The sequence below is a fragment of the Panthera pardus genome, unplaced genomic scaffold, assembly GCF_024362965.1.
Source record: "Panthera pardus isolate Hobbes unplaced genomic scaffold, ASM2436296v1 HiC_scaffold_7, whole genome shotgun sequence".
In the NCBI taxonomy this organism is placed as follows: domain Eukaryota; kingdom Metazoa; phylum Chordata; class Mammalia; order Carnivora; family Felidae; genus Panthera; species Panthera pardus.
Window position 1 is genome coordinate 6,935,517 of NW_026527002.1, and position 144,179 is coordinate 7,079,695.

At 39.2% G+C, this 144,179-nt stretch overlaps 2 protein-coding genes across 2 annotated transcripts; both read left to right on the plus strand.

The window, feature by feature from the left end:
• The first annotated feature begins 33,049 nt into the window (after positions 1–33,049).
• Positions 33,050–92,164, plus strand: LOC109250218 (uncharacterized). Its single transcript, XM_019421228.2, has 9 exons — positions 33,050–33,189; positions 33,294–33,325; positions 33,469–33,598; positions 57,816–57,919; positions 59,698–59,874; positions 62,682–62,894; positions 74,023–74,200; positions 90,354–90,485; positions 91,174–92,164. Exons 3-9 carry the CDS (start codon positions 33,493–33,495, stop codon positions 91,188–91,190), a joined length of 927 nt encoding a protein of 308 aa, XP_019276773.2. The 5' UTR covers positions 33,050–33,189; positions 33,294–33,325; positions 33,469–33,492; the 3' UTR covers positions 91,191–92,164.
• An 8,262-nt stretch (positions 92,165–100,426) lies between these two features.
• LOC128775272 (lipoxygenase homology domain-containing protein 1-like) lies at positions 100,427–106,344 on the plus strand. The gene is made up of 3 exons (XM_053896150.1): positions 100,427–100,478; positions 101,918–102,150; positions 106,211–106,344. The coding sequence occupies exons 1-3, from the start codon at positions 100,427–100,429 to the stop codon at positions 106,337–106,339; spliced, it is 414 nt and encodes a 137-aa protein (XP_053752125.1). The 3' UTR covers positions 106,340–106,344.
• The last annotated feature ends 37,835 nt before the right edge of the window (positions 106,345–144,179 follow it).

Genomic DNA, 144,179 nt, shown 5'->3' on the forward strand with positions numbered 1-144,179 from the left:
TCCCTACATCTGTCTTCACGATCCATGATTTTTATTTCCCTCTTCTTTTCAGCTTCATTATTTTCAGTAATTTTATCTTCTATATCACTAGTTTGCTCCTCTGCCTCATCCATCCTCATTTTCATGGCATCTATTGGGGTTTGCATCTTGGTTGTAGTATTTTTTCATTTCCATCTGACTACCTGACCAGATTTTAGTTCTTTTATCTCTGCAGAGTGGGATTCTCTGGTATCTTTTATGCTTTTTTCAAGCCCAGCTAGTATCCTTGTAATCATTGTTCTAAGTTCTTGCTTAGACATCTTACTTATATCTGTATTGATTAAATCTCTGGCTGTGAGTTCTACCTCCTGTTCTTTTGGGGCGAATTTCCCCATCTTGTAATTTGGTCCAGAAAAGAAAAGAAGAAAGAAAAAAACAATAAACAACAAAAACCAAAAGAACAAAACAGAACAAAACCCAAAAATCTAGATCCTGGGTATATTTTGGTCTGCTTGTTAGAAGAATCTAGACCCTAAAATAAAATAAAATAAAATAAGCAAACAAAAAAATATAAACATATATATAAAAATAAAAGTAACTGAAAAATGAATTAAAAAAATAAGAAAATAAATGCAAATAATAAAAAAATAAAGAATAAAAGTAATCAGAAAGTTAGATCCTATTTCCCCTAGAGCTGAAATTTTGTGGCACTCTTTGGTCAGCAGATTTGATGCTAGCAAGGGGTTTGTGCTTCTTTTCTGGGGGAAGGGCTTGCTGCACTGACTCAGGCTGACTTGTTTCAGTGGAAATGCATCTCCAGGGGGTAGAGGGCGGGGCTTGCTACAAGTAATTGGTTCGGGTTTCACTAGGTGGTGCTGTTTTGCTCCCTGAAGTCTTTCAGTGCTGATGGGCTGGATGAATATGGCAACACTCCCCCAGCCCCACTGCTGAAAGATCACACCCCCCAGTCTTCACAGACCCTCATGGAAGAGCAATCAGTCACCCCTCTTGTGTCCCCAGTTTCTGTTAGAACCCTGCATTCACCCTGCAGGTATCCAGGCTTTTTTATCCCAGGCATGCAGCTGAGTTTCACATCCCTCACTCTCTGCTCGTCTCCCACTCATGCTTTTTTTTTTTTCTCTCTGTCTCTCAAAAATAGATACACATTTAAGAAATTTTTTTTAAAAAAGCTCTAAATTTTAGGGACTCCCATGGAGAAGACCCACTCTGTTCCTCTGGGGGAGGGGCTCCCCCCCCCAGAAAAGCCCAAAAGCCTCCTGGGCTTTTGCTGGCACCTCCTACATACCAGAAGGTTGTAACTTTTTTACTTGTAAACTTGCAGTTTTTGTTCTCTTAGACCTCTGATTGATTTCTTGGGTGTTCAGAATGATTTGACAACTATCTTGCTGTGTATGAGGGGTGAGACAAGCTAGGGTCTCCCTACTCCTTCGCCATCTTAACTGCCCCCTCCATCCACTTACTTTTTTTTTTTTAATGTTTTATTTATTTTTAAGACAGAGAGACAGAGCATGAGTGGGGAGGGGCAAAGAGAGAGCGAGACACAGAATCAGAAGCAGGCTCCAGGCTCTGAGCTGTCAGCACAGAGCCTGACGCGGGACTCGAACTCACGAACTGTGAGATCATGACTTGAGTTGAAGTTGGACGCTTAACCAGCTGAGCCACCCAGGCGCCCCATCCATCCATTTACTTTTAATCTATGTATATCTTTATATCAAAAGTAGGTTTCTTATTGAAAAAATATAGTTGGGTCTTATTTTTTAACCTACTCTGACAATGTCTTTTAATTGGTTCATTTAGACCATTGATGTTCAAAGAGATTGTTGATATAATTGGATTAGTATATAACATATTTGCTACTGTTTTCTATTTGTTTCTTTTATTCTTTGTTCTTGTTTTTGTCTTTCACTCATTTTGCCATTTGTGATTTTAATGGAACATTCGGTTGAGAAAATTATTCCATTTTTTCTCCTTTCTCAGCATATCAGTTATACTTTTTAAAAAAACTTTATTTAGTGGTTGCTCTAGAGTTTCAAATGTACATTTACAACTAATACAAGTCCATTTTCAAATAACACAATACCTCTTCATGGATAGTGTACCTTATAATAACAAAATAATTGAATTCTTCTATCTCGTATTATTTTTTATATATAAGCACTCAGAAGCATATATTACCTATTCATTCATAAACATACATAATTAAATGCATTGAGGCCATTATTATTATGTTTTTGAGAGGGGGAGGGGCAGGGGATGAGGGAGATAGATAGTCTTAAGCAGGCTACACGCCCAGTGTGGAGCCAAATGTGGGGCCTGATCTCATGACTCTTAGTTGAAATCAAGAGTCAGATACTTAATTGGCTGAGCTACCCACGCACTCTGGTGCTATTATTATTTTAAATGAATTTACCTGTTAAATGAATTATGATTAAGAAACATAAGAGTTTTTGTTTTATCTTTACTTACTGCTTCTTCGATACTCTTCCTTTATATAGATCTGAACTTCTGAGCTATATTGTTTTCCTTCTCTTTTAAAAACTTCTTTTAACATTTCCTGCAAGGCAGGTCTCTGGCAACAGATTTTCTCAATTTTTCTTTGAGAAAGTTTGTATTTTTTCTTCCATTTTGGTAGATAATTTCACAGGGTACAGAATTCTAACTTGGTGGTGTTTTTTCAACACTTAATATTTCATTCTACTCTTGCTCGCATGGTTGCTGAAAAGTCAGATGTAATTTTTGTCTTTGTTCCTTTGTAAGTAAGGTTTTTTTCCTCTGTATTTCTTCAGGATATTTTATTTTATCTTTGTTTTTTTGTAGTTTGAAAGTGATATACCTAAAGTAGGTAAAAACATTTTTATTTTGGTATTTATCCTACTTCATGCTCTCTGAGCTTCCTGGATCTTTGGCTTGATATCTGATACTAGTTTGAGGAAATTTTCAGTCATTATTATTTCAAATATTTCTTTTGTTCCTTTCTTTTTTCTCCCGATAATACTGTTATGTATATATTATACCTTTTGTAGTTGTCCCAGAATCCTTGTTTTTCAGTTCTTGTTCCCTCTGCCTTTCAGTTTGGGAGGGTTCTATTGATTTATCTCTGAAGCTCAGAGTTTCTTTCGTCATCAGTGTAACATTTACTAACAAGTCCATCAAAGGCAGTCTTTGCTTCTGTTATAATTTTTTTTTATTGATATCATTTTTTTTCTGGTTCATTCTTTGGAATCCCATCTTTCTACTTGCACTGCCCATTTGTCCTTGCATGTTATGTATATAATCTGTTAAGAGTCTTTAGCATATTAATCATAGTTACTTTATTTTATTTAAAAATTTTAAAAAGTATTTTTATTTATTTTTGAGAGAGAGCAAGATAGAGTGAGAGCAGGGGAGGGACAGAGAGAGAGGGAGATAAAGAATACGAAGCAGGCTGTCAACACAGAGCCTGACGGGGGGCTCGAATCCACAATCCATGATATCATGACCTGAGCTGAAGTTGGATGCTTAACCAACTGAGCCACCCAAGCGCCCCTTTCCATTAGTGTGTGTGTGTGTGTGTGTGTGTGTGTGTGTGTGTGTGTGTTTGTGTGTGTGTGTTCTTCAATTTCTTTGGTAAGCTTTCTATAGTTTTCAGTGTATAGGTATTTCACCTCTTTGGTTAGCTTTATTCCTAGGTATTTTATGGTTTTTGGTGTAATTGTAAATGGGATCAATTCCTTGATTTCTCTTTCTGTTGTTTCATTATTGGTGTATAGGAATGCAACTGATTTCTGTGCATTGATTTTATATCCTGCAACTTTGCTGAATTCATGGATCTGTTCTAGGAGGTATTTGGTGGAATCTTTGGGATTTTCCATATAGAGTATCATGTCATCTACGAAGAGTGAGTTTGACTTCCTCCTTGCCAATTTGGATGCCTTTTATTTCTTTGTGTTGTCTGATTGCTGAGGCTAGGACTTCCAGTACTATGTTGAATAACAGTGGTGAAAGTGGACATCCCTGTCGTGTTCCTGACTTTAGTGGGAAAGCTCTCAGTTTTTCTCCATTGAGGAAGGTATTAGTGGTGGGTCTTTCAAATATGGCTTTTATGATCTTGAGGTATGATCCTTCTGTCCCTACTTTCTTGAAGGTTTTTATTAAGAAAGGATGCTGTATTTTGTCAAATGCTTTCTCTGTGTCTATTGAGAGGATCACATGGTTCTTGTCCTTTCCTTTATTGATGTGATGTATTACATTGATTGTTTTGTGAATATTGAACCAGCCCTGCATCCCAGGTATAAATCCCACTTGATCATTGTGAAGAATTCTTTTAATGTACTAACAATTGTTAGATCTTCTTGGTGGGTAGACCCCTTAATTATGATCTAATGCCCTTCTTCATCTCCTGTTACTGTCTTTAGTATAAAATCTAGATTGTCTGATATAAGTATGGCTACTCCAGCTTTCTTTTGGCGACCATTAGCATGATAGATGTTCTCCATCCCCTTACTTTCAATCTCAAGGTGTCTTTATGTCTCTTATAAACAGCATATAGATGGATCTTGTTTTCTTTTCCATTTGGTTACCCTGTGTCTTTTGATTGGAATGTTTAGTCCATTGACATTTAGAGTGAGTACTGAAAGATGTGAATTTATTACCATTTTATTGCTTGTAGGGTTGGTTTCTTGTGGCGTTCCCTAGTCCTTTCTAGTCTTGCTTTTGGTCTTTTTTGTTTTGTTTTTTCTTCCCTCAGAGAGTCCCCCTTAAAATTTCTTGCAGGGCTGGTAAGTGGTCATGAACTCCTTTAGTTTTTGTCTGGGAAAGTTTGAATCTCTCCTTCTATTTTGAATGACAGCCTTGCTGGATAAAGAATTCTTGGCTGCATATTTTTCCGATTCAGCACATTGAATATATCCTGCCACTCCTTTCTGGCTGGCCAAGTTTCTATGGATATGTCTGTTGCAAACCTTACCTGTCTTCCCTTGTAGGTTAAGGACTGTTTTTTCCTTGCTGCTTTCATGATTCTTTCCTTGCCTGATTATTTTATGAATTTGACTGTGATATGCTTTGTTGATGGTTGCTTTTGTTGAATCTAATGGGAGTTCTCTGTGCTTCCTGGATTTTGATGTCTCTGCCTTTCCCCAGGTTAGGAAAGTTTTCTGCTATGATTTGCTCACATAAACCTTCTATTCCCTTTTCTCTCTCTTCATCTTCTGGGACCCTATGACTTGGATGTTACTCGTTTTTAATGAGTCACTGAGTTCTCTAATTCTTACATTATGCTCTTTTGCCTTAGTCTCCCTCTTTTTTTCTGCTTCATTATTTTCCATAAATTTGTTCTCTATGTTGCTGACTTGCTACTCTGTGTCAGCCATCCTTGCTGCCATGGCAGCCATTCGAGATTGCATCTCATTTGTAGTGTTTTTTAACTTCATCCTGACTAGATTTTACTTCTTTTATCTCCTCAGAAAGGGATTCTATGATTTTTTTCAAGCCCCAGCTATTATTTTTATTATCATGATTCTAAATTCTGGTTAAGATATCTTGCTTGTATCTGTGTTAAGTCACTGGCTGTTTTTTCTTTTGGGGTGAATTCCTTCATTTCATCGGTTTGGAGGAAGAAAAAATTAATAAAATAAAAATATAAAAATTAAAAAATTAAAAACAAAAAAATCAAGTAAAGGACGCAAGATCTTAGGTGGGTTTTGGTCTGGTTGTTGAAAGAAGTTTGATAGAATAGAGAGAAAAGGGAAAGAAAAGAAAAAATGGTTTGAAAATTTAAAGAAATGAATATAGGAAAATATAATAAAATGAAATGATAAAAATAAAATAGAATTTGAAAAATTTAACAAATAAAGGGGTGCCTGGGTGACTCGGTTAAGCATCTGACTTCGGGTCAGGTCATGATCTCGTAGTTCCTGAGTTTGAGCCCTGCATCAGGCTCTGTGCTGACAGCTCAGAGCCTGGAGCCTGCTTCAAATTCTTTGTCTCCCTCTCTCTGCCCCTTCCCTGCTTGTGCTCTGTCTCTCATAAATTTTTTTTTAAGGTTTATTCATTTTTCAGAGACAGACAGAGTGTGAGTGGGGGAGGGGCAGAGAGAGAGGGAAACACAGAATCCGAAGCAGGCTCCGGGGCTCTGAGCTGTCAGCACAGAGCCCGACGTGGGGCCCAAACCCACGGATGGCGAGATCATGACCTGAGCTGAAGTCAGACGCTTAACTGACTGAGCCACCCAGGTGCCCCATCTCATAAATAAACATTAAAAATAAATAAATAAAAAATTAAGAAGTAAAAAATGTAGTAAAAAAAATTAAAGAAAATCTTCTTTGTAAAAACGGAAAATAAAAATAAATTCTTTCTTTCTGTATTGAAGAATAAAAAACAAATGAAAAAGAAAAACTGAATAGATGAACCAGTGAACAGAATGAAATATGAATGAAATTACATCAGACTTCCCTTATAAGTCAAACAATGAAGCTCTTTAGAGTCTGTAAACTATGCAGGCAGAGCGACTTGTGGTGTTCTTCCAGAGCATGCTTGGCCCTGTTGGGCGGGGCTTGGTGTAATAGCTCTGTTCTCCACTAAAAGGTGCTGCTTAGTTTCCTGATGGATTGTTATGGCTTGTGTAGGCGTGTATGCGCATGGGTAGAAGGGGTGAAAATGGCCATTACCCAGCTACCCAGTCTCCAGTATCAAAACTCTGTGCTTTCGCCGACAGGCAGTCAAGCATCCCTCCTTTGTCTCTAGCTTGGGTCCACTCCCTGCTTCTACACGGTCTGTGATCTACACATCCTGCCAGGTGGCACCTCTCTCCCGAGTTATGTCTCAGTGGGGCTGTGTTTCCAAACCCCTCACTTCTGAGGGCCCTGAAGCTTTGACCCACTCAGACCCCCTGAGGGAGGGTCTTGCTGAGCAATGGCTGGGTGCTGCCCACCTCCAGGAATGTTTGGGTGACTGTGCTGCAGATGTCCAGAGATCGTGGCCAGGTGCCAGCCTGCCCCAGAACAATTTCGTGCAGTTGTATGGCAGTGGCATTCCAGGGGTTATGCTGAATCACAACACACTTCTGGCACCAGGCTTCACCCTTAACATCCTTGTTCCAACACCAGTGAACGTGGCTGTTCTCTGGGGTCTGTTGGGCCCTTTTGCCTGTGGGGAGGCCACACGGCCTCTACCAAATGTCCTTCCAGCTGGGGAACTGCCTCTCCCCATGTGGCCTGTGGACCCCTCAGATCTTTCTATCTGCTCCTGGGGATTTCCCCTTCCCACCGGAGCTCTGGCAGGTGTCGAGCTGCAGAGTTTCAGACTCTGCATTCCCCTGTTTGTAGCATCTTAATGTTAAGAATTTAAATCCTCTCCCTTTTCCTTTCTCCCTTTTTTCCTCAGTCCCTTGAGGCTCTTTCCAGTCTTTCTCTTTCTCTCCAGCTGTTTTCAAGGGGGGAGTGCTTTTCCTATACTCTCCCCCCTGTCTCCGTCCTCTCTCTGCAAGCAAAAACACTTCCCTGCCCTCTGCGGCTTTTCTCTCCCCCAGTTCACTTCTCCATGCTGCATACCTGCTCAGTTCTGTGGTTCAAGTTGTGCTGATTGTTGTGTTAATCCTCAAATCAGTTTTCTAGGTGTGCAAGATTGGTTGGTGTTGATCTAGCTGCGTTTCAGGGACGAGAGAGGCAAAAACACCTTCCATGCAGCTCTGCCGTCTTGGCCCCTCCTGGGTGCCGTTTAAATCCTACGGAGAATGTTTATATTTTTGCCTTGACAGGCAGTTGACCCCCTGGTTAGTTTCCACCTGTCATCTGTGGGCTGTGGTTCCAATGTCAGTTTAGTTTTAAAAGCCTTTGTAGTGCTATTCATATCTGCCCTATATGTATGCTATTCACTGGTGAGTCTGGGTCCTAGGTGGAGGTTTATCTGTTAGTTTAGATCTCAAGGTCTTTGGGACGCTGAAGAGGATAGGATTAGGGTCATGTATCTTTAGCTAAGGTGTGAGCCTGAGAGTTAATAAAGAGCTTTCGGGGTTTGCTTTTCTTCCATGACGCTCTTTGGTACTTTCGAGTTCCCTGGCTTCTAGTTTTGGTTGGTTAGCTGGTATTTTAGTTTTCCTGTTTGGATGTGCATTTATGCACTCTTCCTATGTCCAGGGCCATGCACTGGTAGGACGGAGAGCAAAGAAAGCAGTGGAATTTGGCCTCCCTCTGCTGAAGCCCAGATCTTCTGAACAGGCAAAAGTTCTCCCTCAGAGTGTTGCTTCCTGTGTGCTGCTGTGCTCAAGCACTGGCATGTGAGAGAATGAAGGAATGAAAGAGAAAATCAAATAGTGCAAAATCTCTACTGTCTGTGTGTCTTAGGAACTTTCTTTCCTGTGTGTTAAGCCCGAGCACGAGGGCTCTCCTGGGTTTCTTCGTCTGAACTCCAGTGCTTATTTCCCGGTTTTTCGTGAACTGAGTCCAGGATGGGAGATGCCAGAGGGCAAAAAATGACAAACATACTGCCACTTGGTACATCAAATTCTGGTCTTCTTCCTGAATGCTCCTGCTACGTTTTACTCTTCAGCATCTTCATATGGCTGCTTCTTGCATTTGTCAAGAGTTTATAGCTGTCTTCAGTGGGAAGGACTGCATACAGCGTGTTACTGCATTTTAACTGGAACTGAACTCTACATTAGGTGGAAGTAATTTTTCTATCATATGAATAATTCTTGGCATATAAAGTTTATTTTTCTTTTGTTGCCAGTGACAGTATACGAAGTGCACGTGGCAACAGGTGAGCTTTGGAACGCTGGAACAGTAGCAAATGTCTACATTTCTGTCTACGGGGAAAAGGGAGATTCGGGATCCAGACAACTATTTCGATCAAAGAGCTCCTTCAGTTTTTTAAGAGGACAAGTAAGTGATAAAGTCCTTTGATTTTTTTTACATGTGGTAAAAAATAAATGAAAGTTACCATCTTAACTGTTTTTAAGTTCACAGTTCACTAGTAGTAAATGTATTCACATTGTTGCACAATAGGTCTCCAGAAAGTTTTCATCCTGTAGAACGGAAACTCTGTACTCATTAAACAATTCCATATTTATCCTTCCCCTCAGCCCTTGGAAACCACCATTCTAATTTCTGTTTCTATAAATTTGACTACTGTAGATATCTCAAATAATTGGAATCATAAAGTAATTTTTTTTTCTTTTTAGTTTTAGGAGTAGAATGTAGTGATTCATTGGTGCCCATCACAACAAGTGCCCTCCTTAATTCTCATCCTCCATTTAGCCCATTCCCCCCACCAATCTCCCCTCAACACTGTTCGTTCTCTATAGTTAAGAGTCTCTTATGGTTTGCCTTCCTCTCTCTCTTTTTTTCTTCCCCTATAGTCATCTGTTTTGTTTCTTAATTCTGTGTATGAGTGAGATCATATGATATTTGTCTTTCTTTGACTGACTCGTTTTGCTTGGTGTAATATACTATACCTCCATCCTCGTTGCTGCAAATGGCAAGATTTGCAAATAGCAAGAATAGAAATCCCAGAAATGGATCCACAACTATATGGTCAACTAATCTTCGACAAACCAGAAAGGAATATCCGATGGAAGAAAGACAGTCTCTTCAACCAATGGTGCCGGGAGAACTGGAAAGCAACATGCAGAAGAATGAAACTGGACCACTTTCTTACACCATACACAAAAATATATTCAAAATTGATGAAAGACGTAAATGTGAGACAGGAAACTATCAAAATCCAGGCAGCAGTTGACCTCGGCCGGAGCAACTTCTTAGTAGACATGTCGCCGAAGGCAAGGGAAACAAAAGCAAACGCAAACTATTGGAACTTCATCAAGGTAAAAAGCTTCTACACAGTGAAGCGAACAATCAATAAAACTAAAAGGCAGCCTACGGAATGGGAGAAGGTATTTGCAAAATACATATCTGATAAAGGGTTAGTATCCATCATCTGTAAAGAAGTTACCAAACTTGACACCCAAAAATCAGATAATACAGGTAAGAAATAGGCAGAAGACATAAACAGATGCTTTTGCAAAGAAGACATCCAGATGGTAATAGACACATGCAAAGATGCTCAACATTGCTCGTCATCAGGGAAATACAAATCAAAACCACGATGAGATACTACCTCACACTTGTCAGAATGACTACAGTTAACAACACAGAAAGCAACAGATGTTGGCAAGAATGTGGCGAAAGGGGAACCGTCTTGCACTGTTGGTAGGAATGCAACCTGATGCAGCCACTCTGGAAAACAGTATGGAGGTTTTTGAAAATTTTAAAAATGGAAGTACCCTGAGACTCTGCAATTGTACTATTAGGTATTTACCAAAAGGATACAAAAGTACTTATCTGAAGGGGTATATATACCCCAATGTTTATGGGAGCATTATCAACAATAGCCAGACTATGGAGAGAGACCAAATGTCCATCACCTGATGGACATGTATATATGATGGAGTATTATTCAGCCATCAAAAAGAATGAAATCTTGCCATTTGTAATGGCGTGGATGGAGTTGTCAATATATTATGCTAAGTGAAACAAGTCTTTCAGAGAAAGACAAATATATGATTTTACTCGTATGTAAAATTTGTTAACTAACTAGAATTTAAATAAAAACTTGAAATAAAAAAACTTTCAGAGATCTTTATTTCTTTGTTTGGTTTCTGGAATTTGTTTTGTTCTTTTGACTGGGCTATGTTGCCCTCTTTACATGCCCTGTGACCTTTTCTTGAGATCTGGCATTTGCAAAACTATCTTACCTAGTCTTAATGGACTGCATTGTGAAGGGAAGACCCTCACCCATGAGCCTGGCTGAACTTCCAGGGACTCTCATGCTTTTTTGGACTGTATCTTTTTTGGGCTTGTTTACATGTTTTTAACTCTTAATTTTCCTAGGCTGCTTGCTCCTTTTCCTCCTCCTGTGCTCATGTTCTCTTGCACTCCATCCTGCTATACTTTACAACCTTTGTAGCTCTGACATGCCACAGTACTCTTCTCTGTTTTCATTGACTTCCAAAGTCTGCTGCCATTAGTACTTGAGTTAAGTGAGAGAGAATCAGTTCTTTGGGCAGCCCTCAGGGAAGCCAGAGTTTTGTATGCTTTGTCTACTCTTTTGTTTCTGTCCCAAGAGGATACAGGGTATGGAAGGTTTCCGCCCTGTTATAATGCACTGTGCCAAGTAAGGGGAAGGCTATGAGCATGCAAGAAGTCACAAACTTTCCTACCTCTTGATGGAGTCCCTTTTTTATTATGCATTGGAGTGGGTACTGAAGCTTCCCATCTGGTATCCAGAATTTGCACAGAAGTATTCTGTTATTGTTATTGTTAAAATGGTATCTCCATTGGGGAGGGAGGGCTTGGTTTTCTCTAGTCCCTCATCTTGGTGAAGTCATTTCCTATTGTCTGATTTTTAAATCTACTTTTATAATGTTAAATGAGGTTTACTGTTAGATAACAGCTTTCTCAGAGAATGACTTCTAAGGATAAAGTAAAGTTTTAGTGTGAAAATATTTCAATATGTATAACTTACTATCTAACGAAAATGTTATTTTTTGTTTCTGGGTTATTTTCAACTGATATGCTGGATCATATACTTTTCTTGCATTTTAACCTATATATAATTATCTTAGATTTTATCAAAAGCACTCTGTACTCCTTACTTGTATCCATGTTCTGAATATGTAAACCTTTAGAGCACAAACATGGATAATTTTTATTGTAGCAGCCCAATGGGACTTCAGATACATGTTATAGATTTCCAATAATATTTGTATCAATATCCTAAAATCACTGTAGAAACATTATATTTGTCAATGGTCCATAAACATTGCTTAAAAAATTCCATCCTGGGACAGGTAAGAGTTGGTTGTATTCAAAGGAAAGACAACTTTTAGTATATTTTATAATTATTACTTTTATATTATTATTATTTGAAACCTGTATTTGTAGAGAGTCCCCAAATTTGTGTTTTCATAATGAAATATTGGCAACAAAAAGACGTGTGGGGGATAGGTTCTACAAATCAATATTGTTTTATCTTTAAATAGTTAAATTAGATTTGTGTGTTTACTAACTGCACCCGGTTCTTTTCACAATTTTTAGTGTATCTTAATTTATAATCTTGTAACAAATCAGACTCATAATCCAGATGTAGTTATCCTTTTTTGATTTGTTACAGACTGATACCTTCTCCCTAGAAGCTGTGCACCTTGGGGATCTGTATAAGATTGTCATAGGCCATGATGGACTTGGCCCGGGTAAGAGCTTACATTAGTAGATATGTAAGGTTTGATTCCTTTCTAGTCACGTACAACTCTGTACAAATTTGGATAATAATTGTAGGAAACTTATGATAAATTCATCTTTAAGTATTGGCTATCTGAACTTAAAGTATTGAACCCAAATGTTCTTTAAATTTTAAGTAGGTGTGCCTTTCTTTTAATGCCGTAGGCTTGTCCAAGTGGATGCTCTGCCTAGAATGCCGGAAGGAGTGCTGCATGAATGTTGGCAGAATGTGGGACTCACGTACTGTGGCACGTGGCCGCATTCTAGCTCTGGGATGGTACTTGTGGGCCGAGCAGCGGTGCCTGCCGGCAGTGACAGTCCATGGGGTGCCAGCATTAGTGCCAGCAGGCGCACGTCACATGTTAAGGAGGCTGCGTCGGTAGCAGGTTCTCAGCTGTGTTTTCCGCTGCCACTTTGCTTATGCTTCTTCCTCCGTCTTCCTGTCAGTTCTGTGAGATGACCCACATCTTCTCAATAAGCACATTTTCTCTTGCTGTGAAAAAAGAGAACCGTAAGACAAACGGAGTCTTTACCAAAAGATAGGAGCACTAACGTGTACATACCACAAAAAGGATCAAAAATTAAAAAGCATCGAATAAGAGGGTAAACTCTTTTACTAAAAGGTAGCAATGCGTGATTTTCAAAGTGTCTAGACAAAGTTTTCTTACGAATATGCTGAAAGTGTGTTTAAATAATTAGTGAGAGAATCAGCAAGGTGAAAAAGCTGGTTCAAAGGAGGTTGCATGAAACTGAAACATACATTCATATAGTCTGTGAAAACAAAAAGAACGGTGAATAAGATTGATAAATTAAAAATGTGGCTAATGTTCTCGGACAGTAAAAACATACCTGTAGTGTTGTCTTCTCTCCTGGATGTATTTGTTTATATTTTGACAAGACTCAAATCTTTTGCAGTTTATTTTCTTTCAGTCGATGGCTAATTTTATGATCTGGGCCCAGTCCATAGTCAACACTGTGTTGTAGCATTACGCTTCTGCCAGGAGTCAGATGGCTCTAAGGCCGATTTGTTAGACTGTGCTCTAGAACGACGTTAATAGGACGTGTTCGTGTGCCCAAGCTAACACTTACGTGTCAGCTGATCCAATTTTGTAAACATTTTTGGTGGATCTGCCATGTGCAAAGTACTGTGCTGAATACTTTCTGTAGTAAATACAAGGGTGACCAACGTGGAATGCCTGCCCTTTAGTCTACCAAGAGCTAGCAAGATGATTTTAAATCCTAACAAGTTTGGGACAACACCTTGCTTCCTAATTCTAGTTGAAAGTCCTGTCTTTTTTTCCTCCAGATTCTGATTTTCTTAGTTTATCTAAATGGAATCTAAGTAACCGATATACCGTTGCTGTGACATAATGAAGAGAATATTAGAATGTTAGCCAGCAACGCAGATTTGAATTCGGGCCCTGTCATTTGTTGATTTTTTGATCTTGAGCGAATCACTTGACCTCTCCGAGTTTCCGTTCATCCTCTGTAAAACGAGATGAATACCTCATATGGTTATTGTGAGGATTCTGTGAGGTTGTTTATGAATGGCAAAGCAGTATACATTTGACAGTGAATTGTCAATAGTCACTAGAATTTCTGAAATTACATTTTATTTCTTAATTTTATTTTTATTTTTTAAAGAAAAGTGTGGGATTTAATCTTTACTTACAGGACAGTGCAGTATATGAGATCCACACAAAAGTAAGAAACCCGCTAAGAGCAGAAGCTCCATGAGTTTGTACAGTTCAGAATTGTTCAAGTAGAGGTTCCACACTAAATAACAAAACACGTTTACAAAGAGTTCTTCGTAGAGAAACACTAACAGACTTACTCCAAATATTTGTCGTGTACAACAAACAACTTTATGCTTCAGCTGTATGATTTAAAAGTTAAAGGTCTCAGGAGCACCACCCTGATCTTGGGATGGATAGTCTTCAGAGGTAGTTTCTGGTCCAATATTTAGATTTGAATCACATTTTAAATACCAATTCAATATGTTGTTTTGTAAGATTAGTCCATTTTCTTTCATTTCCGCATTTTCTGTATGTATATTGTAAGAAGGAAACTAAAAACTCCTCTTATAATCTTGCTCCTTTCACTTCTCTCCACCTCTTTATTTGTACAGTCAGCGGTATTTATCTAAGAGCACTTGTGGGAGTTGGTGGTGATGGAAATTGCTAGGCTAAAAAGGATTAGAAGTGGCCAGCATTTACCTCTTTACTACATTTGGCTACTTCCCTTGGATTCATTCAGCCAACCTTTCTCGAGTCTTTGTTACATTCAAATTGCTGTCCTTGTTTTAGGAATGGAAAGGTGTCTCCTCCCTATGTCCATCTCCGTTCTACCACCTTGGATATTTGTCTGTATAGTGTGGTGCTAATTCGGTAGGAAAATAGAACTTCAGTATCTACCAAGTCCCTGACCGCAGGTGGTTAAGATATAGTTGTTACTGTATTTGTTTTTATTTAAATTTTAGTTAGTTAATGTACAGTGCTATATTGGTTTCAGGAGTTGAGTTCACTGATTCAACACCCAGTACTCATCACAGGTGCCCTCCTTAATACCCAGTACCCATCTGACCCATCCCTTCACGCGTCTCCCCTCCAGCAACCCTCATTTTGTTCTCTATGGTTAAGAGTCTCTTAGGGTTTGTTTCCCTTTCTTCTCTTCCCCCCACCCTTCCCATATGTTCATCTGTTTTGTTTCTTAAATTCTACATATGAGTGAAGTCATATGGTATTTATCTTTCTCTGATTGATTTAACTGTTATTATTTATTTATGCTAAATAAAATATTTTGGCTCCATCCACGTCATTACAAATGGCAAGATTTCATTCTTTTTGATGGATGAGTAATACTCCATTGCATTTATATGTGTGTGTGTGCACGCACACACACACACACACACACACCCCACATACTCTTTATCCATTCGTTAGTCAGTGGACATTTAGGCTCTCTCCATAGTTTGGCTATTGTTGATAATGCTGCTGTAAACATTGGGATGCATGTACCCCTTCAAATCTATATTTTTGTATCCTTTGGGTAAATACCTAATAGTGCAATTGTCAGGTTGTAGGGTATTCCCCTATTTTTAGTTTTTGGAGACACGTCCATACTGTTCTCCAGAGTGGCTGCATCAGTTTACATTCCCACCAGCAGTGCAAGAAGGTTCCCCTTTCTCTGCCTCCTCGCCAACATCTGTTGTTTCCTGTGTTGTTAATTTTAGCCATTCTGACAGGTGTGAGGTGGTATCTCACGGTGGTTTTGATTTGTATTTCCCTGATGATGAGTGATGTGGAGCATATTTTCATGTGTCTGTTAGCCATCTGGATGTCTTCTTTGGAAAAGTGTCTTTTGGGGCACCTGGGTTGCTCAGTTGGTTGAGTTTCTGATTTCGCCTCAGGTCTTGATCTTGTGGTTCGTGAATTTGAGTCCCACGTTGGGCTTGCTGCTGTCAGTGCGCAGAGCCCACTTTGGATCCTGTGTCTCCCTCTTTCTGCCCCTCCCCTGCTCATGTTCTCTCTCTCAAAAATAAACATGAATATTAAAAAAAGAAAAGTGTCTATTCATGTCTTCTGCCCATTTCTTAACTGGGTTGTTTGTTTTTTGGGTGTTGAGTTCGATAAATTCTTTATAGATTTTTGCATCTGTATGATCAGATCAGATACGTTATTTGCAGATATCTTCTCCCATTCCATAGGCTGCCATTTAGTTTTGTTGATTGTTTCCTTCACTGTGCAGAAGCTTTTTATCTTAATGAGGTCCCAGTAATCACGTTTGTGACATGTCTAGTAAGAAATTTCTGTGCCAAGGACTAGGATTTTGATGCTCCTTTAGGATTTTGATGGCTTCCTGTTTCAGTTTATGTCTTTCATCCATTTTGAACATATTTTTGTATCTGATGTAAGAAAGTGGTCCAGTTTCATTCTTCTGCCTGTCACCATCCACTTTTACTAACACCATTTGTTGAAGAGACTGTCTTTTTTCTATTGGATATTTCCTGCTTTGTTGAAGATGACTAGACCATATAGTTGTGGGTCCATTTCTGGATTTTTTATTCTGTTCCATTGATTGAGGTGTCTGTGTGCCAATACCATACTGTCTTGACTACAGCTTAAAAATACTGTTATTTTTAACTTACATCCGTTTTATAATTCAAGAAGTAATAACATGCTAAGGATACTTTCTGAAATAGTCTCAAACTACTATTTCACTATTGCTATTACAAATTTTGTCTCTCAGAAAGTCTTAATTAGAATCTCCTTCAGAGAATGATTTGTTTTAAAGAAATTTTTTTAATGTTTATTTTTAAGAGGGAGAGACCGAGTGTGAGCAGGGGAGGGGCAGAAAGGGAGGGAGACACAGAATCCAAAGCAGACTCTAGGCTCTGAGCCGTCAGCACAGAGCCTGATGCAGGGCTCAAACCCACGAACCATGAGATCATGACCTGAGCCGAAGTCTGGTGCTTACCTGACTGAGCCACCCAGATACCCCTAGAGTCCTTTGTTTTTAAGAGGTGAAGAACACTGAAGTTACTTAATAAATTCTAGTAGACTTATGTTGCAGTGAAATTTGGCAACACTTGTTGAGTAACTTGATAAAATACTGTTTCTTGTCATAATCAAGGGTGAAGATCTCAGTGGTTAAAATTTACTAGTAATCAAATGGTCTCATAATTTTCTTAACTTCCAGTCCTTTGAATAACATCTCAGAGAGAGCCTCTGTAGAATAAAAAGATATTATTTGATTAAAAATGATAAAATTTTTCAAAAATGTGGTAGCATTTTGTAGCAGAGAGAAGTTTAACCACAGGAAGAAATGTTGGAAGGGTAACGCACCAAAACAAAGACATATTTGTTTAAGTACCCTACATTATGTGAATATAATTCTTCCTTCTGTTAAGACTGTAAACTACACTGTATGAATATGTGTATTGCATGTTTACAAACTGCTATGCTTCTTTATATGTGAGACTTAAGTTATCACAAAGCGTGTTGAAATTGTATTATGCTCTTTTGGGTGTGCGGCAGTGGGTTTTTTTTTTTTAATTTTTTTTAATGTTTATTATTTAGTTTTTGAGAGAGACACAGAGTGCGAGTTGGGGGGTGGGCAGAGAGAGAGGGAGACACAGAATCTGAAGCAGGCTCCAGGCTCCAAGCCGTCAGCACAGAGCCCGACAAGAGCCTCACCCACGAACTGCGAGATCATGACCTGAGCCGAAGTCGGACGCTTAACCGACTGAGCCACCCAGGTGCCCCGTGGGTTTGCTTTTCTAACTTCCTAATCTCTGTGTAGTGGAAGCAACGCAATGTTTTTGAGGAAGTTGCTTAATAAATTATCTAAAATGGATGGGTGAATTCTTTTTGAGGAAGTACAGGTGTGAGTTGGAGACAGTGCAATCTTCAGACTGCTGCAATCACGTGACTATCACAGTAACGTGAATCAAACGAATGTTTTGGGTTCCTAGTGCCTATAAAAAGTATGTGGTCTTTTAAGTGTACAGCAGCATTATGTCTAAAAAATATGTGTACCTTAATTAAGCAATACTTTATTGCGAAAAAATGCTAGGTGTTATCTGAGCTTTCAGTGAGTTGTAATATTTTTTGCTGGTGTAGGGTCTTGTCTCAGTGTTGATGGCCGCTGACTAATCAGGCTGCTGATGAGGCTGCTGTTGATGGCTGCTGAAGGCTGGGGCAGCTATGACAATTAAAAAAAGTAAGACAAGGAAGTTTGCCACATCAGTTGACTCTGTCACAAATGATTTCTCTGTAGGATGCAATGCTGTGAGATAGCATTTTACCCCCAGTAGAACTTCTTTCAAAATCGAAGCCAGTTCTTTCAAATCCTGTTGCTGCTTTATCTCAACTAACTTTATGTAATATTCTAAATCCTTTGTAGTCATTTCACCAGTCTTGACAGCATCCTCCCCAGGAGTAGATTCCATCTCAAGAAACCACTTGCTTTGCTCATCCACAAAAAGCATCTCCTCATCTGTAAAAGTTTTGTCGTGATATTGCAACAGTTCAGTCTTGCCTTCAGGCTCTCCTTCTAGTTCTAGTTCTCCTGCTCTTCCCACCACATCTGCATTTACTCCCTCCACTGAAGTCTTGAACCCCTCCTTCAAAGTCATCCACAAGGATTGGAATCAGTTTCTTCCAAACTCCTATTAATGCTGATATTTTGACCTATTCCCATGAATTACAAGTGCTCTTAATGGCATCTAGAATGGTGAATCCTTTCCAGAAGGTTTCCCATTTACTTTGCCCAGATTTTCAGAGGAATCACTATCTATGGCAGCTAGAGCCTTATGACATGTATTTTTAAAATAATAAAAATAAAAATGAATAATTCCTTAATACTGTAAAACAATTTTTTAAAATTAAAAAAATGTGTTTAAAGAAAAAAATGTTATGATCATATCAATAAATGCATTAAAAATGATAAAAGTCAACATCTCAGAAACAAAAAGAATTGTTAGAAAACTAAGTAAAATGAAATATTCTTATTTTGATTAAAATAACATGCAAATGTGATTAAAATATATGCAAAACATGTAAAAAAATAAAATAAAGTAATAAGACTTACAAGTTGAAATTGCCCCTTGGTTCATGGCTGCAGAATGAATGTTGTTTTAGCTGGCATGAAAACAACATTAATCTCATTGTACATCTCCATCAGGGCTCTTGGGTGGCCAGGGACATTGCCAAGGGGCAGTAATATTTTCGAGGGAATCTTCTTCTGAGCAGTAGGTCTCAACAGTGGGGTTAAAAAAAAAATTCCGTAAACCCTGTGACATACAAATGTGCTGTCATCCAGGGTTTGTTGTTCCATTTCTAGAGCACAGGTGGAATAGATTGAACACAATTGTGAAGGGCCCTACAATTTTCAGAATAGTAAATGAGAATTTGCTTCAGCTTAAAGTCACCAGCCATATCAGCCCCTAACAGGAAAGTCAGCCTGCCCTTTGGAGCTCTGAGCCTGGCACTGACACCTCCTCTCTAGCTGTGAAAGTCCTAAATGGCATCTTCTTTCAGTATAAGGCTGTTCGATCTGCACCGCAATCTCTGGTGTAGCCATCTTCGACGATGGTCTTAGCCTGGTCCTCTGTATAACTTGGTGCAGCTTTCGCATCACTGCTTGCTGCTTCACCTCGCACTTCTGTGTCAGGCCGACAGCTTCTTTCCTTAAACCTCATGCTTCAGACTCTGCTTCTGCAGCTTCCTCACCTCTCTCGGCTTCACAGAATTGAAGAGAGTTAGGATTAGGATTGCTCTGGATTAGGCTCTGCTTTAAGGGAATCTTGCGGCTGGTTTGATCTTCTTATCTAAACTACTAAAACTTTCTTCACGTAAGCCACAAGGCTCTTTGCTCTCTTACCTGTCATTTATGTGTTCACTGGAGTAACACTTGTAATGTCCTTCAAGAACTTTTCCTTTGCCTTCACAACTTGGCTGTTTGGCTGCAAGAGGCCTAGCTTTGGGCCTGTCTTGGCTTTGGACATACCTTCCTCACTAAGGTTAGTCATTTCTAGCTTTTGATTGAAAGTGAGAGATGCTGACTTTTCCTTTTACTTGAACACTTAGAGGCTGTTGTAGAGTTATTCATTGGCCTAATTTCAGTGTTGTGTATCTCAGGGAATAGGGAGGCTGCCCGAGGAGAGGGAGAGAGATAGAGGAATGGTCAGGTGGTGGAACAGAACACACACATTTATCAAATTGTCATGTGATATGGGCATGGTTAATAGTACTCCAAAATAATTACAGTAAACGTAAGAAATCACTGATAAGATATCACCGTAACAAATACAGTAATAATAAAAATTTGAAATATTGTGAGAATTATCAAAATGTTACACAGAGACAAAAAATGTGCAAAAACTGTTGGAAAAATGGTGCCAGGAGACCTGCCCAGTGTGGGGTTGCCACAAACCTTTAATTTATAAAAAGCGTAGTATCTGTGAAACATAATAAAAAGTGAAGCATGGTAAAATGATGTATGTGTATAATGCTTAATGTTTTCTTCTTTATTTTTTATTAATTTTTAATTTTTTATTTTAGAGGGAGTGTGAGCAAGGAAGAGGGGCAGAGGAAGAGAGACAGAGAAAGAGAGAACCTTAAGCAGGCTCCATGCTTAGTATGTAGCCTGACGTGGGGCTTGATCCCATGACCCTGGGATCATGACCCACGCTGAGATCAAGAGTGGGACATTCAACTAACTGAGCCACTCAGGCACCCACAGAAACTATGTGCAGTTAATGTGGAGATGTACTAATTAATACTTATTAAATTAATGGAGATACCTGAAAAAAATCTACTTTCACCACTTTTATTCAGCAAGTATTAAAAGTCCTAGCCAGATCAACTAGGCAGGAAAATAAATAAAAGGCATCTAAATTGGAAAGGCAGAAATAAAATGTCATTATTTGCAGATAACATAATGCTATATATAGAAACCACGAAACACTCCACCAAAAATTTGTTAACTGATAAATTCAGTAAAGTTGCAGGATATGAAATCCATATATGAATTCTGTTGCATTTCTGTACAACTAATAAGAAACTTTCCGGCACACCTGGGTGGCTCAGTCGGTTAAGTGTCCGACTTCGGCTCAGGTCATGATCTCACAGTATGTGAGTTTGAGCCCTCTGTCGGGCTGTGTGCTGCCAGTGTGGAACTTGCAGCTCGCTTTGAGTTCTAGGTCTCCCTCTCTCTCCGCCCCTCCCCTGTCCCTGCTCACATTCTGTCTCTCTGAAATAAACATTAAAAAAAGAAGCTTTCAGAAAGGGAAATTAAAAATCTCATTTACATTTGCATCAAAAAGAATAAAATATCTAGGAATTAATTTGATCAATGAGGTGAAAGACCTGTGCGCTGAAAATCATAAGACATTGAAAGAAATTGAAGAGGACACAAATAAATGGAAAGATAGTCTATGTTCATGGATTGGAAGAATTAATTGTCCACACTGTTAATGTTAAAATGTTCACACTATTCAAAACAGTCTACAGATTCAGTGCAATCTCTATGAAAATTACAATGGCATTTTTTACAGAGTAGAACAAAGAATCCTAAAGCTTGTTTGGAACCATGAAAGACTCTGAATAGCCAAAGTAATCTTGAGAAAGAATAAAGAACCAAGTAATCTTGAGAAAGAACATCACACTTCCTGATTTTAAACTATAATACAAAACTCTAGTAATCAAAAAATTATGGTGTTGACATACATGAAACAAAATAGAGAGCCCAGCAATAAACCCACACTTATATGTTTAACTAATTTACAACAAAGGAGGCAAGAATGTACAATGTGGAAAGGATAGTTTCTTCAATAAATGGTTTTGGGAACATTGGACTGCCACATGCAGAAGAATAAAACTTCAGCACTATGTTACACCCCCCACAAAAAATTAACTCAAAATGGATTAAATACCTGAATGTAAGACCTGAGACTATAAAACTTCTAGAAGAAAATATAGGTCTTAAGCTCCTTGACATCATTCTTGGCAAAGAGTTTTTAGATTTGACACCAAAAGCAAAGGCATCCAATGCAAAAATAAACAAGTAGACAACATCAAAATAAGCTTCTGCACAGTTACGGAAATCATCAAAAAAAAAAAAAAAAGAAAGAAAAAAGACAACCTACAGAATGGAAGAAAATATTTGTAAATCGTATATTTGCTAAGTGGTTAATATCTAAAATATATAGAGAACTTGTATAACTTAATAGCAAGAAAACAAAAACACAAACACCCACAACCCCATCCCCCAACCCAAAGAATGCAGTTAAAGAATGGGCAGAAGATCTGAAAAGCCACTTTTCCAGAGAAGTCACACAGATGGGCAACAGGTGCATGAAAAGGTGCTCAACATCAGTAATCATCAGGGAAATGCAAATCAAAACCATGCTGAGATACTACCTTACATCTGTTAGAAGGCTGGAAAGGATGTATAGGGGACCTTTATGCACTGTTATGAAAATGTTAATCGGTATAGGTATTATGGAAAGCAGTGTAGAAGTTCCTCACAAAATGAAAATAGAACTACCATATGATCCAGCAATCCCACTTCTGAGTATATATCCAAAGGAAATGAATTTATGATCTCATAAACATAGATATACTTCGATCTTTATTGCAGCATTATTCACAATAGCCAATAAATACATGGATACCACCTATGTGTCCATCAACAGATGAATAAATAAGTAAAGAGTTGTGGTCAATATATACAGTGAATATTATTCTGCCCTAAAAAGAAAATCCTGCCATTTGTGACAATGTGAACAAACTTTGAAGACATTATGCTGAGTGAAAAACGTCAGAGAAAGACAAATACTGTATGATCTCACTTATATGTGGAATATATAAAAGCTGAACTCATAGGAACAGTAGATTGGTGGTTCCTAGGGGCTGGGTGGTGGGGAAGAAGAGATGTTGATCAAAGGGCACAAACTTCCAGTTATAAGAGGAATAAGTTCTGGGGATCTAATATGGTAACTCTAGTTAATAATACTGTGTTATATAATTGGAAGTTTCTCTGAGACTAGATTTTAAATATTCTCACCATAGCAATAACAAAAAATGTACGTGTGTGATGTGAGATGTGTTAACCAACCTTATGTTGGTAATTATATATATATATATGTGTGTATATATATATATACATATATATATATATTTGCACAATATTCCAAGTCAATTATATCTCGATAATCAATTCAGGGAAAAAATAAGGTATGCATGAGAGAAAAATCAAGAAAAATGAGACAAAGAAAATATGAAGACAAAAATAGAAATCAAAGACTAAAAATAGTAAAACAGAATTGATGTCATGTATGTGAATGGATTTCTACGGGAAAAAAATATGAGCACTCACATAGGAAGATGACACTGAGAAGTGCAATGAAAATGTGAAGAAAATACATGCCAAAATAAGATATAGTGAATACAATACAAACACATATTGGATAAAAGTTTTGAGACTATTATGTACAGTTTTGGATAAATAAATTTGAAGCTCCGCATGAACTGGATGATTATTTAAGACAAATTGACTCAAGAAATGTAGCCTAAGAAATTATGAATTACCCAAGAAGCAGATTTGACTCAATATTGACCAAAGAAAAAGTAGAAAATAATGATAATCAATAATAATAAATTTTTTTAGAAGGCTAATCTCTTTCCAACACCTGTGTTTCTATTTGGATTTATCAGCACTTTCTCTGAAATGTCCATGAAGCAGACATTTTCAGTGCTATATAAAATGTTCCAGATTATGGAATTGGAAACTTGTACGCAGACTTAATGATACTGAAACCTGAAAATGTACAGAATATAGAACTATGATTTAATGCTTCTTGCATTATCCTCTGTTACGTTCCTAGTATGGGCAAGAATGCCTGCAGACCTAAGAGGATCTATTCTAAAAGAATTCTCTTTTTGTTTACCATATTTGTGTTTTATAATGTAAATGTAAGCAAATATTTTTATTTCATAATTTTTCCATATTTGTTTAAAAATATTTGCTGTTGGGGCGCCTGGGTGGCTCAGTTGGCTAAGCGGCTGACTTCGGCTCAGGTCATGATCTCGCGGTCCGCGAGTTCGAGCCCCGCGTCGGGCTCTGGGCTGATGGCTCAGAGCCTGGAGCCTGCTTCCGATTCTGTGTCTCCCTCTCTCTCTGCCCCTCCCCATTCATGCTCTGTCTCTCTCTGTCCCAAAAATAAATAAACGTTAAAAAAAAATAAATAAATAAAAAATAAAAAATAAAAAAAAATAAAAAATAAAAAAAAAAATAAAAATATTTGCTGTGATTTGAATGTTTGTGACCCCCTCCCTGTTGAAATGTTGAAATCTTAAGGCCTTACGCAATGATATTAGTAGGTGGAGCCTGGGGGAGGTGGAGCCTTTAAGAATGGTCTTATAAAAGTGGCTCTAGAGAGAGAACCCTAGTGCCTTTCACCTTGTGAGGACACAGCAGGAAGGCGCTAGCTATAAACCACGAAGAGAGCCCTCATCAGGTGGCTATGCTGGTGCCTTGATCTTGGACTACCCAGCCTCCAGAACTATGAGAAATTAATTTCTGTTGTTTATAAGCTAGCCAAGTTGTGGTATTTTGCTATAGCAGTCCAAGCAGACTAAGACAGTATTTTAATTAGACAGTTAAATTTCTCATTTCCCTTTCCTCCAAATATTCTAATAAAAGTGACACGTTGCTCCTGAGGATTTTCATAGTTACGCCATGTCCTGTGTCCCATGGTGTTTATTCTCCAGAAGAACAGTTGTAGTTCAGCCTTACTGATAAATGTATGTGAGGATATCCTAAGTTAAATGTGTACAAAATGAATCAAGAAGTATAATAAAGGAATAATACATAACAACTAAATAGGGTTCATGCCCAAAATTTGAAAGATAGTTCATTAGAAAATCTATTAATTAAATAACATCACTTCAGAAGGGTAAAGTAGAAAAATTGTTAACAGCCCAATAATACTATTATTAAAAGTTCTTTGAAAATTTGGAACAGAAAAAACATTTTAAAATAATGTAACTCAAGACAATTACTTAATAAACAATGGAATTCAATGAAGTGGAACAACAAAGATTTCCTCATTATGAATATAGGCATTCTTGGAAAGCATTATAATATGTTTTCTAAAACAATTATAATTTTAGAAAGGAGAAGGCAAAATTATTGCCTACAGGTGATAGACATGTCCATTAAAATGCGAGGAGTATCAACTGAAAATAAAAAAAATAAATAGAATTTATAAAGTGAGTAGAAATTAAATCAATATATGATAACTTGAGTCTTGTTTTCTTAAATAGAAAATACAAGATATAAAAGATCTTAGAGTGGCAGCAAAAAATATATATTTAATATATATGTAATATTTATATGTAATAATTAGCATCAACAATAAATAGTATAGTCCCATCTGACTTATTAGACTTGCCTTGTCTGAAAGCCATATGGAGAGGTAATAGAAGTTCTAGCCAAGAAAGTGTGATTTATAGGTCCTGTTTCAGATTAAGTGAACCTATTTGTTCTTTACAGATTAGTTACCAGTGATTGATCTCAGCTAGTTTTGTAATCCATTGCTTGGTGTTGATACTGCAGTAGCATTATGTGTGAGGTGTTTTTGTTTTGTTTTAGAGGTTTATTTATTTATATTTATTTATTTATTTATTTATTTAGTGAGGGAGGTGAAGGTTTCGTGCTTCCATATATTTAGTTTAGGTCCTAGCTTTGTCTCTGGTGCGTTGGCTGTAGAAGTAGTTGAGAATTTTGTTTGATGAGCCAAAGTGTACCAGGTCTGTCCATTTGGTTAGCAAAAACAATCTGCTGTGAGATTCGTTTTACATAAGATCTAAGACTACAATGGAGAGAATCTGCTGCAATGGTGTCTTATAGAAAGACTATGGTTTACTCCAAAATCAAATGAGGAAATAAGTGAGTTGGGGAGAGATGGGGATAATAATACAGATACACCTACTGATTTTGATTAAGAGCCATCACAGACTCAGGTAGTAAAATTAACCTAAAGTAAATCATTAGATAGCCGACTTCCTTTTTCTATTTCTATCTGAAAGAAGCTAGTCACAAAAGGCCACATATTACATGATTCCGTTTGTGTGAAATCTCCACAATGGGCAGATCTTCTCAAAATGAGGAAGTAGATTAGTGGTTGCCTAAGTCTAGCAGAGGGGAGGGGATGGATGGTTGGTAGTGGTAGTGAATAGGTACAGACTTTCCTTTGGGGTTGATGAAATGGTACTGAATTTGGGTTATGACATGACAACTATAGATATATTACCAACCACACAACCTCAGAACTCATTTACACAGGTGAACGTTATGTATGTAAATTATTTCTCAATAAATCTGTTAAAATTACTATGTTACTAACTTGGAAAAATTTAAAGGATTTAATAGACTGTAGCATTTTGAAATAGATTAACAAGGAAGACTCTCACATTAAAATGCATGAGGATAATTTTTAAATATAGTTTAGTGAATGTTACTAGGCAGTTTCGTGAATGTCACTGGAAAAATGATCAATGGATATTAAAAAAGCAATTCAAAATGACTCAAAATAAATTTTTATTATTCAGAAAACAAAGTTAAAAAAGTTAATTATAAACTACATTTTTAATTAAAACATTTTTTTAGTATAATTGACACAGTGTTATATTAGTTTCAGGTATACAACATGGTGATTTGACAAGTTATAGATTATGCTATGTTCACCACAAGCATAGCTAACATATCTATCCCATTATATCACTGTCATCGACTATATTCCTTACACTGTGTCTTTGATTCCTGTGACATATTCGTTCCATAACTGGAAGCCTGTTACCTCCTCTCTTCTTCAGCCATTTAGCCCAATACACTCCTTCTGGTAATGACCAGTTTGTTTTCTGTACGTATAGGTCTGATTCTGCTTTTTGTTTTATTCATTTTTTGAATTCCACTTATGAGTAGAATAATACGGTATTTGTCTTTCTCAGTCTGACTTATTTCACTTAGCATAATACTCTCTAGGTCCATTCGTGTTGTCTCAAATGGCACAATCTTGTCCGTTTTTATGGCTGTATAATATTCCTCTGTGTGTGTGTGTGTGTGTGTGTGTGTGTGTGTGTACATATACATACCACATTTTCCTTATCCATTTGTCTATTGACACACACTTAGGTTAGTTCCATATCTTGGCTATTGTAAATAGTGCTGTGAACAATAGGGGTGCATATATCTTTTCAAATTGATGTTTTGATATTCTTTGTGCAAATATCTAGTAGTGGAATTATTACATTGTATGGTATTTCTATTTTTAACTTTTTGAGGAACTTCTGCACTGTTTTCCATAGTGGCTGCACCAGTTTACATTCTCACCAACAGTGCATGAGGGTTCGTTTTTCTCCACATCCTTGGCAACACTTGTTTTTTCTTGTCATTTTGATTTTAGCCATTCTAACTGGTGTAAGGGGATACATCATTGTTTACTCCAAAACCAAGTGGAGCATCAGAAGTGAAGAAATAAGAGAGTTGGGGAGAGATGGGGATGATTTAAATTTTTTATTTTGAGATAATTATAGATTGACGTGTAGTTATACAAAATAATACAGAGAGATTCTCTGTGTCCTTTACCCGGTTCTCCTCAGTGGTAACATCTTGCAAAGGTATACTACACCATCGTTATCAGCATATTGATATTTATACAGGCAAGACACAGAAGAGTGCCATCACTACAATGACCTGTCATGTCTCATTTTTGTAGCCACATCCACTTGTCTTCCTCAGTTTCTTCCTTACATTTCCAATTCTTAACTCTCAGCAACCACTAATCTGTACCACATACCTATAATTTCTCATTTCGAATAAGACAGTTATAGTAATGAAATCATGTATTATGCATTCTGTTGAGATTGGCTCTTTTACTCTGTATAGTTTCCTAGAGATTCATTCGAGCTGTTTGTTATGTGTCAGCAGTTTGTTCCTTTTTATTGCTGAGTAGTGTTCCATGGAATGGCTTTCCCTCAGTTTAACCATTCGCCCATTGAAGAACATCTAGGTTGCTTGCAGTTTGGAGCTGTGATGAATAAAATTGCCGTGACTGTATGTGTACAGATTTTTACGTGAACATGACTTTTCATTTCTCTGCGATCAGTGCCCAAGAATCCAGTTGATTGGGTCATATGGAATTGCATGTTTAGTTTAGTAATAAATTGGCAAACTTTCATAGTGGCAATGCCATTCTGTATTCACACCAGCAGTATATGTGTGATCCATTTTCTCAGCATCCGTGTTGGTATTGGGTGTTTTTGCTGCCTTTTTTCCCCCCTGTGCCATTCTGATGGGTGTGTAGTGATTTACCAGTTTCATTTTAATTTGTATTTTTATAAAGATAATGTTGAGCATATTTTTATGTGCTTATATCCTCTTTGGTGAAATGTCTTTATGTTGTTTGTTTTGTAATGGATTTTTTTTTTAGTGTTAAAATTTAAAAGTTTTTTTTTTTTTTTGTATATATATTGTAGATACTGGTCCTTTGGATTTATGGTTTGCAAATATTTTTTCTCAGTTTGTAGCTTGTCACTCCACCTTCTTATAAGGTCATTTGCAGAGCAAATTTTTAGTCTTGATAAGGCCCAGTTTATTCTTTTTTTTATGGATTATAATTTGGGGGTTAAGTTGAAGGACTCTTTGAATAGTCCTATACACAAACTTGTTTTTCCTTATTTATTTCTAGCTTTATAGTTTTACATTTCATTTTTAATTCTATGATTTATTTTGCGATTTTGTATAAAGTGTAAGATGTAGGTTGAAGTTAATTTATTTTAGCTATGAAAGTCCAGTTACTCCAACACAATTTGTTTAAAAGCCTATCCTGCCTCCACTGAATTGTTTTTATACCTTTGTCATAAAGCAATTGGGCATGTTTATGTGGGATTATTTCTGGATTCTCTGCTCTCTTCTGTTGATATGTGTGTCTGTCCTACCAATACCATACTGTCTTGGCAGCTATTTAATAGGCCTTAACATCAGTTACACTAATTCCTCGTATTTTAATATTTTAAAGATTGTTTTAGCTATTTTAAGACCTTTCCTTTTCTATATAAGTTTTAGAAAAGTTTATCCATATCTACAAGAAAACTTGCTTGGGTTTTGAAGGGAATTATATCAAACCTAGACATTAATTTGGCAAGAATTGATGCTTTCACCAAATTGAGACTTCCAATCCATGAATGTAGTATGGGTATATCTCTTCATTTGTTTAAGCATTCTTTGATTTCTTTCCTCAGCATTTAAAAGTTTTCAGCATACAAATTCTGTACGTGTTTTGTTAAGTTTATCCTAAATATTTAATCTCTACAGTGATTTTAAGTGGCATCGTGTCTGAATTTCAGTTTCCATTTGTTCATTGTTAGTATACAGAAATGCGATTTATTTTTGTGTGGTGATTTGTCTTGTATCCAAGATGTCACTCAACTCACTTTTTACTTCTGGGATTTATTATTATTATCATTCATTATTATTATTATTTATTATTATTTGTAGATTGTTTAGAATTTTATCCGTAGACAGCCCTGTCGTTTGCAAATAGGAGAAAGCAGTGCAAGCTGGGGCTAGTCAGCACTCCACTGTCTCCCACCCCCGGTGTCAGTGAATTCTCGTCGTGTCTGAGTGTCCACCCCTACCTAGCATCAGGAGGTGGAATGAGGTAGGACAATATGGAGTGGATGGCATTCTGCTCCCCCTGTGCCCTAGTCATCAGTGAGGCCCAGTGACCTAAGCTTATCCTCCTGTCCACACCAACAAGGCAGAGCAGGGTGGTGGAGTTGGGCCTAGTTGGTACTCTTCAGCCTCTCCTTCCTTTTTGCGAGCTTCTGTCCTTACTCTGCAGCAGCAAAGGGTGTGACTGAGCCTCATGCTTCCCCTCTCTACGGAAACAGAGGGTCACGCCAGGGATATTACTGTCCTCAGAGTCAGTGACACAGCAAATGCCTTACTTTTATGGGGAAGGTATCAGGGGGCAGGAGGAGGAAGTCAGCGTTTACCTAGGTGTCTGCAAGGAGTCAGTGCCCACTTAGACCTGTTGTGTCAGAAGTTGAATGTGTGCACACACGTATAGCTTATGCTGCACATCAATGGGGGTGGAGGGTGCAGCCTGCTAAAAAGAAGATTAAATAGCATTCGGAGTCTCATAACATTATTTCCAAAAGGATACACTAAAAAACCACTCATCATATAAAGAACTTGGAAAACATGGCCAAAAAGTAAATCTTTAGTGTTATACAAAGAAATATAATATTTGAAGTTTAACCTTTTTTCTAATCTAATTTTGTAAAATTTTAATTAACCCACAAGTCTAGTGTATGGTGTATAGAAAACCACTCCTAAATTTCAGTGAATTACAGTGATATTTATTTCATGTTTACATTGTCTTTTAGCTGATCTTGCCTCCACTTGACTGTTCTTGGAGATAATATGTTTTTATATAGGTACTTTTAAACTAATTATTAATTGGGGTATCTGGGTGTGGCTCAGTCGGTTAAGTGTCTGACTTCGTTTCAGGTCATGATCTCGTAGTTTGTGGGTTCAAGCCTTGCATTGAGCTCGGAGCCTGGAGCCTGCTTCCAATTCTGTGTCTCCCTCTCTCTCTCTCTGTCCATCCTCGACTCATGCTCTCTCTTATTCTCTCAAAAATAAACCAACATTAAAAAATATATTTATACTGATTATTAATTAAACCTATTAACTTATAAAGTATTTTAAAAGTCAGTACCTTGTCATCTCCAAGAGTTGTCTTTAGAGACTCCTCAGTAGCTCTTAAAACCCATTTCAGAATTGTGGTAACATTTTAATTTTCCTTAAAGGAGACAAGTAATTCTATTTTTTTTAATAAAAAAATGAAATAAAGCATTTTGGGGATGGCATTTTAGGCATACAGAATGGCATGGGTGATGGAGCACCATGTGTAAATTATGAATATCCACTATCTATGGCAGTGGTTTTCAAAGTGGTTCCTGGATCATCAGCATTGCCTGGGATGTCGTTAAAAATTCCATTCTTGGTTTCTTTTATATGACGACCAATAATTCTGGTTTGCCTGGGACTCTCCTGGTTTTAGCACTGAAACTAAACACTTTAGTGTTTAGTGGAAACACTGTTTGCCAGTATAGGAACATCCTGGGAAACCCCTCTTTCCAGGGCAGACTGGGACAGTTAGTCCCCTTAGGTTGCTAATCCCAGGGCTACTGCATCAGAAACTCGGTGTGAGGCCCAGCAATCTGTGTTTTTCTAATCCCTCCTGGTGGTTTTGATGCATGCTGATCTGGGAACTATGAGCAATTTGGCATGGTTCCATGATGGGAGTACATAATATGGGATGAAGTTAAAGAGTAAGCAGAAGCCAGGCAATGAAGGCCCTTGAATGCTTTGTTAAAAGAGTTTCATCCTAGGGGCACCTGGTGGCTCAACTTGGTTAGGCGTCCGACTTTGACTCCGGTCGTGATCCCACAACTCTGTGAGTTCGAGCCCCACATCAGGCTCTGTGCTGACAGCTCGGAGCCTGGAGCCTGCTTCGGATTCTGTGTCTCCCTCTCGCTCTGCCCCTCCCCTGCTCACACTCTGTCTCTGTCTCTGTCTCTATCTCAAAAATAAACACATTTAAAAAAAAGTTTCATCCTCTAGTTATTAGTTATTAACTCATAAACTCAAGGATATTTGATTAGAAGAGTATAGATTTTGAGCTGACTCTTTTGTATAGATGAAACTACTGTGACTGGTTAAAATATTCCATTTTATCTATAAGTAAAATTAAATTATATCTTAACTAACTCCAGTTTTCAAATTAATATAAAATCAAATATTTAACAGGAAATGACTGTCTTCATGTATACCGGCTCAGTCTGTGTGCTTCAACAGAGTATCTAAAAGTTCATTTTCTGGATTAGCAAAATATATACTTGATTCAGATTTGAACTTTAATTAACTTTATGTGTATGTTTTAGAAATACAAAGTATTGCTAGCTCATTAGGTATATATTTTTTGGAAGATCTTAGGTCCAGGGATATAAATAACAGTTTATGAAATCAAGAGAAATTGTTGAATTGGTCTGTTTTCAAACTTCTTGGAAAATAATATTGAGGTAGATATCATAAAACATGAAACCTTAAAACATGTTGTGCTTTTGTTACATATATAAGAAATATTTTTAAATGCTTCTTATAGCTTTTCTTATATTTTGCTTTATTTGAAGTATTAAAGCTTTACAGTACATAAAGCCTTCACATATATTTGGAAGCCAGGACATCTTTTCAAAATTTCAAGTAATACCTAGGCCATACATATTTACACTTTTCTTTCTTTTAATCTGTGTTTAGGAAATGGCTGGTTTCTTGATGATGTTGTAATCAAGGATCCCACAACAAACCGCGAATATGCCTTCTTCTGTCACAGGTGTGTAGGTTTGCTTTTACATTCATCAGATTCATTTCATCTTAGTTCCAAGTTCATGTATTTTGGAGCAATGGATAGCTTATTCACTTATTCCTGGTCACTAATGCTTTGCTGGGTAACTTTTTTGAAGATTAATTTTAGGGGCATCTGCTTCTATTTAGAAAGATATACAATATGTTTATCATTATTCTTGATGTAAGTTTAAATTTTTCTCATTAAATTAAGGTAGATTTAAAAAATATGATTAAATCTTCCTTGGTTTACCTGGAAAGATTTAAAAAAATATGATTTCTCCTATGAGAATGAAAGTCCCTGGCAAGAAAACTGATCCCCTGTGGTCTAGGTCACAAATTAAGCTCGGTTATAATAAATGTACAAAATAAATGTTGCATGTGGCTTTTTATACAATGATGGCTTTGCTGACTTACTGTCACTAGGCCTTGATTTTTGGGTTATTCTTCCAAAGTGGTGATAGATTTGCTCTTTCTTTCAGCACTCTCCTGCCTCTTTCCCTATGGAACCAATAATAGGCGTTTATGAAATAACTGACTGTAGTTTGAAATGTAGTTGATGGCTTAAAACCAGGAATTTAATAACTGGTGCAGGGGGTGTAAGATCTGTGACCTTGACCAGCTAACTGACCGACTGACCTGTGGGTTAGGGGAAGCAGATACCTCTCCCATAATCTGATGGCAGCTTCTCCTCCCTCCCTTGCACTTTCTTAGTCACTTCATGCATTCCCTTTTCCATTTTCTGCTCTGCATGTGCCAACAAGATACCTATGACTTTTTGCAGTTCCTGTTACCCGTTATTTCTGACTTGATTCCATAATTGCCAGTGCTCAGTGTAAGTGTAAAGCCACAATATTCCTGATATATTTTTCTTTCCATAGATGGCTGGATCAAGGGGAAGATGATGGTAAAATTGCCAGAGAACTGTATGCCAGGGATAACAGTATCATTTTTGTGCGTGAGTGTCTTATATGCACATTGCTGGGAAGGTTCTCTTACGATGATTGAGGAAAGCATGACTCTGCTGAAATTAATGATTTTCTCTTTCCTTTATACCTTCAGGGCAGAAGCTAGAACTTAGTAGAAAAGAAACAGTAAGATTTTACTTTTGGCCTTAAATTATTTGGTATCAATAGTGTCCAAATTGCTATTTGATGTGTTAAAACAAAAACAGTATATAATGTTCTCTTTGTCTTCTCATGTTGGTGTTTTTGTTTTGTTTTGTTTTCATATTAAGTGGGCTGCAGAAAGATGGAAGTTTATGAAAGGAAATACTCTTCAGTTCTACAACAAGCTCACTGGAGGGTTTGTCCGTCTGCATCCAGATGGCACAGTTGATGCACTTGGAGAGAAGACAGACAAATGCGGTAAAGTCATTTGGCAAAGCAGCTGGTGCTGTGGCAGTTTTGGGAACTAGAGGAAGGCAGTTTAATTTATGGTTTTGCTTCTTTTCACATGGCTTTACACCAGTATTAGGCCATTGAAACAATTCACGACTTACACTAATACAAATAATCACTCGTGACACGCTTTAAATCCGGGCAGATGATGTCATTTTGCGGAACAGTACATCATGAAAAAACTTATATTTGCTATAAATTGAAGAATAAAATGTAGGCAATTAACATTAATTGTTCACAAAATTGAGCTCTTGAATGGTATGGCCATTAAGGAATTAGATTGGTTCTATTAAATATTGAGTGACTATTCTGTTCAAAACACTATGTTAAATAATTTGAGGGCCACAGAAATAACTAAGACAGTATTCTGAATTCCAGAGGGTCACAACCTAAAAACGAGGACAAACACGTATGATTCTAATAATGATTTGGTTTTTCTTTTTTCTTGGTAGCTAGTGCCATCATAAAGATACAGAGGAAGAACTAGGCAAAGAAGGTCTAGATTTGACGTTTAGTGATGCCATGACCAGAAGAACTAATGAAGAAGGGGCAAACTGATTATGTTAGATCTTTGACTATAAACCCAAACCTCTAACTCTTTTTGAAACAAATTTAGTATTTAAGCAAAACTTTCCAGCTGCGTCTGTGAATATGACTTTGCTGTACTTTGTTAGAAACCATGTTGTTTAATAGCCTCTAAGATGTGCTGGAGATTTTTCCTCAAAATATAACGTCCTCTACCTTATATTAGAGATCCCAAGGAATCATCCAGTTTTCTCCTCTATGAAAATATGTGGAAGGCTAAGAATACTTCCTAGTAGCTTCTCTTTCCAAAATTAATCTATCCCTTAGACATTTCCTTTACCTGTTGGTTCCCATTTGGAATGATTTACCTACTTAGATCATTCAAAGTGGCCCTTTATATCCAGGACCCTGGGGCTGGTGGTTTTTTCCTTATTGAATATAGTATATTGTATTTCCAAATGTGGTCGCAAAAGTATCTGCTATTGTTAAATCAGAAACTGTGAAGGATCTAAGTTTTGCCCTATTTTCAGAAAACATGAGAGTACAGTCAAAGACCAAGACCATTCATTTCCCACAGCAAGTGCAGCAGCCAGAGCAACATCTTGCTTGGTTCCCCAAGTCTGAATCCCACAGCATTTGAGGTGAAGGCTTGATGGAACCTGCATATGTGGGTGGGTGCGTTAAAGGGGAGAAATCCCCAAAATCAGGAAACTCTGGTCTTATATAGGGTTGCCCATCCTTCCTTTCAGAAAAAGAGCAAGAGAGACAGAGACAGAGAGAAAGGAGACAGACAACACCTTTTTTTATTCTGGAACATAAACAAATCTTCTCCAGGGAAGGGAAGGAAAGGCCTTTACCTTTTTATTCTCCTGGGAGCGAGAGAGAGAGAGAGAGAGAGAGAGAGAGAGAGAGAGAGAGAGAGAGAGAAAGAAAGAGAAGGAGAGAGAAGGAAAGGAAGAGAGGGAGGGAGAGAGATGAGAGAAGAGGAGAAGAGAGGTAAGGGAAAGGAAGTAGAGGGGGAGAGATCTCTAAGCTTTATTATGACGGATTGTTTCCTTATATAAACCTTTTGTAAGTGTCTTTATTCAGAGGGCCGGCCTCTGCAGGAGAATGACAGATGTAGGGAGGATTGTCTTCTAACACTCATCATACAACCTAATGTGTAAAGGGACCTTGCCACTTCCACCTCAAGAAGTGGAATTCATTTCCTTACTTACCCTTTACTGGTTCAAGCCTTTCTACACAGCTTGACTGATACAGTGCAGATGGGACAACACTGTAACTTGCAAAATCCGTATCTTCTACCTTTGTCTCTTGGATTAATTCCTCTTGGAAGCCAGTCCTCCTGCTACAAGAAAGCCCAGACAGCCATCAGAAAGAATTGATGCTCCGACAGCTCCAACTGAGTTCTTGCCCTGTAGTCAAATATGTGAGTTCCTGTGTAGACCACACTAACTGGTACATATGGAAAAGAGAAACTTTTTACCCCGAAGCATTTCTAGCATCTTAATATGCTAGTCCTTTAATATATAAAGTAGAATGAGCAGTCCTCAACAAGGGAGGTACAGGATAGTATGAGTAATTTTCCTTGGCATAACTGACAGCAACAGGAGGTCTTTTATGTGTGATAATTACTTGCAGCATTATTTCCTGATGTTATGCTCAGTATCCCATAAATTCACAGTCGTGAATCGGTTTTCACATGCCTGGAAAGTGTTGGGATGAACAGTGCTGACCCATGGACATCTTTTCAGGAAAATATTTTAAGAACTTGTCTCTGAGATAAGTTTGCTTATACTTTTCACTCTACAAAACAATGTTGTTTTTATCACCATGAAACAATAACTTTTGTTTAGTCATCAAGCTGATTGTAAATTTAGCTATTTCCATACGCAGAGAGTTAGATGCTCATTTCTCTGAGAGCTGCTAAACCATTTATTGGCAATACTGGACCTAAAAGCATGACACAGCGTGGGAAGATCTTTGAAATAGGTATTAAAAACAATACTATGCCAACATTGAGAATGACAATCATAAACAAGTCTTCTTGTCTTTAGTGTGATATCTTAGAACCAAAAAGAAGGACCAGACAACCAAAGCAATTCAGTTTTTCATTACAAACCCTTGATAGTTACTTTATGTCAGGGCCAATTTCACAAACTTCCCCTACCCCCAAATTTCAAAAGATTTACTATAAAATACAGCTTTCCATAGTTTTCTTGCTTTATAGTTTTGAAGAAAAAAATTCATAATCTAATTTTTTTTTTTCAACGTTTTTTATTTATTTTTGGGACAGAGAGAGACAGAGCATGAACGGGGGAGGGTCAGAGAGAGAGGGAGACACAGAATCGGAAACATCGGAAACAGGCTCCAGGCTCCGAGCCATCAGCCCAGAGCCTGACGCGGGGCTCGAACTCACGGACCGCGAGATCGTGACCTGGCTGAAGTCGGACGCTTAACCGACTGCGCCACCCAGGCGCCCCAAAAAATTCATAATCTAAATTGAGATTTGACTTATAGCCTAACAGGAGTAAGAATGAATTTTAAAAATGTAAAATATATCGTTCCACTGGAAGTTTCCAATTGTCATTATTGTCTTCTGCATCGTCTCTAAGAATCTAGGTCAATAGTTGTTCAGTAGTCTCCCCTTATCCCTGGTTTCGCTTTTCACAGTTTCAGTTACTTGCAGTCAACTGTGATGTGGAAGCAGATGACCCTTCTTCTGACATGTCGTCAGAAGGTCAGTAGTAGCATGCACTATGTCACAATGCCTACGTCATTTACCACACTTCATTTCATCATGTAGGCATTTTATCATCTCACATCATCACCTGAAGAAAGGCGAGTACAATACAATAAGATATTTTGAGAGAGAGAAAGAGACCACATTCACATAACTTTTATTATAGTATATTATTATAATTGTCCTACCTTATTATTAGCTATTGTTGATCTCTTTCTGTTCCTAATTCATAAATTAAACTTTATTATAGGCGTTTATGCAAAGGAAAAAACATGGAATATATAGGGTTTGGTACCATCTGCAGGCTTAGGCATCCACTGGAGGTTTTGCAATGTATCCTCTATGGATAAGGAGGAACTACTGTACCAGGTTTTGATGATGGATTTTTGATTTTTGTTTTTGGAGTGGTTATTTGGTTCCGTGTTAGACTAGCGCATATGGAAGAGGTGACTATGTTCTTCAGTGTAGGAGTTTTAAAAATCTGTCCACAAATTACTTGACATGGACTTCTTCAAGATGTGGGCCCACTCTTCTCCCCTTGAATATGGGATGGACTAAGGGACTTTCTTCTAACAAATAGAATATGGCCTGGGCGGCTCAGTCAGTAGAGTGTCCAACTTTTGATTTCAGCTCAAGTCATGATCTCATGGTTCATAGGATCGAGCCCTATGTTGGGCTCTGTGCTGACAGCACTGAGCCTGCTTGGGATTCTCTTTCTCCCTCTCTCTTTGCCTCTCCCATGCTTTCTCTTTCAAAATAAATAAACCAAAAAAAAAAAAATGTTAGAAGTGATTGTGTGTGACTTTTGAAGCAAGGTCATAAAAGGCATTATAGATTTTTCCTGGTGTTCTTTTTGGATCACTCACTCTGGAGGAAGCCAACTGCCATGTCTTTAGGACATCCAAGCAACCCTATGGAGAGGGTTTCCAACTTGGAAAGGAACAGAAGCTTCTTACCAACAGCCATGTTGAGTGATCCATCTCATGAGAGTATCCTCCAGCCCCAGCCAAGCCTTCAAATGACAACAGCCCCAATCAACAACTTGAGTGTAATCTCATGAGAGACCCTGACCCAGAGTTACCCACCTGTAAGAAAGATGTGTCAGTATATTCTCACCCTGGACACTATGATGGATTCCGCCTTCCCCTCACACTAAGTTATGGCAGCATCTCTCCTCTCTCTAATCTGGATTCTCATCATCTTTCTTGCATTGCTGATTCATTTCTACATTTTTTACTGGTGGATTAGGAAGTCCTGTATGTTCAGTTTTTTTTCTATACTGAAAACTATAAAACATTTTTGAAAGAAATTAAGGAAGACCTAAATAAGTAAAACAATATCCTATGTTCATGGATTGGAAGACTTAATATTGTGAAGATGACCGTACTTCCCCAAATTATCTACAGATTCGATTCAATCCCTGTCAAAATGCCTTTTCTACAGAAAAACTAATCCAAAATTTATATGGAATTCAAGGAACCCTGAATAGCCAAAACAGTACTGAAAAAGAACAAAATTGGAAGACTCACATTTCCTGATTGGACAAATTACTATAAAGCTACAGTAATCAAAATGGTATGGTATTGGCATAAATATTGACATATAGAACAATGGAATGGTGTTTTGTATATTTTATGGGATGATCAGTCAGGTGCAAAAGACACAGGAGAGGCTCAGAAAAACAAGTTTCATTATACTCACAGATCCTAAAGACAGGAGGCATAATATATCATGCAGGACCACAGAAAAACACCAGGGAATTCAGAATACAGAAGATAGGAGAGAGGGAGCACGTAGGCCATGACCTTTATTTGGATTTACATGGGAAAGGCAAGGAAGGGCAGGGTAAATAGTTTAGGATTGGCTAATTTGAATAGTTTCACTGAGTTTCGGACTATAGAGGTGGTCTCTAGTTGCCTGGTACTTGGTTCTGGGATGATTAAGACAGAGGAACGTTGCCTCCTGGGGTACGTGGGCCAGAAAGAGGAAGTATGACTCTAGATTGGGTAGTTTGAATATTACAGTACAGGTCTGCTGTAGTCTAGATCTTTTACTATCTCTAAGAATTTAGCCCAGAGTGACGCAGTCTCTCCCAGCCAGAAAAAATTTTAAGATGTCGAACCGTCATAATATACAGAAAACTTAAATTATACACAATGCAAGTAGAATTGGGAGCCTAGAAATAAACCTGTACATGTATGGTCATTGATTTTTGACAAGGGTGCCAAGACCTTCAATTGGGGAAATAATAGTCTGTTCAACAAATAGTGCTGGGACAACTGGATATCCAAATACAAAAGAATGGAGTTGGACCTTTGCCTCACACCATATACAAAATTTAAGTCAAATGGACCAAAGACATAAGATCTAAGACTATAAAACTCTTTGAAGGAAATATATGTGTATGTCTGCATATCGTTGGAATAGTCAGTGGTTTCTTGGATATGACATCAGAAGCACAAGCAACAAAACAAAAATAGGTAAGTTGGACATCATCAAATTGAAAACTCTTATGCATCACAGGATACTATTAAGAGATGGAAAGGTGACCCCCAAAATGGGGGAAGATATTTGCAAATCATATATCTGATTATGCTCTAGTACCCAGAATATATAAAAAGTTCTTAAAACTCAACAACATGATAAAAAAAAAAACTAAAAATGAGCATAGAAACTGAATAGACATTTAATCAAAGAAGATCTACAAATGGCCAAAAAATGCATAAAAAGATGTCCACTGTCATTAGTATTAGAAAAGTGCAAATCAAAACTACAGTGAGATAGTACTTCATACCCAGTAGGATGGCTATAATAAAAATAACAGAAAAGAAAGACCTAAATATGAGACTTGAAACCACAAAATTGCTAGAAGAAAATATAGAGGCAGTAATTTCTTTGACATCAGCCATAGAAACATTTTTCTAGTTATGTCTCCTTTGGCAAGGGAAACAAAAGCAAAATTAAACTACTGGGACTACACCAAAATAAAAAGCTTTTGCACAGAAAAAAACCATCAACAAAACAAAAAGGCAGCCTACTGAATGGGAAAAGATACTTGCAAACGATATATCTGATAAGGGATTAATATCCAGAATATATAAAGAACTTACACAACTTCAAAACCAAAACCTCAAATAATTTAATTAAAAATGGGCAAAGGACCTGAATAGATATTTTGCACAGAAGATATACAGATGGCTTTTCATATGCATATGAAAAGATGCTCAACATCACTAATCACCAGGGAAATGCAAATTAAAACCACAGTAAGGTGTCACTTTACACCTGTCAGAACAGCAAAAACAAAAAACACGAGAAATAACAACTGTTGGTGAGTATGTGGAGAAAAAGGAACCCTTGTGCACTGTTGGTGGGAGTGCAAATTGTGACAGCCACTGTGGAAAACAGTATAAAGATTTCTTAAAAAAATTAAAAATAGAATTACCATATAATCAAGTAATTTTACTACTGGGTGTTTACTCAGAGAAAATGAAAACACTAATTTGAAAAGGTATATTCACCCCTATATTTATTGCAGCATTATTTATGATGAATGCATAAAGAAGAGGTAATACACACACACACACACACACACACACACACACACACACACACACACACACACACACAATCTTAGGTATAGAGAACAAATTGGTGATTGCCAGAGGGGAGGTGGATGGGGGATGGTGTGATAGATAAAGGGGATCAAGAGTACACTTACCTTGAACACTGAGAAATGTATAGGATTGTTGAATAGTATACACCTGAAACTAATATAACACTGTATATTAATTATACTTGAATAAAAAATGAAAAACTGTAATTGTTATTATAAAATTCTCATCTGGAAATTCCAAACAAACAACAGGACATAAGTGCTTGTGAGGATATGGAGAAATCAGAACCTTCATACGTTGCCACTGGGAATGCAGAATGATTCAACTGCTTTGGAAAATGATTTGGCAATTAGTAAGTTAAACATAGAATTACCATGTGACCTAGCGTTTCCACTCTAAGAGAACTGAAAATAAAAATGTGTACATGAATGTTTACAGCACTATTCGCAATAGCCAAAGACAGAAACAACCCAAATATCCGTCACCTGATGAGTGAACAAATGTGATATCCATACAATGGAACATTATTCAGCTGTACAAGGAATGAAGTACTGATTTATGCTGCAACATGAATGGACTGTGAAAACATGCTAAGTGAAAAGCCAGACATAAAAGATCAAATATTGAATGATTTCATTTATATGAAATACCAGAATAGGCAAATTTATAGAGACAAAAAGTGGATCGAAGGCTGCTGGAAGTGAGGGGAAGAGAGATTGACAGCTTAATGGCTACAGGTTTCTTTTGGGGTGATTATTTGCACAACACTGAATGTACCACTGAACTGTACACTTCAAAATGGTTAAAATGGTGCATTTTATGTTATTTTACTGTGGTTGACTAACATCATGAGCCCCTGTGCACTGCACGAGAGCAGAGGTAAAATTTACATTTGTAGTTGTTACGGATTTGTACGTTTGTTAACAATTTCTAACAAAAAAGGCAATAATGTGTTTTGGTAAAAGGACAACTCTTTCCAGTTCTCACAAAGGCATTATTTCACTTGCCAGTCTGGTTGATGGGAGCGCATTACAAACAAACAGGTGTAACAGGAAGAAGTAGAGTGGCAAACTGAGCCAGGAATGCACACTTCATATCACAACTTGAACTGGCTTTCTGTAAAGGGCCTCAGGACTGCAGTAGGTTGGAGGGAGTGGCTCTAGCACCTTCTCCTAGCACCTCGTCTTTTCGCTGTTCCCTACTGGAGTGGAAGATCCAGCGTTCTCCGGGAAGTTTTGGAGGTGTGTACATGAAGACAACGTGTTGTCAGGGGACTGTTTCTCCCTGTGTCTCTCACATTTCTGTATGATCTGGGTCTCCTGCGCAAAGCTATCCGTGGCCACTTTAAGAATATCTGTATAAAGAGATACTGCAAGACAAAGAACATCTCCTTTCCTGAAGACCTTCAGGGATAGTAAGGTCTTCTGGCTTTCCTCAGAGAACATTTGTTTTCTAGTTAAGATAATCCCTCTCTGTGGTCAAAGATTGGGCGGGTTTGCAAGCAGTTCCTAATAAGCGTGGGGCTTTGCCCAGCTCGAAGTTCCTCGGGTGTGATCCCGCGTCACAGTGTGCAGTGGCAGTCACCTCGCCCTACTCTGCATTGCCCTGATGGGGCTCGGGGGTCAGGGGAATCGGTATGGACCTGCACTTTGTGCTGCCTGCTGTGCCGGGTCCAATAAACTACTTAAATTCAGCGAGGCTTGCTGTGTCCTCATGGCTGAATTCATGGAAGTGTGGCTGGCTGAGTAACAGCTGCCTGCTGCGTAGGGACTACTTGTCTATGTGATACACAGGTGTCTTCCTGCAGGCTGTCTGTCTGTCTGATAGCGAGAGAGTGGACTAGAAGTACTAGATCATAGGGAAGGACCATAGGAAGGTCAGAGGCTGACTTCAGCCCCTAATCTCTCTTGAATCTGAGGAATGGATTCCTGGGGTTCCAGGGATTTTAGACGAGGCACAGATAGACACATAAACAGGTGCCATCTAGCTGCCCCGGATGGCTGCCCAGTGCAAAAAGGCCTCGCCTTGATAGGATTCTTAAATATCAGGAAGCTGTTGATGGTAGTACGAGAATGCTAATCTAGTGTGGCAGACACTAGAGTGGGCCTGTCAACAGGCTGGGCCTGCAATTCTGCATCCATAGTAATTCATATGAGCGATAAATCACATACTAACTTCACCTGGTGAGTGAAGGTGATGAGGGAAACCGGGAGAAACCAGGTAATGCTCCTTTCCCTTCCGAGTAGCTTCTAAGCAACCGCACCTGAGCTGAAAGCGAGAGGTACTTTGAAATTTCAAAGACTTGAGTTTCCTTCCTTCCTTCCTTCCTTCCTTCCTTCCTTCCTTCCTTCCTTCCTTCCTTCCTTCCTTCCTTCCTTCCTTCCTTCCTTCCTTCCTTCCTTCCTCTCTCTTTCTCTCTCCCTCTCCCTCCCCCTACCCCTCCCTCCCTTTCTAATGTTTATTTTTGACAGACACAAAGCATGAGTGGAGGGAGGGGCAGAGAGAGACACACACACACACACAGAATTCAAAGCAGGCTCCAGGCTCTGAGCTATCAGGAGGGAGTCCCATGTGGGCTCGAACCCACAAATTGTGAGATCATGACATGAGCCTAAGTCGGATGCTTAACCAACTGAGCCACCCAGATGCTCTATGACTTGAGATTTTAATACTCAAACTACAGGGGTAGGTTGTGATCTCAGGGTTCCTGAGTTTGAGCCCTGTATGGGGCTCTCTGCTGTTACCGTGCAGCCTGCGTTCGAACCTCTCTGCCCCTCCCTGATTTGCACGTGCTCTTAAAAAATACTCAAACTACAGCATAAAACATTTATCAGAGTTGATCTGTATGGTTTTTCTTTCAAATTAACAATTTTTTTCATCATTCTAAAATAAATCCTGAAGGAAAATTTGTTAAAATTACATTAAATCTATATATTAACTTGGAAGAAATTCATGTCTTCAGTGTTCAGACTTTTCCTTTAGGAATTTGTCCTACACTTAGTTTTTCAGAACTTCATATATATTTTTAAACTATTTTCTCTCTTCACGTAGTTACTGCATTGCCTTGTTAGTGTTATGATGAAGGTTTTGGTTTCTATTATAAATAACCCCCTTTCTATTATAAATAACATATACATAGAAATAAAGAAATCTACAGCTTTTATGTTTTATTCAGTATTTAATAGGTGCCTATTTGTCAGGTATTTCTTTTGAATTTTACTACTTTAAAGAGTTTTTTCAGGTATTACAAATATAATAAACTTATCTACTTCCCAATAGTTAGATCTGTTTTGATTTCAAGCACTTTTCAGCTGGCAAGAACATCCTTAAGAAGGCAAAATAATGTTGGTAATACTGACGTTCTCATTTTGTAACTAATATTAATGGAATGTCTTTATTGTTTATTAAGAATTGGGTATTTGAGGAGGAGCTGATAAATAATACCACCTTTTTCCCTTCCTGTGTACAGAATCAATTACAGAATAAGATACGAACGCAGACACATGGAAATTGAGATCTCCGCATTACTGCTGATGGGGTCAAATAAGGATATTAACTCTTACAAGTGACAAAGAGCTGCCCCTTACAAGTGACAAAGAGCACAGCAGAAAGGACCTTCCCTGAGGGTGGCTCCTTTGGGAACAGAAAGGGCCTAGACTGTAATACTAGCTTCTTTCAAAGCACCAAAGGTGCTCTGTTCCATGGTATGGAGTGTAGGGGAGTGTGAGAGTCAGCATGGGGAAAGTAGATTCCCCCTTATATATAATGTGGTTATTGATTTTTAAATACTAGTCCTTTAGAGTGATAGAAAAAGTCACATATTTCTAATTTTACTAAGAACCCTATTAAAAATGATTTAAAAATTAAATATTATTACATTTCTCTGGTGTCTTCTGGATTCATGATACAGTTTTTCATATTAGATTTAGAGTTAATAAAGGTTACTTGAATAAATATATTTTCTTAAAACTAAGTATTTCTATTCTTATATTAAACTTTGCTTACTCATGGCAGATAACTCTCACTGTAATTTAAGTGAGATTTCTAGTTTTTTTTTTCTTTTTTAGAAATTATAAATTCTGTCCACAGGAGAGACTTATTAAATGTAAACACATACATACATACATACACACACACTTAAGTACTGGTCTGGATGTTGGAAACATTACAGGAATCAAACAAACAAAACCTGTGCCTGCTTAGAGTTTGCATTCCAATGAGATTGGTGTATCTACTTTGGGAGGAGTGAGGAGTCTTTTCAACTTTTGATTTTACTAATTCTTTTTACTCTTCAGAGTTATTGAGACATAATTTACGTAAAACAATGTGTAAGTTTAGATACACAACATGATGATTTTATAAATGTATATATTGCAAAACGATTACCACAGTAGGGTTAGTTTACACATTTGTGTTAATGGCCTATAATTACAATTGTTTTTGTTGTTGTGAGAACAGTCAAGATCCAATCTCTGAGCAGCTTTCAGGTATTTGATACAGTATTGTTGGTAATAGTCACTATGCTGTATATTACACCCTCAGAACTCATTCATCTTGTAACTGGAAATTTGTACACTGGCCAGCATCTCATTTCCCCCACCTCTCGGCCTAGCAACCTCCAGTCTGCTCTCCGTTTCTCTCAGTTCAGCTTTTTTTTTTTTTTTTTTTGTAGTTTCAAGTCTTTGTCACTTTCATACAATACCCAGTGCTCATCACAAATGCCTTCCTTCATACCCATCACCCATTTAATCCATGCCCCAACCACCTCCCCTCCAGCAACCCTCAGTTTGTTCTCCACAGTTCAGTGTCAGATTTACAAAAAAAAAAAAAAAATTGGTTCTCAATATAAGTGAAACCATATGGTATCTGATTTTCTCTGTATGACTTCCTTTACTTAGCATAATACCCTCAAGGTCCATCCATGTTGTTACAAATGTCAGGATTTCATTCTTTTTTGTGGCTGAAAAATATTCATCTACATCTATATGTATTCTCCATTCATCTGCTGAATGACACTTAGATTTTTTTCCATTTCCTGGCTACTGTGAATGAACATAGGAGTACAGATACCTCTTTAAGATAATGATTTCATATTCTTTGGATATATATGCAAAAGTATATTGCTGGAAAATGAACTGTTGGGACATCATCAAGATAAAAAGCTTCTGCACAGCAAAGGAAACAATCAACAAAAGTAAAAGGCAACTGACAGAATGGGAGAAGATATTTGCAAATGACATATCAGATAATGGGTTAGTATCCAAAATCTATAAAGAACTTAACCAAACTCAACAACCGAAAAACAAATAATGTAGTGAAGAAATTGGCAGAAGACATGAATAGACACTTTTCCAAAGAAGATCTCCAGATGGCCAACAGACACACAAAAAGATGCTCAACATCGCTCATCATCAGGGAAATACACATCAAAACCACAATGACATACCTCACATCTGTCAGAATGGCTAAAATTAACAATTCAGGAAACAACAGATGTTGACAAGGATGTGGAGAAAGGGGAACCCTCTTGCACTGTTGGTGGGAATGCAAACTGGTGCATCCACTCTGGAAAACAGTGTGGAGGTTCCTCAAAAAGTTAAAAATAGAATTACCCTATGACCCAGCAATAGCACTACTAGGAGTTTATCCAAAGGATACAGGAGTGCTGATTTGTAGGCGCACGTATATGCCAATCTTTATAGCTGTTCTATCAACAATAGCTAAATTATGGAAAGAGCCCAAATCTCCATCAACTGATGAATGAATAAAGATGTGGTATGTATATACAATGTAATACTATTTGGCAATGAGGAAGAATGAAATGTTGCCATTTGCAACAATGTGAATGGAACTGGAGGGTATTGTGCTAAGTGAAATAAGTCAGAGAAAGACAGATATGTTTTCACGCATATGTGGAATTTGAGAAACATAAGACCACAGGGGAAGGGAAGGAAAAACAAGTTATAAACAGAGAGGGAGGCAAACCGTAAGAGACTCTTAAATACAGAGAACAAACTGAGGGTTGATGGGAGTGGGGGTTTGAGGGGGTGGGAAAAATGGGTGATGGGCATTGAGGAGGGCACTTGTTGAGATGAGCACTGGGTGCTCATGTAAGTGATGAGTCATGGGAATCTACTCCTGAAGCCAAGACTACACTGTATGTTAGCTAACTTGACAATAAATCATTAAAAAAAAAATGTCCACAGGCAGGAGCTGTCCTGTAGGAGTTGCGAGTTTTCAGCCTCTGCCCCAACAAAATACTTATTTATTGTAAAAAAGTATATTGCTGGATCATATAGTAATTCTATTTTTAATATCCTGAGGAAACTCCATAGTGTTTGCCACAGTAGCCGCACCAATTCACCTTCCCACCAACAGTACATCAGCGCTACCTTTCCTCCAGGTCCTTGCAGGCATTTGTTATCTCTTGTCCTTCTGATAATAGCCATCCTAATTTGATGTAAAGTGGTATCTCATTGTGGTTCTGATTTACATTTCCGAGATGGTTGGTGTTGAGTATCTTTTCTTGTACTTTCGGCCATTTGTATGTCTTCTTTGGAAAAATATCTGTTCCAATGTTCTATCCATTTTTAAATTTTTTTTTAACGTTTATTTATTTTTGAGACAGAGAGAGACAGAGCATGAATAGGGGAGGGGCAGAGAGAGAGGGAGACACAGAATCTGAAACGGGCTCCAGGCCCTGAGCTGTCAGCACAGAGCCCGACGCGGGGCTTGAACTCATGGACTGTGAGATCATGACCTGAGCCGAAGTCGGACGCTTAACCGACTGAGCCACCCAGGCACCCCTATCCATTTTTAAATGGAAGTGTTTTTTGTTGTTAATTGTGTGTGTGTGTGTGTGTGTGTGTGTGTGTGTGTGTGTGTGTGTGTGTGTTTTATTTGTTTTATGGGTTTTTTTTTTTTGCCATTGCGTTGAGTTCCTTATATATTTTGGAAATAAATCCCTCATCAGAGATACGGTTTGCAAATATTTTCTCCCATTCTGTAGGTTGCCTTTTTATTTTGTTGATTGTTTCCTTTGCTGTGTGGAAGTCTTTTAGTTTGATGTAGTACCACTTGTTGCTTTTTATTTTGTGGCTTGTACTTTTGATGTCATATCCAAAAAATCATTGCCAAGACCAACATTAAGGAGCTATTTATACTGTTCTTCAACAGTATGTGGACATCCAGTTTTCCAGAACCACTTATTGAAGAGACTATCCTTTCTGCATTGAGTTTCCTTGACTCTCTTGTCGAGTATTAGTTGACGGTGTATGTGTGGGCTTATTTCTTGGTTCTCTATTCTGTTCCATTGGTTTAGGTGTCTGTTTTAATGCCAGTACCAAACTGCTTTGATTACTGTAGCCCTAATGTAGTTTAATATTAGGATGTATGATTTTTTTTTCTCAAGATTACTTTGTTTTTTCTCAAGATTATTTTGACTATTTACAGTCTTTGTAGTTCCTTATAAATTTTAAGATTATTTTTTCTATTTCTATGAAAATGCCATTGGAATTTTAATAGGGATTGTGTTGAAACAATAAATGGCTTCAGGTAGTATGGACATTTTAACAGTTTATGATTCATGAATATGGGATATATTTATATTCATGTCTTTTTAATTTTTTTAATCACTGTCTTACAGTTTTGGCGTATAGATCTTTCACTTTCTAGGTTAAATTTATTCCTAAGAATTTTCTTGTTTTTGATGCTATTTTAAATTTTTTCTTCATTTGTTTTTCAGACAGTTTGCTGTGAGTGTTATAGAAACTCAGCTGATTTTTGTGCATTGATTTTGTATCCTGCAACTTTACTGAATTTGTTTTATTAGTTCTAACAATTTTTGGTGGAGACTCTCATATCACCTGCAAGTAGAAACAATTTTACTTCTTCCTTCTGAATTTGGATTCTTTTTATTTCTTTTTGTTGCCTGTTTGCTCAGGCTAGGCTTCCAGTACTCTGCTGATACGTACTGGTGACAGTGGGCACCCTTGCCTTCTTCCTGATCTTAGACTTGTTTTAGTTTTTCACCACTGACTATGATGTTAGCTGGGGGCTTGTCATACATGGTCTTTATTATGTAGAGGTAAGGTTCTCCCATCCCTACTTTTTGAGAGATTTTTTTCATGAAATGATACTGAATTTTCTCAAATGTTTTTTCTGCATCTATAAATGATTGTATGATTTTTGTCTTTCATTCAATTAATGTAGTGTGTCACTCTCTTGATTTGAGTATTTTGAAACAGTTTGCATCCCAGGGATAAATCCCACTTGATCATGGTGTATAATGTTCTTAATGTGACTTCAGATTGAGTTTCCTACTATTTTGTTGAGAATTTTTGCATTTGTATTTATCTATAATATTGGCCTGTAGTTTTCTTTTATGTTGTTGTTGTGGTTGTTGTTGTTGTTGTTGTGTCCTTATCTGGCCTTGGTAACAGGGTAATGCTGGCCTAGTAAAATGAGTTTGGGAGTGTTCCCTCCTCAGTTTTTTTTTTTTTTTTTTGGAAATGTTTGAGAAATATTGGTGTTAATTGTTCTTTAAATATTTGGTAATTTTACCTGTGAAACCATTAGATCCTGGGCATTTCTTTGTTGGGAGATTCTTGATTACTGATTCAACTCCTTAATTGTTATTGGTTTCTTCAAATTTTCTTTTTTTTTCTCATGACTCATTCTTAGAATGTATGTTTTTAAGACCTTATCCGTTTTTTCTAAGTTTTCCAATTTGTGGGTATAAAATTGTTTTATGACATTTTGTATTTCAGTGGTTTCAGTTGTAATGTCTTCTTTTTCATTTATAATTTTACCTATTTGAGTCTCCTTTTTTTTTCTTGGTTAATCCAGCCAAAGATTTGACAATTTGTTTATCTTTTCAAAAAACCCAACTCCTTATTTCAAGGTCTTAGTTAATCCTTCCTATTGTTTTTGTTTCCTATTTCATTTATTCTTTCTTTTTCAAATTGTTATTTAAATTCTAGTTAGTTACCATCCAGTGCAATATTGGTTTCAGGAGTAGAATTCAGTGATTATTTACTTACATACAACACCCAGTGGTCATCATAACAAGTGCCCTCCTTAATACCCATCACCCATCTAGCCCATCTCCCACCCACCTCCCTCCATCACCCCTCAGTTCGTTCTGTCTTTCAGAGTCTCTCATGGTTTGTTTACCTCTTTCTTTACCCCCACCCCCATATGTTCATCTGCTTGCTTTCTTAAATTCCACATGAGTGAAATCATATGGTATTTGGCTTTCTCTGACTGACTTATTTCACTTGGCCTAATACATCTAGTTGTTGCAATTATTTTTGATGGTTGAGTAATATTCCATTGTATACATATACCTCATGTTCCATTCATCAGTTGGTGGACATTTGGTCTCTCTCCATAGTTTGGCTGTTGTTGATGCTGCTGTAAACATTGGGGGTGCATATACCCCTTTGAAACTGTAGTTTTGTAACTTTGGGTACATACCTAGTAGTGCAGTTAATTCCTGGATCATAGGGTAGTTCTCTTTTTAACTTTTTGAAGAGCCTCCATACTGTTCTCCAGAGTGGCTACACCAGTCAGCGTTCCCACCAACAGTGCAAGAGGATTCCCCTTTCTCTACAACCTTGCCAACACATCTTGCTTCCTGTGTTGTTAATTTTAGCCATTCTAACAGGTGTGAAGCAGTATCTCATGGTGTTTTTTTTTTAATGATTATTTATTTATTTTGAGAGAGAGAGAAAGCAAGCAGGGGAAGGACAGAGAGAGAGAGAGAGAGAGAGAGAGAGAGGGAGAAAAGAGAGGAGAAGAGAAAAGAGACAATCCCAAGCAGGCTCCATGCACATCACAAAGCCTGATGCTGGGCTCAGTCTCATGACTGTGAGATCATGACCTGAGATGAAATAAGAGTCAGATGCTTAACCTACTGAGCCCCCCAGCTGCCCCTCTCATTATGCTTTTGATTTGTATTTCCCTGATGACGAGTGATGTTGAATGTCATTTCATGTGTCTATTAGCCACCTGGGTGTCTTCTTTGGAAAAGTGTCTATTCAAGTCTTCTGCCATTTCTTCACTGGATAATTTGTTTTTCAGGTGTTGGGTTTGATAAGTTCTTTATAGATTTTGGATATTAAACCTTTATCAGATATGTTATTTGAAAATATCTTCTCCCATTCTGTAGGCTGACTTTTTGTTTTGTTGTTTCCTCCACAGTGCAGAAGCTTTTTATCTTGATGAAGTCCCATTAGTTCATTTTTGCTTTTGTTTCCCTTGCCTCTGGTGACGTGTCTGGTAAGAAGTGAGTGGCTCCAGCCGAGGTCAAAGAGGTTGCTGCCTGTGTTCTTCTCTAGGATTTGATGTTTTCCTGTCTCACATTGGGTTTCTCATCCATTTTGAATTTATTTTTGTGTATGGTATAAGAAAGTGGTCCAGTTTTATTCTTTTGCATATTGCTGTCCAGTTTTCCTAATACCATTTGTTGAACAGACTGTCGTTTTTCATTGGATATTCTTCCCTGCTTTGTCAAAGGTTAGTTGACCATATAGTTGTGGGTCCATTTCTGTGTTTTCTCTTCTGTTCCATTGATCTGTGTGTCTGTTTTTGTGCCAGTACCATGGTGTCTTGATGACTACAGCTTTATAATATAGCTTGAAGTCTGGAATTGTGATGTCTCCAGTTGTGGTTTTCTTTTTCAGGATTGCTTTGGCTACTTGGGGTCTTTTGTGGTTCCATACAAATTGTAGGATTGTTCATTCTAGCTCTGTGAAAAATGCTGGTGTTATTTTGATAAGGATTGCATTAAATGTGTAGATTGCTTTGAGTAGTATAGACATTTTAACAATGTTTGTTCTTTTAATCCATGAGCATGAGTGCTTTTCCATTTCATTGTGTTCTTTTCAACTTATTTCATAAGTCTTCCATAGTTTTCAGAGTGCTGATCCTTTATCTCTTTGGTTAGGTTCATTCCTGGGTATCTAATTGTTTTGGTGCAGTTGCACATGGGATTGATTGCTTGATTTCTTTTTCTGATGCTTTGTTATTGGTGTATAGAAATGCAACAGATTTTTGCACATTGGTTTTATATCCTGCAACTTTGCTGAATTAGTTCTATCAATTATTTGGGTCTTTTGGGTTTCCAACATAGAGTGTCATGCTGTCTGTAAATAGTGAAAGTTTAACTTCTTCCTTGCCAATTTGGATGCCTCATTTCTTTTTGTTGTCTGATTGCTGAAGCTAAGACTTCTAGTACTATGTTAAATAGTAATGGTGAGAATGGACATTGTTGTTTTGTTCCTGACTGTAGGGGAAAGGCTCTCAGTTTTTCCCCTTTGAGGATGATATTGTCTGTTTTTCATATATGGCCTTTGTGATGTTGTGGTATGTTCTCCCTGTCCCTACTTTGTGGAGGGTTTTTATCAAGAATGGATGCTGTATTTTGTCAAATGCTTTTTCTGCATCTATTGAGAGGATCATATGGTTCTTATCCTTTCTTTTATTAATGTGGTGTATCACACTGATTGATTTGTAAATACTGAACTAGCCTGGCAGCCCAGAAATAAATCCCACTTGATCGTGGTGAATAATTCTTTTAATGTACTGTCAAATTTGATTTGATAGTATCTTTTTGAGAATTTTTGCCTCCATGTTCCTCAGGGATATTGCCCTGCAATTCTTCTTTTTAGTGGGGTCTTTGGTTTTGGTTTTGGAGTTTGGAAGTTTTCCTTATGTTTCTGTTTTTTAGAACAGATTAAGAAGAACAGGTATTAACACTTCTTTAAATGTCTGGTAGAATTCCCCTGAGAAGCCTCTGGCCCTCAAATTTTGTTTCTTGGGAGATTTTTGATTACTGTTTCAATTTCTTTTCTGATTGTGGGTCTATTCAAAGTTTCTATTTCTTTCTGTTTTCACTTTTGGTAGTTTGTATGTTTCTAGGAGTTCATCCATTTCTTCCAGGTTGCCCAGTTTGTTGGCATATAATTTTTCATAATATTTTCTTATAATTGTTTGTATTTCTGTGGTATTGGCTGTGGTCTTTCCCCTTTCATTCATGATTTTATCTATTTGGGTTCTTTCTCTTTTCTTTTTGATAAGTCTGGCTAGGAGTTTATTAATTTTATAATTATTTTGAAGAAATAACTGTTAGGTTCATTGATGTGTTATACTGTTGTTTGTTTGTTTGTTTCTATACCATTTATTTCTTCTCCAGTCTTTAATTTGATCTACCTTCTTCTGGCTCTAGGCTTCCATGTTGAAAGGTTCCATGATGTCAGTGCAGAGTCTGACTCGAGGCTTTATCTCACGAACCTGGAGATCATGACCAGAGCTAAAATCAAGAGTTGGTCGCTTAATCAACTGAGCCATCAAGGTGCCCTAAGATCTTTCTTTTCTAAAATGTGGGCACATATTGCTACACCTAACCCCCTTAGAACAGCTTTTGCTGTATCCCATAAGTTTTGGTGTGCTGTGTTTCCATGTTCATTTGTTTCAGGATTTATTTTGATTTTCCTTTGGTTTCTCCTTTCACCCAAGATTTTTAAGCCTCTTTTTATAGATTGCCCCATCTCTTTTCAGAAGAGTTATATCAGCCCTTTAAATATATCAGTTATATCAGTTGTATATACTCTGATCAGTGGTGCATGAGGGTCTTAGACTCATTACACTTTGTCATTAAGGCAGAATTAATAATAAAAAATGGATGCTTTAGCTTTAGTATAAGCTTGACACTTACAAACACACACTTATTATCCAATTTTAAAATGTAAGGCTAAGGTCTTTTTCTTGTGTAAAGCATTGCATAAGTTAAAAGGACCACACACTCTCGTTTGCATGTTCTTGTTTGAATCTGTATTCCATCTGATTGGCATCCCATTTTACTCTCAAAAGTATCCTGGTTGGACAATTGTACGGTAACGATACCTGTAATGCATGCTTGATAATTTCCAGTTTCAGTTACAATTAATTGGGAAGTAGGAATTTAAGGAGTATTGTTTCATAGGAGATATAGATTGAATCTTCTCAGGACTTTGAAGAGAAGATTTTCTGTAGTTTTTCATTGTTTCTTTATCAAATAGTTTACATGGTATACCAAGGAAGCTAATTTTCCTCTTCCCCTTAAACGAAAGTTCTTGTGCTGTTTATTCTCTACTTTTTTTTTGAATAACAAAAAATACAGTCTTTTCTAGAACTTACTCCTTCTTTGTGTTATCTTTCGTATTCTGTCTGTGTAGGTAGGATTCTGTGTAGGTACTACTAGAATTCTTCTCTTAGATTATTGTTAGCAGTTGATCTACTCATTTTTAAGCCCTATTTCTAGTGAATGTGGTGATTCACTAGGTGGTGATTAGCTGTAATTTTTTTGTTTGTCTGGTTGTCTGCTACTAGGTACTAATAAAGCAAATTAAAAAATACTTATAATTTAAAGAGTATAGCAGTGGATACACGTTGGCCACTTTGTCTTCTGCTCCAGCTCTTACCATATCCTAGGTGCATTTCTCTGAGATCAAAAAGCCATTGGTTTTGCTCTTCTATTTTAGGGAGAGGACTTGGAAGGACTTCCTTGGCTTTAAATTGAAAAAGAATGTGTTCTAGGATGGATGTTGTCTTATTCAGTCTCCTTTAAAGTGAACCTAAGTCTCTGAATTCAGAAAGATTAGGGAAAGGAGATGTAAAGGAAGAAGAGAACTCTGGATGTCAGAAGTACGTGTTCATGGTTTGGATATGGCTGCTCACTTTGCTCTCTGACCTTGTGTAACTCTCTCTGAGTTGATACATAGAGGTGAGACTAACGCTTATACCAGTCTTCAGCAAATCAGGGCTATTTTGTTTTGTAAATTGCTGAATTTCTTAACTCAGAATCCAACTGTAAGTCCAAGATGAATTTTTTAAAATATAATTTATTGTCAAGTTAGCTAACATAGAGTGTATACAGTGTGTTCTTGGTTTTGGGGGTAGATTCCCATGATTCATTGCTTACATACAACACCCAGTGCTCATCCCAACAAGTGCCCTCCTCAGTGCCCATCACCCATTTTCCCTTCTCCCCCATCAACCCTCTGTTTGTTCTCTGTATTTAAGAGTATCTTATGGCTTGCCTCTGTCTCTGTTTGCAACTATTTTCTTCCCTTCCCTTCCCCCCATGGTCTTCTGTTAAGTTTCTCAGGATCCACATAAGAGTGAAAACATATGGTTATCTGTCTTTCTCTGACTGACTTATTTCACTTAGCATAATACCCTCCAGTTCCGTCCACGTTGTTGCAAATGGCAGGATCATTCTTTCTCATAGCCAAGTAGTATTCCTTTGAATATACAAACCAAATCTTCTTTATTCATTCATCAGTCAATGGACATTCGGGCTCTTTCCTTAATTTGGCTATTGTTGAAAGTGCTGCTATAAACTTTGGGGTTCATGCCCCTATGAATCAGCACTCCTGTATCTTTTTGAGTGTTGCAATAGAGAGTGCTAAATCTGATGTTTTACTCTAGAGACCGTAAAGCATGTTTTAAACCCTTTATCCCAATACCACAAGAATATTGTGTTAAAAGTAGTCTGCTGGTCATCAAAAGGTGTCTACTGCAATGTGTAAGTCAAACCATCCCCTTCCATGACTAGTCTGTGGCCCCTATACAAATACCTGAGAGAGAAGGGCCAATGTATGTCTGAAGGCAACTTCTTTTATTCCCTCCTATGGGTGGGACATAGCTGTTAATGGATTTGAAGTAGAATAGAAATACTTTGATAGCTAAGTGGAGGTAAGATTTCAGGATGTGCAGGGAGATTAGAGAAGGAGTGACCAGTTAGAAGCCTCTTGTAACATGTCAAGCAGAAGATGATGAGGACCAAAAATACTTCAGTGGGAATATTGGTAGAGTAGAGGGGATGCTTTGAGGAATTTCTAGGAGATAAGATTGGCAGGCTTTCATCATTTATTGGTAAAGGAGTATTAAGGGCAAAGGTTACTCTCAGGTTTCTGAGTTGGGTGATTAAATTGTTGATGGGATCGCCAACTAAAGCGTAGATACAGAAGATTTAGGAGGAGTACATTTGGAAGCTAGGAGTGTAGGGGAAATTGTGAGCTCTCGTTTGTATATATGGAGTTTGAAGTGTCTGTGAGATACCCAGTTGTTTATGTTTAACAGGAAGTGATATATATGAGCTGATGTTGAGGGGGTGGTTTAGATTTTACTTGGCATTTATCACTTTATGGATTATCAAAAGAAACTTCCCAGGGAGCCAGTGAAAAGTGAGAAGGTTAATCAGCTGAGGACAGAACCCTGTGCATGAAAAGGGCAATTGAGAAGGAAGTTAGTGAGGAGGGCGATTGTGAAGTTTCAAAAGGTGCCTGCAGGTTCAGATGGAGTAGAGAGGCAAAGCCAAATAAGGACTGAAACGCTTCTGTTGGATTTTGGCAATTAGACTTCGTTTTGGTGACATTAGTGTGACTAGATCCAGTGGATGTTAGAATTAGCCAGGAACTTAAGATTATATAGACTTACCTCTTGTTTTTATTTTTTTAAAGTTTATTTACTTGAGGGAGAGCAAGTGCAAGTCGGGGAAGGGCAGGGGGAGAGGGAGAGAGAGAATCAGAAACAAGCTCTGTGCACTGTCAGTGTGGAGCCCCCTCTGGGGCTCAATCTCATGAAGTGGAGATCATGACCTGGGCTGAAATCAAAAGTTCTCTCCCTTACTGACTGAGCCACTCAGGAGCCCCACCTCTTGTTTGTAAAGATAAGAATGTTGGACAGATAAGAACATTGAGAATCTTTATCTAGGTTACAACTTAAAATATTTCATGCACGTAGTAAGTGGTCAGTAAATAGTGGTTGAATGAATTATTGAACTCTTTATTGCCAGAACCAGAACTAGAGTCTTACATCTAGATTCTAACATGAAGTTAGATTGTTGGAGATATTTCTTATTTTTTGATTTAGGCCTGCACTGCTATGATCTTCCCTCTTTTTTTTAAAAAAATTATTTAAATTCCAGTTAGTTAGCATACAGTGTATGAGATCATGAGAACATGAGAACCATGAGATCATGAATGACCTGAGCTGAAATCAAGAGTTAGTCGCTTAACTGACTGAGCCACCCAGGTGACCCACATGTTCTTTAATCATCACATTTTTGTGGATTTCTGTTTTCTTCTTGTACTTGGTTTCTTAGTTTTATATCATTGTAGTCAGAGAAGATTCTTGATATGATTTTGATATTCTTGAATTTACTGAGACTTGTTTTTGGCCTAACATATGATCTGCCCTAGAGGATGTTTCATGTACACTTGAGAAGAATATGTATTCTGCTGATCTTGAATAGAATGTTCTGTGTATGTCTTTTAAGTCCATCTAGTTTAACATATTGTTTAAAGTCAATGTTTCCTTATTGATTTCTTTGTTTAGATGTATTCATTGTTATAAGTCAGGTGTTAAAGTTCCTTACATTATTGTAGTCTGTCAGTTTCTCTCTGGATCTGTTAATATATACTATACACACACACACACATATATATGCCTATGTGTGTGTATATATATATATATGATTTAATTGACTAAAGAATATTTCTTGAGAAATTACTATGTTCTACACACTGTTCTAAGTGCAGTTATATGGATGTATACAGAGTAGACAAAAATTCATGCCTTGAAGAAGCATACATTTTAAGATAAAAAGGTATATAAAAGTATACTGAGAACCTGGGGTGCCTGGGTGGCTCAGTCAGTTGAGCATCCGACTCTTGATCTCAGCTCAGGTCTTGATCTTGGGGTCATGAGTTCAAGCCCCACATTGGGCTGTGTACTGGGTGTGAAGCCTACTTAAAAAAACAGTATATTGAAAACTGAAAACAATCAGATATATGATGACATTATCTTAATCATCGTAATCCTAGAAAGCAGTCACTAATGCTCAAGTCATATGTATTTGTAATGCATTATTATATTATAATGTGTTATTTTATTTTACCTCCAAGTCCCTGAGATTTATGGAATGGAATTTTTTTTTTTTTTTTTTTTTTTGCACCAGGATAATTTATTTTCCTGGAATCAGTTCTGTCAGGTATTATTCTTTGGGGTTGTATCAGGGCTTACCGATTAGCATGGAAAGGCATTAGGGATTTTCCATGGAAATTCCACCAAATTGCCAAGCAACTCGTAGACAATCAAAGGTTAGTGGCATTCTGTCTTTTGACTAATTAAAAATATTTAACTGAGAGGTGTCATAAAATGTCTTATCAGGAGGTTTCAGTGTATAATTGAATAAGAAAAAATACTTTAAAAGCATGAATTACTACTTGCTAATACCTAAAATGTTTTCCAGGTCTCTTTGATGTTATTTTCAACAAAGGAAATATGTGCATTTTCCAGAGTCATGTAATCAGGCATCTTTCTCTTGCTGTTGACAACAGTACTGTCACTGGAATGGTGTGTAGTGATTTTGTTTATTTGCTGTTTATCAATAGTGTTGTATCCATATATAATTTATTTTTATAAGATTATCAAATTGTATTTCCTTTGGCTTTCCCTTTCACCCTTTTCATTATTCTGTTTTGTCTAACTAACTTTTGATATTCTGTTGCATAAATGGTCCTAATTTCAGCAATTAAAATTTAGACAAGAAAACTAGACCACTTTTCTGATAACATTCAAAGTATTAATAAGCCTCCAAAAGGGGACGATCTGATTTCTCAAAGGTCCCTTCAAGGAGCATATTATTGGGGAAGAAATACTAATAACGTCACCTAAGGATGCTTTGTATTGCTTAGTTTAGGTTTGAAAAGTAGCTTTTAATATATAAAGCTGTTTTAAAAAATATATGCATGTTATTTATTTTGAAAAATGAGACCGCATAGGATAGCTGTCACGCACTGTTGTAAAATGTTTAATATGTGTTATAATGCTTAATCTTTATATCTGCCCTGTGAGAGCATTCGTTATTATCCCTGTTTAACAGAAGAGGAACCTGATGTGTAGGAGAATGAAGTGAGTGGCTCAAGGTCACATAGGCAGTAAATGTGGAAGCAGGAATTGAACACTGGCATTCTGATTCTAGCACTCATGCTACAGCTTTTCATGTAATGCTATATAATATTACATGATTTTTGACTCGTAGTGTATTATTTAACTTAAGGGAAAATAATAATTATTGAAAAAAACGTATATAATTTGTAGGCTTGAAATTCAGGCTAAATGATAATCCGTCAAATTTTCTTTACAAAGTCTTTTCTCCTCTGCTCTGGACTTAGCACGTCATCCTGTGCTCTACTTTGTAGCACGTTCTGCTCAGCACAGATCCTGGTCATAGTAAGTGCTTATAAATAAGAATGTAGTAAGTATGAAATCTACTTAATTAGATCAAGAGTTTGAGAAATTTATTTTTCTAAACTCAAATTAAATTTACTTCCAAGCCCCTAACCCATTAGGTTGGCGAGAGTTTCCATCTTAGTTACGACGAGACTCATCTTGTTACACACAAGACTTTTCCTGGTATGGGGGTCTGGGAATATCCAGTAACAGCCCTTTTGGCTTCAGTCCACACCAGTAACTGCTGATGTACTCATCAAACATCAGATGGCTTCTTGGAGATGAATAGCCCTGTTGCTTACCTACCATATTTACACAAGAGCACTTTGCTGAGTTTGGTAGCTTTAGTGAGTGCCATGGGCCAAGCCTTTCAAGGACACCCATGTGTCCTTCCTTTTCAGGCCCAGTGCCTCCCCAAGGCACTGAGGGGAAATGGGGTAAAATCTCAACTAGTACTTTGAGCCAGGAATGTTTCCCTGTAGCATAACCTCCTCGATTTGCTTAATTTTTTTGTAAACAAAACCTAATAATGCGTGCCTGTTAATTTCAGCTTTTGGTCCAAAGGAGTCTTGAGTTAGGAGAACACAAATGAAGAAATGAAAAATAAGCAACAGAATACAGTAACTCATTAAATTCTCCTGCTGCTGAAGTTTTTTTGTTGTTACCTGGTACTCTTCCATGAGTTCTGAGAAATCAACAGAAAGTTCCTGGAATAAGACCCTGGAAATCAGGCTGGAAAATCAAAACAATTAAATGACAAAAGCATGTGATAGATAATATGAGGAGTCTATAGAGGGAAATAGACCTGTACATACATAGAATGTGCCAACACTTCAAATTTAATTATTTTCTATTGCTAATTCAGAGTTTGCTTGCTTGTTTGTTTCCTTGTCTTTTAGGCTAGTGGTGGAGCCTGCACTGAGCTGCGAGTGCTTTATCAGCCCAACCGCTGTGCACTTCTTGAGTCAGCATTGGTTCCCGGTCATATGGTTATTTTTGATCGTCATGGCAAAAGAGCTGCTGAATCATCAGCAGGCTATGCAGACCTTTCAAAAGAATTTGTGGTTTTTGTCAAGGTAAAATGGTGGAAAGTCATTGAAGTTTATATTGCTAAATACCTACTTTATTTCGCTCTATTGAGGAAAGCTCTGGAGTCAGAATGGAGTAATCAGATCTCTTTCCCACTAGGTGGCATTGATGCCTGTTGCCATTCTGTTTACCCAGACTGTGGAAGGCAATAGGGATCATAGCTTTAGCAGCACTGGAACTGATAGGAGTGACATCCTTTATTCAATTGAATTTGTAGGTGAAAACCATAAATGTGGGAATTCTTAGTACAAATTTAGAGACTCTTACATTTGGGAATCAAACGTATATATTTAACTTGTCTAACAATTAGAATATTTACACTCTTTGAGTGTTGTATATGTGTGATCATTTTATGCTTCTTTCTTTATAGTATGTGCTTCTGAGTTTATCTTAAAAATATTATTGTTATCATAATAAAACAATACCTACCATTTTGCCTATTTTGTGCCAAGCACTTTACTGAGAGCTTTACCACATACAAAATTATATTTAATCATCCTAAAAATAGTGACAGATACTATTATTTGTATTTTAAATAGAAGAAAAGATTTTCCGAGAAGTTAAAATCTGACTAGTGTAGCATAACTAGTGGATAAATGGTGGATCGTGATTCAAATCAAAGTCAATTTGTCTTCAAAACATTTTATGCTTACTATATAATAAACACTTCATGGTAATATTATTTTTCTCAAAACAACATGATTTTTATACCCAAACATAAGGTGTATGTATATGTTTGTTTGTTTATGTATCAATCTCTCTCTCTCTCTCTCTCTCTGTCTCTCATTGGATTTTTAATTTTTTTAAGTTTATTTATTTTTGAGAAAGAGAGAGAGAGTGAGAAAACAGGAAAAGGGCAGAGAGAGAGAGAGAATTCCCTGCAGCTCCCACTCTCAGTGCAGAGTTTGATGTGGGGCTCAAACCCTTGAATGGTAAGATCATGACCTGACCGAAACCAAGAGTTGGGCACTTAACTGTCTGAGCCATCCACATGCCCCTGGGTGTTTAATCTTAATCTCTTCATTTTACCACCTCTGCATATGTTACTGCAAAATATACTTTGACATACTTTGACATATTTGGATTTGCTTAGCTTAAATGATTTGAAGTTGAATTTAAGGGTCAGAATATGAAGCCTTTAAGACTATGGGAACATACTGCCAACTTTCTTTCCAGAAATGTACTAGTTTTAAATCCTGTGAACATTAAACCAACTGTGAAGTTAAAAGGGGACAGCTCATATGACTACCCTCACATCTGACACACACTTCAGAGTTCCAGAGTCCTTGAGACCACTATCAAGTTTTGATAAGTTAGTAAAATAGCTCAGAACTCACTGGAAGTTGTCATACTCATGGTTATGGTTTATTACAGAAAAAGGATACAGGTTAAAATCATCTAAGGGAAGAGACACGTAGAAAGTACCAAATGGTGCAACTTCTAGTTGTCCTCTCCCTATAGAGTGAGGACAGCATTTGTTTCTCAGCATTGATATGTGACAATATGCGTGGAGTATTGCCATTCAGAAAGCTCCCATGAGCCTTGGTGTGCAGTCTTTATTGGGGTTCAGTCATACAAAGAGTCCATGTTGCTGATCTCAGTCTCCAGCCTCAGAGGAGGTCAGCTGACATCTTGTGACTCAAAACTGCCACCCTAATTCAGATTTTTACTATGTGACTGGTTCAAGACCATCAAGCAAACAAAAAACTCCTATCAAGCATAACAATCCAAAGGTTTAGAAATTACCTTTCAGAATCCAAAGGCAAAGGCCAGACCTGTGTGAGCAAAGTTAATTTCTTTCTCTTTTTTAATTGAAATATAATTAACATACAGTGTTACATGAGTTTCAGGTGTGCAATATAATGATTCAACAATTCTATACATTTCTCAGTGCTCATCAGAGAAAGTGTGCTCTTAATTCCCTTTATCTATTTCACCCATTCTCCCATCCCCCACTCCTCTGGCAACCACTGGTTTGTTCTCTGTATTTAAGAGTCTGTTTTTGTTTGTTTCTTTTTTTCCTTAATTGCTTTACTACCCAATTCCTTTCGCAGTGTAGGAGAGGATCCATCTTGTTGAACTTGGTGTTGAGTATGGTCTTTAAAAAAAACTTTTGACAATTTTTAGAGTAATAAGGTAGGGTGAACTGCCTTTTTTTTTTTTTTAATGTGTATTTGCCATTTGTATTTTGTCCTCAGTGACTTGTGTGTTTATGTATTTTATCTATTTCTGCACAGTATTAGTGTATTCTAATAAACTTTCAAGATTTTTTTACATCTTCTTAAGTTATTGGTTGCCTAGGATTTACTTAAAAATACTTTAGTTGTATTTGATATCTCTTTTTATTCATTCATTCCTACATATGTACATTGACCTAATATGCACCTAATAAGGTGCATCCTATAATTCAGGTACACTTGTAGTACACTGTTTTTATTCTGCTTTGTATTAATATTATAATTATTTGTTTATATTGATTATAAATTTCTTAAGAGAAGTATTTGTGGTTTTTTATCTTTTTTAAATCTCTGTAGCATTAAATACTGATCCTTTATTCTCAATGAATAATAATTGTTGTATATTATAATGAGCCAGTCAGAGAACCTCCCTTAATTTTGTATAGTTTTGCATAGTAGTTAAATTATTCCTTATTTTGCTCATTTTTAGCCAACAAGTTTCTGGTAAGATTCTGATCACTATAACTTCTGTAAAAGAATGGGCTCTCTTGCCATCTTCTTTTAGCAAAACATGAGCTTGTTATTTACTGCCTTCTGTTCTGTATGTCATCCTGAAGGGCGTGTTCCTGAACAGTGCTGTGGTTCTACTTGCCACGAGTCTGTGCCAAGCCCTGTGTCTCCAGCCTGATGGGAGCTGCACTGGAGTGGGAAGCCAGTCTGAGAAATCCTACTGGAAAGTGCATAAAATCAGCTCTGGTATTTGCATGTTTGAAAGTGTGAAAAATGCAGGGATGTATCTGAGGATTAAGGATGGCCAGTGTGATGGAACAGTAAGCATATGCTTGTATTTTTCTCAGCCAATGTTTAATACGTTTGCCAATGATAGATATGAGAATGGCTCTTTCTGAGTATTTTGTTTTTTTAGCTTTAACCCATAAACGTTTTAGAAATTGGATGTTATATATGGTGGTCCTCTTGACTTATTGAAAAGTTGGGAGGGCAGCCACATGCTTTATATGATTAGAGAGGGATTCTGTCCGACCCTTTAGACATTGCTTCTGAAATGTAATGTGCACACAAATCACCTGGGAATTGTATCGTAAAGCACATTCTAATTCAGATGAACTGTGGTGGGACCTGTGTGTCTGTGTTTCTAATAAGCTCTCAGCTGTTGTTGATGATGTTGGTCTATAAACCATACATTGAGAACCAAGGCTCCAGAAAGTCCCAGCTCAACAATATTTCCCTACTGCTTCTTTTGGTGCCTGAATTTCCACCAATGGAAACCCTGCACTTTGAGTAAGGAAGTAATTTTAAAGTCTAAATATTAGGGGATCTTCTTTAACATCCTGACTTAGGAGGGGACATAGAAGGCAACTCACATAACACCTTTCATATATCATAATTCTTCTATGGGTTGAGGGTCATGTAAGATTACACATTTAACTTGACTGCTAATGCTGTGTTCCTCTGTTCTTTTTTGAAACAATTTAGTTTAAATTGTATCTTTAAGATAGACCCAGGGGTGCTTCCTCTCCCTTTTCTCCTTACCAGTATGGCATCAATTATATGGTAGTGTTTGCATGAGCTTCTGGGGGTGAGAAGGAGGAAGGCTTAGACTACTCATCATTGTGTGGGCCCCTGTCTCTGCTGCAGACTGGCAAGTCTGTGTCTGGTGAGCTGCACTGGTGTTCAGAGTGCAAAGAGAAAAGCACATGCATGCACATATTTAATTAGTATCCTTGATTGACTCACAAGAACACTGTGAAATTTCACAGAAGAATCCATGGTGCCATGCTATGGCAAACTGGTATGTGAACCAATTAAGATTAAAAACAGGTGACGTTACTTTTGGGGCACCTGGGTGGCTCATTTGGTTGAGTGTCTGACTCTTGATTTAGACTCAGGTCATGACCTCATGGTTCGTGGGTTTGAGCCGTACGTTGGGCTCTGTATTGACAATGCAGAGCCTTCTTGGGATTCTCTCTCTCCTTTTCTCTGTGCCCCTCCTCCACTTGTGCATGTGCGCTCTCTCTCTGTTTGTCTTTCAAAATAAATAAATAAACTTAAAAAAAAAAAAAAGAAACCAAAACAGGTAACATTACTACTATGGCCAGACTGAGAGTATGATTTCATCTAATGCTCAGTCATCCTACTGGAGGAACATCAGGAGGTAGCTTTCCTTTTGTATCACCAGCGTCCACAAAGTATACGAGTCTTTGCTTTGGGGGCTCACGGGAGTGTTCAGAACCATGAGACAGATCTGTATCACTGCATGACACATGTTTTGGAATATGTGTGTTTTTAAATTTCTGGGGAGAGTTTGTGGTGGCAAAGATAAATGTCACTTTAAAGTAGATGAACCAACATTGGAAATTTGTGTCTTGTCTAGATATCAACCGAGGGGATAGCTCATCTGTCAGTCACCTTCCATTTAGCTGTTGTGTCATACTCAATTGGATGGTGGTTTTCATGGTTCTCCCATTCCTCCCTCTCCAGTCTGTGTGAGCCCTGTCTCTTCCCCCTCTTTCCCAGTATGCTGCTTCTCTTGTCCCTGCACGTGAGCACATTTCCTCTGCAAGAGTGTAGCAGAATCTTGAATTTTTCTGCCCTACACTAAGTACTTACTGTTGTTTTCTTCGTGTTCTTCTTGTTTGTGCTGAGTGACTCATCTCTATGTGACGAGGCTGAGGGAACTGGAAGAAGTCCTGGGTATTCAGTTGAAAGAATTTGGTGAGCACAGGCAGACGGGCGGAAACTTACAGATTAGTATGTAGAAGTATTCTGTCACAGGGAAACTGTTGGCATGCTCGTTCTTCCGATGAAGAAGCTGAATGTGAGCCTGGCTACACAACTTTCCCAGAGCTCAGCAGCTGGTGTCAGAGCCAAGAATCAGTCTAGGTCAGGTTACCTTCTAAGCCCCGCCTTTTTTGGGAGGATTCATGATACCAAGATGGGAGAGCTGGAATGACTCCCATGAGGAGAACAGGGTCCATATACATAGAGGGGAGGTGATTCCCAATGCAAAAATAAAGTTTCCTTCTTTAGCAATTTTCCTAGAACCCATCTTGTTGACAGCTTAGGTGAGTGAGTGAATCTAAAATTGTGTCCTTTCAGCCCGTGCTTTCTTTTCCCTTCCTGATAGACTTCTCAGGATGAAAAGCTAAGTTCAGAATTTCCTCTGTACTTTAGAACTGAGGCAGGCAATCATGTGTTCGGGTTTCAAATCCAAGTATCCCTTCTTCTTAAAGATCTTTCCTAACTTGAAGAAAACAGAGGCATTTGTTCTGTTTGGCTTGGACAGAGCCAAAGTGGGGAACCCAGTGAGATATATTGACAAAGGTGAAGGAACATAATTGGTTTGATTACATGGAATTTGATATTTAGAACATTAAAAGAAGAAATTCGGGCCATAATAGAGCATAACACAGAGATTCTCTAGGCGTTTTGGGAATGATACCTTGATTGCATGTCATTTGACTGGAGGTTTAAGGACCTTCCTCTTAGGTCATGGTCCTGTGAGACCACACATGCCTGTGAAGCAGGAGGTAGATGGAAAAGAAACTAGTAAGGGGGAGGGGGTCTGGAAGGAAGAGCAGGGAGCAAAGGAGCCTTGGGGGTCCACGATGGGGGTGAGGCACTGCTGGCCGTGTTATCAGGGTGCCGTCCCTTCTGCTAGGATCTAGTCTCTGCTCAGGGTGCCATCTGTTTTGCTAGGATCTAGTCCCTGCTCAGGGTGCCATCTCTTCTGCTAGGCTCTAGTCCCTGCCCCCTGCCCCCAATCCCAGCAGTGGGCCAGGACCTCCAGAGGCTGTCTCCTGCTGGAACAGCCAGCGCACCAGGAGGAACTAGGGGCTCAGACCACAGCTAGTTACCATCTCAAATGGAAGTATTTCAATGTTTAAAAAACGAGCATGGCTCTCCCAGTGTGTACCAGCTCAATCTCAAACACTGCTCCCCAACCACTACTAGCACACAAAGGGTGAGGTGTGTGTAACCCTTGAAGGCTGCAGAGGAAATCTTGTTACTATTTTCTTTTTTTAAAACATTGGTAAAAATCTCCAGTTAAGGTAAGATTTTGGAGTCTTCCTAACCTATGACAAACTTATAGATCTGTTACTTTTGTTCACTTGCCTCCTAAAATCAAAGCTCAAACATATGGTAGAGGTCTTTACCTTCCTGGTGTTCCTGTTAGAAATTTCAAGCTTATTCTTGGAAAAATTATTGCATTGGAAAGTTATTGTTAAAAGATTTGAAATTAAAAAGAAATTTTTTTTTAATGTTTTATTTATTTTTGAGAGCAAGAGAGACAGAGCATGAGCGAGGGAGGGGCAGAGAGAGAGGGAGACACAGAATTAGAAGCAGGTTCCAAGCTCCGAGCTGTCAGCACAGAGCCTGATGCGGGGCTTGAACTCACAGACCGCAAGATCATGACCTGAGCCGAAGTTGGATGCTTAACCGACTGAGCCACCCAAGTGCCCCAAAAGATTTGAAATTTTAAAGAGACTTTCCATGAAGCCACAGGCTCCTGAATGCTATGTAAATTCTAGAAAAATGTGCCACTATTCTTGCCAAAGGTGAACTTTCTGATAATTGTAACAGGATCAGCAAAGAAAGCAGAGAGGAGAAAGACTAATATTTTTGAGTGTCGCTTGCGTAGCAGAGGCTGGACTAACTGTCTTATATTTGTAATGACATCCTTTTACCCCTAAACTCATATAGCAAGACAGATAATAAGATAAGAAAACAACAATAGCAGGTCTTACCCCAAAGTGATCTATGTAAATGAATGAGTCACTCCCTTTAGGTAGTTACTAAAAGATTGGCCAGGATTGAAGAGTTTCTATTCTAAATTTAAGTCTTTTATCCATCAGGCACAGTCTAGATCAATCCTATTCTAGCTTTTCATTGGGATTGGCCCCTTGGCTATGGTCTCCCCCCACCAACACTGTCAGGGGACATCAAGGTTAGTGAGGGCTCCTCCTGTGGATCCCACGTGTCTATTTGTTTTGTGTATACCAGCCTCATGTAAACAACTGAAGGTTGGAGAACTCAGGTTACTATGTGATGGTGTTTACCATTTATTTTTTATTTTTTTAAAAATTAATTTATTTTTCTTAACATTTCTTTATTTTTGAGACAGAGAGAGACAGAGCATGAACGGGGGAGGGTCAGAGAGAGAGGGAGACACAGACTCTGAAACAGGCTCCAGGCTCTGAGCTGTCAGCACAGAGCCAGACATGGGGCTCGAACTCACATACCGCGAGATCGTAACCTGAACCGAAGTCGGACGTCCAACCGACTGAACCACCCAGGCGCCCCTGTGTGTTTACCATTTAAACAACATTGATGTTTAAACTTTACTTTGGAACTTTTGTGGAGAAGAGCCTCCCCAGAACTTTCAGCATTTGTATTTTACTTTCTGCCGTTCCCATCATAGTGTTCTCTTTATAACTTATTTAGTGACTCATTGATGTGGTTGTCTGAGTAAAATTCTTCATCTAAAATTTTGGTAAGTAGATCTTTTTAGTCAAAATGGATAGCTTTTTTGCTCATAAGGTACTGTATTAATGCATAAGAATCAGGCATATTATTTTTCACTTTTACTGTATCTGACCAGAAATCATTAGGCTGCAATGACATTACTCTTGAAAACAGAATGGTAATAATCATCTTAACGATTCTCCTTTGCATGTATTTAGAGGCTGTTGTAAGGCATGCTCACAGCCTCCAAAGGGGCTTAAAATGAACTCAAAGGTAAATGGTAACGCATACTCATATTATACCTTAAAAACCTAATAGTGCCTCGGTCCTAGTAGCTAGTCAACAAATGTTCATTGTATGAATGGAATTGAATAAGAGCATTAATGTTTCCAATGTATCTGCCATTGTATATTTGAGAACATTTCTTTTTTTTCTTTTATTTTAGAGAGAGAGAGGTGGGGGGCCATAGAGGGTCAGAGAGAATCTTAAGCAGGCTGCATGTTCAGTGCAGAGCCTAACACAAGGGTGGATCCCACGATCCTGGGATCAGGACCTGAGCCAAAATCCAGAGCTGGAAGCTCAGCCGACTGAGCCACCCAGGCACCCCTGAAAACATTTCTCATAGGCAGGCATACTTATCATCAAGTATGATGCTGATTCTATAATAAATGTTTCTGTTACTATGAAATTTTTATGGTGTAGGAATAAATCACCTGATGTGGTGAAGATTCAAGTTAGCAACAAACATGCATTTCACTGGGGACATTTGTAATGCTATTAATTTAAAGAAGAAAACAAGCCTCAGGGGCGCCTGGCTGGCTCAGTCGGTTAAGCATCCTATCTCAGCTTAGGTCAGGATCTCATGGTTTGTGAGTTCGAGCCCCGCATCGGGCTCTGTGCTGACAGCCCGGAGCCTGGAGCCTGGAGCCTGCTTCCGATTCTGTGTCTCCCTGTCTCTCTGCCCCTCGCCCCCTCACGCTCTGTCTCTCTCTCTCTCTTAAAAGTAAATATTAAAAAAAATAAAGACACAGAGAAGAAAACAAGCCTCGAAACATGGGTGGAATTCATCACCTAGAATCAGTGTAAAGGAAAAAGAGATGTTAAGAGTTGGAGGAAAAATAAACTAAACAGGATACAAACAAAAGACACGTACACACATAGATACACCCACACTAGGAGGATCCTTGTTCATGGGCAAGAATTTCGTTTGCAGAAACTGGGACAGATTCTCTCATGGCAAATTTATTTAATTTTGCCTCTTTCCTTTAGATGTACATAACTACAAAGTTAAAGATAATTCATATTTTTAAGAAGTGGTATAGATGTACAAATGGGCTGGGCTGGGTATATAATGCTAGAGCAGTGGATTGAAAAGTATAAAATTCAGTAAAAGACTTAGTTTTATGTAGATGATAATAGATCATATGATTTTAGTGAGCCTACGCCCCTAGAATATGAACTTAACAAGTGCTTCTCAGTTCTGGGATAGCTAGAGTGGGCGGAAGTTGGATATTTCCCTTTCCCCAGGTCATTAAGGGTCTGATAACACCCCGAAAGTTGAGGCTGTCATTAAGTGGTTTTTTCCTGTGGGCAGTTCTTGTTAAGAAGAACAAAGTGGTATGTGTATTTAAAAATGGTTCGTTTTTCCCTCCCCCTGCCAGAAGCACAAGGGAATTCTTTGATATTCACTGTAGGGCCCTGGTTGAGATCTTGGAGATAAAGGCACAAAGTACAGGGTCCTGTTTCTGACTGGAATTCCTTGGAGTTTTAACTCTGAGACTTGTCCTCACTGAGGCTCAGTTGAGCAATTCGTCAATAATAGTTCAAGTTTTCCTACCCAGGCATGGTTTCCTCATTAGTTCCTGCTTTTGAGTCTTTGCTCTGGTAAGCTGTGACTCCCTGTATTTGCCTGTCTGTCTCTCTACTCTTGGGGGCAGCAATTACCTGTATCCTCACTCCTCTGACGGTTCTAAAAGGAGTTGGTGATTTTTCAATCTGTTTAGCTTTTTATTTGTTAAGACAGAGTAGTAACTTCTAAGTTTCTTACATGCAGAACTGGAAACTGGGAATTGAAATTATGTTTTTACTTAATCAAAAAATTTTGAAGAATTTTATTACAATTGTAAGATTAGCTATTTTGTTTGAATTTTCCAGAAAACGATCTTACATTTTGCTGTTTATTATAGACCATAGTCTATGCATTAGTTTTAATGTTTATAGCATGAAAGAGATTTCAAGAATACACAGAGGGGCTTGAGGACAGCAACAAAGATTTTCTTCCCCTCACAAGCAACAGACTTTAAGACAAGAATAAATTGTTGAGTGAGTCATCCTGGAAAAGAGAAAGCTGATGAGAACCATTAATAATAGTACAATGTATAGAATGTATATTAATTTGTAGAATGTGGGCATCATAAGGAAGAGGTTCTTATTTGCTTCGTTTATTAAAATACCCCAAACTCTTCAATAAGGTTTGACATTTGGTAGGTGCTCAGTAATGAATAAGAAGTTAAAATATCACTTGGGGGTGATGAGTAGGAAGTGTCCTTCTAGAAAGAAACCAGATAGAGGCAAAGGCACATCACATGCTGTTGCAGCGGCGGTCAGAGCATCAACACTCTAACAAGACTTTGTCCCATTGGTATATGTTGTGGATATGTAGGAAGACACACAAAATACAACAGGACCCTTTTACATCCAGAACCTACGTAGTTTCTTTTATTTCCTATCTGCATTCCATTAATCCGTTTGTATTTGGGTTAGGGATAAAACAGAGATTTTTTTTTTTTTTCCTGCTCTAATGAGATTATTTATTTATTTATTTTTAAAATTTAAATCCAAGTTAGTTAACAGATAGTGTAGTAATGGTTTCAGGAATAGAATTTAGTGATTCATCACTTACATTTAACACCCCCTGCTCATCCCAACAAGTGTCCTCCTTAATGCCCGTCACCCATTTAGCCCACCCCTGCACCCACTTCCCCTCCAGCAACCCTCAGTTTGTTCTCTGTATTTAGGAGTCTCTTACGGTTTGCCTCCCCATCTGTTTTTATCTTATTTTTCCTTCCCTTCTCGTATGGTCATCTGTTTTGTTTCTTAAATTCCACATATGAGTGCAATTATATGATATCTGTTTTTCTCTGACTTATTTTGCTTAGCATAACACACTCTAGTTCCATACATGGTTGCAAATGGCAAGGTTTCATTCTTTTTGATTTCCAAGTAATACTCCATCTACTACATCTTCTTGATTTGTTCGTCAGTTGATGGGCATTTGGGCTTTTTCCATAATTTGGCTATTGTCGCTAGTGCTGCTATAAACATTGGGACCCGTGTGCCCCTGTGAATTAGCATTTTTGTGTCTTCCGAATATATACCTAGTAGTGCACTTGCTGGGTCGTAGGGTAGTTCTATTTTTAGTTTTTTGAGGAACCTCCATACTGTTTTCCAGAGTGGCTGCACCAGTTTGCATTCCCACCAACTGTGAAAAAGTGTTTGCCCTTTTTCCACATCCTCATCAATGTATTTTGTTTCCTGAGTTGTTAATTTTAGCCATTCTGATAGGTGTGAGGTGGTATCTCAATGTGGTTTTGATTTGTATTTCCCTGATGATGGGTGATGTTGAACATCTTTTCATGTGTCTAAACAGAAATATTTATTTATTTATTTATTTATTTATTTATTTATTTATTTATTCATTTATTGTGTGTGAGAGAGAGAGGGAGAGAGAATGCAAGTGAGCAAGGGGCAGGGAGGAAGAGAATCAGGGCTCACCTGAAGCGGGGCTCATGTTTTTACTGGAATTGGGGCTCGAACTCATGAACCCTGAGATCCGCCAACACACATACACACGAGCACACACGCACATACACACACACACACTTTCAGAGACACTTTAAGAGACACTTCACTTATGAAGAACTGAAAGATCTCAATGGCCAAAGCTGGAACAGTTTGAGAAACAAAGTAGTGTGGGATTATATCCTGGAGTATAAAATAAATATTATGAGCCCATAGTAATATACATAAATGATTTAATAAATAAATAAATGAGGGAAAGAGACAAATCTCTTATGTAGAATTCCAGATAAGTTACATAAAATACTCTGCCTGCAAGGAGGTGAAGCACAATTCCTTCCCTTAAGTATGGACTGCACACAGTGACTTCCTCCCAAAGAATAGAGTATGGGAAGGGCGGTGGGGGGGGGGGGTGGGGAGCGGGTGTAAAAACAGTGACTTTGCAGTAGAAAACCTGACCAACACCTAGCCATGTGATCAAGGTCAACCTCAACAGAGATAACTCACGTTGAAAATTTGTACCCTTGATTTGATGTGATGAAAATGGCACCTTTTCCTGTGGTCTTCTTCCCAGTATCTCAAAACTCTAGTCTAAACATGAGGAAGACATCAGACGTATTCCAATAGTGAGGCATCCTACAAAATACCTGAACAGTATTCCTCAAAGCTGTCAAAGTCATCAAAAACAAGGAAAATATAAGAAACTCCCACAGCAAAAAGGAGTCTAGAGACATGGTGACCAAATATAAATGTATCCTGGGTGGGATTCTGGACAGAAAAAAGGATATTAGTTAAAAATTAAGGAAATATCAGTGAAGTGTTACTTAATAATGTATCAGCATTGGTTCATTAATTATAAGAAATGTGTCCTAGTAATGCAATATGTTAATAGGAAAAAGTAGATTTAGATATATGGAGAGCTCTGTACTGTCTCTCAATTTTTTCTGTAAATCTAAAACTGTTTTAAAATATAAAATCTATTCTAAAGGGGAGCCTGGGTGGCTTAGTCAGTTAAACATCAGACCTTGGCTCAGGTCATGATCCCGTGGTTCATGAGTTCAAGTCCTGCTTTGGGCTTGCTGCTTTCAGCGTGGAGCCACTTCAGATCTTCTGTCCCCTTCTCTCTCTCTGCCCCTACCCCACTCACTCTCTCCCCAAAATAGATAAACGTTTTTTAAAAAGTCTATTCTAAAAGATAATAAAAGGAACCTCCAGGGGTGTATACTTGAAGAGCAGGAGAGAATTGAGATTCTGTTTATCATTGCTAGAAAACTGCAGAGCGTGATGTAACTTATTGGGTAGATAATGAGTATTAGAGAGTCATTAAAGGGGCATTAAAGAAATTTCCTGAAGATAATTTGAGATGTGCCCATATCACTCCTCAGTGGCTGCCACAGTCTGAGATCAGGCTCGACTTCCTATGTTGCATACAAACTGATACGACCTTTCTGAATTCACCTTCCTCTCTCTTGCTCGAGAACATCAACAAGTTGTTCATCTACACACCAAATTGCTTTTGGCCTCTTAGTTTTGTTCATGTTGCCCTGCGCCTGAAATCCACTACCTACCACCCCTCATTTTCCTCCACTTAGCTTAGTTCTTATTTGACACTTAACTCGGCTTCACCTTTTCTAGGAATCCCTTCCTGATTTTCCTCAGTTTAGTTCCTTTTCTTCTCCCTACACCCAAGGAGTCCATCTCTATCCTGTTGGCCCTTACACATTTATTATTATTATTATTATTATTATTATTATTATTATTATTATTTGTATGTGTGGTCATGTGCTCTACTTGGCTATGAACAAATCAAAGCCAGAATTTTATTGTACCCATAACAAGAACAGAAGACAGAAGTTGCTTAAGCCATATTTATATTGTGAGAGAGAAATAGACCACAGGCACATTGTTTCTCATCTAAAAGAAGTTCACATTTGAAGGTAGAGATCAGAATACAGTCATCTTTTACAAATAAAATAGTTGCATTACAAGTTTTGATTCATTTTCACAAAACTTATTTTCTAGAACTCCTAAATCTTATAAGAAAACTTTTTAAAGCAGTAAATGGTGAAAAAGGTGAAATATTTTCTAATAGGACATGATACATACCTTTAAAAAGGTGAGAGATGATTTTGATGATCTGAAGGGTATGTAGATTATGCCTAAGCACCTAATTCTTGAATGTTTTGCTATGCAGTCTTTGAGTAATTTATGTGAACTCTGTTTACTGGTAAAAACTCAATTCAGACAATGTGGAATAGCACAGAAAATTGGTTTATGTTTAGGTGTAAATGGACTTACGGTGAGAATAGCCCTTTTTTTCATTATCTTAGAGTATTTTTCAGAAGGAAAGTTTCACATCTTAGTATTCTCTGTTTACCAATAGTTTAATAACTCTGAAATGAAACACAGCATACAGTACACTCTCCTTCATTGAAGCTCCTTGGTTACTCGGAGCCTTTTGTCTAGGGCATACGCCCTTGCCTCAGCCAAACACACGGTCTCATTTCTGGATCTATGGAACAAGGTGAAGTGCGTAGCGCAGGATATGCGAAAGGTTCTGTATTCATCCCGAGGTTGGAAAATGAAGCAAAATTATATTCTTGTCAAATGACTGGTTTTAAATTCTGCCCTTTGGTATTTGCTTACATTCATGAAATCATGTTATATTGATCACAGGGTACAGGAGATACTGACTGTCATTTTAAAATAAAGAAGAACTTGGAAAATGCATCTGTAAGCCTGGAATCTACGAAAAGCCCGGGGTTATTTGTTGGACTTGAGTCAGATGGACAGGCAAAACCAGTTATTTATACCAAGAATGGGAATGTTTTCTTCTATCCACAAGTCGTCAAATGTACGTTTACTTTGAAATGTTTCCATTTTGGTTTGCTTTGTGATAGTTTCGTGTCTGATAATTTCATCACATTTTTACTAAGCAGATCTCTGCTAATTAGCCTTTTTGTAAGTTGCTGTTATTCTAGAAGCAGTGAAAAAAATTATGAAGATCACTTAACCCAAATTTTCAGGTAGTTAATGTTAGATACAGAGTTTTTGCTGTATTAAGCTCCTTTGTAGTTTTAAAATTTGTTTGTACATTTGCACGTGTGTGTGTTTGTGTGTGTGTGTGTATGTGTATTTTGTTATTTAATGGTATCTCCATATGCGCTGTGGGGAAATGGATCTGTTAGAAATATTCTCAGTTTCATTGCTATTAATTTTTAATGCTCACTGTATAAAATGAGATAGAAAAAAGATCATTACAAATGGGATTTGAATTAAAAATAGGATTTGGGGGAAAAAGTACAAGGATAGGACAGAAATGTGAATGTTTTGAAACTGGTTTCTCTCCTATCTAAGTTCAGATTCCCTAGCTAATTGAAGTGGGGATCTGAGGACTTTATTTAAACAGTTTAAGCTTAGAATGTATTTGCTGGAACACAAAGGCCAGTGAGGTAACTCCATTGTGTTCTTAAATTATCTGCAAATTTAGTTTGCTGTCTAATTTTTGCCTGATGTAGTCCCATGGACGTTGGCTTAATCTAGATGATTTTCTTAGTCAGTCTGACTCTTATTTAACTTCTCTTTGCTTCTCAAAGTCTACATGTGTATCTCCCTATAAGATACATTACCATATATGTGTCGTATATGTGTTATGATTATATATATATAATCTTCTTTATATATATCTTCTTTATATATATAAATATATACATATTTCACATATGTATGTGAAATATATATACTTATATATATATTTCACATACATATGTGAAATATGTATATATTATATATATTTCACATACATATGTGAAATATGTATATATTATATATATTTCACATACATATGTGAAATATGTATATATTATATATATTTCACATACATATGTGAAATATGTATGTATTATATATATTTCACATATGTATGTGAAATATGTATATATTATATATATATGTATAAAATATCCTGTTGAAGATAGTTTAAATAAGAGCTTGACTTAACATGATGATATATCTGGCCCTGTTCTTTGTGCTGTCTGCCTCAGTTCCTTCTCAGCCTTTAGTTGCCATATTTCAAGTTTTGCAAATTGTTGGACTAGTACACCTTAACTTACTGTCATCCTCATCGCCACTCCCTCCACCCTCTGTTTTTCCACAGACTGGCACAGAGTGGCACTCCTACTCAACAAAATGGGTTTGCCATCTGTCTCTGGCCCTCTGCAGGGAAACAGATGACTTGAGGGAAAGCAGGAACGTACAGGGTGGAGTGGAAGAAAAAGTAGTGTGAAACAGCTAGTAGGGGACACCGACCATGCCGGAAGAGCACAGGAAGAAAGGGGGGAACAGTGAGGAAGAGATGAGAGGGCAGAGGTAGCAATAATTGGAAAAGAGATGAGAACGAGCACAAATAATTTGTGGCAACACATGAGAGAGAGAATTAAAGGCCGTGTCTCTCAACCTAAGATATTGGTACCGGTAGAAAAGAAGTCGTTCTTTTTTGCAGGCATTACAATGTAGTTCTCTTACTAGAGCACGGATGATTTCTTCTCTCTGTTTACCAGCTGTATGCTCTTAGGTAAGTCGACTAACTTTAGGCAGCTGTGTCTGTGTAACTGGGACAACAGTAATACCTTCCCTGTCTCCCCAGTGAAGCTGGTGGGGTCAAGCAAGTAAATGCACATGAAAGTCCTTGTTTCAGTAATAGTACCTAACATTTGTAGTTGGTTATTTTATGCCACACACTGAGAAACATGGGTTATATAGTTTAGTCTCACTTTGGAAAATAGATATATTATTTCTTGTGGTCTTTTGAAACTTCACTTTTATATGTGATAATGTGTTTGAAAACGCATTGATTGTAAATGAACTTTAAGAGCTTATAGCCAGTAGGGCTGACACTGATTCTTCTGATGCTACACTGATTAACCTGGTTGATAGACATCGGTAATCTGTTTATATAATTTCTTTTTCCCCTTTATTATTTTTATTATATGGATAATGCATGTAATTGTGGAAAATTTTGAAAATATACTCATGTAGAAATCTATCTGAGATAAAAACTATTTACATTTTTATGTATATTTTTTCATGATTTTTTTCTGTGAAAGTGTGTGTTGGATATATTTACTTTCTCTAAATATACTGAAAGTATATTTTTAGCAAGATATAGGGCTTCTGTCTATATATATATATTTTATATATATATATATATAGACTTCTGTATATATATAACAATTTTTTCTGCTTTTTTACTTAAAGATATCGTTTTCATCAATACTCAGATTTATACCATATTTTCAAGTGATTTTTATTAATGCCTTTACTACAAATTATTTAACCAGTCCTTTAATGTTGGATATTTTGTGGTTTAATTTTTTGTTCTTATAAACAATGTTGGGATGATCATTCATGTACATACCTATTTTTGCACTGATCTGAAATTTTTTCTTAGCATAAATTACCAGAAGTGGAATTGTGCATTCAATTTCAGTGATGATAGACTTCTTTTAAATCTGAATGCCCCATGGTGACTCTAGCAGTCTCAGAAGCCTGTTTGGCTCTCCTTAACCCTGTGGGGTATTGCCTACGGGCTCCTGTCTATCCTGGATATACCGAAGGGTTCCTCTTGCCCTACTTTGGGCTGTCACTTACCAGCCTGAGATCTTACAAGTCATTCTTACTAGATGCAAATTCCTGTGATCAACAAGCTGTTCCTATCTGGATTAACCCGTGGGGAAAATCATGGAATTTTGTCCATTGACTAGATTACGGAAGTTCTAAGTGAATGCTAGACTTTTATTGCAAGTACCTCTTCCACTTAAAAACAATGAATGGAGGATTTTCAAACATAGTGTAAAGTTATCGACTTCAGCTCTATCAAGATTGCTACCCCTGAAGGGCTTATTCCAAAGGATTCTGGATTTTCAAATTAAAAGGAAACTTAAAATTCTTTTTTTTTTCTAAATTTTTTTTAATGTTTATTTATTTCTGACAGAGAGAGGGAGACAGAATGTGAGCAGGGGAGGGGCAGATTGAGAGAGAGGGAGACACAGAATGGAAGCAGGCTTCAGGCTCTGAGCTGTCAGCACAGAGCCTGACGCGAGGCTCGAACCCACGAACTGTGAGATCATGACCTGAGCTGAAGTCGGACCTTAACTGACTGAGCCACCCAGGAGCCCCGGAAACTTAAAATTCTTAGCCTCATACCTTCCCACTGATTATTTTCAACCTGTAAAAGTGACTGTAATACCACTTTGCATTGATGTGATGTTATAGCCCAGTACATTATGTATCACTCATTATGTATCTTGTCATTGTATGAGAATTCAAGAGCCAGGATAGAGACATGGACAAGTGAGGGGTAAGATTCTCTCTCTCAGAGATTCAGTAGGAAGAAGCAATTAATAGAATTAAAGGCAGAGAACCCATTTTGTAGGAAGTGGTATTAATATGTATGAAGACGCGTGTTGATATGGCCTTCAAGCAGGAATCCTTAGAACATTACTACAAGTTAGCTGACCCTTTGTGGCCTTGGCTAAAATCTTCAGGGTTCACGTTATCCTGAGGTAGTGTGTTCTATATTCTGTATGTTACCTGTTAGTATTCACAGAATCTGGGAAAAAGTTGATACTGAAAGTTTGCCTAAGTAGTTCTCTCTCCCCACTGTTGTAGATGCCCAGATTGACCAAGAAATTCTCATTGATCCAGGGAATCTCATCACCAGTATCATAAATTGTCAACATTTGTATAGAAGTAGACTATTCCCAGAAATGCTAACCCTAATGATATTATTTCTGTGAATGGGATTAGTTTCTTTATTAGTCTTTCTGTTGCTTCATTATTAGTGTATAAGAATGCAACTGATTTCTGTACATTGATTTTGTATCCTGCAACTTTGCTGAATTCATGTATCAGTTCTAGCAGACTTTTGGTGGAGTCTATCGGCTTTTCCATGTATAATATCATGTCATCTGCAAAAAGTGGAAGCTTGACTTCATCTTTGCCAATTTTGATGCCTTTGATTTCCTTTTGTTGTCTGATTGCTGATGCTGGCACTTCCAACACTATGTTAAACAACAGCGTCGAGAGTGGACATCCCTGTCGTGTTCCTGATATCAGGGGGAAAGCTCTCAGTTTTTCCCCATTGAGGATGATATTAGCTGTAGGCTTTTCATAAATGGCTTTTATGATGTTTAAGCATGTTCCTTCTATTCCGACTTTCTCGAGGGTTTTTATTAAGAAAGGATGCTGAATTTTGTCAAATGCTTTTTCTGCATCGATTGACAGGATCATATGGTTCTTATCTTTTCTTTTATTAATGTGATGTATCATGTTGATTGATTTGCAAATGTTGAACCAGCCCTGCATCCCAGGAATGAATCCCACTTGATCATGGTGAATAGTTTTTTTTATAAGCTGTTGAATTCAATTTGCTAGTATCTTATTGAGAATTTTGGCATCCATATTCATCAGGGATATTGGCCTGTAGTTCTCTTTTTTTAACGGGTCTCTGTCTGGTTTAGGAATCAAAGTAATACTGGCTTCATAGAATGAGTCTGGAAGTTTTCCTTCCCATTCTATTTTTTGGAATAGCTTGAGAAGGATAGGTATTATCTCTGCTTTAAATGTCTGGTAGAATTCCCCAGGGAAGACATCTGGTCCTGGACTCTTATTTGTTGGGAGATTTTTGATAACTGATTCCATTTCTTCGCTGGTTATGGGTCTGTTCAAGCTTTCTATTTCCTCCAGTTTGAGTTTTGGAAGTGTGTGGGTGTTTAGGAATTTGTCCATTTCTTCCAGGTTGTCCAATTTGTTGGCATATAATTTTTCATAGTATTCCTTGATAATTGTTTGTATCTCTGAGGGATTGGTTGTAATAATCCCATTTTCATTCATGATTTTATCTATTTGGGTCATCTCCCTTTTCTTTTTGAGAAGCCTGGCTAGAGGTTTATCAATTTTGTTTGTTTTTTCAAAAGACCGACTCTTGGTTTCATTGATCTACTCTACAGTTTTTTTAGATTCTATATTGTTTATTTCTGCTCTGATCTTTATTATTTCTCTTCTTCTGCTGGGTTTGGGGTGTCTTTTCTGCTCTGCTTCTATTTCCTTTAGGTGTGCTGTTAGATTTTGTATTTGGGATTTTTCTTGTTTCTTGAGATAGGCCTGGATTGCAATGTATTTTCCTCTCAGGACTGCCTTCACTGCATCCCAAAGCTTTTGGATTGTTGTATTTTCATTTTTGTTTGTTTCTATATATTTTTTAATTTCTTCTCTAATTGCCTGGTTGACCCATTCATTCTTTAGTAGGGTGTTCTTTTTTTTTTTTTTTCAACTTTTTTTTTTTTAATTTATTTTTGGGACAGAGAGAGAGACAGAGCATGAACGGGGGAGGGGCAGAGAGAGAGGGAGACACAGAATCGGAAACAGGCTCCAGGCTCCGAGCCATCAGCCCAGAGCCTGACGCGGGGCTCGAACTCACGGACCGCGAGATCGTGACTTGGCTGAAGTCGGACGCTTAACCGACTGCGCCACCCAGGCGCCCCTAGTAGGGTGTTCTTTAACCTCCATGCTTTTGGAGTTTTTCCAGACTTTTTCCTGTGGTTGATTTCAAGCTTCATAGCATTGTGGTCTGAAAGTATGCATGGTATGATCTCAATTCTTGTATACTTATGAAGGGCTGTTTTGTGACCCAGTATGTGATCTATCTTGGAGAATGTTCCATGTGCACTCGAGAAGAAAGTATATTCTGTTGCTTTGGGATGCAGAGTTCTAAATATATCTGTCAAGTCCATCTGATCCAATGTATCATTCAGGGCCCTTGTTTCTTTATTGACCATGTGTCTAGATGATCTATCCATTGTTGTAAGTGGGGTATTAAAGTCACCTGCAATTACCACATTCTTGTCAATAAGGTTGCTTATGTTTGTGAGTAATTGTTTTATATTTTGGGGGGCTCCCGTATTCGGCGCATAGACATTTATAATTGTTAGTTCTTCTTGATGGATAGACCCTGTAATTATTATATAATGCCCTTCTTTATCTCTTGTTACAGCCTTTAATTTAAAGTCTAGTTTGTCTGATATAAGTATGGCTACTCCAGCTTTCTTTTGACTTCCAGTGGCATGATAAATAGTTCTCTATCCCCTCACTTTCAATCTGAAAGTGTCTTCAGGTCTCAAATGAGTCTCTTGTAGACAGCAAATAGATGGGTCTTGTTTTTTTATCCATTCTGATACCCTATGTCTTTTAGTTGGCGCATTTAATCCATTTACATTCAGTGTTATTATAGAAAGATATGGGTTTAGAGTCATTGTGATGTCTGTATGTTTTATGCTTGTAGTGATGTCTCTGGTACTTTGTCTCACAGGATCCCCCTTAGGATCTCTTGTAGGGCTGGTTTAGTGGTGACAAATTCCTTCAGTTTTTGTTTGTTTGGGAAGACCTTTATCTCTCCTTCTATTCTAAATGACAGATTTGCTGGATAGAGGATTCTCAGCTGCGTATTTTTTCTATTCATCACATTGAAGATTTCCTGCCATTCCTTTCTGGCCTGCCAAGTTTCAGTAGAGAGATCCGTCACTAGTCTTATTGGTCTCCCTTTATGTGTTAGAGCACGTTTATCCCTCGCTGCTTTCAGAATTTTCTCTTTATCCTTGTATTTTGCCAGTTTCACTATGATATGTCGTGCAGAAGATCAATTCAAGTTATGTCTGAAGGGAGTTCTCTGTGCCTCTTGGATTTCGATGCCTTTTTCCTTCCCCAGATCAGGGAAGTTCTCAGCTATAATTTCTTCAAGTACACCTGCAGCACCTTTCCCTCTCTCTTCCTCGTCTGGAATACCAATTATGTGTAGGTTATTTCTCTTTAGTGCATCACTTAGTTCTCTAATTTTCTCCTCATACTCCTGGATTTTTTTATCTCTCTTATTCTCAGCTTCTTCTTTTTCCATAATTTTATCTTCTAGTTCACCTATTCTCTCCTCTGCCCCTTCAATCCGAGCCATGGTCATCTCCATTTTATTTTGCAGCTCATTAATAGCCTTTTTTAGCTCCTCCTGGCTGTTCCTTAGTCTCTTGATCTCTGTAACAATAGGTTCTCTGCTGTCCTTTATACTGTTTTCAAGCCCAGAGATTAATTTTATGACTATTATTCTAAATTCACTTTCTGTTATATTGTTTAAATCCTTTTTGATCAGTTCATTAGCTGTCATTATTTCCTGGAGATTCTTTTGAGGGGAATTCTTCCGTTGGTCATTTTGGATAGTCCCTGGAGTGGTGCAGGACTGCGGGGCACTTCCCCTGTGCTGTCTTGAATAACTCGCAGTGGTGGGCGGGGCCGCAGTCAGACCTGATGTCTGTCCCAGGCCCACCGCTGGGGCCACAGTCAGACTGGTGTGTACCTTCTCTTCCCCTCTCCTAGGGGCGGGATTCACTGTGGGGTGGCGTGGCCCGTCTGGGCTACTTGCACACTGCCAGGCTTGTGGTGCTGGGGATCTGGCGTATTAGCTGGGGTGGATCGGCAGGGTGCACAGGGGTGGGAGGGGCAGGCTCAGCTCGCTTTTCCTTCAGAGATCCGCTTCGGGAGGGGCCCCTCTTCTGTGGGCCTTTTGTCTACGCTTGGCTCCTGAGAATCCATTCTGCTAGTCTCCTGGCGATTTTCTGGGTTATTTAGGCAGGTGTGGGTGGAATCTAAGTGATCCGCAGGACACGGTGAGCCCAGAGTCTTCCTATGCCGCCATCTTCCCAGAAGCCGACCATGATATTATTTCTAAATATACTGAGGCAACTTCCTGTGTTAATGCTGGTTATATTGCTTTGGAAATTTTATTGAAGCATTATGAATCCTAGGAATTCTGAGGAAAGGTATGGAAGCACTAACATTTATTCAAAATGCCTTTCTAGTAATACTTACTCGTTTTCATAAGACAAGAACCACAGTGTTGAAGAAATCCATGTGTGTACCATTTGCCTTTTGGCTTCCACGTCAAGTTTGTATTTTCCCCACCCAGGACTATAATGAAAAATGTAGCTGCAGAATTCATTGCAACAGTTCCTTTGCAGGATTTATTTGGACTCTAATTAATCATTAGACTATGCACATTTTAACAAAAGAAAGCACAAAGAATGGCTGCTGTACAAAGGCTCATGTTTGCTATACTCGTATGTACCATTGAAAAATCTGTTTTGTGGGCTATTTGTCTTTACTTTTACCCACATTTTCCCTTACTTTTCTGGGTGGTACTGAATTTGCTGCCATATCAGATGAACAAAGGTATAACAAAAAATTTAGAGAACAGTGTGAGATAATAGAAAATATATTGGTCTCTGCCATTCCCCGCCCCCCCCCCCCCCACCACTCTGGTTCCTGCACAGAACTCCTAGAACCCTTGTAAATTCTGAAGTCCTGAGAGCACTAAGAGTGTCTTTTGTTCTAATGAGGCAACTCTGGGTGGGTCCCTGGATGGCTCCTGGGTGGGAGCTGGCCACCAGAAAGAGCCTGTCAGGATTAGAATCTTTGGTGTTTTTAACTTCATTTCCCCATTCTTCAGAGACAGGAGAGGAGCTAGAAATGGAGTTAATAATTGATCATGCCTATATGAGAAAGCCTCCCTAAAATCCCAATAGTATGGGGTTTGGGGAGCTTTACAGGTTAATGAACACATATATGTACTGGGAGGTTGAGGCACCCCACTCAGTGGGGACAGAAGCTCCTGCACTCTGGGCCCTCCCAGACATTGCCCTATATATCTTTTCATCTGGCTTAACCTCTGTTTTGTCATATGTAAATAAGAATAGAAACATTGAGTTACAGTAAGAACTTTTAGTGTGAGTCTGTGAACCTTTTGAAATTGAGTAAACATATTTTGAGTAAATAATTTGTAGACAAATACACATAAGTGTGCATTTAAGGTGGGAACAAGCTCATTCATGACCTTTAGGTTTTCAGAGGGAACCATGACTCAAAAAGTGTTAAGCAACTCTCTTAGAGAGTTTTTAAAAATTTTTAAATATTTATTTTTGAGAGAGAAAACAAGCAAGGGTGGGGAGGGGGCAGAGAGAGAGAGAGAGAGACAGATGGACACATAATCTGAAGCAGGCTTCAGGATCCGATAGCTATCCGAGGTATTAGCACAGAGCCCAAGGCCAGGCTCAAACTCACAAACCACGAGGTGATGACCTGAGCTAAAGTCTGGACGCTTTACCGACTGAGACACCCAGGTGCTCCTTAGAGTTTTGTGGTGAGCAGCAGAATGTTTACTTAAAAGTAATATATTCTAACTAGAATATATATATTTCATAGAATCTGGGATTCATATATCCCATATATGATAGATTGAGCCTGCTGTATACCAAGCATAACAACAAATACCCCCTTAAAACTGTTGAGTCTTGTTTGTATTTCAGTACAGATATAGAGAAGCCCAGCTCCATGCCTTTTTTTTTTTTAAACATTAACGTTTCTTCATAGAAGGTAGAGTTGAAATTTTCTGGTACTCCTAGCAATCAGGGACTTGTACGGGGGAAGAGATCATTTTAGGAAGATCATAGTAAGGTTACATTTCAGGAGACTTATGTGAAGACCTTCCTGTGGGGAAGGTACCTGTTGTCCCCAGGCATGTACCCCTGAATGCCGGGCCCTGGCCTCCTTAGAAGCCCGTGTGCTTGAAGGACGTGTATTTATATACTGGTTGGTCTGGCAGGGCTCACAATCATATGGAGGTCATTGCTCTGCCCTACGATGACACTCTTGTTGACTGGGTTCACCTACCAAACGGCTAGAGGTTTGAAAGTAAAGCAGGGTAGGGAGGCTCACAGGCTCTGAGATGCACTACCAGTTGTTCACATCCCGGTTCGGCCTCTTGCTAGCTGTGCGCTCTCATAGCACTTGTACCGAACGTCCATTCTCTGTAAAATAAGGATGAGGAGTGCCTCACAGTGTTGGTGTGTGGATTACATGAGTTAACGTCTGTAGGATGCTTATCATCGTGCCTGGTACTCAGTAAGCACTAAACAAGTGTTTGTGGTTATGATGATGATTATTTTTTTTAATGTTTATTTTCTTTTTGAAGGAGAGAGAGAGAGAGATAGAGCACAAGCAGGGGAGGGACAGAGAAGAGGGAGACACAGGATCCGAAGCAGGCTCTAGGCTCTGAGCTGTCAGCACAGAGCCCAACGTGGGGCTCGAACCCATGAACCGTGAGATGATGGTCTGAGCTGAAGTTGGCACTTAACCGGCTGAGCCACCGAGGCGCCCCTGTGGTTATGATTATAAAGAAAGGAAGAGCTTCTCATGGTGAATTGTTTTCAGCCATATTTTCTTAACAGTTTTTCTTTAAGAACGGTTTAAGGTTTACAGAAAAATTGTGGGTAAAGTATAGAGATTTTCCATATACTTCCTGCCTACCACATGCATAGCCTCCCCCATCAACATTCTCCACCAGATGGTATGTTTATTACAATTGATGAACCTACATTAACACATCATAATTACTTAGAGTTCATAGTTAACATTTTGGTTCCCTCTTGGTATTGTACATTCTCTGGGTTTGGACAAATGTATAATGACATATATCCATCAATATAATATCTAAAGAATATTTTCAATGACCTACAAATCCTTACATTAGTTGATTTTTGTTTCTTTTTTTTAAGGTTTCCGCAATTATTCATATAGTTCCATAAAATGTAGTTGCAGCTTTTATAGGTATTAATGGAGCTTTTTTTAAATATGAAATTTATTGTCAAATTGGTTTCCATACAACACCCAGTGCTCATCCCAAAAGGTGCCCTCCTTAATACCCATCATCCACCCTCACCTCCCTCCCACCCCCCATCAACCCTCAGTTTGTTCTCAGTTTTTAAGAGTCTCTTATGCTTTAGCTCTCTGCCTCTCTAACTTCTTGTTTTTCCCTTCCCCTCCCCCATGGTCTTCTGTTAAGTTTCTCAGGATCCACATAAGAGTGAAAACATGGTATCTGTCTTTCACATTAGTTGATTTTTGAATGTTGAACCAGTCTTGCATACCTGGGATAGATCCCACTTGGACTTGTTCTATTAATCTTTTTTTATAAATTGTTGGATTCAATTTGCTAATATTTTGTTGAGGATTTTTGCATCTACGTTCATCAGAAGTATTGGTCTGTAGTTTTGTCTTGTGATATCTTTGTCTGGTTTTTGGTATTAGGGCAATCCTGACCTCATAGAATGAGTTAGGAAATATTTCCTTTTTTTTCTATCCACCGTAAGAGATTGTAGAGAATTGGTGTAATTTCTCCTTTAAATTTTTTGGTGTAAAATTCACCAGTGAATTTGTTTGAGCCAGGTGTTTTCTATTTTAGAAGACTATTAAATATTGATTTAGTCTCTTTAATAGATTTAAGACCATCCATTTTTTCTATTTCTTCTTGTGTGAGTTTTGGCAAATTGTCAGATTTCCAGGAATTAGTCCATTTCATCTAGGTTATCAAACTTGAGATCATAGAATTGCTGATAGTATTCCTTTATAACCTTTTAATGTCCATAGGATCTGTAGTGATGTCATCTGTTTCATTTCTAATGTTATAATTTGTGTTCTTTCATCTTTTTTTTTTCTTAGTCTGACAAGAGACTTACTAATTTTATTGATCATTTCAAAGAATCAGAGTTTGGTACATTGATTTTCTCTATTGATGTCCTGTTTTCAGTTTCATTAGTTTCTGATCTGATTCATCATGGTGTATTTTTTATAACTTAGAGTTGATGGATTCTTGGGGAGTTATCTTCTCATTCCCTCGTGTAATCACTTAGGACAAATCATATAACTTCTCTGTAACTTGGTTTCTTTGTCTACAATTTGGTTAGAATTTGGTTTAATTAATGGTGTCTTGAGGATTTATAATAAAAAGTCATTGTTCCTACTGCCATTTAGTTGAAATAGTTGGCTTGTGCAGCAAAACATATTTATTCTCTTGATCATGAATTTACATTCACAGTTACTATGAACTCTATACATAGGAGAAAGTGTGAAGAGATTTGATTTCATATGCTTACATAGTCAGTTATTACACTGAGCCCGTGGAGAAGGTTCTCAATGGATTATTTGGAAGTGTTTTCAATCCCATTGTTCCAGACAATAAACCCCACGCTTATAATTCCATATAATAACAACACAGTGTTCTTGGAGTTTCTTAGGGAATGTTGGATCAGTATAACTTGTGACTTTCTATTAGCTAACTTTTCCTTTCTTTTCTTTTCTTTTCTTTTCTTTTCTTTTCTTTTCTTTTCTTTTCTCTTTTCTTTTCTTTTTTCTTTTCTTTTTCTTTATCTCTTTCTTTCCTTCCTTCCTTCCTTCCTTCCTTCCTTCCTCCTTTCTTTCTTTCTTTCTTTCTTTCTTTCTTTCTTTCTTTCTTTCTTTCTTTCTTTCTTTCTTTCTTTCTTTCTTTCTTTCTTTCTTTCTTTCTTTCTTTTTTGAGCATGCCAGTGGGGGAGAGGGGCAGAGGGAGAAAGAGAGAGAATCTTAAGCAGGCTCCATGCTCAGCGTGGGATCAGCTTGATCCAACAACACAGGGGTCATGACCTGTTAAGGCCGGCGCGACAAACACCGAGGTCAGGGTCCTGAGGGTAGGGGAATGCAAGAAAAGAGAAGAGAAGAGAAAGTTTGGGAACAGGAGGGTCCCCTGGGCTGATGGCCCAAGTGACGGCTTTATTGTTGCTGTACACAATCTTTTATAACCAGACTCTTATGGGTTAGGTCATTCTAAGAATAAACAGGTTTCACATAATCACTGCCCACCAAAACATTTAGTTCTGTGTTTCTTGCATTTTCTAGACGGGTCACAAGACCTTGTTGATAAGATTGCTAGCAAAACACAATTCCCATGTTTGTTTCTATCTGACTCGGGGTAGAAAAAGGGAGGTAACATTACTGCCAACACCTGCAGACCACAGGCTTCAGGAATTAACTTTCTCAGCCTTGACAAGGCTTTCGTATGCCCTTGAGAGTGGGGGAATGGGAGGGGGAACCACTGGGTTGGCTTGAGTCAACGGGGAACATTGCTCAACCCGGTCTCAGCCTGGCACCGGGGCCCGGCCCCCCACATGACCTGTGCTGAAATCAAGACTCAGATACTCAGCCGACTGAGCCACCCAGGCACCCCTCCATTAACCTTAGTACACTGTTTCTTTTTTAGAACACTTAAGTAACAGTGAACTGGGTATATTCCAGTTTTATAAGTATCATAACTGAGACTTAAATTATGCCTAAAGTTTGCCACTTCTTACTCAAATTCCAGTCTGGTTTAATGGTATTAGCCACCTTCTGTATTCAAACCATGAGGCTTGGGTATCAGTAACTTGAAAAAAAAATTCAGGACTGAAGATATGGTTCAGATGTTAATTTTTTATTATAACATGAGGAATCTCCTTCAGGTTCAAGTCTTATGGAAGTTTTTATTAGAGTATGTTTGGAAAATTCATTTTCACTTCATACTAATCTTCTAAGATCATCCAAGTTTCAGAATACAAGTGAATACTGTCATATACCTGATCATCAGATTCTGAATGTGTACATTATGATCTTATGTAGAAGAATATGGCAAAAACATATTTCATATAATAAAATATATTTTATAGATTTAAATATATATGCCATAACAGCATGACACATTGCTATTGTGTTTTAGCGTATTTTGCCTTTTTTGTTTTATTTATTTTTTTAAACAAATTTTAAGGTTTATTTATTTTTGAGAGAGAGAAAGAGAGAGACAGACCGTGAGCTGGGGAAAGGCGGAGAGAGAGAGGGAGAGGGAGACACGGAATCCAAACAGGCTCTGGACTCTGAGCTGTCAGCACAGAGGCCGATGCGGGGCTGGAACTCATGAACCGCGAGATTGTGACCCGAGCTGAAGTAGGACACTTAACCGGCTGAGCCACCCAGGTACCCCTATTTTGCCTTTTTTAAATAGCTGGTATTCAGTGAACCAAAATATTTTTACTAGTTCACTTTTTGTAGTTAGAGCCTTTCTGTCTGGTTGATCTTGATGCTACCGAACTGTTGGGTATACTGAGATGCTATCTGAAGTAAGCAAATTAATCAGTCAATCCCAGCTATCAATAATACATACCTTCTGGTACGATTTCCAGCTAGACAGTCCTGTTTCTTTCACCTTTATCACAGGTTTGATTTTATGTTTGATAAATTTCCACACTCCTGTTTAAATTGTGAACGTGAGACAGAGAGAGCACACCGGTAAGAGTTACCGCAATTCAGAGTAGGCTGTGAATCCACTGGATGGCTGTTTGGTACCTGGGTTTTGGACCTCCAGCTGTGACCCACGTGGCTCCAAGGCAAGATGGGCAGTGTTCTGTACAGAAGGACAGGACCATCCTAGATGACCTATCCGGAAAATGTCGTCTAGATCCTGGGTTTCCTGCTATTAAGACAACTGTTGTGTTTATAAAAATTTGACATTCGTTTTGAGGATGAGGTAGAATCTTGAAAAGCCAGTGTGGGAGAATAGAGGCAAGAAATGCTTATTCCTGTTTCAGAGTCTGCTTAGGCTCACTGTTGTACAGCCCTTTCTGTGCGAGGCACCTGTGCATGCGTTGTACATTACAGCACTCAGCAATATGTAGCAGAGGTCATTGTTCATGTGTTCTCCTCCTGGGCTGTGACCTCATCCATGTCAAAACCGCGTGTTATGCATGGATTTATTCTTATGCTTATGGCAGTGACTGGGAGAGAGTTTATTTTCTCTTTGTAAATCTTGGATTTCTACATTATTTGTAAATAATGTAGTCCCTTAATTATGGGTCCCTTAATGGACCATAAGAAAATGGATGCCATGTATATTATATTTAGGAATCTTTTTTATTTCTTTTCTGTAAGTGTACATTTACTCTCAGTGGACATATTTCTAGTTATTTCTGATCTTCTTTTTAATATTTTAAAGTTCCTTTATTAGCATCAATCTCCAGTGTCTAAGCATTGCATTGTAAATAAACCATATGGAAAACCTTATGTTTTACAGAGTTTGGTGTTTAAAAGATGGTTATTGCCTGAAATTACATCATATGATATCAAATAATTATAAGGTTATTTATGACAATATAATCATGGGCAGTTCTTCAGATACCAGTGTTGTGTAGTCAGTGCCATGACTCCATGTGTTTTAGTGTTGCTGATTTCTGTTAACCGTACTTATGAGAGCATTACGCCTTCTCATGCTAACATATGTTTTACGGGTCATCTTAAATTGTTGGCTGTAATTGTGGTATTAAGAAGTAGCTGCTATTATTTATTAATGTGTAGAATCAGACATCTGTATAATTTTTTGTTGCTGATGAGGTCTCATCTATGGCTGATGCCTAAAAATGAAACACAAACAACTCAAACTTTGAAATCCTAAACACAAATAGCACTTAGGAACATATGCTATAAAATTGGAGTTATTATTCAGGTAGACTAGAGATACCTATTCCTGAACAAAATACCAGAACACTTGCTTCTAAATAAAAGGCAGAAAAATAGCTAATGTTTTCTTCATTTATATGTGTGTGTGCATATATTTATATATATGTGTGTACATATAAACATTTATATTTATTTGATATATTTCTATGATTTTCATATTTTAGTAAGGTAACATGAAGTATTATTTGAATCATGTTTTAGTCAGTTTCCCCTTCTGAGGAAGGCAAAGTACCAAATTGTCAAAGGAGTTTCTGTTTAGAATCCATAAGAAAAACATCTTGAATAAGTTATTTGATTCATACTGTGGTGTTAAATTATTGCTTGGATTTACAAATCAGTGAATAAATTTTATACGAATACCATTCATGCACAGCCTGCTGCTAAGAATAAAAAGTCATTTTCTGGTAAGTATGTAATGCAGAGTGAAAAGATTTGACTAGGCATTGAAATGGAGACAATAGCAAAACTTAAACTTGCATAGCTGAACATATGGTGAGTTTTCTGAGAAAAAACAAGTGATTTTGAGACGATGGCATCTTTTAAAATCTTAATTTCAGTTGGCAGAGAAAACCCAATGGGTATGTCAGCAACACCCAGCCAAGAGGAGGAAAAGATCCATGAGACGAAAAATCAGCAAGAAACACCAGCAGCATTTGAGGCCAAGCGTTCCTTACTTTCTTCAACTGCAAGTAAGCAACAGCTTTTTTCCCCCTTCTTTTGGGTTGTTTGTCTGCACTGCTTCTTTGTGGCCGCCTCAGGAAGAGCATCATATTATTTTTAAAATATAGGTTACATTATTGCACATGAACTTGCTTTTAAGCTGTTATCTTGCTTTTTTTATGTTTTGGTTTTATATTGCAAAGAATACATGTATGTGAAAATGTGTTCATTTCTTTATCTTGAATTTAATATTCATCCATAACAATGACTTGGTAAGAAGAAATTATTAAATTATGACATTGTACTGGGCTATCACATACCAAATATTTTATGCATATATTTTATGAATAACAGCAAATGCTCACCAAAGTCTAAGTAACAATAAAAATAATCTCTTCTGTTTCACTGATAAAGAAACTGAGGCATGAATAAAGTACTGTAGGCCTCAGAGTTTTGAATTTTTAGTTTCTTTCTTGCCCTTAAATGTATTACTTTCTCTCTGATTGCGAAGTATAATGAATGATATCTGACAAATTCTGTGCATCAGAAGCTAGTAATCTTTGGGTGAAATGAAATACTGGACTGATGTCTCTGGCCGTTTTTTTTTTTTTTTTTTTTTTTTTTAATCCCATCTTGAGAGTCAGATAAATTGCAGTGTTACCTTTTAAAAAGCGCTTTTTGAAAATTAGTAATTGGGTGTGCTCTCTTTTCTTTCAGAGAGTAACAGAAAATAGATGTCTCTTGCTGACAACCTTATGATGCTATCACATCAAGCAGAGGGAAGAGAAATTAGCCTTTCGATTCTTGCTGTTGGAACAGGCCCAGTTTTATATTTCCGTGTCGTATCATGAATCCTTGGAACAGTGTGACAAATCTCACACTGCATGAGAAACATGTGCTTAGTTAAAATTTTTCACAGAAGGAAAACTCAATCTTGTGTCAGGAAGTAATGGCACCTAAATCTGGGATGGCCACCTCAAGTAAAATTTGACTTGGTTGAAAATAACATACTAGCTGAAATCCCTAGAAATAGATACTTTTTTTAAGAGTAACAAAATGCTGAAGAGGAAAACTTCTATATATCTTATGAATATTTGTCTCTTCTGGCGAAAACATCTTTGAAATGTTACCGTTGTTAAACGTTTTTAAATTTAAGGTGTACCGTATGTTGATTTAATATTTTTATATATCGCACTATGCAATAGATATATAATACATGCAATATGCAACAGTGCACCTCCATCACGTTGTGTAATTATATATTTCTTTTTTGTAATGAGAATAATTGAGATCTAGTGTATTCATAATTTTAGTGTCTATAATACAATATTGTCACCTATAGTCACTATACCTTACATCTTTATGTCTTATTTACATACTAGTTGCAAATTTGTATCCTTAAACATCTCTTCTGTTCCCACCCCTGAACTCCAAGCCCTTGGTAACTACCATTTTACTTTCTGTTTTTATAACTTTAGCTTTTTTTTAGTTTCCACATATACAGGATCTCAGAAAGTATTTATCTTTGTCTGACTTATGTCACTTGGCATAATTTTCTCAAGGTCTATCCATGTTGTTCCAAACGGAAGGATTTCCTTCTTACGGCTTTCACAGCTTCCTTACCCGTTGAAATGCTGCTGGGCACTTAGATTGTTTCCATATCTTGGCTACTATGAATAATGCTGCAATAAACATGGAAGTGCATATATCTCTTCAGTATCCTGTTTTCATTTCCTTTGGATACATACTCAGAAGTGGAGTTGCTGGATCATACGGTAGTTCTATTTTTAATTTTTTGAGGAATCTCCATGCCGTTTGCCGTTGTGGTGCTACCAGCTTAAACACCAGTGGTGCACAAGGGCTCCCTTTTCTCCATATCCTCATCAACACTTAATCTCTTGTTTTCTTGATGATAGCCATTCTTACTCGTATGAGGTGATATCTCATTGGTCTTGATTTGAATTTTCCTGATGATTAGTGATATTGACCATCTTTTCATATACATGTTAGCCATTTGAATATTTTTTAGAAAAATGTCTGTTCTTCTGTCCATTTTGTAATCAGATTGTTTTTCTGTTTTTGAGTTGTATCAGTTCTTTGTATATTTTGGATATTAACCCCTTATTTGATACCATTGTTAAATTTTTAAGGATTGGAAGGTATACGTTTTAGAATAAAGCTAGAAAGATTGAGTAATTTTCAAAAATGATGAAATTAGACCTCATGATAAATATAAACTTTTTCAAGTCATTCTTTCATGTAATGAATTATCAAATAGGAATTTTGTGCTTACCAAATGTCAGATGTAAGGAAATACAGTGATAGACAAAACAGACTCAGTCTCTGACTTCTTGGAGTTTACACTCCATCGAGCCAGATAAATATTAAACAATCACATAAAAATATAAAGTTAAAAACTGATACATGAGATGTGGGAAACATTCAGGGCATGCTAGACACAAAACAAAATTTCAGTTATTAATTCATTTATAAAAAGACTTGCAAGTCCTTTTTTTGTTTGTTTGAAGTTTTTATTTAAATTCCAGTTAGTTAACATAAAGTACGATATTAGTTTCAGGTGTACAATATATTGATTCAACATGTCCATGCCCCACCTGGTACTCATCACAACAAGTACACTCCTCTGATAAAGGGTTAGTATCCAAAATATATAAAGAATTTATAGAACTCAACACTCCAAACATGAACTATACAATGAAAAAGTGGGCAGAATACATGAACGTTTTTCCAAAGAAGACATACAGATGGCCAACACACACACGAAAATATGCTCAACATAACTCATCATCAGGGAAATACAAATCAAAACTACAATGAGGTATCATCTTACACCTGTCAGAATGGCTAAAATCAACAACACAAGAAGCAGGTATTGGCAAGGAGAGAGGGGAACCCTCTTGCACTATTGGTGGGAATGCAAACTGGTGTGACCACTCTGGAAAAGCGTATGGAGGTTCCTCAAAAACTTAAAAGTAGAACTACCCTGTGATACAGCAATTGCACTACTAGGTATTTATCCAAAGACTACAAAAATACTAATTCAAAGGGATACATGCACCCCAATGTCTATAGCAGCGTTATCTACAATAACCAAATTATAGGAACAGCCCTATTGTCCATCAACTGATGAGTGCATAAAGAAGGATAAAGAGCATATGTGTATCCACACATACACACAATGGAATATTACAGTACTACTCAGCCATCAAAAAGAATGAAATCTTGCCATTTGCAGCAACCTGGATGGAGCTAGAGACTATTATGCTAAGAAAAATAAGACAGAGAAAGACAAATACCATATGACTTCACTCATGTGTGGAATTTTAGAAACAAAACAAATGAGTAAAGGGGAAAAAAGGAGAGAGAGGCAAAACAAGAAAAGGACTCTTAACTGTAGAGAATAAGCTGATGGTTACCAGAATGGAGGTGGGGGGAATGGGTTAGGTAGGTGTAAGTCCTTTGTTGTGGTTAATGGTGATATAGGAGAAATGGAGAGTGGGCCAAAAACTGAGAAAAGGGAGACTGAACTTCATTTGTTAATGCGCTATTTAAGTCATTGACATGGCACAGACACTGGACATGAAATCCTGGAAATTCAGATGGTAAAGCTCTCCTAATGCAAATGCCGTTTGCAAAATCCCCGTGATTTGTGTGCTGCCTTCGCGGATTGTAGTAGAAATGGCTTTTATACGTCGATGACTTTAATAGGAAAAAATATCTTCACGTATGACTATTACCTAGAAGGTTCCCATTCATTACTGAGTAATGAAATCACAACTGTCTTCTTTCTACCTCTCAAACATCCGTAGTACTTAAAAGGTGTTTCTTGCCAGAAATACCTTCCTTTTGGTTTTGCAATTTAGCTGTCATGCTAGATGGATTTGGGTTACATTAGCCATTCATATTAAAATATATGTTAGTTGAAAAATAATTCAGCAAAGTTATTTCATGTTTTAAAAGTATCAAAAGCAACTATCCGCTCCTGAAGAATGAGATTATGGTTGTCAGTCTACTCCAGGATAGGGCAAGTTTTAAAGAGTTTGAGGATTAGGTATTATAGATAAAATAAACCTGTCCTCTGTATTCAAGACGCTTGCTTATTAAAAAGAAAATGGATGTTTTTCTCATCTACATCAGAGAGAGGCAGAGATTTAGAACTTCTAAAACTACATATTCAATAGATAGTACTTTTTTTGTAGTAAATAGAGGTGTAAGGCCATTAAATTTGCAAGATTTTCCTTTAGGGCTAAGTTGAATTTTAATATTAGTTTTGTTAGGGAAGGGGGACGTTTTGAGGAAGGAATTTTACTTTTTTTAAAAAGAAATTTAAAAGTTATGGTAACTTTCAAATATACACAAAAATAGAATGGAATAATGACTTCCCACGTACCCACTGCCCAGATTCAACAATTACCACCATATGACCAAGTCTTGTTTTAGTTATGATCCTTCACATTGTGTCCCACGTTGCCCCCCTTGGATTATAGCAAATCTAAGGCACCATATCATTTCTTCCATAAGCACTTTGGAAATTTGTATTTTAGTAGTTATTAAAATATTTGGGAATATAAATTGCTTCCACATAAGTTTGGAAACATTGCATCTAAAAACATTTGAACCAAAAAGAGAAGCTTTACAATTGGATGTTCTGAACTGAAATTGTCCTTAGAAATCTTCAATGTGACTTATTTTTATGAATGAGAAAACTGAGGCTCAGGAAGATAAATGTGGTTGAAGTCTTCCCTCCAAATTGAGGGCAACCCACCCATTCTGTCCGGGAGAATTTGAGCATTGCAGTGTGTGCAGCCACAGCGGTCCTTAGTCAGCCGCTGGCGTCTCACTGCTGTTACTGAGCAAGGCCTAATCTGTGCCAAAGTCTCAGCCATAGCATATACTTTCTTGTTTTAAAATTTAAAAAAATTAATATTTATTTGTTTTTGAGAGAGCCTGAATGGGGGAGGGGCAGAAAGAGAGGGAGACACAGAATCTGAAGCAGGCTCCAGGCCCTGAGCTGTCGGCACAGCCCGATGCAGGGCTCAGACTCACAAGCAGAGAGATCATGACCTGAGCCAAAGTCAGAAGCTTAACCAACTGAGCCACTCAGGCGCCCTGCATATACTTTCTTTAAACCTCTTTAGATGCCAACACTTTAAAAAACAAACAAGTAATATTTGGGCAAAGAAGATGTGAAATCTGTTACCAAGTTTAAGTCTTCCTTAAAAGCAGTCACAGTAAACTAAGTTTATTCTGAAAAAAAATGTAGAACACATAAGGCATAAAGGAAAAAGTTAAAATTATATCATCTTATTACCGTCCTAAATGCATACACACATATATAGGTTATGTTGAGTACACAGTTTTGTAATCTGCTTCTCAGCTAATAGAATATAGTAAGCATTATGAGTATTTTTATAACATTAAATAATTTTATAAAATAATTTAATAGCTGCAAATAATCCATTGTATAGATATTCCATACCATATTTACCTACTCCCTTACTATTGGGTATTGTTTTTCAATTTTTTTCAAGTATAGCTGGCAACGGATGCTCCTCTGTATTTTGTGTTATTTTTTTAGAATAATTCTTATAAATAGACAAGGTAATAGCTTATATTAACTGTTCTTCCTGTTGTGATCTTAGAGGTTTTTTTTTAATGTTAAAAAAATAGCAACATCCAGACTGAAGTATAAGTTTATTCTTTTGTGCTCATGCTATTGTAGTAAGTTACAGTGTAGAGGTAGTGTAAGTTTTCATTTATCACAGAATGAAGATATGAAGGGGGAACCTGGGTGGCTCAGTTGGTTAAGTGTCCAACTTCGGCTCAGGTCATGATCTCACAGTTTGTGAATTCAAGCACATCGGGCTCTGTGCTGACAGCTCAGAGCCTGGGGCCTGCTTCTCTGTCTCTCTGTCTCAAAAATAAAGATTAAAAAAAAAAAAAAAGAATGAGGATTTGAAGGGACTTTTCACCTGGCAAAAATAACATAAAAGTTCACATGAATGCAGAAATAAGGCACACAGTTTTAAGCAATCCTAATCAGTTGAAAGTACCTCTCTATGTTGAACAGAAAACCTACTGCTTATAAATTCTTTTGGCATATAAAAAGTCAACATCCTGTCCTATAAAACAAACCTTGATGTTTTTACTTAGTATATTCTCATTTCTTCTTAGTATATCCTTCATACACACACACACACACACAATAAAAAGTGGATTTTTAGTTTCTTTTTAGTATATTCTCTTCTATTTGAAATATATATTTTTAATAGTTCCTCCTAATATATGTTTTCTAATTATTTACCGTTATGGATATTTCTTTTAAAGGTATTGAGGAGGGCACCTTTTGGGATGAGCACTGGGTGTTGTATGGAAACCAATTTGACAATAAATTTTATATATTAAAAAATAAATAAATAAAGTGTTTTTCTCCATGTAGGAGCCTGTCTTTTCATATAATCTGAATGGTTAGAATAATGGTGTTCCTTTAGTGTGGACCTCATATGTCTGTTAGTATGGTCTTGGCTTGGAATACATGTTGTAGGGCATTGCTATTGGACTTTTGGTATTCATTAAGATCATTTAGGATATTGTATTCAGATCCTTTCACTGAAAAATATATAACTGATGTTTTGAACCAAAATGTGGACCTTTACCTTGATACCAGTTTTTATTTTTTTGATATCAGTCCAACATTCTAACATGCTGAGATAGTTTTGATTATTTGATGTTAGCTCTCCCTACCAGCTTTATGCTTTCTGTGCTTTATATAAATGCCTTAAGTCAAGAAACTGATAAATTTGTGAATAAAATAATACGGTTCATGTTAAGTTTGTAGAAATAGATATTTTTATATGGTAAGATACCTATGGAGAGACGGCTTTGGCTTTACCTTATTTTTTTTCCAGATGATTTTGCAGTTAAATAGCCATTTTTCTGATACTGTGTATCAGATATTAATGGGCATTAGTGGGCTTTACATTTTGGTATATAAATAGTTATTTTTTCCAATGTTTATGTACTTATTTTGAGAGAGAAAGGGAGGGAGTGTGTGTGCACATGTGAGGGAGGGGCAGAGAGAGAGAGACAAAGAATCCCAAGCAGGCTCTGTGCTGTCAGCATAGAGCTCAAGGTGGGGCTTGATCCCATGAACTCTGAGATCATGACCTGAGCCAAAATCAAGAATTGGACAATTAAAGGACTCAGCCATCCAGGCACCCCTACATTTTAGTATAAATCAACTTTTTTCAAACACTGTCTTGAAAAAGTACACAAAAATTTACGCAGTTTGTTTTTTTATGCCCACACTCTGATGGTGATTCATGCTTTTAGTGAAACTTAACTTTAAACGAAATTTTTTTAAATGTTTATTTTATTTTTTTGAGAGACAGAGCATGATTGCAGGAGGGGCAGAGAGAAATGGAGACACAGAATCGAAAGCAGGCACCAGGCTCTGAGCTGTCATCACAGAATCTGATGCAGGGCTCAAACCCACGAACTGTGAGATCATGACCTGAGCTGAAGTCAGATGCTCAACCGACCGAGCCACCCAGGTGCTCCAAGTGGACCTTAACTTTGTTCAATCCATGAACTATTAGAATCAGCTAATTTGTTATTTTATTTCTGTATTTTTTTTCTTTTCTCTAGAGCTTTAAGAGACCAGCAGTGGTAGCTTAGGGTTTGCTTGTTTTTCCTTTGGGCCGAGTCAACCTGAGTGGTGCTTAATTAAAGTGTTCTGTCACCCCTGTGAAGTACATTTTTAGTCATTTGGGTACATTTTCGGCACTGTAGATTTTATTCAGGGAGACCCTGAAAGAGTCTGTCAGTTAATTCAGAGTCACCATCAAATATTCTCCCAGCTTAGAATATTTTAAACCTCTAGTCAACAATAGCAAATGCTTTTATGGTTCTCAAATGGATACGTTTATGGTCTGAGACTAATGGACTTTGGTTTATTTCCAGAAGATCAGGGCATTAGATGGAATTCATATTTAATTGATAGCACAACTTTGATACATTATTCTATATGCTAGATTCTACCATATTAAGTCATCGGCTTTTATGACATAAGTGCATGCCAATGATATGCATGTTCGTGCAAATGTGTTATGTTTGTGAAAACGTTAGAGAATGAAGAAGAGGTTTTAGAGAACATTAATTTTTTTCAGATGGAAGCAGACAAACTACAAGGATGCACACGTGTGCATGAATGTGTATGTACTTGCATATGAATACCCCAAAAAACTAAAACCAAGTAAAGGTGGTCTATTGGCCCTGTTCCAGGCTCTGTTTACACACTATTCATTGTTCATTGTTTGTTCACTGGCCTCCCTGCGTTTCACGCTAATCTTTCTTTTATTTTTAGAGAGAAATTGAGAGATGGTGGGGGGGGGGGGCAGAGAAAGAGTGAGACAGAGAATCCCAAGCAAGCTCCACACCCTCAGCCCAGAGCCCAATGTGGGGCTCGATCTCATGAACCATGAGATCATGACCTGAGACAGAATCAAGGGTCAGTCGCTTAACCAACTGAGTCACCTAGGCGCCCCCACATTGATCTTTCTAACACTCAGATCGTATCACCACCACACTTTAGAATCTTGACCGGTTCCCTATTGCCTGCACAAAGGTGTGCCAGCTCCCTTCCAAGTTGCCCAATGCCTTTCATGATCTCACTGTTTCTCCTTTTCTCCCGTAATGTCTCATGGGATGTCATGTTTAACCACTTATCACCGTGTGCAGCTCTTCCTTATGCCTGCTGTTTCAAGCCTTTGTACATATTGGGCATGTACATATTGGGGAAGTCCTTCCCTTCCTCTTTCTACAAAATTCTGCTTCACCTCGTATCTTTCTCCATGAGGCTTTTACTGCCCACCCCTCCACAGTTAACCACTCCTCATTCTGCTGTATCTAAACTTCGTAGTACTTTTATTGTCTGAGAATGCGTCTACATGTTTGAAATCCAAATACTTATATGTTTGTCTTCCCTACCAGGTAGTGTGTATCTTTGAGGTGAGACTCTCATTTATTTCATTTATCTTTCAAACACTTCATCTGTGCGATTAATTTTTAGAGAGCAGTGAATCTAACACAGTGCCCAGCAAATAATAGGAACTAAATAAAATTTTCTGGAATTGAGTAAAAATGATCTTTTTAGATGACTCAGACATTCATGAAATACTGAGTAAAGGATTAGCATCCTAAATAGTTTATCCTCCTAACCTAGATCACTGATTATTCTCTGGCACTCATAGATGTGCTATGGAGTTTTCATCAGTAGAGATCTGATTGCCCCTCGTCTAGCGTCTGAGAAAATTCCAGTGTGTGTGTGAGGTTCCTGATCATGGTTGACCAGAAGCAGCAGGCAAGGCAGTTAGGTGTTCACATACAATATTTACATTTTGAAAATGAGATTGCGTCATAAAATTTTGTTGGACCAAGTTTTGTGCTCATTTCCGGGTCAGTTACCTTTGACATTGCATCCAGCCTGGCATGGGATTTAAACCTAGTTTGCCAGTTCTGTTTTGCTACTGCCTGTATCAATCTGGGCCAAATAACCTCTGAGTCCAGTTTGTCCACTTGTTTAATAGGGGACAGGACCTCATAGAACTAGTGTGAGGTTTGAGTAAGGTTGACATAGTAATAAACGTTAAGTTTTTAGGACCGTCCTTAGCACAGAATAAAATGTGTCTTGGTGAAATGTGTTTAGATACACCCATCCAGCTTGGAGTACAGAGGCTTTGGAGGTAGACATTCCATCCTTTACTTATTGTATGATTAGGGCATATAAGCCTCTGCCTCTTTTCCCCATCTTAAAATGAGTATCATAATTTGACTTGCCTCATGGAGTGAGAAATGAATATGAAGCATCCAACACAGAGCCTAGCTTATTGTAGGAGCTTAATAGATGCTAATTATTATTACGATTGAAGGAGAAATGCCTGCCGTTACAATGACGGAAATTACCCAGGAGAGTAAAGAGGCGGCAACTTTAGAAAATGAAGGCCAGTTCTTTCCTAGCATGTACAATTTTTGGGGTGTAGTTTTTATTTTAAAATTTGTTTGTTACAGAAGGAAATAATTACCATAGCCCCTCCTCATCTGCAGGGGATATGTTCCAGGACCCCCGGCAATGCCTGAAACCCGGGGTAGTACTCAACCCTATACATGTGATTTTTTTTTTATCCACAATACCTATGATGCTGAAGTTTAATTTAGAAACGAGGTACGGTAAGGTATTAACAATAATTATAAAACAGAATAATTATGAAAATTTAGTATAATGAATAAAGTTGTGCGAATGTCGTCTCTCTCAAGATACCTTCTTGTACCGTACTCGCCCTTCTTGTGATGAGGTGAGGTGTGCGACACAGACACTGACCTAGCTTTAGGCTACTGTTGACCACATGACCAGACATCTGCTTCCTGACCTTAACTGACCGCAGGTAACTGACACCCGGGGAGGACAGAACTACAGATAATGGGGGACTACTGGCGTTATTTGCCGGGCTTGGTCATCACTGTTGATGCTGTGTTGATGAGATCCGAGGTGCTGCTGAGGGTTGCCTGTAGCTCAAACCATAGGATTAGAGGGAGGAAGAGTCAGGGAAGTGACGGCTTCAAGGAACTTTAACCGCTCGTCGTGAGAAAGTTGATCCCCTTACCTAAGTCTGGGATGTTTCTACACGGACGTGTCAGTCAAGAATTCGTGTGCTGCTGGGGGCAGTCCAGCCACCAGGGCAGAGTGGCCGGGGAGATGCTGTCAGCTCTGCGTGCCCCGGCATCTCTTTGGATGAGGCAACAGGCAGAAGAGACGGTGGCTTCGGCTGGGGACTCCATTCCTAAGCGTCTCTTACCAACACGGAGCGGCCGTCTGGGAAGTGCTGGCTGAGTCCCTGTCCTCACAGACTAACCTGCGCTGAGCACGTGTGCAAATTCCACCTTTAGCTTTAAATCCTTTCATTGCTTTCTCTAGTGGGACAATTTTTTTTTTCCCCTAGAAATATTTCGGAAGAATTTCCTCTCCCCTCCATTTGCCATTTTTACACCTGACTTGAAAACGGGTGTTAATTCCACTTTTTTTTTGTTTTTTTTTTTTGGTTTCTTTACATTGTAGTAGTTCTGTCTGAAAGTCCGTAAGCCAGGCGGGCAGCTTTATGACAAATCTGTGGAGACAGAACTGCAAATTCTGGCACACGCCCGGGTTGTAGCGTTGAGGACAGATGAAAAATGGCCGGGTGTGTCAGATGTTTATTGTTCTAATTCAATCTACTTCAGTAGTTCAGTCGCAGTTGACCAGAACCTTGCTGTGAGCAGACCAGCACAAATCAACTCCCTGGAGGTGTGGCAGTTCAGTGCCTCCCCGCCCTGCCCTCCCCTGCACTGGTTTTGATGTCCTTGGGCTTCAGGTGACAAAGGATTCTGTCAGCCTGATGTTGCATCTGATCTGCCGCTAATGCCTTTCTTCCCCCCATAGAAGAAATCAGACCTTCCCAAAGCAGTAAGTCTCTTCTCTCAGAAGATGAATGGGAGGTGTTAGTGCTGACGGGAAATAGAGGGACTCAAGCCAATGTCACACTCTGGGTGTATGGAGATGAAGGAGTCACTGGACCAATAAGTCTTCGCAAGGACAGCCCAGAGGAGCTTTTCCTTCCAAGACGGGAGGATGAGTTTCAGGTAAACAAGATTGGCGGTAATATTGCCTTTTCAACATCCTAAATTTATTTCTGTAATACAGAAGGGTGTGACTGCGTGTGGAGGGGGGAGTGGCTATGGGGGTGTCCTGTATAAAATCTCTGGTCTGTGAAAATCCCCACAAGTTACCCTAAAGCCTATTGGAATCATCGGAGGAAACATTTTTTTCCTGACATATGTTATATAAGCAAAGAAAGTTGTAGAAGAAAATTGGTTTCTTTTCTTTCTTTCTTTCTTTCTTTCTTTCTTTCTTTCTTTCTTTCTTTCTTTCTTTCTCTCTCTCTCTCTCTCTCTCTCTCTCTCTCTTTCTTTCTTTCTTTCTTTCTTTCTTTCTTTCTTTCTTTCTTCTTTTGAAAATTGGTTTCTTTAAAGCAGTTAGTTTTAGGCCATTGCCTTGAAACTGGCCCCATAAACCATCAGCCTCAACTCAAATTATAACCAGGTTATAAGCCATTTAGAAATTCTTCTGGTAATGAAAACCCGTTTTTTGTAACTTGCGTATACTTTGAGATGTCACTCAGCTGAACAGTATGGATGTGAGATCCTTTTCTTGGCATCTTCAGAGGCCATATTTTGAAGCTCTGCCCATGCCCATCGGAGTATCTCTCTTGGCATCAGAGAACAAGGGGCTGTTCTTTTGTTCAATGGGCTGTTGTTTTGAGTGTCACTGGTTGCCTCTCCTAGTTCCTCAGGGCTTTGGACAAACTTCAGTTGGGACGATTACATTCCACTTCACTAATTCGCCCCCACCCCCACAGAGTGCACTGTTAAACAGCAGTTGTTCTCCTGGAGAATATTCCTTTTGTATCCTAAGGCTGGGTAGAGCATACAGAATGATCGAGGCCAACTCAAGTCACCAGGAAGCCAAGACTGCTTGAGGCCACAGGACCTAGAACTCATGCAGTCATGAAAGAGCACATGGGCTCAATGCACAGGCAGTCGTACCTTATACCACATACGCATTTCAAAAGATTATTTGAGGATGATCGTTTAGAACTCAGAAGGCTTGTGTGGTTAGATCCCTAGGCTACCCCACACAAGCCTATCATTACTCATAACGTACCTGTGACATATGAACTTATGTGCTGGTAAATCTGTGATTGGTTTTTCTGGAAAAATGTTCCCAGATTCCAATTTTAGAATGGATGGTATAGATTCTCAGTCTTGATGGCACTTTGGAATCACCTGGGAGCTTTAAAAACCACTGATGCCCGGCTCCACCTCCAGAGATTCTGGTTTGTTTTGTTTAGGGAGCGGCCTGAGCACTGAAGCTTTCAGAAGCTCCCCAAGTGATTCTCAAGTGAAACCAAGGCTGAGTAGCCCAGTTATAGCACTAGACTGCAAATCTGGTGAGCGGGATTAGAGTCCTAGCTTACCGTATATTCACAGTGTGACCTTGACCATGTCATAATTATTTTTCTCCAGACCAGCATTATTTTTACATACAGAATGGAGGCAATGATATCTGGCTTTCCCCCCAAATTTCACAGTGGTTTGAAATTTATAAGAGAAAGAGAAAATACATATACATTTAAAAAATTCCGTTGACCCCTAAGGAATGTAGTAAATTGATTAAGAATAGAGGCGTTGGAGTCATGGAAGCCAGGTCCAGAGCCATATTGACCACTCGTTAGTTCCGTGACCTGGAACAGATCGCTTCACCTCATCAATCTTCAATTTCCTTCTTCGTAAAGGGTGGGAGCGAGGTAATACCACTAACTTTAAAGAAATGTTTGGGAATGTGCGTCTCGGGCTCTGCCCCTGGTAGATAGGAAGTGCTCTTAGTAACTACAGGTATTGCAGCATCAGCATGTTTTCTCCTAGCTTCTATTTACTGTGAAGTGCGAGCAGGGACTTACCCAGCTCCAAGCTCCTGCCTCAGGGGCAGAGACTCAGGGATGGATACGAAAGCTCCCTAGGAGTCTAAGGCCTTGTGGACCCGGACCAGCAGCATGGGCTTCACCCGGAAGCTCGTTAGACATGCAGAATCTCAGGCCCCACACCACAGCCACTGAATCGAAATCTGTATTTTAACAAGATCCCCAGGTAATCTGTGTATACACTCATGTTTGAGATGCACTGGTCTAGGGTTTAAGGAGTGATGGGGACTCTTGGTAGTCTGAGAACCTCAAGTTAGGACGAGCCAGCTCATTCCTCTTCATTCTCACTTTTGTGGGCATTGACTCCCTTGTTCTTTTTCACTGGCGTCATCTGCAGCCTCTGAATTGGTCTTTTATTCTCTTTTCCTTCCTTCCAATTCCAAAGTGAACACATGGCTTTGTTGTTTTTTTTTTTGTGAGAACAGTGTGACGTTTCTGATCAGACAGGCTTGGGACTGAGTTTGACTTTTGGACCCGTGTATCCAGCTGTACGTCTTTAGACACATCACTTCACCTCTTGGTGTCCTTAAAGAGCCTTACTCTTCACAGAGCTATGTACCGATTGGAAGAGACCATACATACCTAGCACTTGCCCCCTGGCTGGCGCGTAGCCGAGGTCATTGCGTGGCAGTTACATTCTCCAGAAGTAACAGGAAGGCAGTCATGAAGTCGTATAGTCCTTTATGTTTTCACTTAGAATTTATGGAAAGAGAAGGTTTACACTTCTGTGCTAGTAGATTCTTGCGGCAGTGAAAGTTTACTTAATGGCCAGCTTAACTTTCAGAGAGAAAGTAGGCCGACAGTTTGGGATAGCTTCTTACTTCCTCTGGTGGGAAGAGCTAGCTTCTGCGTTTGCCACTGAGACCAGCTCTGGGAATGAGAAAGTGGGGGATTAACAGCCTCTTTTCCTCCCTCCCAGTCGGTGCCCAGTCAGCGCAACTGCCTCAGGGCCGGTCTAGCTGCTGCAGTTTATGGGGGAAAGTGGTGGTGGTGGACCCTTAAAAGAGAGAATTTCTGAGTGTGGGAAATGGGCACGGAAGAGGAATGCTGATGGCTTCTGGGTCACTTGACTGTCCCAGCTCTTTTGGGGTCTAGTTCATAGATGGGCAATGATAGAAGTCAAGTATAATATGCAAGTGCCTACTTATATTCACATCTCTAGTCTGTGGAGGTAGATGAGCACCTGTAGTGGAAATAACGGTAGTGGCTATTATTTAAGCTATTAACCAGCAAGGTGGTATGTTGCCTTTTCTAATCCTCACAGTTAAGTGTCCTGGACATATGTTGTTATGCTGAAAATGTCTGCTTACAAATCTGTCTCTCTTACTAGACTGTAAATTCCTCAAAGTTCGGGACTGTGCCATCATTTTAATCTTTGGATACCTGTAGACTTGCACAATGCTTACGTTACACATTTATTTAGTTAACTTGAAAATTGCATGCAGGAGACATTATGTCGGTCCAAAAAGTAAAGAAATTGAGATCCAGAGATATACGATACCATATTTTATTCAGGTTACAATAGCCGGGATACCAGTGGAACTCAAAATGATCCGAAAGCTGATTCTCTACAATGCTACCTGGATTAACAAATACTCTTGGGCCATGTCAGAAACTAACCAAGTATACATACACTGTGGGTAGCTTTGTTTCTTATCCTTGAACTTTGAACATCTGTGTCTTAGCTTGCAAGTCAAACAAGAGAGGATTTTCAGAGTAAAAGCAAGTTCTGGACTCACTGGTACTTTTCCTTGAGTGTGTAGAAATAGCTGTATTTAGCTTTGATGAAAGTTGCTTTTTTTCTTTTTTTCTTTTTAAAATAAGAGCCCATCTTTGGGCTCAGCTCAGAAGATGTTGGCTTCCGATGAGAAGTGTGTGGTAATCAGAGAGCTGAGCATATGTATGTTCTTTATCTTATTCTTTCATCTGACTCCTTCTGCGTATTTTTAGTCAAGTCTCGTGATGTTTCTGCTTCATATTCTGTCTGTGGAGTCCACCAGTGGCTTCTTGAGAAGACTTCATCGCTAGACTCTGAGGGGGTCCCTGGGAGCCTTCCAGTTATTAGGAAGAAAAGATGCATTTAGTAAGAAGAAGAAAACAAAATTTTTAATATGCTTAATTTGAACATTCTGCTAATTGTTTCTTCTTTGCATTTCATTCAGGTTGAAATAAGAAGCGTTGGAAAGATCTATAAGATCAGGCTAGGACATGATGGGACTAGCGAGCAGCCCGAGTGGAGCTTACAGAGGGTAATGGTTTTTATTTTGTGCTTAATCTTTACTCGATTATGAAAAGAAGGAAGCAGACTTTTTAAAACAATGAGAAAGATAGCATATTTTCCAATTGTTGTAAATAATGTGAACAAATTTTTTGCTTATAACATTCTAAACAAATATGGCTCATCTTTGTGAGGTTTTTAAAAATAGTATTTTTATAATTATATTTACAAAGGCAATCTGTGTTCATGGAAGATCTGAAGAATACAGTAGTATATAAGAAAAAAATGATTTGTTACTCATTGATCATTAGATGACCACTGGGGTTGTTCATTTTCTTCCAGTCTTTTTTCTATGAATCCCTCTCTTGAACTCACTTTCTCTCCACATACACATACTCACGTGATTATATATAAATGTATATATTACATACTTGAACATATGAATGTACGAATATTATACATACACACACGCACACATACTCACACATTTATATATATTTTGTTCCTTTAATGAAATTGAATCATGCTATGTATTACTTTGGGATTCTGTCCTTTCTTTTTTCTTTTTTCTTTTTTAGTTAATCATGGCAATAATGACAGCAGTGATAATGTGTATGCTAAGTTCTTACCATATGCTAACTGCTTTACAGATACAACCATATTTTTGTTGCCTAAGCAACTCTTTAATTTAGGTACCATTAATGTCCTTTTTTTATAGAAGAGAAAACTGAGGCTCCATAAAGTGAAATAATTTGGCTGAGATGACTTAGGAAAGGTATTATTGTATGTTACACTACAAGGATGGAGATATTTTTTAAATTAAAAAAAATTCTATTTGAGTATAGTTGATACATAATATTACTGAGATCTTAAGCAATATCATTGGGCCTTAAGTTTGTTTTCAAAAATAGATGGCAATTAAATTTTTAGAAGCCGTAAGGTTTCTGTATGGAAGCATAATTATTGTGGAGATGCCGTGGTTCGATTTCTATAACATCTCTGCTTTCTAGCTTTAAATACTATGTCTGTCACTGATTCATTTATAGTACATGATATATTATTTTAACATGTTTGAGGTTTAAAATTTTTAATAAGTTTGTTAGAATCTAGCAAGTCTATCATTTTTCCATTTAAAATGTTTCTTGGGGTGCCTGGGTGGCTCAATCAGTTAGCATCGGATTCTTGATTTTGGCCCAGGTCATGTCTCCCGGTTTGTGAGATTGAGTCCTGTGTAAGGTTCCTTGCTGACAGCAGGGAACCTGCTTGAGATTCTCTCTCTCTCCCTCTCTTGTGCCCCTCCCCTGCCACCCCCCCCCACACACTCTCTCTCTGTTTCAAAATAAATAAAGTTAAAATAAAATGTTTCTTAATCTTATCTGTGATTTTTGTTATGTATCCTTGATTGTATTTTGAAAGTAAATGAGAAAATGTCAAATCTGCTGAAATGTTCATTGTTGCATTTCTTAACACATAACTAATATGATGAAAACTAGTATTCTTATAGTACAGGAACAGGTAAGTATGTTCCAGTCAGTTGGACAAGACGTATTTTCTGAGTACCTAGTATATGCCCTCCATTGTGCTAAATGCTGTAGAGAATGGGAAGAGGCGGTATGTTGGCTATGAAGTTTCTCTGTTCAGCAGCGTTCAGTGGCTTCAGAGGACACACAGAAAGGAACCCTTTAAGAGGATGCAAACCTCCACGGAACCTGCACAGTCTCGCACAATTATGAAATCTGTCCTTGTGAATTACTGGGAAAGAGGAGTCAGACGTTTTAGGAAGGAGCTCCCGTGAGCTAAGCTGGCCTGTCGTCGCTGGCGGAGCTTTGCTGTCTCTGGGCCTCGAAGTGAGAAGGCTGTTCAGAGGTGCAGCAGTAGTGATCCTCCAGCTGGGGGGAGGCAGCCCCAGGAAGGGCGCTCGGAGGAGGGTGTGCTCGGTCCTTGGAACCAAAGGAGGCACCGCCCACCCTTGGGTTGGTGGCACAGGTCTCTGTGAAGAGCGAGTCCGTCAAATCAGCACACGAATTGAGCGACTAGACCTGATTGAATCACCACAGTGATGTGGAATGAGGGAACTCGTCCTGTGACTTAATTTAAACATGTTTTCCACTTCAAATTAACTTCCGATGTATGAAAATATTACAAGAATGGAATAAAAACGGACTTTACTCAGAGCCCCGTTAACATTACACCCCATTTGCTTTATCATTCTCTGTTGAAATATCTGTGTGTGTGTCTGTGTGTAGTGTTTAGTCATTTGAGAGATGGTTACAGACATGCTGCCCAGCGCCCCTTAAGTTTTCAAGGTTTGTTTCCCCCAAACAGGAATTCAGTCCAGGATAGTGAGTTGTGTTTAGTTGTCCTGATTCCCTAATCTCCTTCAGCGTGGAAGGATTCTTCTGTCTGTCCTTGTCTGTCATAACCTTGATATATTTGAAGAGTAGAGGCCTATTACTTTGCAAAACGCCTTTCAATTTGTGTTTGTCATGATTAGATTCAAGTTTCTCATTCGGGGCAGAAGTTCCACAGAAGGGATGGTGCGTTCTATTCAGTGCCTCACATCTACAGGGACACAGTACCATTTCTTCCCGTTCCTGGGGATGCTCACTTGGACCAGTTGGTCAGATTGGTGTCTATCACAGTTCTTCAATGTAAAATTCTGTGTATTTTGTACTTATTAATTAATGATTAATTAATAGTATTCTGTGGGGAGACACTTTGTTCTCATAAATTTTTCACCCACTAATTTAACATCTATGGGAGATTCTTGCCAGAATCAATTATTGCTATAATGCTTGCCAGATGGGGATTTTTCTGATTCTGTCATTTATTATGTGGCATTCTACTACAAGGTACAACTTTCCTTTCTCCCCCATTTAAAAATTTTATTTAATTTGTACCAGCATGAGTTTAATGGATTCTTATTTTGTTTGGTGGGTTTAAACTGTTTCTTATCATCCTTTATTTTGATGTTAAAATCATTCTCCATTCATCCAGTGGGAGACCCTTCAAGCTCCTATCTCCTATTTCCTTGCCTGTCACCATCCATACTCTGAGTACTTCTTTGCTTTCTGGCACAGAAAGATATTTCAGGCTCACCTAATGCTTTCTTCTCTCCAGCCCTGGTTTCTTTTAGTGGGCAACGACATTTAGTATCTGTGCGGGACACCCAGAGAAGGTATTTGCCCCTCTCAAGCCTACGTACGTCAGCCCAGGGCCGACTTCTGGGGTGAGAGCCTGGCCCTGCCTCTGCTTTCACAAGATGCCCCCGGTAAGTAGTTCTGTGGTGAAATGAGTTTGTGAAACACTGAGTTTCTCATTCCTCTCTTGGAGATTTGCAGTGCATGTAAATACAGTGAAGGCTCGGAGATGCCCTCTGGTAAAGAAAACTGTTTAACAGCCTTTCCAAGCTAAATTCACCATGGGACCATATTTTTCAGGTAAAATCTATTAACATTCCTTGAAATGAATATTGTGCATTGCTGTAGAGACTTGAGGCATTTGGGGGACAATCGAGGAGAAAGACATGACCAGGAGGCAGCAGAAGTGGGACACACTCATTTTATTGTGGGAGGCCTTGACGAGTTTGCATCTGGGGAGAGTCCCTCGTGGCAGGAGTCTGTGCAGACAGGCGCTAAGGCGTGGGTTGCTACTCAGAAGGGAAGGCGGGGTGGTAAAGGGACCCCCAGGGGAGAGCAAGATCTGAGGAGAGGAGGTTTACATGCCTCGGTTTCCCAGCATAGTGGAGAGTCTCTGCCACAAACCTCCAAAGGACAGCAGCAGCAGCTTGGGGCCTCGTAACCACGAGGCCCTATATTATCAATAGGGAACAGCCGTTGGGTGAGGTTTTTGGGGGGTGTGTAAATCAGGCCGGGTCTAAATGGCTAAAGACTTGTTTGTTTGGGCTATCTTTGTGTGTGTGTGTGGGGGGGGGGTAAAAAATCGTTTGGACTTTTAAAAAAATTTTTAATGCTTATTTATTTTTGAAAGGGGGGCAGAGCATGAGCAGGGGAGGGGCAGAGAGAGAGGGAGACCCAGACTCTGCAGCAGGCTCCAGGCTTTGAGCTGTCAGCACAGAGCCCTAGCGGGGTATGAACCCACAAACTGCAAGAGTCAGACGCTTAACTGACTGAGCCATCCAAGTGCCCCTGGGCTATTTTTAAACTTATGAAATTTGAGTTTGCCACCAGCAGCTTTTGAGCTAATGAGCCTCAGCCTGCAAGTAAAGAAATAAACAATCTAGGAATCAATATCCAGAGGCCATCTTTGACTCAGTGATGTAACAGTTACACACTGAGATGTCTGGCTTATATTTGTATGAGTCTAGTCATAGTTAACAATACATAGGGATCTATAATTTATATAATTTAGAAAATGACTAGCTAATGTGCTAGTGTACTCTTTGGAAATCTCCAACCCACAGAGAATTCTGGGAGAGGTGATCAAAGTGAGACCCCAAGGAACTGCTTTTAACCTAGAAGCAGCTAGGTGAATTATGGGATTCTGAAGGCATATCTAAGGGAAAATGATGAACTCACCAATAGGCCTGGTGCTAGTCATTGCAATGTTACAAAACTAGAATAAACCATAGGTTCTGCTTTCAACCTGGGTGGAGAAACAAAATCACGTAACATCCATATAGTGATTAGAGGGTCGTATAAAGACCCGAACAGCCATAGATTTCAAATAAGAAAGATACAGATGTGTCCCTTGAGGAACCAGGAAGCCTTTGTGAACAGGAAGCCCTTGGAGAGTGGAGAGGTATGAGTAAGGGCAGAGCAGGGAGAGATGGTGAGCGGAAAGTTATCTGGAGATTGCCTATTTCAGGTATCCGCGCTGCATGTGGAGTCTCATGAAAAATAGCTACATAGATATGTAAAACGGCTTTTCCCCAATGAGAGGGAAAGTGTCTATTTGCAAAGCTGAAGTAGTTTGTATTTCAAGGGTCTTTGGATAGCCTCGATTTTGTCAGACACAAGTTGGCTGGCATAATTTAGGTGGAGTCAGTTGATAAATACACATCTTTCAGCATCATGTCTTGCCTTCCTACTCATGCATGTACAAAGAATTCTGTGTGCATGACAACCATCTTCTGTCTGATAATTAAACTCTCGCTATTACCTGTTTTCTATTTCACGATCGCACTGGAAGTTTATCCCTATGCAACCTACAGTTTTATTCATCTGCATGCATGGCCCAGTGGAACAGTTTAGTAATCTTTGTATCATCTGTATATTCCTCTTAATCAATATTTCCCTTTTCTTAAAGGGCTTTTCCCTTTTCCTTGTCGGGACTAGTATAGTCCTAGTCAACTTAACTCTATACTTTTGGACAGATCAGGACCACGGTAATTTTTCTTTTGTCTTTCAGTGTGTCCGAGTGGAAGGAAGAGAGCGACGGGTCTCTCTTTGGGACTTTGGCGTTAAAACAGATAATCACAGAGATGCATAAAGGCACACACAATTGTACTCATATTCAAAGTCCTTCATCAAGTACTGTTAGAGCACCCACTATGTGCAAGGGACTGTGCGAGGAGTGTGAGCATGCCAGTGTGACAAAGATGTCGTAGCGGGCCTTTAAAAGGTTTGTTGCACGATTAACCCAGCAATAAACCAGACTGTGGTTTGGTTCTTCTTAGAGTTTTCATTTTAATTGTTATATCTCAGTGAAAGTGCTTCGCTCCCTGCGTTTGTCTTCCAAAAGATTTATTGAAGGAGCTAAATTGATTTCTCCCCCGTCTCAGGTTCTGAGCAGAAAGGTTGGGTAACCTGACTGAGGTGTTCTAACCTCAGTGTTGAATTCTGATGTGTTAACTAAGACATTGTAAATACCGCCGTGTGTCTGTTCCAGTCAGCTATTTTTAGGGCACATATTTAACTACTTAGTTGAAATTTCTTAAAGGAATCCAGGAATTTTAGGTTTCTAAGAAACCAAAAGTGAATTTTTATGTTAGTGTTTTCTTGTGAAACAACTAATATCTGCGACTGTAAGTCAGCAGGGAGAGCTCAGCAAATGAACTTTAGTTTCTGTTGAGGCCATTCCTAAAATTGTTTCTGTTCATTTATGAAATTAAGACAAATGCTGAAGATTTTACATGATAAAGACACCGTCATGCCTTAAGCACTTGGTTAATTTATTTGTTTTAAATGGAAATGAGTGTATGTTCCCATGAAAAAAATATTTTGGGGAACTCACCCTTTTTCTTTTCCCACATTTATCCCAACATAAGGTTTGGTTTTGAAGCTTAATATAAGTGCATTTTTTTCTCTGCTATACTGATTTTTTTTTTTATAGTACTCACATTTGGCAACTCTGTATCAGAGCAAAAGCAAAAGTCGGGGCTTTGGATCTTTTTAGTAGAGACAGAAGTATAGTAGATGATGCCCCAGTCTGAAAGTCAAAAGGAAATACTGTTTTCAACAAGAAAATAGTTGGTTCTGTCATGATCGAAGGCTGTCTTTTGTGGACTGAGAAATCTGAAAGTCTGCCTTTATTAGGGTGTATGCCATGAGGGTTTTCCCCCGTCCATAAAGATGAACTGTTTATAGCCAGTAGTTTCTGGTGATGAACCATGAGAGCACTTAAGGGATGCTATTGTTTAAGGGAAGCCAGTGCTTCCGGCAAGCGTTTGTTGAAATTATTCCTGGTGTCCAAGTTAAAATGGGTGAAAACATGCTTTTTCACCTAACATGTAGATTTTTAGAGGGATTGGCTCTCCCATTCCATAATGCTCTAGCAGTTTGGGGCTGTTAGTTTGGTGGTGGATTTTTGTATCAGAGTATGAGCATATTCTTTTTCCTTGATCATACTTTGGTCACCTTTCTGGAGGGAGGTCTGGCTTGCTGTATCAGCCATGTTAATACACTTTAACCAGTTGTGCCAGTCAGCTTCCAGAATGCTGATGTAAAATATTAATCCAGGTCACTGAATTGATTCCAGGTAACAGATAGCTCAGCCCTAAAACAGGATGGCTATAACTGAAGATAATCACATAGTAAGTAATTTTGAATGTGGAAAAAAAGATAAGAATTTATTTTAGGAAATACTATTGTGTAAAACTAATAATTATTTTTTGAATCTTGGGGTTTCTGTATTTTCTTCCCTGGAATTGGCTTTGACTATTTAAAATTGATGTAAGAAATCTTAGATGTAGAGTCCAAAGGCCTGATAGATGTTTAATTTATAAAAAGTCTTTTGTTCGTCTTTCCTCTAAGTTTTCCCTGTTGTAAAACAGGGCTCAGAAATAGTTACCCTCCCTCACAAGCTGTGAATATCAAGTGAAAAAATGAGACAGGACCATCAGAACCTTTCATTCCCCACCCAGCTTTTGCTTCTTCCTCAACTTACTTGTGTGAGTAGATGATGTCAGCGTCTACCTAGTTATCCAAACCAGAAATCTGTATGTTTTCCTAGATTGTTTTATTTCTTTAGCTTTCAGAATCCAGTGTCTGAAAAAATCCCCTCTTGCTCTGTCCCTAAAACATATCTTGAATTTGTCTCTTTTTCTGCATCTTACTATCATCCCTTTAGTCCATTGGTGCCATATTTTCTTTCCTCTTCACTGCAGAAATCTCCTAAAGTAGCCTTCCAGCTTCTTCCCCTTTTCCCCTGATACCCAGTTTCCCAAGAGCAGCCAGAGTGCTTTTAGAAACATCAGTCAGGTCCTGTGTTCCCCATTTAATCTGACTGTTGCCTCCCTCTTTGGCCACCTTTCCCACCACCTACCCTTGCTCATTACATTATGTTTAAGCCACACGGCTCTTCTGCCTCAGAGTGGCCTTTTGGCACAGTCCAGGGTAAGCCCCCAGTTTCCCTCAATCCTATGAGCCTGGTTCATTTTCTGTATAACACATTACTTAATCTTATTTTTAAAATTTATTTGTTTACTCTCCGTTCACCAGAAACTGAGCAAAACATGAGAACAGGAACTTAGTGTTATTCAATGTTATAACCCCAACTACTTGAATGGTACCTACATTCTAGTAGATGTGGGATAAATATTTGTGGAATGAATGAATGAATGACTAAAACTCACTCTGGGTTTATGTAACAGATATTTATAATATACGTGAAACCCTTTGTAGATTGTAAGTGTGAATTGAAGCGAAATCGTACAAGCTTGCTTGGTGTTTAAGGAGTGGGAGGTAATCTTATACGGCTGAGCCTCGACGGATGTAAGGGGCAGATGAGGAAACAAAGCCTGGACGGTTTCGGAGGCTTGGCCAGCTCTCATAGAGTTAATCGCCCAGTCAAGGCCAGAGGCCCTCCTCCCGACTCTTGGCCCACTGCCCTCTCTTCACATGTCTGGGCTACTTCTGCAGCATGTGCTATATATGTGCCTTGGATAAATTGGCTCAAATAGAATAGTAACTCTCTGGATACTTCTTGATTCTTCTGCGCCTTTGAATTGAAGTGGGTCATAGGTTTTGGTGCATTTGTTGTTATTTTTATACTACTACTCCTTGATATGATACGATAACCTACTTGATAACAAGCTCCAGGCAGTTTTGAGATTAGCTAAACCAGGTAAGAAATTGCTTTCTTGCTTTATTTTCTTAAAGCTGAAATCATCCTATAAATATTTCCAGTTCTTTGTCATTTTTAGTTAGTTCTTCACTTCAGGGTTCTAGAAAAGAGCCACAGAAGAGAAAGAGCAAGTTCTAAAATGCAGTAAGAGAAATGGTTGTTTTTGAGGATTTTCTAGTTCAGTGAACAGCAGGAAGCTGTTCTCACAAAATCTCCAGTCAAATGTTTAATCTCAAAAGGCTCCAGCAGTTTATAGAAACATCCTAAAAGTTGTGCCAGCTTATTTGAACCAAAGATAATTCATGTATTTGATAGTCCCCCAGTCAGTTGTAAATACCATAGTCCATCCTCCTGGGACAGTCCGTGTAACAAATAGGGTGTTATCACAAGGAACAATACCAGAAATAAGGAGGCTCAGAGTCAGGCTTAAGTTGGAGGCTGGTTGGCGAGAACGCTTAAGAGTTCTTCTCTGACAACAACACATTTAGACCTTATTATGTTTTCATGTTTCCAACTCCAAAAAGGAAATACTAATGACCGACAGTACATGCTGCCCTGTCCCCAGGGCCAGATCTGGTATAATACTATGAACACTTTAAGTGCCCCCAAAGTATATCGGTGACTATTTGCTTTTATTATTTTTTCAAGAAGCATGGTCTACATTGGATACATAATAAGAGTAGAGGTATTACACATTTTTGTGTTTTGTTTTATAGAACAAAGGTTTATGACACTTCAGAGTAGGATTTCTGAAAGCATTTTTCGCAACTTCTCTCATCCTGATACATCCTTATTTTATATCCAGGGTCCAGCAGACAACTGGAGTGGAGTTCTCAGAAAGGGTTGACATTGGTTGTATGTCATTTCTCCTCCAAGAAAAGATAAGATTAAATTTGGGGTTACATAACATATGTGAAGAGTATTTCATAAAACAAAGTGAAATATATGGGGCGCCTGGGTGGCTCAGTCGGTTGAGCATCTGACTTTAGCTCAGGTCATGATCTCGTGGTTTGTGAGTTTGAGCCCCACGTCGGGCTCTGTGCTGACAGCTCAGAGCCTGGAGCCTGCTTCTGATTCTGTGTCTCCCTCTCTCTCTGCCCCTCCCCTGCTCATGCTCTGTCTGTCTCTGTCTCAAAAATAAATAAAACATTTAAAAAAATTAAAAAAAAAAAGGGAAATATAAATATAGATGGTGGTAATTTTTGTTGGTTATGAATGGCATTTAATTTCAATCCTGACAGGCAAGAAAGAATGATGTAGAGCTTGGGGGGGTGGGGGGGGTGGCTTCTGCCCCTGCCCTTGTCATCCAGTGTGACCCAGTCACAGTGGTGGCCCTACCTCCGCCCCACCTGGATCCGACTCCTACTCTACTGGGTGTCCTGGTTGGCATTAAAGATAGGCATGAAGGCCAGATGGGGAAAAGGCTACTGGGCCATCTCTGAAGGGCTAAATAGGTGTGACATTAGTGGAAGAGGTAAACCCGTGGAGAGGAAGGAGGGCATTTGCCTGGTGTTACAGAGGATCTGAATGGGAACCACCTCGGAGAAAACATGCAGGGATTATCCAGATAGGAATCCAGGAGACTAGAGGTACTAGAGAGCTTTCCTGGAGGGGTAGGATGGGGGGGTGGGGCGGTGAGAGGAGAGCTTCAGAATTTTCACTCTTGAAGTTAGGGATTTTGCCTTTTGTTTAGACCTCTTGACCGATGGGCTAGAGAATTCAAGGTAGGGCCCTGAAGAGAGGAAGCAGAAGCTACCTTAGATTGGCTTAGGGGAAGAGGAGTTAAGGAGGCCTCTGTCTGTTTTCCCAGATAATCTAGTCAGCTCTGCCAAGTACAGCAGGAGCCAAGGATTTAGAATAGAAATCTCTTTTGCGGGGGCCTGCGTGGCTCAATTGGTCAAATGCGACTTCAGCTCACGACACGATCTCCCGGTTTCTGAGTTCAAGGCCCGCGTCAGGCTCTGTGCTGACAGCTCTGAGCCTCGAGCCTGCTTCGGATTCTGTGTCTCCCTCTCTCTCTGCCCCTCTTCTGTTCGCCTTCTGTCTCTGTCTGTCTCTTAAAAAATAAATAAATGATGGGGCGCCTGGGTGGCGCAGTCGGTTAAGCGTCCGACTTCAGCCAGGTCACGATCTCGCGGTCCGTGAGTTCGAGCCCCGCGTCAGGCTCTGGGCTGATGGCTCGGAGCCTGGAGCCTGTTTCCGATTCTGTGTCTCCCTCTCTCTCTGCCCCTCCCCCGTTCATGCTCTGTCTCTCTCTGTCCCAAAAATAAATAAAAAACGTTGAAAAAAAAAAAATTAAAAAAAAAATAAATAAATGTTAACATTAAAAAAAAAAGAAATCTCTTTTTGATAATAAAGAACTGAGCTGAAGTTTTCCTTGTGCAATCTCTAGGAGGACGTTAGAGAGGAGGAACCACAAATCACCCCAAATAAAGGTTAAGAATTCTGAAATCTAGTATCTGTGATTAATCGTAATAATCCTTGTCCTCTTCCTCCTAGTGCCACAACCACCTCCAAGCATTTATTGAGCACTAAGAGTATCAATCATCACTTTTAGACTTTTAGAGATTATACCGTAACAGTGTAGATAATATTATTATCTCAATGGAGGATATTGAGGTTTTTGAATCTACAATAAACCATTCCCAATATCACATAGCTAAGCACATGGATCTGAAAAGAAGTGGTCTGACGCTTACCGCCACCTGGGCAAGTCAGATGTTCAGGATGAGTGTGTGTTTCAGTATTCCTGGATATAGTAACCCACACTTGCGAAAACTCTGCTGTGGGAAATAACTTTCTATTTCTCTTTTCTACAAGGTAATTTTATCTCACTTTATTACATAAAGCACTCTGGCTCTAAAACACTCACTCTCCAACCCGGCAAGATAGAAGTACTCCAGTTTTGCAAATGAGGAAGACCACAGGTCGTGTAGGGCTTCTACCCGGGGCTGTGTAGCCACCTAGTAAGTAACAGGGCCGGGACATAAATGGAGGTCCTGTGATCCAAGCTTGGTTTTGTCCCACTTGGCATATGTCCTTCATGTGTCCTGCCATCAGCTGCGATGTGACTGAATTCATGCCTTGTGATCTTCCAAGAATTTTGACCTTTATACTTTAATAATTGGCATTTGTTACTCACTTCAATACTTCAATAATTTAAAAAATATTGTACTACTTTATTCCTTTAATCATCAAAAACAATTGTGACAAAAACAGACGTGAACACAATAAGATCCATAGATGTATGTGTCTCTCTTTCTTTACCTATATCATTCTGTTCAATTATTGAATTATCTATTATCAACTAGGTGTCTTTCTATCTCAGGATTTTTGACCTTAGCACTTTGACATTTAGAGCTGGATGATTTGTTGCGGGGTCCGTCCTGCGCATTGTAGAATGTTCAACAGCTGTTACCCACTAGGTAGCAGTTGCATCCTCTCAATTGTGACAACCAAAAATGTCTCCACATGCTGCCACATGTCCCCCGGGAGGACAAAATCTCACCTGGTTGAGAACCACTGCCGTATCTCCGTGTTGTATAAAAAACAAAACAAAACAGGAGCACCCGGGCGGCTCAGTCGGTTCAGCATCAGACTTTGGCTCAGGTCGTGATCTTATGGTTCATGGGTTCAAGCCCTGCGTGGAGCTCTGGGCTGACAGCTCAGAGCCTAGAGCCTACTTGAATCTCTGTCTCCCCTCCCCACGCATATTCTCTCTCTCTCTCTCTCTCTCTTTCAAAAAAATAAACATTTAAAAAAAACCAACAAAACAAAACAAATTAACTTAGATTTGTTGTTTGTTATTTTTGTGGCATCGCTACCCTGGAGGTAAACGAAACTCATTCAGAACCCTCACCCAGAGGCTTTTCAGTGGAGTTAGCGCGATTGCACTCAATTAAGTAGAAATGATTAAGACTCTCTCAACAGTCAGTATACTTCTAAGGATGAGGGACGGTACCGGAGCCTCAGAAACCAGAGGCTTCTTGCCGGTTCCACAGAGAGTTTAGTGTAGAGGAAGAGCCTGTTGTAGTTTGAGGTAGAATGATCTGGTAAAAACCTGTTGCTTCGTGGGGAAGGCTTCAAATGCAGAATGCAGAAGACTCCCTCTTGCCTGCGTATGACCGTCATTTATCTGAAGCATCCACTAGGTTCCATCTGAAATTATTCTCGTTCTAATCTTCACATTAGCCTGTATCCCCATAGAACTTAATTTCTTTTAATGAGTGTTTATTGAAAGAAAAGTGTTTATTGATATGATGCTTTCATGTAGTCTGCTGTTATTTAAATATTTTGGTCTATACTTCACAGATAGTCTATGTACTCTCCTTGATTGTAGAGGCGTTTTTGTTGTTGTTGTTAAACTCCCAGTCATGGCCAGTGCAGTGCTGTGAGCCTCGCTCTAAGAAATGTCACTGCGAGGAGGCCAAGGGTCTGTGTGCCACTTCTTGAGGTTGTCTGCATGGAAGCATATCTATCTAGTCCGGAAACTCCCTTGTGCCCCTTGGTCAGCTCTTTTTTTTGTTTAGGAATTGTGTTTGCTTGCTCTTTTGAGGAGTATTTTCCTCTATGTAGTTTAGGAAGTAACATCTCTTTTTGCCCTCAGTAAAGAAAAAATATGATAAAGGATCAAGGAAGGGAAATAAAAAGATTAAACATCATTTCTCATTTGCTAGGACTTTAGCAACAAGATGGCTTATCATATGGAGCCTCAGCTGTGGGATGTGGGTTTCTCTTCTTTTATTCATCTACCACTCCTGTCTGTCTAATTGCCAAGTCAGCAACCCAGCCTCTGAGTTTCAGGACCACTGGGGCAACTGAACTTTAAGAACTTCAGACATGGGGCACCTGGGTAGCTCAGTTGATTAGGCGACCGACTTCGGCTCAGGTCACGATCTCACAGTTTGTAAGTTCAAGCCCCGTGTCGGGCTCTGTGCTGACAGCTCAGAGCCTGGAGCCTACTTCAGATTCTGTGTTTCCCCCTCTCTCTACCTCTCCCCTGGTCATGCTCTGTGTCTCTCTGACTCTCAGTAGTAGTAAATAAGCGTTAAAAAAATTAAAAAAAAATAAAAATGAAAACTTCAGACAGTTGGCAAAAATAATTTTATTTGAGTATTGTATCTGATTTGGGTTAAAAAGCAAGTGACTCTTTATGACTGGTCTTTATCTCTTAGTATTCCTGAATTTTCCATCTAATTGCTAGAAAAGTAAAGCATGAGATAGTTCAGAGAGAGGGACATTTCCAAATTTAGTGGAATATGTTATAGTAATTGCCTTTATATTTATTGGTGTCTTCATATATAAATTTGGCTAATGTAAATAAGAGTTTTTTGTGCAGTTTATAAAAAGTTTTGCACATTTTTCACATATAATCTCATCTAATCTTCACAACAACCATGTAAACTATTTCATGGATGAAAAAACTGATACTCAAAGTGGTTATGTGAATTGCTCACGATCAAACAGTTGTTAAATGGTAGATCTAGACTTTGGTCCCAGTTTTTCTTTCTCCAAATCCAGTGTTCTTTTAATGGCCTCTTGTCTGGAGCAGTAAAGACACAATCAGGCATTAAATAAAACTGATTTAGTTTTAATTACTTTTGTTGACAAATACCTATTTTCGCTTCGTTATTTAATCATTCATTGAAAAAACAACTTAAGGACTGCCTTGTGAGAGCTTGTGGAAGAACCAAGATGAGTAGGACATCGTCCCTTCCATCAAGTCAGTCAAATATTAGGTGTTAAATCATAGTTATGAATGGGTAGGTTGCCATGCATCACAGTAGGGTCGCTTAACCCAGGCCAGGGGCTCACAGAAGGCTTCTTAGAAGATGTTATGTCTGAGCCATGTAAAGAAGGATGGGCAGATTCAGCAGGTGAATTCAGCAGGTGATTCAGCCAGATGAAAGCTGTTCTATGTAGAGATACAAGTGTGTGTGGAAACTCTGGGGTGAGAAGGAATGGGGCCAGTTGTGGAACCATAACCTATTAGTATGACTGGATTTTGTATGTGAGGGAGAAGTCTCTATCAAGGTCAGCAAGGCCTGATTATGAACTGCTCATGATGCTGAGGATTTTGGATTTTATGCTACAGGCAGGATGATTGAAAAAGTTGGGAGCAGTATACACAGTGATCAGATTTCTGTTTTAGACTGCTTTCTCTCGAAACAGCTGAAAAACAGGTTTTGAGGGGAGCCAAAATGGCAGCCAGTGGGTTATGGCAGTGAGCTCGGAGGGGGGCAGTTCATCCATGTGACCGGAGGAAAGGCAGGCGATTGTGACATTCCTTCTGGAAGTCAGTCCTTGGCTGAGATGTGAAGGGTAAAACAAAGGGAAGGGAGCCGTCTTGTGAAATGGCCACAAAAGAATCGAGAGCCAGTGAGGAGCCTGCCGAGGGTACGTTGGGCCAGGAGGCAGAGACGACTCCCTGCACTCGGGGAAGTGAGACACTTTGGCTGCAGCAGCTGAGGGCTATTCGTAACCTACACCTATTGAAATACATTTAAGAGACATTAGAAATTTTCAAAATTCTGCTGTGTGCCTGCTTCGGTGACTAAAATGAGCACCAAATCTCTTTGGGAGTTTCCCTCCTCTGGATTGCTTCTTTAGCAACTGCTATAGTGAGATTGAGAGCTTTGAATCAGACGGCCCATTTCAAATCTCCGAGCCTCCATTTTCTTACCTATAAAATTATAAGTATTTCTCCAATCTAGTTGGTGATGGTTAACAGAGATGAGTAAAATGAACCACTTCGCATAGTCACTGGAAAATCATAAGCAACAGCCACTGCCACCGGCAACAAACATGAGACCGCGAAGTACGTTTTAGCAATCCCGGGGGTGCACTTTGAAGTTCTATGAGAAATTGGAAGCCACACAATCTGGTCGTTGTTTCTTCTAAATCCAGGTGACCATGCAACACGTGAAGAGCAAGGAGACTCTCGATTTTGCAGCAAACGCGTGGTTGTCTCGAATGCAAGCCGATGGGATTGTCTGTGAGCTTCCTGTAGTGAGAGAAGGACAAGCTCTTGTTCCACGTACATTACTGATTCTCAGTGGCATATATTGCATGCACAAGTTGTTTTATAGTTGCTTGAGTTTCTCTCTGAACGATTTAGTTACAGAATATTGTTTCTAGTTCTAACAGAGCGTTGTTGTACCCATTGAGAAGTGAGTTTTTCTGTATCATGGCATGGGTCACTGGTGGATCTGGGATGAAATGTAATCTCAAAGAGGTTCTTATGGTCCAACTATAGTCACAGGGGCTGAAGCTCTAAGAAAGATATAATGTCAGGTCTGGGCCTCCTCTGGGGCCATCACGTCATTTTTGATATATTTCCTCATTTAAACTTTTATCATTTTAAACTTCAAGCATCATGTACAATAACATTATCACCCGTGCCACTAAAATACTAAGTCCTCCTATGTCATATGTATAAGTCCTCCTGAAATGTCCTCCTATGTCATATGTAGAACAGTCTTTTAAAAAAAAATTTTTTTTAAATGTTTATTTATTTTTTGAGACAGAGACAGAGCATGAACGGGGGAGGGTCAGAGAGAGAGAGAGGGAGACACAGAATCTGAAACAGGCTCCAGGCTCTGAGCTGTCAGCACAGAGCCCGACGCGGGGCTCGAACTCACAGACCGTGAGATCGTGACCTGAGCCGAAGTCGGACGCTTAACCGACTGAGCCACCCAGGCGCCCCAGAACAGTCTTTAAAAAAATCTTTTATTTCTCTCTTTCTCTCTTCTGGGCATTTGTTCATGGTATAAAAATGCCCATTCATAATTTAAGTTAGTAATTGAAAAAAGCTTTTAAATCTCTCAACAGATGCAGAAAATCCAGATTAGAAGAATTCTCGTATACTGTTTTTTACTGTGGTCTGACCCATGGATCTGGGTTCTGTTTGTACGAGTTTACACGTAATGGATTGCTTTCTGTTTCTCTTCCCTTTGCTTTGCCAGTAGTGAGATACCATGTTGATGTCCATACTGGGCAATTGAAGCAAGCAGAAACAGAGTCTGAAGTTTTCCTGTGTCTGTGAGGAGAGGGCTTAGACTCTCTGGGCTTAGACTTCTGGACAAATCTAACATGCTAGTAAAATTTCAAAGAGAACAGGTGAGTCCACACAAGTAACTTTCCCATGATTTTAGCAACCTCCCTGAAGGTGGACATTTATAATTGAAAATTGAAAGGTGCTTCACACCCTTCAAGTTTTCATTGTAGGACATCGTTGACATAAGATTTCCTGACCAACTTCCCACTGTGCTTTGTTTTAGAAGATCTTGAAAGAAAAACGGGACACACTCTACTAGCCATGAATAATAGAACAAAGAAAATGACATTAAAAATTAGTAATAGTTTGGGCACCTGGGTGCCTCGGTCAGTTGAATGTCCGATTATTGATTTTGGCTCAGGTCATGACCCCAAGGTCATGAGATTGAATCCTGTGTTGGGCTCCACGCTGAGTGTGGAGCCTGCTTGAGATTCTCTCCCTCTCCCTTTACTCCCCCCCCACTCGTGTGTGTGTGTGTGTGTGTGTGCGCGCGTGCACGTACTCTTTCTCAAAAAAAAAAAAAATTAGTGATAGCATAAGGGAAAAAAAAATGAGACAATACCAGGGAAAAATATATATGAACATGCCCTGTTGGGACCGAAAGTACAAAGCCTTAATCTAAAAGATCGGGTCATAGAAGGGGCATTATAGTACATTTCACATAATAACACAATAGCTTTTCTTCACAACATCTTGAATGGAACCAAGTGTATTATTTTCACACTTTAAGCCCTTCACTATTTCCTTTTGCCCTATATATATATAAGCATGAGTCTTTTTGTATATTAGATGTTTGAGGAGGGGGCAATAAGATATGTAATCAACCCAGTTAATTTTTAATGTTATTTTGTTGTATATAGAAAGAAAGTACTACTTGGGGTCTGAAACTAAAAATAGGGAATATGTCACCCTAGGATGTATTTAAAAAAAAAAAAAGACTCCCAGACCAGTTTGAGAGTGCTATTTCTCACACTTTTTTGTAGTTGAAGTTCATGAATTATTTCGAAACATCAGAGATCTTAAAGATCACCTAAGCCTTCTGTTGTCACTGCAGATTACGGAGACACTTTCGTCCGGATGCAGACGAAGGCTGGATCTGCTTTGGATAAGGGAATGAACAAAATTGTGCCTGATTTTTGCCATCACAAGTGAATTAATTTTGAGGAGAAAAGCAGAAACAAAGTTTTAGATATCATGAGGTTATCGTTACACCGAGTGATCAGTGAAGTTACCCCCTACAGGATCCTCCTAGCTTCCCATCAGTCCCAGACTGTTCCACCCTCCCCTTTTGTGATCAATATCACTTGGTGATGGTGAAGCCCATCTCTCCTGGGTGCCGGCTAGTCGGTCTCTCTGTGCGCTGCGTCACGTCCGGCTGCGTGCGCTGATTTCACAAGCCGTCTTCACGATGGATCTTCAGTCCATCACTGTATGTAGCATTTATGAGAGAATGGGAAGGGCGCATTATGGATGAGATTAAAATCAGACAGGAGGTACAATTGCCATCAGCGTGTACTTCAGGGGAAAAATGTGGGTTTAGTGGTATGTTTTGAAGTTCGGTATCAGAGATACGAAAGTATTTTTCTTCCCTGGCTCATTTTAGATTTCATATTTTTCTGTTGTTTTCCTCAATGAATGGAATGGAATGGGAATGCCAAATGATGTCAAGAGTTTTGCAGTTCAGAAGCTGTGACAACAGTCTTCTGGTGTATTACCAGAGTGGTTTTACATGAGCCACAGCTCACATCTTCAGCCACTGATGGTGCTGGTATTGCCATCTACTCTGCAGAGGGTCCAGTGGATAACCAAGAGACAGCAACATATGTAACAGACCTGATTTAATTCTACCTTCAGAACCAAAGTTAGTTTAAGAGACAAGAAGTAACCAGAAAGCCGAGTCAGGCAATCTTTCTGGACCTTGATCTATTATAGTTTGGATTTGCTCCAAAGCAGACCATAACACAAAGACTGGGGTACAGGGGATTTATTTGGGGGACAGTCGCAGTGAGTACCTTTGGAATGAAGGAGTAGACAAAATGAGGCTGGAAAGAGAGAAAAGTCAAGATGGGGACATTAATGACCTAGAATTCCTTCTTGCTAGGGACCTTGAGAAACTCTGCAGGACACCCCTCAAGCCTGTCCCACAAGGGGGAAGCCCTCAGGCAAAGAGGCAGTGAGACAGGGGGTTGAGGAAGAAAGCCGTCAGCATGCCTGACTTATCGACCAAACTAGCAGGGGACCAGAAAGGGACCTAGAAGACAGTGGGTGGGGCTTCAAGCACATCTCCTGCAACCGGTGATGTGTATTGTGAAATGTCTCTCGTAAAGGCTCACTGGGGATTGAGGCACAAGAAGGCTGTCCAGGCGCACCTGAGAACACGCACAATCGTAGTGTGGTTTATAGAAACATCCCTGGACTAGTAATGTTGTGAGTTTGGCCTAAAGATTTCCATTAATAACAAATACGGCATCAAGAGTTAACAGCCAGGCAGTAGGTCTTCAAATATAACATTGAAATTCAAACTGGTAACAGTGTGGCAGCTGGTAAGACATGTAACCCCTATAGAAAATACAAAGCAGTACTGCATTTGTATTTTTACCACAAAGTAGGGTAACAGTGGCTAATAGTCAGCTGTCATTTCTGGGATCATTGCAGACTTGATTAAATTCATGACCCTTTCCTCAGGTAATTTTAGGTGGTTTTTCTCAAAAAGAATCTATGAAGAAATAATGTGTGAAGGAGTTCTTTTGATTCCAACCAGAATAGCACGTCCTTTAGGTCCTACCGCTCTCTAGAAACGTCAGTGAGTGTTTGACACGACAAAGTGACTCTGTTTAGGAATGAAGATTCCAGGATGCCCTTCCACAACAAGCCCAAGAATATGCTCTATATATTATTTACAGAGGAAAGTACAGGAGAGGAGGTGTTGAAGCATGGAAAAAAGGAAGGAGGGAAGGAAGGAAGGAGGGAAGGAAGGAAGGAAGAGAGAGAGGAAGGGAGGAAGGAAGGAGGGAAGGAAGAAAAAGAGGAAGGGAGGAAGGAAGGAGGGAAGGAAGGAAGAGAGAGAGGAAGGGAGGAAGGAAGGGAAGGAAGGAATGAAAGGACAGAGGGAGGGATAAAGGAAGGAAGGAGAGAAGGAAGGGAGGGATGGAGGAAGGAAGGAAGAGAGGGAGGGAGGAAGGAAGGAGGGAAGGAAAAGAGAGAGGGAGGGAGAAAGGAAGGAAGGAAGAGGGAGGGAGGAAGAAAGAGGAGGGGAGGAAGGAAGGAGGGAAGGAAGGAAGGAAAGGAGGGAGGGAGGGAGAAAGGAAGGAAGGAGGGAAGGAAGGAAGGAATGAAGGAAGGGAGGGGGGAGGGAGGAAGGAGGAAGGAAGGAAGAGAAAGAGGAAGGAAGGAAGGAAGGAAGGAAGAGAGGAAGGGAGAAAGGAAGGAGGGAAGGAAAAGAGGGAGGGAGAAAGGAAAGGAAGAGAGAGGAAGGGAGGAAGGAAGGAAGAGAGAGGAAGGGAGGAAGGAAGGACGGGAGGGAGGAAGGAAGGGAGAGAGAGGAAAGGAGGAAGGAAGAAAGAGAGGAAGGGAGGAAGGAAGGAAGAGAGAGGAAAGGAAGAAGGAAGGAGGGAAGGAAGGGAGGAAGGAAGGAAGGAAGGAAGGAAGGAAGGAAGGAAGGAAGGAAGGAAGGAAGGAAGGAAAGGGAAAATTTGTTTCTACATGTCTCCAAAGATATCAACATTCATGGAAACAAAACTGGTTTTGCATATTAGGGCTCATGGTTTTCAATCTGACCACCTACTAAACTGTGTCACAGGAGCAGGAATCTGAGTAAGAGAAAAGCCACAAACCAGAAGCCTTTGTAGAAGGGTTTATTTCTTACATTAGAAACTACCACAAATGGGTAAAATAAAACTGCAGAAGAGAAAAAAAACCACAGAATTTTATTTTGATAGATAAAAGTAACTTGCTTATTCTTCTTTCCTTCTTTCCCCTTTTGATGCTAACTGTGGTAACATTATCTCTTCTAAAGTACCGGGCTGCTGCTGGCTGTCCTCGACCTCTTACTACTGCCCGCGTTTGCTGTGTGCGGACTCATGTTATTTCCGTGGGGCTTTTCTTTGCCTCCTGCACCAGATCGATACGTGTCAAGTGGAAGCAGTGTCACTCGGCAAACTTCAGAAGGTGCCACTGCGCCGTGAGGCCAGTGACAAATCCCAGTACTGGTGTTGTGACAGGGTCGTGGCCAGAGAGCCTGGTGCCGCACCCGAGCCCGTCTTCACCTGTGAAAGGTAGTGCTGGTCCCTCTGGTACCTCAAAGAGTGTGCTGCGATGTGGGTAATGCTGTGTGTGCGTGAGCCGGTGTGTGTTCCAGGCATGGGGGTTTGTGTCGCTTACCCAGTATTCCACATCATCTTTACTCGTTGATTGTTTGAATAACCTATCGCTAAGCATTGCAAAGAAATCTTCTCGTCGTTTCTTACTATTTCGGTGTGCTCTATATATCACACGAGGATCAAAAGTTTAATACTGGAAATTTTTACCTCCATCATGGGAATGTTTGTTTAAATGTTGGCTTTACTTTACTTCCATTACTTAAAATTGTAGTGTTATACCAATTTCATAAGGGAACTTAGCAAGAATTGTGGCAAGAACTCTCGGAATTGAACCTGTGAAAGACAAAGGTTAAAATCTAGATAACTTAGGCTTTCCCTTGAGCCCCATGACATATAACATTGTGTAAATTTAAGGTATACAAATTTAAGGTATCAAAATGTGATATTTTGATACTTTTGTATATTGTACTATGATTGCCTTTGGAACAATGTTTATTACGTTACACCATTACCGTACAATATTGTCTGTATTCATCACACTGTGCATTAGGTCTCTGTGGCTTGCTTACTGCTCACTGCAAGTTTGTATCCTTAAGTACCATCGGTCTCATCCCCGCCCACTCCCCGTCCTTTGATAGCCATTTCTGACCCGGTCCTACTGCCTCCAGGTTCAAGCCTTGCTCTCTAGACCCTTGAGTCCTCTCTCTCCAGAAGCTCCCAGCTGGCTATTGATGCTTGGTTCTCACCACAGGGAAGAGGATGGGCCCCAGACCCAGGAATGGGATTGAATTACGATAGGGTTCTACGCAAAACTCCAATCTATTGTGGACATGGAGGAAGAAACCTGGGGTTCTGTTTTGCAATTTTGAATCCTCAATGTTGGGGCCCTACGGCCTTCTTTCAACAGATCATAGATAATCAACAGGAAACGAGGCAAAAAAAAAATATAGACAAAGAATGGCTTTCAGGTTCAGGCATCAGATTCGGAGACGTCAGAACAACTGCAACTTGAATTGCGAAGCCAAAAACAGAGCGGAAGACAGTGAGTCAATTCAACCAAAAAATCTTAAATGAGTGCCACTAAAAACCGCAAGCCAGAGGTGACTGGGGGCGACTAACCGAGCAGGAGCCGTGGGAACCACAGCAGGCTGTCCCTCTCTTGGGCCTTTGTAGTCGTTGAATTCAGTCAGTTCCTTTTCACAGGGCCTGTTTAACACACCCCTCCTTTTCTGTTATCGCTTCCTTTATTCCGGTTGTGCCCTTGACTAGAGTATCACGGTAGGTTCTGGACTGTCTTGATTCCTTCTCTTCTGGTCCTCCCTGCTGGCCACTCTCTTAGGACTCTGACTCTGCTGAGGCACTTTCTAGCTAATCCGGCTCTGACACAAGCATCATTCTGACTTTAGCTTATCTTTTCTTCTTTCATTTTTCTCCTGCTCTGTTTTAGAATTTTCTTAAGTACTTCTTGCAACAGTTTTGTCCTGAAAGTTTTCAAGAAACAGAAAAAATGCAAGGATGATGTTGTTCCTAAGACAGTGTTTCAATGACGTCATTCCCCTGTTCAAAAATCGTCAGTAATCTCTATTACCTACCAACAAACAAACCAAAACAGCCTCATGACCTTTCCATTGAAGGCTTTGACTCCATTCCCACCCTCCCCCATTTGTTTTCATAACTGTCCTCTTGCCAGATCTCGGTGATATTAGACCATCTCTTGTTGCTGGAACAAGTTCTGTTCCATTTTGCTTCTGTCCCTTGGAGTTTGCTGGCTTTCACTCAGGAAGGCCCATTCTTCCTTTAAGTTCCTATTCAAATTCTCCTGCCAGCATGACCTAACTGGCCCCACCAGCAACACTTCTCCTTCTCCCAGTGCTTTTTCAGAACGTAGCATATACACAGAACCGCCATTCGCTGAGTGACAAATATGCTGGAAGGGACTGAGTGTCACCTCCCAACCTCTCCCACCTGCAGCATACAGGCATCACAGGGGCAGAAGGGAAGCTGTATTTTATTCCTTGCATCACAAAAGCTAGGGAGTGATTCATCTACGATATTCTTCTTGGGTTCTGGTATACTTTGGCACATTAATACAGTTGATTTATTTTTATTTTTATTGAAAATTCTTAAATATTTATTTTTTGGAGGGAGACAGAGAGAGAGACAGAGAGGCAAACAGAGAGGGAGACACAGAATCCGAACGGGCTCCAGGCTCCGAGCTGTCCGCACAGAGCCTGACGCGGGGCTCGAACCCGCAGACGTGAGATCGTGACCTGAGCCACAGTTGGACACCTAACCGACTGAGCCACCTGGGCGCCCCTGATTCTTTTTTAAATGTGAACTCTTCTCGGGGTTATTTAGGTGTGTTCATCACACCGTTCAGGCCTGCATGTACGTACCCTGTCATCAGTGTTGCCAGCCCCTGGCCACCGTCACCCCCGCTGCCTCCACCATCACTCCCTGCACCACCTTAGGTCATGTCTGCACTAAGCTAATACATCCTTGTCTGGAACGAAGAAATGCAAGTGATGGCTAAATGCAGTTTCACCAGATTGAGGCTGAAGAGAGTTTAATTACGAAATACGCGAACTGACCAAAAGTGACACAACAGATACGCACCGTTCCGACACAACCGACTGATGATACTTGGTGTGCCGCACACAGTAATAGGTCCTGAGAAAATGGTAGCCGATGCCCATTCACACAACACCCTGATGAGGAAAGTGAGTTGCAAAAATCATTCCCTCCTGTCTGTCGGTGTGAAAAGATGAGGCAGACCCTGTTTTCTTAATTCTCAAAGAATCAGAACAGTAGCGGCACCAAGAATAGAACCCAGGCCCAGCAGGCTCCTTTCTACAACAGAAGAGGACCTCGCGGCAGCTGTGGTCCTCTTCTGTGCTTCTGTGCTTCTGTGCTTCTGTGCCTTCAGAGCCTCTCTCTGCATGTGAAAGGTCAAGGACAGCTTATTGTCAGCAAGGCAGGTGTGAGTCTGGAAGGCCGCTCTAATAGGACGGGAGACCCACGCTGCACGCAGGAGCTGGACGGACCTCTTCTCTTTCGGGACTGCCCGGCCTCCTCTCAGGCCTGATGGGGAGCCGGCCACCGTGGGGTGCCGGGTGCATTCACGACGGCTAATGAGTTCTGGGGTGCAGGCAGCAGAGACGCTCAAGTGTATACATCACAGGGGAAACGGAAAGAAAATCTCGGTACGCTTCTGATGCTCCCCTCACAGGACCAGAATGTGCAGCACAGCTGAATTAGGGCCGAGAGAAAGACCACCGAGCGTTCGTTCCTTTTATAAGTTGAGCGGGAAAACGTGAACTAGAAAGCACAGCTACAGGAAGAGGACGCTTTTGTGCATCACAGACGCTTCCTGCGAGCATTTGCGTTCCCTTTTCTTTTTTCTTTTCTCCTCTTCAACTCGACACCCACATCCTTATGGTTTTGTTTTATTTCTATACCTGAGGATTTTATTTTTCTGCTTTTTGTACATTTCGCATAGATAGGAGTACACACCACTGAATTTCTACCCTTTCCGCACAAGGGTTGGCAGTTGGAGTTTGGAGCGAGCAAAATTTGTGTCTAAATCATCTGACCATGAACTGAAGTAAATACTCTAATTTACTGTTTGTATTAGTTTCCTATGACCGCTGCAATAAATCCCCACAAGCTTGGTGGCTTAAAACAAGAGAAATTTGTTCTCTCCTCGTTCTGGACGCCAGAAGTCTGAAGTTCAGGTATCAGCGGGGTCGTGCTCCCCCTGCGGTCTCTGGGGAACGAACTTTCCGTGTCTCTTGTAGCTCCCGGTGACCGGTTGGTAGCCTTGGTGGAGAGCTGCGTCCCTCTAATCTCTGCCTCTGCGGTCACGTGGCCGTTCGTTTTCTTTATGTATGTGTCTCTGTGTCACTTCTCTTCCTATGGGGACTTAGCCATTCGACGAGGGCTCACCCTGCTCCAGTATGACCTCGCCTTAATTTATTGCATCTGCAAAGAGCCTATCCTCACATAAGGTCCGTTCTGAGCTTCTGTGTGGACATGAGTATTTGGGGGCCCTGTTGAATCAAGTACACTATTTGAGTGGCTCTCACGATGTACTATCCACCACAAGATTTATTAGCATTAAATTAGAGGTTTCCAGATTTTTCTGTATGTTACCAGACTTATACATGTGTGTGCATGCCTGTGTATAGACTTTTAATATTGACATCACCGAAAAGAAGTTAGTATCTACCTTTTAGTAGAAACAATGTTATTTACCAATATATTGGACAACCCACTTGACCTAGGTGGGTCTAGATTCACAAATGGTTAATGGCAAAGTTCTTCAGCCTGAGGACAGTGAGGGCCAAGAACTTCTTGGTGTTGCCTTCATTACTCCTCACTGGCTTCGGAAATGAAATTGGCATTAGCTTGTGGGAGCAGGTTAGGTGAAATAAAGACCCACCTAAGGGCCGTTCTAAATAGAAGGTGATTTATGGAGGAAAAATTGAAATGTTAAATACAAATAAATGATATTTTGAAAAACTCTCTAACTTGACTTGCCAAGGCAGAACAGCATGACCTGCTTTGTCCTCTCAGAAGCAAATTGTGGTCAGATAGGTGGAGTGACCCTGAGGCGTATTATCCTAAGGAATAAGGACAGGATGCTGCACAGTGTTCCTCAGAGTTGGTATTGCAGCTAACACTTTTAAAGTGTTCCAGCCTCATTTCCAGTCAGGTTTTTTTTTCTTTTTTCTTTCTTTCTTTCTTTCTTTCTTTCTTTCTTTCTTTCTTTTTTTTTTTTTTTTTTTTTTTTAGGAAGGTTGAGATCATTTCCTTTATGTAAAAGTGGAAGAAAAGAAGACTGCAAAAGCTCTCCTCTCTGGGTAGACTAGACTATTAGCAAATCCTGGGTACTTTCTGTAAATGGAATGCTGCCTCCACTCAAGGCCCACACCCACCATTTCGGAATCCTGAACATCGTCTGATTGTCGAAAACAGGGTCTGTTGCTCCATTAAAATAATCGTGAGCCCTGCAGGCATGCGAGGCAGGCATTTGAGCCGAGTGGGTAAGGAGGCCTTTGTCACACCCTCGAGACAGCACCCTTTGCAGCTCGCGCCAGCCTCGCGCACCCTGGGGGAGACTCCGTGCTTCTCCGCTCCTGGCCAGCCCTGGGTGTTCCTCTCAGCTGGTGCTGTGCCACCTGAGTTCGCCCAACTTCTGGTGCTCTCCTGGTGCCTGGAGTCTTGTGGGCTCTCACTCTGTTTACTCGTGAATCAACACGAGGTTGTGTCCCCTGTACCAGGGGGTCTCTCCTAAAGCTTCAGGTTGGGCCAACTGTCCCTTCCTTCCCTATTTTTACCAAAGTATATAATGTTAACTCAGCACTCACTTTCTGTAGTTGTATTTCTGTATTTATGTCTATGTGACTTCTAGCTCTCACAAGACTTTCTTCAGGTTAGACTTACGTCTTATGTTTCTGTTCAATCCCTACCGTATATCCTGAAATACAATAGCTTAAAGTTACATACCTATTGAACTGAACTGAAGGGCATGCATCAATGAAGACACTATAAGCCCTAAGGCAAATCACCTTAAATGAAGAATTGGGCATTAGAACATGGAATCTAAAAGGTCTAAATATGTATAAGACATGTATAAACAAAATTATCACTTAATACATATTTTGAAGTATTAATACAATACCTAAGAGTGATTCTTTTTTTTTTTTAAACGTCTATTTATTTTTGAGACAGAGACAGAGCGTGAACGGGGGAGGGTCAGAGAGAGAGGGAGACACAGAATCTGAAGCAGGCCCCAGGCTCTGAGCCGTAAGCACAGAGCCTGACGCGGGGCTCGAACTCACGGACCGCGAGATCATGACCTGAGCCGAAGTCGGACGCTTAACCGACTGAGCCACCCAGGCGCCCCTAAATTTTTTTTTTCATGTTTATTTTTGAGAGAAAGAGAGAGAGAGAGCGCATGAGCAGGGGAGGGGCAGAGAGAGGGAGACACAGAATCTGAAGCAGGCTGCAGGCTCTGAGCTGTCAGCACAGAACCCGACGCGGGGCTCGAATCCATGGGCCACGAGATCGTGACCTGAGCCGAAGTCGGACGCTTCACCGACTGAGCCACCCAGGCGCCCCAAGAGTGATTCTTAAAGTGAGCCCAGAAGTCTAATATTCCACTGGTATAGATATTTGTGTCAATAAACGGTTTATTTGTCTCAGGATATCTCGGTCTTGAAAAACTCTCACGTTACTGGTTGATTAACCACAACTGGGACTTTTGTGTCTTCACCGTCTGGCAGAGAGGGGCGCAGTCTCTGTGGTTTCATCTCTGTGGCTCAGGCATTGGCAGGGCTGCATTAGATGCAAGAGGCTCTTAAACGGAAGCAAGGTTGATGATCCCCTGTCTACCATTCCGTCATGATCATTCACAAAGCATCTTCCATGCTTAGCTGCCTGTGCCAGTTCTGGTGTTTATTTTCTGGCGTGTCTTCCGAGGAAATCACACATGAAGGTCCATGCCCTTAGAAGGGGGTCATCAACACCTTCAGTGTCCATAGGACAGACTTATCCCAGAATGTTGTAGGTGCTCAGGAAGTGTGTGCTAAATTTGAAGAATTTGTGAATGAATCATAAACTAAGTTATAGACAGAGCAGGATTGAGTTTGTGGAGAGGGTCAGGAAGGGAGTCAGGGCAGCCCAGTTTAAAGGGCACGCTTTTTCACATCACCATAGTGGACAAGGGAAGTGTTACACCCAGGCCAGCTATGTGTTAAGGTGTTAGTTTGTAGTGCCACGTGTAAAATGAGTTGACCCCTCCTGTCTCCCCAACAACCTTTCTAGTCTTCTCTCCTAATTCTCCCTAATAAAGTGCATTTTGCTCTCTTCCCTAGACATTCTCCAGGGACATTAATACTCTCTTACCGCACATGTCTTAGCTCATTTTATTCTTTCCTCTGCTTGGTGAAATCCTTATCCTTCAAGGCTCAGTATCCAATGCTGTCCATGCCACGAAACATTCTCTGCTTGCCCAACCAGAAGTGTTTCTCTTTACAGTTCTTTAGAGCTTTACTTAGACCTCTGTGCAATACTTACCACACAGCGTCATCTACTGTCATTGTTTACAAATGTGTTTGTCTCAGGTACTTGATGATAAGCTTCTTAAGCTTCTCATACATTTGTTTTTATTGTCCAACATGGTTTCTTGCACCAAGCACAGACTTGGCCAATACTGGAAGGAAGGAAGGAAGGAAGGAAGGAAGGAAGGAAGGAAGGAAGGAAGGAAGGAACTGAGAGAAGAGAGAAGGAGGGAGGGAAAAAGGAGTGGCAAGAAGGGAGGGAGGACTAATAAAAAGCAGTGGAAGAAACTTTAGAGGTCTCCTCCTCTTTACATCAGTTTCCTCCGTAACATCCTCAGGTGTTTCAGTAAAAATTGTTTATGTATTTGTTTTGAAAAGAATTCAGCTTATGTACTAAGAGTTTTATTTTCCCTTTCTGGGAAATAGGGGAAATGATCGATAAGAAAGGACACTGAAATTTTGACAAACTACAGAAATGTAAAATACTATTTTTATAGGGAGACAATAATAAAAATTATCACGAGACAGTGAGCAATCACTTAACTTTACTGATTTTTTTTCCCCTGAAAGAGGCCACTATTAATCATTTCTTGCTATTCTGAGCATGTATTTGTGCTGCTGCAGATTTCCGGGCTCTTTTTGTCAGTTCGAGCCATTCTTCAGTATGGAAGTGACAAGTGGTGATGGTGGGAAACTGACAGAATGAGGCGCAGGGATGAGTCTTGCTCATTTTTCGGGATGGGGGTGGAGACGTAGAACCTTCTTACAAGCATTTAGTATTTCTTCTGCCGTTTTCGATGTGAGTGAATGGTGGCCATATCTAAAATATATCTCAGACAAAATCTCCTCTATGTCACCTTTTTATGCCCCTTCCCCCCAAAAACAGCCCACATATTTAAGGGCGACATCACTCATACATATTCCATGGTTGTCCACTTTAACCTTAAAAGGCTAGAGAAATTTCTTTTGTTTCTGTGTTTGTATTTTCTAGCTAGCCAGCGAAAGGGAAGCCCCTGGTGGTCTGGGGGTATTTAAGCATGCTTCTGCTGGTGGCTGCAAAACGTGTGTGGTGTTTGTTCTTGGGCAAGCAGGCTCCTCCTGCTTACCTTTTGTTCCATTCCTTTAATATCATCATGCTCCTCAAGCCATACTGCTCCAATATTTTCCTCTGTTCACTGGATTGGGGGGAATTTTCACATCCTAATGGAAAAACATGGTTCACAGTCCTCAACAACTAGTCTTGGTTAATCCTCTCAGTTTCTTTTGTGGCCCATTCTGGGATAGAAATTAAGGGATGGGTGTGGACACAGACCTAGGCAGCTATGTAGAGCCATTTTTCAGAAGAAAATATGCCTGTGCTGCAAATAAGCATCATCCACAGCAACCAAGATTTATCTTGTTCTGTTAATTAGACAGAGTTCATGAGTCAGTATCTAATGACGCTATAGAACCGTTAGCATCATAGAAATTATGGTGACTGATGGGAATTAAGAGTTCATAGTCTTGGTGATTTCAAGTTAAGAAATCCATACCTGGAACAAACCAGAGGGAATTAGCATATACACAGATTAGTAGATTTCCAGTACTCAAAAGTCTCAGTAGCTTTCAGGGCCACAACCTTGCTTTAGCCGCGTATCTTCTAAAAAAAAAGAGAAGCCATACTAGGGGCCTTCCATGCACGGACGAAACAAAAGACAAGATGAGAGTATGACTTTGAAAATTTCAGTTGGTCAGTCGATAAAGCCTGGTTTTGCTGCAAGGATGAGGAGTTCACTGAAGTTAATTTTAGAAAGGGCAACTTGGAAGGTGAGTCTCGTGGAAGCCATCAATAAAGAAGTAAAGCTAGACATTGTAAATTAGAAAGTCATCAGAGAGCCAGTCCCTCTGTTTGCATTTCCACAGCGTCTCTTCACTGAACATCTTTGTTCTGCCTCTCTACACCAGCTTCTTCTCTCTGTGCGCAGGCTTTTCTCCGCCGTATCTTTGGCTTGGGCTCCAAAATACCACCTGGCCTTAACATACAGATGCTGTGAAGCCTCCATCGTCAGCGCCTTCTGATGACAATTTCTGTGTCTCTTGTGTGAAAATATGAAGACCGATTGAGTAAGCATGGATCAGGTGTCCCTATCTGCCCCAGTCAGCTATGATGAGAGGCAGGACTTCTGGTGTAAAGGTTAGTGTTCACGGTCTACTTCTTTATGACATATTTGCAAAGCAGGGGCATGGCAGTCACCCCAAATGGAACCGTAACCCCAACTAAGTACAAAGTACTGGGTTTGGCAGTGAGAAGATACAGTAGTGACAGATATTTGGTGGCCATTTGTCACACATCAGATACCGTGATAAATTTATGTATCTAATCTTGTATCCCTATTGTGTAGGCACCATTATTATCCACAGTTTACAAATGAGGAAATCGAGGCTCACAGAGACGAAGATTGCTAATCAGTGGCTAAGCAGTGTGGAGCCAGGCAGTCTGACCGTGTGTGAAATCCAAAGACTATGTTCTTCAACATAAAGTTGACCTCCTTTGTTCTGGCTTATCAGGGAAACTGTGGAGACGACCATCTTGCTGCAAAGACAGGATACATAAACCAAAAGAAAGCAAAATTGCATAATCAGGGGCTAAATAAACGCATAAAGTAAGTTATACGTGTTATTAGATTTCAGAAAAGAGAAAGAAAGAACACTGTTAGTGAAAGTGGTCAGAAGGAAATAGGAGCTCTCAAAGCTTTGGAAAAACAGAGAGATGAGCTGTCCTGAGAGCTGAGGAGAACACGGTCCACCTTTTTACCCCGCCCGTTAGCATCATCTGGTGATTTCAAGACCAGAGTGGTGGAGTGAGTCCCGCAGCCCCACCTCTGCATCACTCGACACTCGCAGCTCCAGTGACCTCCCCTTCAGTGACCCTCACATGGGGTCCACTCCCCTTTGCCCCCGTGTCCTTCCCAGCAGCCTCCTGTGCTTCAGCCATGTGGAACCTTGTCTGTGTACCTTTGCCGATGCTGTTTTCTCTCCCGGTGATGCCCTTCCCAATCTCTGGTTTGCCTGTCAGACCTCTCCTTACCCCCCACCCCCGCCCTTCGGATCAAGTATCACCTCTTTGTTGACATTTGTTTGTTCTTCATTCCTTTGTACTTCCCCGTTCTTGCCATTCAGGCTTGGTCAGCCTCCTTTTCTCTTCCTACAATATCTGCAAGTATTTCTATACATCCACCTACAGCTCTTTGTACATCGATACCTTTACGTGTCTGTTTCCACATTTCACACTGAGACTCCTTCAGCTCAGGCTCCCTGTCTCTATTGTTCTTCCTGTGTCCCCAGCACTTAGCAAAGGACCTGGTGCACAGAAGGCACTTTCTAAACACTTACTGAATAGACGGATGGAAGGAATGGAAGTATGTTTGAATGTGAGATAACAATAACTGTGCTTATTATGATATAATAGTAACATTTATGTACCACTTAATAGTGCATAAAGTATGTTTACGTGACTGTTCACTTCAGCTTCACAGCAGCTCTGTGAGACAGATAATTTAGTCAAGGAAATGAAGCTTTAAGAGGGTAATGTCACAAAGCCAGAAAATGATAACGTTGGTTTTCTGAGTTTAGCCTTGGCTTTTTCGACGACATGGAGCTTCTAACACAGAAGTTTGGCTGATTTAGAGGGAAGTTGTCAGGATGAGCTATTATTTAGCATAAGCACATTTTCCAAAGTGGTAATATTTTCATCAAGTTTTAAGGTAATACCGTTATTCTTTAAGACACTGAGGAAAAGATATTAGAGGAAGTCATGTGAAAGCAAGATAGAGACCTCCACAGAAGATGTATGAAAATGAGGGAACTTCTTTTTCTGGGCCAATGGGTGGGCCACACTTTCTAGCCTAGCCCAGGTATCAGGTTCAGTCTGAGACTAGCCCTTGCCTTCATTACAGCTTGGTGGGGCAGTTCTCTGCTGGAGCCCCAGGTGCGTTTACGAGTGTTGTGACTGAGCACCGATAAACCCGGAGAGGTAGGTGGTTAGCAGGTTTAGCAATTTACGTGTTCTATTCTTCAAGCCACGGTTATGATATCGTTCTTACCACAATCAGCAGTACACGGTAGATTGGATTGTTTGACTTGATAAAAAGCTGGTTTTTTTAATAGTTACCTTTTCATGTTCAAAATTAGTATAGAATTGAGCTTATTGGAAAAATCGAGAAAAAAATTAATTTTCTTTCTTGTTTTCTTCTTTCTTTTCCTTAGATGGCTTCCCTTTATGTCTCAGGGCGTAATTCATTCAGAAACTGAACTCTGTCTTCAAGGTGAGGATTAATGAAATCTTCAGGAGAAGAAAGTACAAGATGATTATTTGAAAAGTTTTTATTTAAATTCCAGTCAGTTAATATACAGTGTAATATTGGTTTCAGGACTAGAATTCAGTGATTCATCACTTACATACACAACACTCAATGCTCATCCCATGTACCCTCCTTAATCGCCATCACCCATTTAACTCATTCCCTCCCCACCACCCCTTTGGCAAGCATCACTGTGTTCTCTCTAGTTAAGAGTCTGTTTCTTGGTTTGCCTGTCTCTGTCTTTATGAAAATAGCCCAAGTGTCCATCAACTGATGGACTGATGGATAAAGAAGATGTGATATATATGTATATTTACATATACACACATATATATACATACATACATACATACATACATACATACAATGGAATATTACAAGATGATCTTGATACAACTGGATATCATGGAACATTCCTCAGTTGTCCCCAGAATGTCCCTTTTGATAGTTTACCTTTGTATCAGATGTATAGTTATTTCTCACAGTGAAAATAAAAGCACATGTAAAGATGTGTCTTGGCAACATTATATGCCCTATGTAAGTTACAAATCAACCTAAGGATTTGGCTACCATTAAAGAGTTAACTCACCCTTCATTTTCTCCAGACTTATTAAGTCTGGAAGTGATAAAACTTGAAATCGCACTCTCAGTAGAAAAATTATCCATTAATCTCAGGACTTGGTGGTGACTTCATTATATATGAATAACATAGGCTAATAGTTTTGAACTGAAGGTTTTAAATAAGGTTGAAAATGTTGAAAGTCCTTTGTTAATAATAGTATCCATGTAATCAACATCAGTGATACCAAATAGAATGAGGTTGCTTAAGTAGCAGACATGTTTACCAAGGAGGTTGGTAGATACACTTTTAAAACTTTGCTAAAAATTAATTTTGATTAAATAAACTATACAAAATGTTTTCTTTATTTCTGTGGTTTTAGCTTATTTTTGTGGTCGAATTAAAATGTATTTTTTATAGTACAAATGCAGATTAATCACAGACCTTAGTTCTTGGGACACTGTCATCATTTGTCTGTGAATGGTCTTTTATTTTCTTTCATTTTTGAATTCTGAAGAATGCGATCTTTAATATTTCTTGGGATATGATTCTAGAAATACATCAGTAGTTTTATGGTTGTATGAATCAGCTGGTTTATGGTGTGGAAAGAACCTTGGGAAGTTACGTCGTCTAATCTGATGAGGCAGCATTACATTGTGGTGAAGAGCAAACATGAGGCTTAGGCTTGGAAAGTCCATGAAGCATGTTTGTGTAATTCATGCCCTTCCGTGTAGCTGCAGTGGGAAAAAAATAGCCCAAGATCCTAGTTTGGTTTAGTGGTAGAAAGGACAAGAAGGAATCAACTGAGTTAATTTCATTTCACTTCAAGGTGGTTCACAGTAAATACAATTATGTACCATCATTAACTCCAGGCTATATTTAATAAATTCCCACAATTATCTAAGACATGTTTCCCAAACGTGATGCCTTATAAACATAAATATTTATAATTCATATAGGTAAAATAATTTATCACAGTAAAGCTGCATTTCTGAGTTAGACTGAACTTGCTCATGAATAATATGTTTTGTACATTGCAGGATTGAATTTTTCATCTGTTATCAATGCCTCTTATGTAATGCTTATAGTTAGCCATTATGGTAAGCCCTCTTAGTAATTCTAACAAATGTATATTAATTTATAATATAATAAATAATTTGATAATATATACATATATTCATAAATAATAAATATATTAATCATAACTCGAATAAATTTTCACACACTTTTTGAATGATCTGTGAAGGCAGCCACATTATATGTGAATGACGATACCTTTTCTTGTCCTAAGATGCTATCTACGTCTGTACTACAACGTGGAATAGAAGCAGATGGCAACATTAATAGTGAACTTATATAGGTTTTTACTATGTTGGGTCTCCGTGTTTTAGATCTATTTATTTAATCCTCACAATAACCCAGGAGGTAGACAGTATCATTGTTCCATTTACAGATGATGAAAGTAAAGGATACACAAGTTTTTGGGGTTTTTTTTTTTAACTCACATAAGGTGACACAGGTGGCAAATCGCAAATTTAGAGCTTGAATCCAAATAGTTTGATTCCAGAGTCCGTACTGTTCTTTGTAAAGGAACTTCTAACTGTCCCTAGTCATTCAGAATGTGTGTGTTTATGTATGCGTAGATATCATCTGTGTCTTTGGATTTATTTTGTTGTGTTGTGTTTCTAGTTGATTAGGCTATATTTTTAGACCTTTAGCTTTTAACCTTATTCCAGACACACGTGAAAGGATGTTTTCAATTCTTGGGGGTGTTATTGTTATTATTGTTTTATCTTTATTAATCTTTCTTCACCTAGAACCTTTGTAGAGACAGATCAGGCTTCTGCTGGGCTTCCTTTGCTTGTGATTACTTGGAGCCCAACCTTTCACTAAGGGCGTAGACTCTTTTGGTTTGCCTCAGAAGGCTCAGGTCCAGCTCCCAGCCTTGTGTAGCTCCAGCCCCCCGCCCCAGGCCTGGGGTGTTGACATTTACCCTAAGCGCAACTCCAGACCTAGCAGTTGCTGGTGACTTGCCACTAAATTTCTGCTGATGGCCTCTTTACTACTACTATTCTTCTTCTTCTTCTTCTTCTTCTTCTTCTTCTTCTTCTTCTTCTTATTTTATTTGACAGTGGGGAATTTTTCTTACTTTCTTGGGAATGAAGTCGTGTACTAAAAAGTTTTTTTTTTTTTTTTCAATTTATCCAGAATTTAGTGGTATTACAGTGACAGAGCTTTACAAATACCGTCCCAAGACACTGGCTCAGAAGTATCAGAAGCTTGTCTTAAGTCAAACAGTAAATGAAAAGAACTGGTATTGGCATTCAGCTCTTAAGCATTATACACACGAAACTGCTTCACTTTAAATGGCTGAGCTACCTACAAGCTCTCAAGGGTTTCTGACTTGAGGGAGTATAAGACTCTGGGAGCACTCATTTATTTACAGGCAATGCCAACTTTTTGCAGCATGAGTATTAACAGCTTGACAGATTATCTGGGGTAAAGATTATTCCAATATGTTCTCTCTCCTCTCAATTCTATTTTCTATACATGCTTTCATGTCTCTCTACCCAAAGAGTGTCTGCTCTAGGAAAGAAACTGAAATTTAATTATTGGATTCACCTAACCATAATTAAGAATATAAACTATTTTATGACATCATCACACATTCCAAGTCAAGTGTAGATGGCTTTGAATTGCTCCCTGCTCTGATCACTTATGGCACAGTTTTTGGTAGTTGTGTGGATAAAGAAGTAACCACCTGAGCTCCTCTGTCAGAACCTTCTACCTGTTTGGTCAGTCTCATTTTCTGGATAGAAAGATATGCTGTGGGCACCTGAGAACCTGGGTGGGCCTGAGGGGTCAGTGTTTCAGATAAGTGCCCATGATGTTTGCAGCTGAGATGCCAGGGAAACCATTTCTGGGATTGCCTCATCAGTCCCAATATAGGTAGCCTGAAACCTGGTTAACAAATTCCAGCAGGGCTAAATGGGAAAAGAGAAGTCAATGTGGGGACAAGTTTGGAACCAAAAGGAAGAAGGTGAAGTCGCAGGAATTCTCAGCCGAGGCTAGATGTTTGCTGTGACTTACTGTTTGGTGCCCAGAACCTTCGACGTGGGTCTGCCAGGAAGAGTTAAGTGAGCAATGAAGGAAACGATGCAGTGTTTCCCATGCCCCCTGCTTGGCTTTGGCCTCGTTTTGTCCTGACAGGAAATGGCCAGTGTTTGAATAGTCATTCATGCCGCATTGATTCTAGAAGGTAGGTTCGTATCTTTTCCTGACTGAGACAAAATACCCATAAATCAACATAGTAATTGTATATAATGGATTTGACACTAAAACAATAATATGATCTCAGCCTCTTCAGAATATCCAACAGTTATGCAGAAACATTACCACAGAGAGCCTACTCTCAACCAATTTATAGTTGGAGATCATTCACAAAAAGCATAGTGCAGTTTGGGGTAAAATAGGAATAATCAAATTGCTCTTAATCTGAGGCAAGGTTTTTAAACCTTGTAACTATTGACATTTTGGGCTGGATAATTCTTCATTGTGGGGAAACTGTCAAGGATGTTTAGCAGCATCCCTGAACCTCTGCCCACTGGATGCTAATAACCTTCAGCCCCCTGTTGTGACCATGAAAAATGTCTCCAGGCTTCAGCAAATATTTCCTGGGGGGAGAAATTACCCCCAGTTGAGAACACTGACCTAGAGAATAGTGGTTTTGTTGGAAAAGGGGGCTGAGGAGCGTTGGGATGGGCAAGTCTGAGAGGTAGATGTGAAAGACTCTATTTGCTAAAATGCTGTAGCTACATTTCTTGCCCCGTGGACTCTCCCAGAACCTTGCCGATTCCCCACAAAAAGGTGCAGTCAACCCAGTTAGACCTTTGAGACTGCCTCAACTAATAGCATGGAATGCAAGTTATGCTATGTGACATTTGTGACATTTCTGTTTTTTACTAGTAAGTAGGTCAAAAGATGTGTTAGTGCTTCCGCCCGGCTCTCTCTTGGGGGGTGTTTGTTCTTGTAGCCCAGCCATCATGCTGTAAGGAAGCCCAGAACACATGGACAGGTCTACATGGAGAGACACAAAGGCTGTTACCCTGAGCCCTGCCTGGCTGAGCTCCCGGCCAGCACCAACTTGCCAGTCACGTGAAAGAGCAATCTTGAACACAGATCCTTCTGTCTGCTGTTGAGCCACCCCTGTCAATGCCATGTGGAGCACAGATGAACTTACCCTGCCAAGTCTGGCCCACGTTGCAGATTCATTGGCCAAAGAAATAATTGTTGTTTCAAGCCATTCAGTTTTCGATGGTTTGTTCCACAGCAGTAGATAACTACAGCTGTAGAACTGATGGAGGGTGGCTCACGTAGAGTGCAGATGTGAGTCAAGACATGCGTTCTGCCACTGAGGACCGTGAGTCGCGATCCTAATGACGCCAGTGATGTGGTTCTGAAGGTAGGTTTAGACCTAATAGGTTGCTTGGAAGCCAGAGCATGAAGTAGTTGAGCGCTGTTAGCAGATGTCCAAAGAGGGGCAAGCTAAGGTGTCTAGCCGGGGTAAGGTGGATGGTCAGTGGGGGAATTTGAAGGGAATTGGGGATAAGGACAAGGCAGAAATACCCACTGAGGAGAATCTGGAATCCAGGTTGAGGGTGGCCACAGGGACCCTGAGGCACCCTGGAGGAGCCTGACACTTAGCCATTATGCTATTCCGCCCGTCAAGAATCAAGAGTTGATGTGGAATTGGACATACCAGACAGAGAGAGGCAGAGGATTCACAGCACGCTGCAGTGAACAGCGGTCATCCTAACTTAACGGTGATACGTGACAAGTTCCAACCCGCAGGGAGGCTACGGAGCACCGTGGTTACAGGTGTAGGTTCTGAATTTTGACCGCACTGCTTACTCACTGCCTGGCTTGAGGAGATCCCTGGATTTCTCTGTGCCTCAGTTGTTTCTTATAAAATAGAGGCCATAACAGAAACCATTAGGGTTGCTGTAAGGATTAGATAAAATAATATCTATAAAACATGTAACCAGAGCC

Coding starts and splice junctions, on each gene's coding strand:
- LOC109250218 (XM_019421228.2), top strand. CDS start 33,493: ATGAAAGGAAATACTCTTCAGTTCTACAACAAGCTCACTGGAGGGTTT. Junction 33,599..57,815: donor AGAGAAGACAGACAAATGCG/GTAAAGTCATTT, acceptor AATGTTTTCCAG/GTCTCTTTGATGTTATTTTC. Junction 57,920..59,697: donor ACAGTACTGTCACTGGAATG/GTGTGTAGTGAT, acceptor CTTGTCTTTTAG/GCTAGTGGTGGAGCCTGCAC.
- LOC128775272 (XM_053896150.1), top strand. CDS start 100,427: ATGACGGAAATTACCCAGGAGAGTAAAGAGGCGGCAACTTTAGAAAAT. Junction 100,479..101,917: donor GGCAACTTTAGAAAATGAAG/GCCAGTTCTTTC, acceptor GATGTTGCATCT/GATCTGCCGCTAATGCCTTT. Junction 102,151..106,210: donor GACGGGAGGATGAGTTTCAG/GTAAACAAGATT, acceptor CATTTCATTCAG/GTTGAAATAAGAAGCGTTGG.